Genomic DNA, 144179 nt, shown 5'->3' with positions numbered 1-144179 from the left:
TGTTTGAGTGATAGAAACTTGAGTGAAGTTTGAAACTTTTTAAAACTTTTGAATGAGAGGGAATAAAATGACTTTCCCCTTTTTCCCATGAATTCAAATTCATCCGTTTAAAATCAGTGAGAGAAGATAACATGACTTCTTCAACTATAAGGAATTTGAATCAAGGTGGCATTTGAATTTCTTTCGGTATTTGATTCAAATTTATTTTTGGCACAAGATTTCAACCACAAAATTTTTCCTGACAATACACTTGCCAAGCAAGAAAGAGAGGAGGTAACATGACACCCCCCAAAAAAATAAAAGTCAGTAGAAAAAGAGTGCCAAAAATTTTAAAGACAAAAGTTGGATTTTTATTGGAATTTAAAAAAAGATTTTTTTATAAAGTTTTTATTCTATAAAAAAGAAAGTGTCCACGTTGTGGGAAATATTTTCCTGATAATTTTGATATATAATACTTCTATATTTGGAGTTATATTTATTTTCCTTTTTATGTTTTACTTTCCTATTATAATAAAAAGGAAAAAAATCGTTTTACTAGGAAAGCTATCGTGGGCCAGTTAGGAAACCGAATCAGGCCCATTATTTCCTTCTTCTTCCTCTGATTTCCTTCCTTCCCTGTGCATGTTACCTTCGAGAAAAGCTTCCAGCCATGGCGCCAGGATCCTCTCTTCCCCGATCTTCGCGTACCTTCCTCCCCTCGCCCTCCCGAGACCGCTATAAGAACCCCACCCCTCTCCCCTCTCCATTTTCCCCAAGAGCCGCCACTCTCCTCGCCTCTCGCCGCTGCCCACACCTCGCCGGAGAACCGGCCGGACCGAAGCTTCCAGGAGATCCTGCCATGCCCTCCAACGCCCCAGGCGCCACCCTGACGCCATCAAGAGATCACCGTGGTTCCCCTCCACCGGCCGCACCCCACCGCCACCTCGGACCAACACCTGAGCCACCTTCCCGTCGTCTTCTTCAACTCCGGCGACTAACTCCGGTGAGCTTCAAAAAAATCCCGTAACTGTTTTTTCAGAAAAAGAGCAAAATTATAAAATTCATATCTATTAGTCTATAACTCCGAATTAGGTGATTCTTTTTGCATTGGATCACAAATTTTACGTACTTTATGTAGATATAAAATTTGACCATGTTTATATAGTTAAATTTTGAGTTTAGATAGATTTGATTTAAACCTTGTTTTGTGAATATCGAGAGTTTAAAAATAGCTTTTGAGTTGATTCTTTTTGCTACTGATCACTAGTGATATTATTTATCATTAGGTTTAATTTCAGAATTTTTAGGGTATTCGAACTTAGGGTTTTTAGCAAAACAGATTCTGTTTTAGCCTTTTTTTATTTTCTTGCTATTTCTTTTCTAGTAATTGTTCTTAATTTGTTTTTTTGTATTATATTTTGCTTTCTAATATTTACCAGTAACTTTTAAACAACAACAAAATTTTATTTTATTTATTCTTATTTGTTTGCATGGAATCAATTCTAGTTCTATACTAACTTGCGAATTGATTGCATTGCTAGTTTGATTTCCTATTTTGAAAATACTTATAAAATAATATTGTTTTGTAAATTTTACTTCCGTTATCTTAGTTATTTTATATTTTGTTTTCTGTTTTTTTTTATATTTTAGTGTTTTATTTTGTTGTTAAGTTTCATTAGACAAAAACTATTTAGTGTTTGATGTAGTAGAAGACTCCCTAGTCTTATTTGAAGTTTCCTTCGGATTCTTATTCGCTCTCTCCTTTGTTTTGATTGCTAGAATGATTGCTAGTATGAGTGCTTACGTGAATGATATGGTTGTTATATAGATTTTATCGGAGAGTGACGAGTAGTCTATCAAGTTATTCCTTGAGAACGAAAATTCTTCTTCGTCAACATCACCAGGCAAGTCATTTGATCATGTATCACCTATGTTTTATGCATCGTAGTTCTACCATCCTATGCCCAATTGCATGCTGAGTAGGTACTTGGAAATTATGGTTACATGTTGTAGTATCATGTGGTAGGCACCCAACAACCCCGTTACTTGGCCCGGGACGACAAATTTCATATTGCTATGCTTGAGTAGACGGGATTCTGGTTAAGAGTTTATCATGAGTGATGCGAGAACAATTTAATAACCAAGACCGGTTAAGTCAAGACTTTTCAAGACCTCATGATGCAATGCAACTCTGGGTGAAGGACAGTTGATCGGTTCCCTGGAGAAACCAGTGGATGACCCGGGATGCTGGAGACGTGCCATGACATCTTGCGGAAAGCTTCACCCAAGCTCAAAGAGACGGACGGATATTTTCAAGACCCAAGGCTTACCTGCACAACCACAAGTCATTATGGGCTCTGGCTTGGTTGGACAATGCGGCAACTCTGGACAGGCGGTGCCAACAGATGTAGAAGAACGGTAGGATTTGGATGGGCACCGATAGGGATTCAGAGGGACCCGTTGAAAGACCATGTTTTGATCATCCGGTCTTCAAACACCCGGAAGTGCGAGGGCATACACGGAGGCGATCAAATCTTGTGGGGAATGTGTGCAAAACTCTGCAGAGTACTCAAACCTAATCGATTAGCCGTGTCCACGGTCATGGACAACTTGAGCCAAAGGAACTGAAGTTATCTGAAATTCTCAACACCATTATAAATACTTGATGAGGGTAATACTGATAACTTGGGTATGAGAACTGGTTGGCGGAACCATCTCATTAACAACCAACTACGTAGTAATATTTTTATTTTAGCTCCTCTCTTGATGTAGAAGAAAACTTTGCTTTTTCGCTAAAAACTTACAGCCCCACCTGCATATATGCTTATAGTATAGGTGATATTTTACCCCTCTATTTTGTGACTTGCCGGCATATTCAATATGCTGACCTACACGGCTGCAACGTCTTATGTTGCAGATATTTTCCTTGACGAGTAAGAGTACGATTCAGGGTTACGGTCTGCAGTCAACTTGCCGTTGGTGTTTATTGGGACTCCACTCCCTTGACTGCTTCCGATGATATTTTAAGGTATATATCAGTTTTATGCTATTTACATGTGATTGCACTTTGATATATACATTGATGTACTGTGTGTGCCAGCATACTGATCCAGGGATGACTGAGAAACACACAGGCTTGACTCGTTTTGAGTCGGGTCATTGCAGAAATGGTATCAGAGCACATGTTGACTGTAGGACGTGACCCTAGAAACTGGAAACTTCTTAGGATATGATCTCTCAAAAATATTATTTTCGAAAACACCTTTCACTTCTCATCTCTTCTGATTTCATTAAATGTTCTCTCTCACCTCAAATAGTTATACAATCCCCTTACCCCTTCGACCTCATGAAGAATCAACGGAGTTCTACTTCAAAGTAAAGAGGATTTCACCACGCGTTTGAAGAATTGAAGCTACACCAACAAAGGACTCTCAAGACCCGAAGAACTCGACGATCCTGAAGTGTTCGAATAATTATATGACCATTAGAAGTCCAATCCCCTTTTATGTACCCACGTTAGATACGATGATTTGTGAGCCACCATTGGTGTGTGTTTTCCGACGGCCACAAATAAAACCTATTCTCAAAAATATTGTTTGTACTGTGTGTATCTTCCTCCCTCTCTTACCCGTCTCATCCCCAAAACCTCAACCCTACTAGATGAAGTATGAAGCTGGACTTGTAGTCTGTGGACCAATGACCAAGGTGGAGGCTGAAATATGGATTCAGAACATGGAGAACCACTTCGGGAGCAACTTGATCTCAAGGAAGTATGAAGTGGAACACGCTCTCCAGTACTTTACCCAAAGTGCTGCTATCTGGTGGAAAATGCACCATGCCATACAAGGATTTAGTGGAGCAAAAACTTGGGACGAATTAAAGAACACTCTGTTAAGATCCCGTCTTATTCAGAAGTGCTATGATCATCCGAAGAAGAAGACTTGTGCATGCAAGATTTGTGGAGAAGAAGTACATTTCTCAGAGGAATGCACGAAGGAAAGCCATAAATATCTGGGAGACTTCCCAACAGAAAAAGTGGAGTTTGATCCACTTGAAATAGAAGAACTGGCCAAAATGAAGGAGTCCGGAAAGAAGAAAAAGTACCCTCGGAAGGGCCAAATCTCTGCTGATAAAGACCTGAGTCATGTCAGATGTTTCATGTGTATGGAATTAGGCCACTACAAATACATGTGTTCAGGAAGGAAGCCGGAAACCCAAGGAGCAAAATCAAACACTAAGAAGCCTCAAGACTTGTCAGAACTCATTTGCTTTCGTTGCAAGGAAGGAGGACATTATGCTAATGATTGTCCACATGGGAAGAAAGCTAGAATGGAGTAGTTAAGTTTTGACCATAGCAATAAGTGTAATCTGAAGCACTCTTGTTTTTCATGAGATCATGGAGTTGAAATTTTTGTAACAGAAGTCTCTGAGGTTGTAATAACTCATGAATCAATAAAATTGTTGTGTCATGATCTCCTATGTTGAAACTGTATGCGTTGTTTTCTCTACGAGCAAAGATCTCTGAACATTTATGAGGATATGAGAAAATATGGTCTATGCAGGCATGAGTATAATTCATTTTAAGTGTGGTAGTGATCGGTAAACCCACAGGATCCACTGAGTAGGAATGTACCATGACTACCAAGGAGACATATACATTCCTCTGAGTACCTATTTACTGACACCTGCAGATGACAACTCTCTACGAGTCATTCCTCAAGGGCCCAGAAACGATCATGACCCTGACCAGTGATCATGATTACCCGAAAATCCTGAAGGACATGATGAAGCACATTCATCTTGAAGGAGATGCAGTCTACAAAGGCTACCCATTCGTGGAAAGTGGAGTAGAACTTTGGTACGTGGAAGTACACCACCACCATGTGAAAGGAGTTTGTCCAAAGACTATGGGGCAATACTTTTTCATTTCACGTGTACCACGAGCAACCTTCTTTGATGCTGTTCGTGAAGCTGCCATGGAAGCCATACGTCAGATTGAAGAAATACCTGAAATAAGACTCCGTCATACCCAGGAATACCTGAGTGAGGTACGTGCGGAGATGATGGAGATGAAGCTCATGGACACCATGAGAAAGCAAAAGATGGATGATTTAAAGGAGCACATTGGAAAGTTCGAGTGGAACTAAAGTACCTCCAAGAGAGACGAATGAATAATGTTGGCAGAAATGCTCGACCATACCAAACAATGTGGATGGCAGCATTTGTAATAAATTACTTTTGAGTTGGAATTTTGAAGAAAGTAAGGATGTAATAAAGGATTGATTATGAAATGAATATGATTTATGGATGAACCAATACCTTTCATGGTAAACACACCAATGGAAAGTATCCCACGGAATGGAGTGTGTACCAAAAATAAGTCCGAGGATTATTATTATGTGATGGTTACCCCAAGAATAGGATGGAATCAAACACTATGGAATTTAAAGGCGGAGTAATTCCAAGTATGCCTGAAAACCCACAGACCCCGGAACTACTAAGGATCAATCACTACCTTTATGAAGAAAGAAACTTGGAATAAGCTATGATGGATCAGCAAACGTTTTCTTAGGAACATACGAAAGCCAGAGAGTTGTGAAGATACGATAGATGTTTTGTTCAGCTTGCATAACCAATGGATTATCCGAACTTCGTTCGTGGACAAGAGAAATTCTGCAATGCTTGTGAGGATGCCCAAGTGTTAGAATACGAGATTCACTAAGCCTTATACAAGGTAATGATTTCAGTGCGACATGGCTTGGCCACCATGACGACTTACTATTATCATTCTCTTGCTATTCGGAATGGTAAATCTGAGAGACTTACCCATAGTGAGAGACGATGTTCTTTGAAGCTTTTGTTTAAGCCTTAGAATGGTATGATGAAATCCCCATGTACATGGCATTTGTTGTCACTCGTAGGAAATTTTACGGTGAGAATGAAACCAAGACCCCTCTCTCTGCAGGCTAACCACAAATGGTAGACCACCATGAGAATCATCAATAGGTTATTTAGAATTGACCGCGAGACTGTCAGTTAAGAAGACCCAGTAAAGGAAGAAGCTTATATCAACAGAAGGACCCTCGTTTTTGATGGAAACATTACGAATATAATGGAAGAGCATCACCCAAGGATTTAGAATGAAGAATGTGAGGAGTCAAATGCCAAGACCCCATAGGATTGTTAAAATTTTGAGGGACCAGTAATCCTCATTTTAAGTGTGGTAGCATCCCACTTTGCAGGAGATTGGATTTGTTAGAAGACCCCCAAACCCTAACCTTTCTTTCTAGCCTCTTCGAATCTCGAGGACGAGATTCATTTTAAGTGTGGTAGGTTTGTAACATCCCAAATTTTGGAATGTTAATAAAATTATTAGATTGATTGTTTGTTTGTTTGAGTGATAGAAACTTGAGTGAAGTTTGAAACTTTTTAAAACTTTTGAGTGAGAGGGAATAAAATGACTTTCCCCTTTTTCCCATGAATTCAAATTCATCCGTTTAAAATCAGTGAGAGAAGATAACATGACTTCTTCAACTATAAGGAATTTGAATCAAGGTGGCATTTGAATTTCTTTCGGTATTTGATTCAAATTTATTTTTGGCACAAGATTTCAACCACAAAATTTTTCCCGCCAATATACTTGCCAAGCAAGAAAGAGAGGAGGTAACATGACACCCCCCCAAAAAAATAAAAGTCAGTAGAAAAAGAGTGTCAAAAATTTTAAAGACAAAAGTTGGATTTTTATTGGATTTTAAAAAAATAATTTTTTATAAAGTTTTTATTCTATAAAAAAGAAAGTGTCCACGTTGTGGGAAATATTTTCCTGATAATTTTGATATATAATACTTCTCTATTTGGAGTTATATTTATTTTCCTTTTTATGTTTTACTTTCCTATTATAATAAAAAGGAAACAAATCGTTTTACTAGGAAAGCTATCATGGGCCAGTTAGGAAACCGAATCACGCCCATTATTTCCTTCTTCTTCCTCTGATTTCCTTCCTTCCCTGTGCACGTTACCTTCGAGAAAAGCTTCCAGCCATGGCGCCAGGATCCTCTCTTCCCTGATCTTCGTGTACCTTCCTCCCCTCGCCCTCCCGAGACCGCTATAAGAACCCCACCCCTCTCCCCTCTCCATTTTCCCCAAGAGCCGCCACTCTCCTCGCCTCTTGCCGCTGCCCACACCTCGCCGGAGAACCGGCTGGACCGAAGCTTCCAGGAGCTCCTGCCGCGCCCTCCAACGCCCCAGGCGCCACCCTGACACCATCAAGAGATCACCGTGGTTCCCCTCCACCGGCCGCACCCCTCCGCCACCTCGGACCAACACCGGAGCCACCTTCCCGTCATCTTCTCCAACTCCGATGACTAACTCCGGTGAGCTTCAAAAAAATCCCGTAACAGTTTTTTCAGAAAAAGAGAAAAATTATAAAATTCATATCTATTAGTATATAACTCCGAATTAGGTGATTCTTTTTGCATTGGATAAAAAATTTTATGTAGTTTATGTAGATATAAAATTTGAACATGTTTATATAGTTAAATTTTGAGTTTAAACAGATTTGATTCAAATCTTGTTTTGTGAATATCGAGAGTTTAAAAATAGCTTTTGAGTTGATTCTTTTTGCTACTGATCACTACTGATATTATTTATCAGTAGGTTTAATTTAAGAATTTTTAGGATATCTGAACTTTGGGTTTTAAGCAAAACAGATTCTGTTTTAGTCTTTTTTTGTTTTCTTGCTATTTCGTTTGTATTAATTGTTCTTAATTTGTTTTTTTGTAATTGTGACAAGTTATATTTTGTTTTCTGATATTTACCAGTAACTTTTCAACAACAGTTTTTATTTTATTTTATTTATTGTTATTTGTTTGCATGGAATCAATTCTAGTTTTATACTAACTTGCAAATTGATTGCATTGCTAGTTTGATTTCCTATTTTGAAATTACTTATAAAATAATATTGTTTTGTAAATTTTACTTCTGTTATCTAAGTTATTTTATATTTTGTTTTCTGTTATTTTTTCTATTTTAGTGTTTTATTTTGTTGTTAAGTTTCATTAGACAAAAACTATTTAGTGTTTGATGTAGTAGAAGACTCCCTAGTCTTATTTGAAGTTTCCTTCGGATTCTTATTCGCTCTCTCCTTTGTTTTGATTGCTAGAATGATTGCTAGTATGAGTGCTTACGTGAATGATATGGTTGTTATATACATTTCATCGCAGAGTGACGAGTAGTCTATCAAGTTATTCCTCGAGAACGAAAATTCCTCTTCGTCAACATCACCAGGCAAGTCATTTGATCATGTATCACCTATGTTTTATGCATCATAGTTCTACCATCCTATGCCCAATTGCATGCTAATTAGGTACTTGGAAATTACGGTTACATGTTGTAGTATCATGTGGTAGGCACCCAACAACCCCGTTACTTGGCCCGGGACGACAAATTTCATATTGCTATGCTTGAGTAGACGGGATTCTGGTTGAGAGTTTATCACGAGTGATGCAAGAATAATTTAATAACCAAGACCGGTTAAGTCAAGACTTTTCAAGACCTCATGATGCAATGCAACTCTGGGTGAAGGACTGTTGATCGGCTCCGTGGAGAAACCAGTGGATGACCCGGGATGCTGGAGACGTGCCATGACATCTTGCGGAAAGCTTCACCGAGGCTCAAAGAGACGGACGGATATTTTCAAGACCCAAGGCTTACCTGCACAGCCACAAGTCATTATGGGCTCTGGCTTGGTTGGACAATGCGGCGACTCTGGACAGGCGGTGCCAGCAGATGTAGAAGAACGGTAGGATTTGGATGGGCACCGACAGGGATTCAGAGGGACCCGTTGAAAGACCATGTTTTGATCATCTGGTCTTCAAACACCCTGAAGTGCGAGGACATACACGGAGGCGATCAAATCTTGTGGGGAACGTGTGCAAAACTCTGCAGAGTACTCAAACCTAATCGATTAGCCGTGTCCACGGTCATGGACAACTTGAGCCAAAGGAACTGAAGTTATCTGAAATTCTCAACACCATTATAAATACTTGATGAGGGTAATATTGATAAGTTGGGTATGAGAACTGGTTGGCGGAACCATCTCATTAACAACCAACTACGTAGTAATATTTTGCTTTTAGCCCCTCTCTTGATGTAGGAGAAAACTTTGCTTTTCGCAAAAAACTTACAACCCCACCTGCCATATATGCATATAGTATAGATGATATTTTACCCCTCCATTTTGTGACTTGCCGGCATATTCAATATGCTGACCTACACGGCTGCAACGTCTTATGTTGCAGATATTTCCCTCGACGAGTAAGAGTACGATTCAGGGTTACGGTCCGCACTCAACTTGCCGTTGGTGATTATTGGGACTCCACTCCCTTGACTGCTTCCGCTGATATTTTAAGGTATATATCAGTTTTATGCTATTTACATGTGATTGCACTTTGATATATACATTGATGTACTGTGTGTGCCAGCATACTGATCTAGGGATGGCTCAGAAACATAGAGGCTTGACTCGTTTTGAGTCGGGTCACTACATTTATCTTTGAAGGATAAGGCGTTGACATGGTATAGGCTATGTGATGATACTGGATCATGGGACTACAATCGGTTGAAATTGGAATTTCATCAAAAGTTTTATCCTATGCATTTAGTACATCATGATCGGAATTATATTTATAATTTTTGACCTCGTGACAAAGAAAGCATCGCTCAAGATTGGGGGAGGCTTAAATCAATGTTATATTCATGCCCCAACCATGAGCTCTGGAGAGAAATTATCATTCAGAACTTCTATGCTCGGCTTTCTCATGATGATTGCACCATGCTTGACACTTCTTGTACCGATTCTTTTATGAAGAGAGATATTGACTTCAAATGGAATTTATTGGAGAGAATTAAACGCAACTCTGAAGATTGGGAGCTTGAAGAAGGTAAGGAGTCAGGTATGAATTTCCAGTTTGATTGCGTTAAATCCTTTGTTGAAACAAATACTTTTTGTGACTTTAGTGCTAAGTATGGACTTGACTCTGAGATAGTAGCTTCATTGTGTGAATCATTTGCTGCTCATGTTGATCTCCCCAAAGAGAAGTGGTTTAAATATCATCCTCCTTTAGAAGTCAATGTAGTTAAACCCAATCCAGTTGAAGAAAGAGTTGTTGCCTATAATGATCCTGTTGTTCCCAGTTCTTACATTGAGAAACCACCTTTCCCTGATAGGATAAAGGATCATTCTAAAGCTTCAATTGTGATATGTAGAGGGTACATTAGAACACCTACACCCCTAAGCAAATTAGAGTTGAACCTAGCATTGCTATTATCAAAGATCTTCTGTCCGACGATGTTGAGTGACATAATATTCATTTCTGTGAAGATGCTGCTAGAATTGCTAAACCTCACGCTAGAGGCAAACATAGGCCTGTTGTTGGCATGCATATTGTTTCTGTTAAGATAGGAGATCATTGTTATCATGGTGTAAAGACCCGGACACACCCGTCGGTGGTCGTTACTCCTGGCGGGATCTAGACTGGCCCCACATATCAATACTAGTCTTTTCTGCGCACTTTGTCCTCACTCATGTCCACCCGGGATGAACTTCCCGGTCGGTGACCCATCCTAGAACTACTCCAAGCCGAGCATGCTTAACCTGGGAATTGTGTTTAAATGGGCTCCTAGAAAAGAAGGAATTCCTTATTGATATGAGTAGTCTATCATCCCTAATAAGCCATGCTATCACACATGGTTTATGTGACGTGGGTGCTAGTGTTAGTGCAATATCTCAATCCTTATATCATGAAATCAAAGATGAGATTGCACCTATTGAGATAGAGCCTATTGATGTCACTATTCAGCTTGCCAATAGAGATACTATGTGCCCTGTGGGAATTGTTATGGATGTTGAAGTCTTGTGTGGTAAAACGAAGTATCCTGCTGATTTCCTCGTTCTTGCTACCACCCAAGATAGCTTTTGTCCCATCATATTTGGGAGACCTTTCCTCAATACCGTCAATGCTCATATTGACTGTGAGAAGCAAACTGTCACTGTTGGTTTTGAAGGTGTGTCACATGAGTTCAATTTCTCCAAGTTTGGTAGACAACCTCATGAAAAGGAGTTGCCTAGTAAGGATGAAAGTATTACCTTAGCTTCTATTGTCGTGCCTCCTACTGACCCCTTAGAGAAATACTTGCTTGAGCATGAAAATGATATGCATATGGATGAAAGGGATGAGATAGATAGAGTTGTCTTAGAACAATATCCTATCCTTAAGAATAATCTGCCTATTGAACTGCTTGGGGATCCACCCCCGCCAAAGGGTGATCCTGTGTTCGAGCTTAAACAGTTGCCTGATACTCTTAAGTATGCTTATCTTGATGAAAAAGAGATATATCCTGTTATAATTAGTGCTAGCCTCTCAGAGCATGAAGAAAAGAAATTACTAAAAACTCTGAGGAACCACCGTGCTGCTATTGGATATACTCTTGATGATCTTAAGGGCATTAGTCCCACTCTATGCCAGCACAAGATTAAAATTGATCCTGATTCCAAACCAGTTGCTCATCATCAAAGGAGATTAAATCCTAAGATGAAAGAGGTAGTAAGAAAAAGAAATACTAAAGCTCCTGGAGGCAGGTATTATCTATCCCGTTTCTCATAGTGATTGGGTGAGTCCGGTGCATTGCGTCCCTAAGAAGGGAGGGATTACCGTTGTCCCTAATGATAAGGATGAATTGATCCCACAGAGGATTATTACTGGCTATAGGATGGTGATCGATTTTAGAAAATTGAATAAAGCCACTAGGAAAGATCATTACCCTTTGCCTTTTATCGACCAAATGCTAAAAAGACTGTCTAAACACACACACTTCTGCTTTCTGGACGGTTATTCTGGTTTCTCCCAAATATCAGTTGCACAATCTGATCAGGAGAAAACCACTTTCACCTGCCCTTTCGGTACCTTTGCTTATAGACATATGCATTTTGGTTTATGTAATGCACCTGCCACCTTTCAAAGATGTATGATGGCTATATTCTCTGACTTTTGTGAAAATATTGTTGAGGTTTTCATGGATGACTTCTCCGTTTACGGGTCTTCTTTTGATGATTTCCTCAGCAACCTTGATCGAGTCTTGCAGAGATGTAAACACACCAATCTTGTCTTGAATTGGGAGAAGTGCCACTTTATGGTTAATGAAGGCATCGTCTTAGGACATAAAATTTCTGAAAGAGGTATTGAAGTCGATAAGGCTAAGGTTGATGCAATCGACAAAATGCCATACCCCACAGATATCAAAGGTATAAGAAGTTTCCTTGGTCATGCTGGTTTATATAGAAGGTTCATAAAAGACTTCTCTAAGATTTCTAGGCCTCTTACCAATCTCTTGCCAAAGGATATTCCTTTGTTTTTGACGATGATTGTGAGGAAGCCTTCGAAATACTTAATAGGGCTTTGATAACTGCACCTATTGTTCAACCACCTGATTGGAACTTACCTTTTGAAATCATGTGTGATGCTAGTGATTATGCTGTTGGTGCTATTCTAGGGCAAAGAGTTGATAAGAAGTTGAATGTTATTCACTATGCTAGTAAAACTCTAGACAGTGCCCAAAGAAACTATGCTACTACGGAAAAGGAGTTTTTAGCAGTCGTGTTTGCATGTGAAAAGTTCAGGTCTTACATAGTTGATTCCAAAGTCACTACTCACACCGATCACGCTGCTATTAAGTACCTCATGGAGAAGAAAGACGCTAAACCTAGACTTATCAGATGTGTTCTCTTGCTACAAGAATTTGATTTCCACGTTGTCGACAGGAAGGGTGCTGATAACCCCGTAGCAGATAACTTGTCTAGGTTGGAGAACGTTCTTGATGACCCACAACCTATTGATGATAGCTTTCCTGTTGAGCAATTGAACGTCATCTATGTTTCACGTAGTGCACCGTGGTATGCTGATTATGCAAACTATATCGTTGCCAAATATATACCACCGAGCTTCATGTACCATCAAAAGAAGAAATTCTTCTTTGACTTGAGACATTACTTTTGGGATGATCCTCACCTTTATAAGGAAGGAGTAGATGGTGTTAGTAGACGTTGTGTACCTGAACATGAACAGGGACAGATCCTACATAAGTGTCACTCCGAGGCCTACGGAGGACACCATGCGGGAGATAGAACTGCACACAAGGTATTGCAATCAGGTTTCTATTGGACCACTCTCTTCAAGGATGCCCGTAAGTTTGTATTGTCTTGTGACAAATGTCAAAGAATAGGTAATATTGGTAAACGTCAGGAAATGCATATGAACTATTCACTTATCATTGAACCATTTGATGTTTGGGGCTTTGATTATATGGGACATTTTCCAAAATCCAACGGGTATACTCGTATCCTAGTTGTTGTTGATTACGTCACTAAGTGGGTAGAAGCTATCCTCACTAGTAGTGCTGATCACAACACCTCTATTAGGATGCTTAAGGAACTTATCTTCCATAGATTTGGAGTCCCTAGATATCTAATGACCGATGGTGGTTCACATTTCATTCATGGTGCTTTCCGTAAAACGCTTGCTAAGTATGATGTCAACCATAGAATTGTGTCTCCCTATCACCCTCAGTCCAGTGGTCAAGTAGAGCTAAGCAATAGAGAGTTTAAACTGATTCTGCAAAAGACTGTCAACAGGTCTAGAAAGAATTGGTCTAAGAAGCTCGATGATGCACTGTGGGCTTATAGAACTGCCTATAAGAATCCCATGGGCATGTCTCCGTACAAAATGGTGTATGGTAAAGCATGTCATCTACCTCTTGAGCTACAACATAAGGCTTATTGGGCAATCAAAGAGCTCAACTTTGATTTCAAACTTGCTGGTGAGAAGAGGTTATTTGACATTAGCTCACTTGATGAATGGAGAACTCAGGCATATGAAAATGCCAAGTTGTTCAAAGAAAAGGTAAAGAGGTGGCATGATAAGAGGATACAAAAGCGTGAGTTCAATGTAGGTGATTATGTCTTGCTATATAATTCTCGTTTAAGATTCTTTGCAGGCAAGCTTCTCTCTAAATGGGAAGGTCCCTATATTGTTGAGGAAGTATATCGTTCCGGTGCTATCAAGATCAACAACACGGAAGGTAATTGTCCGAGAGTTGTAAATGGGCAGAGAATCAAGCATTACATCTGAGGTACTCCCATAAACGTTGAAAGAAACATTATCAATACCATAACTCCGGAGGAGTACATAAGGGATATTTATCAGCCTGTTTCAGACTCCGAAAACAAAGAGGTATGTGATTCGGTAAGTAAACCGACTCCAAAACTTTTCCCGTAGCAATTTTCCTCCGTTTTGGAATATTTGAAAAAATAGAAAAATTTAAAGTAGTCCGGAAAGTGCACGAGGAGGCGACAAGCTTGCTAGGCCTGACCTACCCCCCTGGCTGGGCCTGGGTGGCTTGTGGCCACCTATTGCGCCTCCCGGACTTTGTTTTCGTGTGGAGTACTCCTTTTGGTCTAAAAAAATCATTATATATTCTCTCGAAAGGTCTGACCCTTGTATCACGCAGATTTCCTCTGTTTTCGTTTCGAGCCTGTTTTCTGCCGCAGAATTAGGGCAAGATGTCTTCTCAAGATTCAGAGGGGGAGAGCTATGTGGCAGATTACCTTGCTGACCCCAAGGTCTATGGGGACTTGGATCCTTATGGCTAGACCATAGATGAGGAAGAAGATTATGATCCCAAGGGGAGGGAACAAACAAGTTTCGATGAAGAGGAGGCTCCTCTACCTCAACCTGGACACACGCATGTGGAGTTCAAAAAGTCGAGCCTCCCTGTCTCAAGGAAGAAGCCTAAGACTTTGTTTATCCCTTCTCGTTTCATGCAGGAGAGTAAGAAGGAATTATGCCAAAGGGTGTTGAAGCTTGAAGAGGAAAATGATGATTTGAGGGAGCAGAATTTTATGCTCAAGTGGAAATTAAACAAGCTCAACACCTCTGCAACAACTCCACCATCATTACCTCCAAAGGAAGACAACTGAGCATGGCTATGGGCAATCCCCTTGGCTTGTGCCAAGCTTGGGGGAGTTGCCCCGGTATCGTATCACCATCATATCTTTTGCCTTTACCTTTGTTTTAGTTTGTTCCTTTTCAGTTTTCTCTTTCTCTAGGAGAATAAAGGTCTTAGTGTTTTAGGCTTGAGTTTTGCTTTGTGTCACCCCCCTGATGTATTCGAGCTCGTGAGCCATACAATAAAGAGTGTCTTAGTAGTGATCTTATGGGAAGTGATGGCTTCACATATAAAAAGAATGATGATTGAAACTTGTTGAGGGTAGACAAACGTAGACCTTGGTCATTGTTGCAATTAATAGGAAGTGATAAAGAAGGAGAGGTTCACATATAAATATATCATCCTTGACACCATCTATGATTGTGAACACTCACTAAACTATTACATGCCTAGAAGTAGATGTTGGACAAGGAAGACAACATAATGAATTGTGTTTGCTTGGTTCCGAACAATGTTATATGATTAGAGATCCCTTAGCATGTGACGATTGCTTCCACCTCATATTAGCCAAAACTCCCGCACCAAGTAGAGATACTACTTGTGCATCCATAAACCTTCAACCCAGTTTTGCCATGAGTGTCCACCATACCTACCTATGGATTGAATAAGATCCCTCAAGTAAGTTCTCATCGGTGCAAGCAATAAAAATTGCTCCCTAATATGTATGATCTATTAGTGTGTGGAAAATAAGCTTTGTACGAACCTGTGATGAGGAAGACATAAAAGCGACAGACTGCATAATAAATTTCTTTATCACATGAGGCAATATAAAGTGACGTTCCTCCGCACTAAGAGGACACGCATCCAAACCTCAAAAGCACATGACAACCTCTGCTTCCCTCCGCGAAGGGCCTATCTTGTACCTTTACTTTTTGCCCTTGAAATAGTCATGGTGATCTTCACCAATTCCTTGTTTCGCCTTTATCTTGGCTAACGTCATATGCTAGGGAAAGATCTATATTCATATGTCAACTTGGAGGTAAGTATTCATGAATTATTATTGTTGACATTACCCTTGAGGTATGCAATTGGGAGGCAAAACTATATGCCCCTCTATTTCTCTGTGTCCAGCTGAAACTTTGATCTCATGAGTAGCACGTGAGTTGTAGCAATTGTAGAGAACGAAAATATGATTGAGTATGTGAATTTGCTTTGCAAGCTCTTATTTGACTCTGTCTGATGTTGTGATAAATTGCAATTGCATTAATGACTAAAGGCTATCAGTTGTTACTTCTCGGTAAGGTTCTTGATCCATACTTTACTTTGTGAAGGAATTGTCACTTTAGCATGAGAGATTATATGTTGGTATTGTTGTTCTAATCATAATCATGATGCCTGCATGTTCGTATCTTGTTTTGTCGACACCGCTCTCCCTAAACATGTGGTCATGTTTATTGATCTAGGCTTTCGCTTGAGGACAAGCAAGGTCTAAGCTTGGGGGAGTTGATACGTCCATTTTGCATTATGCTTTCATGTTGATATTTATCGCTTTTTGGGCAGTTATTTCACTTCAGGGTACAATACTTATGCCTTTTCTCTCTTATTTTGCAAGGTTTACATGAAGAGGGAGAACGTCGGCAGCTCGAATTCTGGCCTGAAAAAAGAGCAAGTTTGAGATACCTATTTTGCGCAACTCCAAAAGTCGTGAAAATCAACGGGGAACTATTTTGGATTTAATGAAAAATACTCGGCGAAAGAAGTGCCAGAGGGGCGCCACCAGGAGGCCACAATCCTGCCAGGCCCGGCCTACCCCCTGGCCGGGCCTGGGGGCTTGTGGGCCCCATATTGCCTCTCCGGTGCTCATCTTTTGCTATATGAAGGGTTCCGTTCCAAAAAAATTCAAAAGGAAGCTTTCGGGAGGAGCCGCCGCCGCCACGAGGCGGAACTTGAGCAGAACCAATCTAGGGCTCCGGCAGGATGATCCTGCCGGGGAAACTTCCCTCCCGGAGGGGGAAATCGTCGCCATCGTCATCACCAACACTCCTCTCATCGGAGGAGACTCATCACCATCAACATCTTCATCAGCACTATGTCATCTCCAAACCCTAGTTCAACACTTGTAACCAATCTCCGTCTCACGACTCCGATTGGTACTTGTAAGGTTGCTAGTAGTGTTAATTACTCCTTATAGTTGATGCTAGTTGGATTATTTGGTGGAAGAGTTTATGTTCAGATCCTTGATGCTACTCATTACCTCTCTGGTCATGAATATGATTATGCTTTGTGAGAAGTTACTTTTGTTCCTGAGGACATGGGATAAGTCAGGCTAATAGTAGTCATGTGAATTTCGTATTCGTTCGATATTTTGATGTGTTGTATGTTGTTTTTCCTCTAGTGGTGCTATGTGAACGTCGACTACATAACACTTCACCATTATTTGGGCCCAGAGGAAGGCATTGGGAAGTAGTAAGTAGATGATGGGTTGCTAGAGTGACAGAAGCTTAAATACTAGTTTATGTGTAGCTTCGTAAGGGGCTGATTTGGATCCACTAGTTTAATGCTATGGTTAGACTTTGTCTTAATTCTTCTTTCGTAGTTGCGGATGCTTGCTAGAGGGGTTAATCATAAGTGGGATGCTTGTCCAAGTAAGGGCAGTACCCAAGCGTTGGTCCACCCACATATCAAACTATCAAAGTAACGAACGCGAATCATATGAACATGATGAAAAGTAGCATGACAGAAATTCCCGTGTGTCCTTGCTACTGCAACAAAAGACCTTCCAATGGCGCCAGAAATAGGCACGTCGACGGGAGAATACTTGGCTTGATCCTTCTGCTGCGGCTACGCCTTAAGGGACTTCCTGAGCAAGTATGCAAAGGATTTCCCCCGTGGCCTTGGAGCCTTGCATTGGTGTTCCCTTGAAGTGGAAAGGGTGATGTAGTGTAGCGGTGGTAAGTATTTCCCTCAGTTTGAGAACCAAGGTATCAATCCAGTGGAGGAGTATCTCAAGATCCTGCACAAACACAAAAGCTTGCTCCCAACGCTATGAAGGGGTTGTCAATCCCTTATAGATTGCTTGCCAAGTGAGAACTGAAAGCAACAAAGTAACAAAGCAAAGTAAAAGCGGAGGTGTAAACGATGGATGTGAATAGACCTGGGGGTCGTAGTGTTTACTAGTGGCTTCTCTCATGAAAGCAAGTAGACGGTGGGTGAACAAATTACAGTCGAGCAATTGATAGAACCGCGCAAAGTCGTGACGATATTTATGCAATGAATATATCTATAGGCATCACGTCCAAAAAAAGTAGACCGATACTTTCTGCATCTACTACTATTACTCCACATGTCGACCGCTATCCAGCATGCATCTAGTGTATTAAGTCCATAAGAACAGAGTAACACCTTAAGCAATATGACAAGATGTAGAGGATAATCTCAAACCAATGATAAACACCCCATCTTTTTACCCTTGATGGCAACTACTTGATGTGTGCCTTGCTGCCCCTACTGTCACTAAAAAACGTCACCACATGGTAGAACCCAAAACCAAGCACTTCTCCCATAGCAAGAATCATAGATCTCGTTGGCCAAACAAAACCCAAGACTCGGATAGACTTACAAGGATATCAAATCATGCATACAAGAAATCAGCAAAGACTCAAATATATATCATAGATAATCTGATCAGAAATCCACAATTAATCGGATCTCGACAAACACACCGCCAAAGAAGATTACATCGGATAGATCTCCATGAAGATCCAAGAGAGAGAAGAAGCCATCTAGCTACTAACTACGGACCCGTAGGTATGAAGTGAACTACTCCCGAGTCATTGGAGGGGCGATGATGATGATGAAGAAGCCCTCCAACTCCAAAGTCCCCTCCGGCAGGACGCCGGGAAGGGTCTCCAGATGAGATCTTGCGGAACTGGAAGCTTGCGGCGGAGGAAAAGTATTTTCGAGGCTCCCCTGATTGTTTGCTGAATATTTGGGAATATATAGGCCAAGGATCTAGGTCAGGGGGCGGCCAGGGAGGCCACAAGACCTGACACCGCCGCCTCCCCCCTGGTGGCGGAGTGGGAGCTTGTGGGCTCCATGGAGCCCACCTGGCTTGGCCCAGAGGCCCCCAGATCTTCTTCCGTTTGGGAAAAAATCATTTCGGGGTTTTTATTCCGTTTCGACTCCATTCCAAAAACAGATCTGAAAAGAGTAAAAAACACAGAAAAAAGAGGAACTGGCACTTGGCACTGAATTAATAAGTTAGTCCCAAAAAACATATAAAAGGTACATAAAACATCCAAAGATGACAAGATAACATCATGAAACCATCAAAAATTATAGATACATTTGAGACGTATCAAGCATCCCCAAGCTTAACTCCTACTCGTTCTCGAGTAGGGAAGTGATAAAGAATGAATTTTTGATGCTTTCATGCTACCTAGCATAGATGTCCTTTGTAATTCCTCTTATGTGACGTGAATGTTCATATCCATTAGATTCAAAACAATAGTTTGCTATTGACATGGAAACAATAATAATTCAAGCAAACTAATAAGGTAATCATGAACTTTCAAAATAACAAGGCCAAAAGAAAGTTATCCCTACAAAAGCATATAGTCTGGCTATGCTCTATAATCATTGCACAACAAATTTAAATCATGCACAACCCCGGTATTGGCCAAGTAATTGTTTCACACCTTTACTTTCTCAAACCTTTTCAACTCTCACGCAATACATGAGCGTGAGCCATGGTTATAGCACTATAGATGGTGTGGAATATGGTGGAGGTTGCAAGACAAAAAGGGAGAAGATAGTCACATTAACTAGGCATATCAATGAGTAGTGGAGATGCTCATCAATAGATATCAATGTGAATGATTAGGGATTGCCGTACAAATGATGCACTAGAGCTACGAGTATGTGAAAGCTCTTAAAGAAAACTAGTGGGTGTGCATCCAACTTGCTTGCTCACGAAGACCTATGGAAATTTTGAGGAAGCCTATCATTGGAATATACAAGCCAAGTTATATAATGAAAGTTTCGCACTAGCTATATGCTGGTGACAAAACGAGAAACTCTCAATCATGAAGATCATGGTGCATAATATGCACAAGTGTGGAAAAAGTGGTAGCATTGTCCCTTCTCTCTTTTTCTCTCTTTTTTTGGTGGGCTCTTTGTCCTCTTTTTTTTGGTGGGCTTCTTTGGCCTCTTTTATTTCCTCACATGGGACAATGCTCCATTAATTATGATCATCACACTTTCAACTCAAAACTTAGAGCAACTATGACTATAGAGTCAAAGCCTTCGGTAGTGTACCGTGGCAATGATCTAGCATGGCATAGACATCAATGGAAACATCATGCTAGCTATCTTACGATCATGCAATGGAAATGTAGACGTGGTGGCACATGTCATGGTGGTAGTTGCATGGCAATATATCTCAGAATGACTTTGAAAAAGCCATAGTAGGTAGGTATGGTGGCTGTTTTGAGGGAGGCTAATGGTGGGTTTTGTGCACTGGCAAAAGTTGCATGGCACTAAGAAGATAGTGATGGTGGTAGGTGAAAGTGCATCTAAACCATGGACTCGACATTGGTCATGAAGAACTCTTATACTTGTTGCAAAAGTTTTATTAGTAATCGAAACAAAGCATTCAACGCATACTCCTAGGGGAAGGGTTGGTAGGTATAAACCATCGCGCGATCCCGACCGCCACGCAAAGGATGACAATCAATAGACTAATCATGCTCAGATTTCATCACATAGCGGTTCACCATACGTGCATGCTACAGGAATCACTAACTTCAACACAAGTATTTCTAGATCCACAACACCTTACTAGCATGACTTCAGTATTACCATAACCACATCTCAAAACTAATTGAGATGAATCAAACTTCTCTAACTATTCAATGCACATGAAGGTGGAAGTTTTCATATCCTTTTGGATAACTACCCATTTTGAGACTAATTTCAAAGCATAGATCAACTACCAAGCCACGCACCGCTGTGCTCTGAAATATATAAGTGAAGCACATAGAGCAAAAGTATCTAGCTCAAAAGATATAAGTGAAGCACATGTGAGCTGAATTGTCTACCAAAAGATATAAGTGAAGCTTGACAAAATCATGGTGTGTGCATGTCTATATCTCCAGGTGTGCAGCAAGGATGATTGTGACACAACAAAAATAAAAGACTCCTACGATACAAGACGCTCCAAGCAAAAACACATAACATGTGGTGAATAAAAATATAGCCCCAAGTAACGTTACCGATGGATTGAAGACGAGAGAGGGGATGCCTTCCCGGGGCATCCCCAAGCTTAGGCTTTTACGGCATCCTTGAATCTCTTGGGGTGCCTTGTTCATCCCCAAGCTTGATCTCTTGCCACTCTTTATCTCTTTGTCCATAAGAACTTCACCCAAACTTGAAAACTTCACAACACGAAACTTAAACAGAAACTCGTGATAACATTAGTACAAGAAAGCAAACCACCACTTCCTTAGGTACTGCACCAACCTTAAATTCTACTTGTGCTGATGTTGGGTTACTATACTTTCAATCTTCCATGGCTAATAGCCCCTGATACTATCCATAGTTTCATCAAAATAAGCGACCAACACAACAAAAAACAGAATCTGTTAACAGCAGACCAGTCTGTAGCCATCTATATATTTCGTATACTTCTGGTACTTCACAAATTCTGAAAACTTACGACAGTCTGAAGAATTTGCGTAGAAATCAGCAGCAAAAAGAATCAACTCAAAACCTCTTACAGAAAAAAGAATGAAAATTCTTTTCGTGAGCAGAAAGTTTCTGTCTTTTCCAGCATGACCAAACGATCATCCCCAGGACTAATCATAACGGTTTTGCTTGGCACAAACGCAAAAAGAAATACAAAAAACACAATCATAACAGAATTATGAAAGTGTGGAAAACACAAAACAGAAAGAAAAATGATAGATTCGTTGGGTTGCCTCCCAACAAGCGCTTTTGTTTAACGCCCTTAGCTAGGCAAAAAGTGATGGAATCACGTATAATCATCTTTGGTGCTCAAACCATAGGTAGCCCTCATCATCGATTCATAAGGCAATCTTATTTTATTTCTCTGAAAGTTCTCCATGCCCTTCTTTAAAGGAAATTGAAATCTAATATTCCCTTCCTTCATATCGATGATAGCACCAATAGTCCTTAGGAAAGGTCTACCAAGAATAATGGGACATGAAGGATTGCAATCTATGTCAAGTACAATGAAATCCACGGGTACATAGTTCTTATTTGCAACAATAAGAACATCGTCAATCCTCCCCATGGGTTTCTTGACAGTAGAATCCGCAAGATGCAAATTAAGAGAACACTCTTCAATCTCATGAAAACAAAGAATATCACATAAAGACTTTGGAATCGCGGAAACACTAGCACCCAAATCACACAAAGCATTGCACTCATAGTTTCTGATCTTGATTTTGATAGTAGGTTCCCACTCATCACGAAGTTTTCTAGGTATAGAGACTTCTAGTTCGAGCTTCTCTTCAAGAGATTTCATCATAGCATCTACGATATGCGCGGTAAAGGCTTTGCTTTGGCTATTAGCATGTGGAGAGTTTGCAATGGATTGCATCAAAGAAATGCATTCAAACAAGGAGCAATTATCATAATTGAATTCCTTGAAATCCAAAGTGGTAGTTTCATTACTACCCAAAATTTTGACTTCTTCTACTCCACTCTCCACACCTTTATCATCAAGATAAGTGGTCTCCGGATCATTGGGGCATTTTTCAACCAAAGTGGATTCATATCCAGCCCCTCCATAAGTAGGTTTGACACGTGAAAACAAAGATTCAAGAGGAGACACACCAAGAACTTTAAGATCTTCGTGATTTGCATCACTAGAACGCACCCTTTTAAACCATTCATGTCTAGCGCGAATTTGGGCGGTTCTTTCTTTGCTCTCATTCATGGAGATACGCATAGCTTTCAAAGTTTCATCCAAGTTGACCTTGGGAGGAGCACATCTAACTTCCAAAGCAGCAATATCACAAGACATCCTATCAACGCTCTTAGCCAAATCGTCCATTTTGAGTAGTTTTTCCTCTATGGACGCGTTGAAAATCTTTTGAGAGTTGATGAACTCTTTGATATTACTCTCTAGATCAGAGGGTAATTTGTTGCGATTTCCATAATTGTTGCCGTAGGAATTGCCATAATTGTTATAGGAGTTACTAGGAAAAGGCCTAGGAACATAGTTTCCTCTAAAAGCATTGTTGTTGCCAAAATTGTTCCTACCAATAAAATTCATGTCCAAACTAGCGTTGCTACTCTCAATCAAAGAAGATAGTGGCATGCCATTAGGATCTATGGTAGCGTTTCTACTAGCAACCAAATTCATCAAATCGTCCATCTTAGCACTAAACGAGTTAATCTCTTCTATAGCTTGCTAGCAGGTGACCTTTCAGTGTGCCACTGAGAGTAGTTGGTCATGATATTGTCTAGGAGTTTTGTAGCGTCTCCTAATGTGATTTCCATGAACGTTCCACCTGAGGCGGGAGTCCAAGATATTGCGAGAAGCGAAATTCAAGCCAGCGTAAAAGATTTGTATAATCATCCACAAATTCAAGCCATGAGCGGGACAATTTCTAATCATAAGCTTCATCCTCTCCCAAGATTGTGCAACGTGTTCATGATCAAGTTGCTTGAAATTCATGATATCGTTACGTAAGGAGATGATCTTAGCCGGTGGAAAATACTTGGATATGTAAGCATCTTTGCACTTATCCCAAGAATCGATACTATTTTTAGGCAAAGAAGAAAACCAAGTTTTTGCGCGATCTCGCAACGAGAAAGGAAAAAGTTTCAACTTAATCACGTCATTATCCACATCTCTTTTTTCTGCATATCACAAAGCTCAATGAAGGTATTGAGATGGGATGCGGTATCTTCACTAGGAAGGCCAGAGAATTGCTCTTTCATAACAAGATTCAGCAAAGCTGCGTTGATTTCATACGATTCCGCACTAGTGGCGGGAGCAATCGGAGTACTAATAAAATCATCATTATTAGTGCTCGAGAAGTCGCAAAGTTTGGTGTTTTCAGCCATGATGACTTGAACAAATAAACAAGCACACAAGCAAGCAAGAAAACCGGCAAAGGGAAACGACAAAGGCAAAAGAAAACGGCGAAGGAGAAAGCAAATGGAAACGGCAAATGTGAAGTGGGGGACAGGAAAACGAGAGGCAACTGGCAACAAAAGTAAATGCAAGAGATGAGTTTGTGAGACCTACTTGGATAGATCTTGATTTATCCTCCCCGGCAACAGCGCCAGAAATACTTCTGCTGCTGCAACAAAAGACCTTCCAATGGCGCCAAAAATAGGCACGTCGATGGGAGAATACTTGGCTTGATCCTTCTGCTGCGGCTACGCCTTAAGGGACTTCATGGGCAAGTATGCAAAGGATTTTCCCCGTGGCCTTAGAGCCTTGCGTTGGTGTTCCCTCGAAGCGGAAAGGGTGATGTAGTGTAGCGGTGGTAAGTATTTCCCTCAGTTTGAGAACCAAGGTATCAATCCAGTGGAGGAGTATCTCAAGATCCTGCACAAACAGAAAAGCTTGCTCCCAACGCTATGAAGGGTTGTCAATCCCTTATAGATTGTTTGCCAAGTGAGAACTGAAAGCAACAAAGTAACAAAGGAAAGTAAAAGCGGAGGTGTAAACGATGGATGTGAATAGACCCGGGGGCCGTAGTGTTTGCTAGTGGCTTCTCTCATGAAAGCAAGTAGACGGTGGGTGAACTAATTACTGTCGAGCAATTGATAGAACCGTGCAAAGTCGTGACGATATCTATGTAATGATTATATCTATAGGCATCACGTCCAAAACAAGTAGACCGATACTTTCTGCATCTACTACTATTACTCCACACCTCGACCGCTATCCAGCATGCATCTAGTGTATCAAGTCCATAAGAATAGAGTAACGCCTTTGTTGGGTAACGTAGCATAAATTCAAAATTTTCCTACGCTTATTCAGATCTTCCTATGGAGAGACCAGCAACGAGAGAGGGGTAAGAGCATCTTCGTACCTTTGAAGATCGCTAAGCGAAAGCGTTTGCTAGAACGCGGTTGATGGAGTCGTACTCGCGGCGATTCCGATCTAGTGCCGAACAACGGCACCTCCGCGTTCAACACACGTGCAGCCCGGTGACGTCTCCCGCACCTTGATCTAGCAAGGAGGAGGGAGAGGTTGGGGAAGAAGACCAGCAACACGACGGCGTGGTGTTGGTGGAGAGACGAGGTCTCCCGGCAGGGCTTCGCCAAGCGCCGGCAGAGAGGAGGAGGGAGAGGAACAGGGCTGCGCCGAGGGAGAGGGAAAACTGTCTCCTCCAAAGGTCAAAAGTGCCCACTATATATAGGGGAAGGGGAGAGGGAAAACTGTCTCCTCCAAAGGCCAAAAGTGCCCACTATATATAGGGGAAGGGGAGAGGGGGTGCCACCCCTAGGGTTCCCACCCTAGGGGGTGCGGCAGCCCTCCCAGATGGGGTTTGTGGCGGCAGATGGGGAGGAGGGGGTGGCGCACCCCTCTGGTGGGCCTAAGGCCCACCTGAGTTAGGGTTCCCCCCCTCTTTTTCCTTCCCCTGCGCCATGGGCTGAGTGGGGAGGCGCACCAGCCCAACTAGGGGCTGGTTCCCACCCCCACTTAGCCCATCTTACCTCTTGGGGTCGCAGCCCCCCTTCGGTGGTCCCCCGGGACCACCTCCGGTGGTCCCGGTGGTCCCGGTACGTTACCGGCGATGCCCGAAACACTTCCGGTCTCCGAAACCATCCGTCCTATATATCAATCTTTACCTCCGGACCATTCCGGAGCTCCTCGTGACGTCCTGGATCTCATCCGGGACTCCGACCAACTTTCGGTAATCTCGTATAACAATTCCCTATAACCCTAGCGTCATCGAACCTTAAGTGTGTAGACCCTACGGGTTCGGGAGACAGGCAGACATGACCGAGACACCTCTCTGGCCAATAACCATCAGCGGGGTCTGGATACCCATGGTGGCTCCCACTAGCTCCACGATGATCTTATCGGATGAACCACGATGTCAAGGATTCAATCAATCCCGTATACGATTCCCTTTGTCTGTCGGTATAGAACTTGCCCGAGATTTGATCGTCGGTATACCTATACCTTGTTCAATCTCGTTACTGGTAAGTCTCTTTACTCGTTCCGTAGCACGTCATCGTGTGACTAACTCCTTAGTCACATTGAGCTCATGATGATGTTCTACCGAGTGGGCCCAGAGATACCTCTCCGTCACACGGAGTGACAAATCCCGATCGCGATTCGTGCCAACCCAACAGACACTTTCGGAGGTACCCGTAGTGCACCTTTATAGTCACCCAGTTACGTTGTGACGTTTGATACACCCAAAGCACTCCTACGGTATCCGGGAGTTGCACAATCTCACGGTCGAAGGAAAAGATACTTGACATTAGAAAAGCATTAGCATACGAACAATACGATCTAGTGCTAGGCTTAGGATTGGGTCTTGTCCACCACATCATTCTCCCAATGATGTGATCCCGTTATCAATGACATCCAATGTCCATGATCAGGAAATCATGATCATCTATTGACTAACGAGCTAGCTAACTAGAGGCTTGCTAGGGACACATTGTGATCTATTCATTCACACATGTATTACTGTTTCCTGTTAATACAATTATAGCATGAACGATAGACGATTATCATGAACAAGGAAATATGATAATAACCATTTTATTATTGCCTCTAGGGCATATTTCCAACAGCCTTAAGCAAGATGACATGATGTAGAGGGATAATCTCAAACCAATGATAAAACCCCCATCTTTTTACCCTTGATGCCACATGGTAGAACCCAAAACCAAGCACTTCTCCCATTGCAAGAATCATAGATCTAGTTGGCCAAACAAAACCCAAGACTCGAAGAGACTTACAAGGATATCAAATCATGCATATAAGAAATTAGCAAAGACTCAAATATATATCATAGATAATCTAATCACAAATCCACAATTCATCGAATCTCGACAAACACACCGCCAAAGAAGATTACATCTGATAGATCTCCATGAAGATCATGGAGAACTTTGTATTGAAGATCGAATCGAGATAAGAAGCCATCTAGCTACTAACTACGGACCCGTAGGTCTGAAGTGAACTACTCACGAGTCATGGGAGGGGCAATGATGATGATGAAGAAGCCCTCAAACTCCAAAGTCCCCTCCGGCAGGGCGTCGGGAAGGGTCTCCAGACGAGATCTCACGGAAACGGAAGCTTGCGGCGGCAGAAAAGTATTTTCGAGGCTCCCCTCATTTTTTGCTGAATATTTGGGAATATATAGGCCAAGGATCTAGGTAAGGGGGCGGCCAGGGAGGCCACAAGCCTTGACACTGCCGCCTCCCCCCTGGTGGCGGAGTGGGAGCTTGTGGGCTCCTTGGAGCCCACCTGGCTTGGCCCAGAGGCCCCCAGATCTTCTTCCGTTCGGGAAAAAATCATTTCAGGGTTTGTATTCCGTTTGGACTCCGTTCCAAAATCAGATCTGAAAAGAGTCAAAAACACAGAAAAAACAGGAACTGCACTTGTCACTGAATTAATAAGTTAGTCCCAAAAAATATATAAAAGGTACATAAAACATCCAAAGAAGACAAGATAACTGCATGAAACCATCAAAAATTATAGATACGTTTGAGACGTATCAGTCCTCGGGAGCATTTTTCGTCCTATAAGACTTTGTCCAGGCTTGTGCCTTGTTACAAAAGGGATTGGGCCACTTTGCTGCACCGTTGCTACTTTTGTTACTTTTTACTTGTTGCTTGTTACGAATCACATCAATTGCTAATTTGGGTACTACAAAAAAGAGCCTACACCACAATCCGCACTTACTTTATCGAGCAATTAAACAGACCTGGTTGACCCAAACATTAATCCAACAAAAGACCAATGCTCTAAATAAAGACTAATGTTCCGCCTGACGCTCGCCAATCTCCGCCGCATCCTCCATGACCAGCTCGCACTCGACGACCTCCAGGGGAAGGGTCTCCATGGCATCCATCACCACATACTCTGGAAGCATGTCGCAGTTCGTGGTTTCCATCTCTTAGGAAAAGGACGCCACGATTCAGGTGAGGGCGGCCAAGGTCTGGACATTGACGGCCTCCATCTTGGCAAGAGATGTTGGAAATATGCCCTAGAGGCAATAATAAATTAGTTATTATTATATTTCCTTGTTCATAATAATTGTTTATTATCCATGCTAGAATTGTATTGATTGGAATCTCAAATACATGTGAGGATACATAGACAACACACTGTCCCTAGTGAGCCTCTAGTTGACTAGTTCGTTGATCAAAGATGGTCAAGGTTTCCTGAACATAGGCAAGTGTTGTCACTTGATAACGGGATCACATCATTAGGAGAATCATGTGATGGACAAGACCCAAACTATGAACATAGCATATTGATCGTGTCGTTTTATTGCTATAGTTTTCTGCGTGTCAAGTATTTGTTCCTAGGACCATGAGATCATGCAAATCCCGGACACCTAAGGAATGCCTTGTGTGTATCAAACGTCACAACGTAACTGGGTGATTATAAAGGTGCTCTACAAGTATCTCCGAAGGTGTCCGTTGAGTTAGTATGGATCAAGACTGGGATTTGTCACTCCGTGTGACGGAGAGGTATCTCGGGGCCCACCCGGTAATACAACATCACACACAAGCCTTTCAAGCAATGTGACTAAGTGTAAGTCACGGGATCTTCTATTACGGAACGAGAAAAGACACTTGCTGGTAACGAGATTGAAATAGGTATGCGGGTACCGACGATTGAATCTCGGGCAAGTAACATACCGAAGGACAAAGGGAATGACATACAGGGTTGCCTGAATCCTTGACACTGAGGTACAACCGATAAGTTATTCGGAGAATATGTAGGATCCAATATGGACATCCAGGTCCCGCTATTGGATATTGACCCAGGAGTACCTCGGGGCATGTCTGCATAGTTCTCGAACTCGCAGGGTCTGCACACTTAAGGTTCGGCGATGTTTTAGTGTAGTTGAGTTATATGTGTGGTTACCGAATGTTGTTCGGAGACCCAGGTGAGATCACGGACGTCACGAGGGTTTCCGGAATGGTCTGGAAACGAATATTGATATATAGGATGACCTCATTTGATCGCCGGAAGGTTTTCGTGCATTACCGGGAATGTACCGGGAGTGACGAATGGGTTCCGGATGTTCACCGGGAGGGGGGCAACCCACCCGGGGAAGCCCATAGGCCCTAGGGGTAGCAAACTAGCCCTTGGTTTGCTGGTGGGACAGCCCAATAAGGCCTATGCACAAGAGATAAGAAAATCAAAGAGTAAAGAAAAAAAAAGAGGTGGGAAGGAAGGGAAGGACTCCACCTTCCAATCCTAGTTGGACTAGGATTGGAGTTGGGCTCCTCCACCTCCTTGGCCGGTGCACCCTTGGGGTCTTGGACCCCAAGGCAAGCCTCCCCTCCCCTCCTCCTATATATAATGGAGTTTTAGGGCTGATTTGAGACAACTTTTGCCACGACAGCCCAACCACAAACACCACGGTTTTTCCTCTAGATCGTATTTCTGCGGAGCTCAGGCGGAGTCCTGCAGGAGTAGATCCTTCACCACCACCGGAGCGCCGTCACGCTGCCGGAGAACTCATCTACTTCTCCATCTTGCTTGCTGGATTAAGAAGGCCGAGATCATCGTCGAGCTGTACGTGTGCTGAACGCGGAGGTGTCGTCCGTTCGGCACTAGATCAGAGCGGATCGTGGGACGGATCGCGAGACGGTTCGCGGGGCGGATCGAGGGACGTGAGGATGTTCCACTACATCAACCGCGTTCCTTAACGCTTCCTGCTGTGCAATCTACAAGGGTACGTAGATCCAAATCTCCTCTCGTAGATGGACATCACCATGATAGGTCTTCGTGCATGTAGGAAATTTTTTGTTTCCCGTGCGACGTTCCCTAATAGTGGTATCATAGCTAGGTTCATGCGTAGATGTAATCTCGAGTAGAACACAAAGGGTTTTGTGGACGGTGATGTTCGGTTTGCTGCCCTCCTTAGTCTTTTATTAATTCGGCGGTATTGTTGGATTGAAGCGGCCCGCACCGACATTATTCGTACGCTTACGAAAGACTGGTTTCATCGCTCGACATGCAACCTCGTTGCATAAAGATGCTGGCGGGTGTCGGTTTCTTCAACTTTAGTTGAATTTGTTTCGACCGAGGCGGTCCTTGGAGAGGTTGAATAACAATTTGCACATCTCCGTTGTGGTTTTTGCGTAAGTAAGATGCGATCTACTAGATACCCATAGCAGCCACATAAAACATGCAACAACAATTAGAGGATGTCTAACTTGTTTTTGCAGGGTATGCTTGTGATATGATATGGCCAATGACGTGATGTGATATATTGGATGTATGAGATGATCATGTTGTAATAGTTAATATCAACTTGCACGTCGATGGTACGGCAACCGGCAGGAGCCATAGGGTTGTCTTTAAACTAACGGTTGTGTTTGCAGATGCGTTTACTATATTGCTAGGACGTACCTTTAGTAGTAATAGGATAAGTAGAACGACAACCCCGATGGCTACACGTTGATGGAGATCATGATGATGGAGATCATGGTGTGGCGCCGGTGACAAGAAGATCGTGCTGGTGCTTTGGTGATGGAGATCAAGAAGCACATGATGATGGCCATATCATGTCACTTATGAATTGCATGTGATGTTAATCCTTTTATGCACATTATTTTCCTTAGAACGACGGTAGCATTATGAGTTGATCTATCACTAAAATTTCAAGAAATTGTGTGCTCACCGACTCTGCACCATTGCTACAGTTTGTCGTTTCGAGACACCACGTGATGATCGGGTGTGATAGACTCAACGTTCACATACAACGGGTGCAAAACAGTTGCGCACACGGAACACTCGGGTTAAGCTTGACGAGCCTAGCATGTGCAGACATGTCCTTGGAACACATGAGACCGAAAGGTCAAGCATGAATCGTATAGTTGATATGATTAGCATAGAGATGCTTACCACTGAAATTATTCTCGACTCACGTGATGATCGGACTTGACATAGTGGATTTGGATCATGTACCACTCAAATGACTAGAGAGATGTACTTTTTGAGTGAGAGTATGATGTACCACTCAAATCACGTCGTTCTTAAGTAATATTATTAATTGAACTAATTATCATGAACATAGTCTAATGGTCTTAGCGAATTATGATGTAGCTTGCGCTACAACTCTACTGTTTTTATATGTTCCTAGAGAAAATTTAGTGGAAAGTTGATAGTAGCAACTATGCGGACCGAGTCCGTAAAAAATGAGGATTGTCCTCATTGCTGCGCAGAAGGCTTATGTCGTTAATGCACCACTCGGTATGCTGCACCTCGATCGTCGTCTGTGGATGTTGCGAACGTCTAACATACATGTTTTTGATGACTACGTGATAGTTTAGTGCATAATACTTAATAGCTTAGAAGCAAGGCGCCTTAGATGTTTTGAAACGTCGCGGAACATGTGAGATTTTCTAAGAGATGAAATTGAGATTTCATGCTCGTGCCCTTGTTGAGAGGTATGAGACCTCCGACAAGATTCTTCGTCTACAAAGTAAAGGAGAAACGCTCAAATAGTTGAGCATGTTCTTAGATTGTCTGAGTATAACAATCGCTTGAATCAAGTGGGAGTTAATCTTCCAGATGACATAGTGATGGTTCTCCAAAGTCACTGCCACTAAGCTGTTGGAGCTTCATGATGAACTATAAACATATCAAGGATAGATATGATGACCCTTGAGTGATTCGCAATGTTTGACACTGCCAAAGTAGAAATCGAGAAGGAGCATCAATTGTTGATGGTTAGTAAAACCACTAGTTTCAAGAAGGGCAAGGGCTAGAAGGTATACTTCATGGAACGGCAAACCAGTTGCTGCTCTAATGAAGAAAACCAAGATTGAACCCAAACCTGAGACTAAGTGCTTCTGTTATGAGGGGAACGGTCACTGAGGCGGAGCTACCCTAGATACTTGGTAGATAAGAAGGCTGGCAAAGTCGACAGAAGTATATTTGATATACATGATATTGATGTGTACTTTACTAGTACTCCTAGTAGCACGAGGGTATTGGATACCGGTTCGGTTGCTAAGTGATTAGTAACTCGAAATGAAAGCTACGGTATAAACGGAGACTGGCTAAAGGCGAGGTGACGATAAGTGTTGGAAGTGTTTCCAAGGTTGATGTGATCAAACATCGCACGCTCCCTCTATCATCGGGATTGGTGGTAAAACTTAAATAATTGTTATTTGGTGTTTGCGTTGAGCATGAACATGATTAGATCGTGTTTATTGCAATACAATTATTCATTTAAAGAGAATAATAGTTATTCTATTTGCTTGAATAATTACCCTCAATGATTTATTGAATCTCGATCATAGTGTTGCACATGTTCATAATATTGGTGCCAAAAGATACAAAGTTGTAATGATAGCACCACTTAGTTGTGGCACTGCCACTTGAGTCATGTTGGTATAAAATGCATGAAGAAGCTCCATGCGGATGGATCTTTGTACTCACTCATTTTTGAAATGATTGAGACATGCAAACCATACCTGTTGGTATAAATGCATGAAGAAACTCCATGCAGATGGATCGTTTGGACTCACTTGATTTTGAATCACTTGAGACATGCAGATCATGCTACATGAGACAAGAGAGTAACTTGTTGGGAGTAATACATTTTTGATGTGTGCAGTCCAATGAGTGCTAAGGCACGCAGTGGATATCATTATGTTCTTACTTCACTGACGATTTGAGTAGATACATGAGTATTTACTTGATGAATCACAAGTCTGGAATATTGAAAAGTTCAAAGCTATTTCAGAGTGAAGATCGTCGTGACAAGAGGATAAACTGTCTACGATATGATCATAGAGATGAATATCTGAGTTACGAGGTTTTGGTACGCAATTAAGACAATGTGAAAATTGTTTAGCAGTTCATGCCACCTAGAACACCATAGTGTGATGATATGTCTGAACGTCATAGCTACGCCCAATTTGATATGGTGCATACTGTGATGTCTCTTATAGAATTACCACTATCGTTTATGGGTTATGCATTAGAGACAACCACATTCACTTTAATAGGGCACCGCGTATTTTCGTTGAGATGACACAGTATAGACTATAGTTTGGAGAAACTAAAGTTGTCGTTTCTTGAAAGTTTGGGGCTATGACGCTTATGTGGAAAAGTTTCAGTGTGATGAACTCGAACCCAAAGCGGATAAATGCATATTCATAGGATATCCAAAACAGTTGTATACATCTCCTATGTCAGATCCGGGAGCAAAGTATTTGTTTCTATAAACGGGTCCTTTCTCGAGGAAAGGTTTCTCTCGAAAGAATTGAGTGGGAGGGTGGTGGAACTTGATGAGGTTAGTGAACCGGCACTTCAACCAGTGTGTGGCAGGGTGCGGGAAGATGTTCCTATGGCGCCTACACCAATTGAAGTGGAAGCTACTGATGGTGATCAGTGAGCTTCGATCAAGTTATTACAAACCTCTTAGGTCGACAAGGTCGCGTACTACTACAGAGTGGTATAGTAACCCTGTCTTGGAGGTCATGTTGTTGAACAACAATGAACCTACGAGATATGGAGAAGAGATGGTGGGTCCAGATTCCGACAAATGGCTGGAAGCCATGAAATCTGAGAGAGGATCCATGTAGACTTTGGAAGAACTACTTGATGGTCGTAGGACTATTGAGTAAAGATGGATCTTTAAAAGGAAGACAGACGATGATGGTGACTGTTCACCATTGGGGAAAGCTCGACTTGTCGCAAAGATGTTTCTGACAAGATCAAATGGTTGATTATGATGAGATTTTGTCACTCGTAGCGATGCTAAAAGTCTGTTAGAATTATGTTGGTAGTTGCTGCATTATTTATAAAATATTGCACATAGGATGTCAAAACATTGTTTCCTCGACAGTTTCCTTGAGGAAAGGTTGTATGTGATACAACCAAAAGGTTTTGTCGATCCAAAAGATACTAACAAGTATGCAAGCTCCAGCGATCCTTTTATGGACTGGTGCAAGCATCTCGGAGTTGGAATATACACTTTGATGTGATGATCAAAGCTTTTGGGTTTGTGCAAGGTTTATGAGAAACTTGTATTTCCAAAGAAGTGAGTGGGACCACTATAGAATTTCTGATAAGTATATGTGGTTGACATATTGTTGATCAGAAGTAATGTAGAATTTTTGTGAAGCATAAAAGGTTGTTTGAAAGGAGTTTTTCAAAGGAAGACCTGGATGGAGCTATTAGAACATTGAGCATCAAGATCTACAGAGATAGATCAATACGCTTAATAGAACTTTCATAAGAAATGCATGCCTTGACAAGTTTTTGAAGGAGTTCAAATTAGATGAGCAAAGAAAGAAGTTCTTGGCTGTGTTGTAAGGTGTGAATATGAGTAAGACTCAAAAGCCCGACCACAGCAGAAGAAAGAGAAAGGACGAAGGTCGTCCCCTATGCCTTAGTCGTAGACTCTATAGTATGCAATGTTGTGTACCGCACCTGATGTGTGCCTTGCCACAAGTCTGTTAAGAGGTACAGAGAGTGATCCAAGATTGAATCACCGAACAACGGTCAAAGTTATCCTTAGTAACTATTGGACTAAGGAATTTTTCTCGATTATGGAGGTAGTTAAAGAGTTCGTCGTAAAGGGTTACATCGATGCAAACTTTGACACTAATCCGAATGACTATGAGTAGTAAAACGGATTCGTATAGTAGAGTAGATTTTGGAGTATTTCCAAATAGCATGTAGTAGAAGCATCTATAAGATGGCATAAAGATTTGTGAAACACACGCGGATCTGAAAGTTTCAGAACCGTTGACTAAAACCTCTCTCACGAGCAAGACGTGATCACACCCCATAACTATATGGGTGTTGGATTCGTTAAAATCACATGGTGATGTGAACTAGATTATTGACTCTAGTGCAAGTGGGAGACTATTGGAAATATGCCCTAGAGGCAATAATAAATTAGTTATTATTATATTTCCTTGTTCATAATAATCGTTTATTATCCATGCTAGAATTGTATTGATTGGAAACTCAAATACATGTGTGGATACATAGACAACACACTGTCCCTAGTGAGCCTCTAGTTGACTAGTTCGTTGATCAAAGATGGTCAAGGTTTCCTGACCATAGGAAAATGTTGTCACTTGATAACGGGATCACATCATTAGGAGAATCATGTGATGGACAAGACCCAAACTATGAACGTAGCATATTGATCGTGTCGTTTTATTGCTATAGTTTTCTGCATGTCAAGTATTTGTTCCTATGACCATGAGATCATATAACTCACTGACACCAGAGGAATGCCTTATGTGTATCAAACGTCACAACGTAACTGGGTGATTATAAAGGTGCTCTACAGGTATCTCTGAAGGTGTCTGTTGAGTTAGCATGGATCAAGACTGGGATTTGTCACCGTGTGACGGAGAGGTATCTTGGGGCCCACTCGGTAATACAACATCACACACAAGCCTTGCAAGCAATGTGACTAAGTGTAAGTCACGGTATCTTGTATTACGGAACGAGAAAAGAGACTTGTCGGTAACGAGATTAAAATAGGTATGGGGATACCGACGATTGAATCTCTGGCAAGTAACATACCGAAGGACAAAGGGAATGCCATACGGGATTGCCTGAATCCTTGACACTAAGGTTTAACCGATAAGTTATTTGGAGAATATGGAGGATCCAATATGAGCATCCAGGTCCCGCTATTGGATATTGACCGACAAGTACCTCGGGGCATGCCTGCATAGTTCTTGAACCCGTAGGGTGTGCACACTTAAGGTTCGGCGATGTTTTAGTATAGTTGAGTTATATGTGTGGTTACCGAATGTTATTCGGAGTCCCATATGAGATCACGGACGTCACGAGGGTTTCCGGAATGGTCCAGAGATGAAGATTGATATATAGGATGACCTTATTTGATTGTCGGAACGTTTTCGGGCATTACGGAGAATGTACCGGGAGTGACGAATGGGTTCCGGATGTTCACCGGGACGAGGGCAACCCACCCTGGGAAGCCCATAGGCCCTAGGGGTGGCACACCAGCCCTTGGTGGGCTGGTGGGACAGCCCAATAAGGCCTATGCGCAAGAGATAAGAAAATCAAAGAGAAAAGAAAAAAAAGAGGTGGGAAGGAAGGGAAGGACTCCACCTTCCAATCCTAGTTGGACTAGGTTTGGAGGTGGACTCCTCCACCTCCTTGGTCGGCACACCCTTGGGGTCTTGGACCCCAGGTGAAGCCTCCCCTCCCCTCCTCCTATATATAGTGGAGTTTTAGGGATGATTTGAGACAACTTTTGCCATGGCAGCCCAACCACAAACATCACGGTTTTTCCTCTAGATCGTATTTCTGCGGAGCTCGGGCGGAGCCCTACAGGAGTAGATCCTTCACCACCACCGAAGAGCCGTCATGCTGCTAGAGAACTCATCTACTTCTCCGTCTTTCTTGCTGGATCAAGAAGGCCGAGATCATCTTCGAGCTGTACGTGTGCTGAACGCGGAGGTGCCGTCCGTTCGGCACTAGATCGGAGATGATCGTGGGACGGATCGCGGAACGGTTCGTGGGACGGTTCGTGGGGTGGATCGAGGGACGTGAGGACGTTCCACTACATCAACCGCGTTTCTTAACGCTTCATGCTGTGCGATCTACAAGGGTACGTAGATCCAAATCTCCTCTCGTTGATGGACATCACCATGATAGGTCTTCGTGCGTGTAGGAAATTTTTTGTTTCCCATGCGATGTTCCCCGACAAGAGAGGCTGTCGACGAATGGATGTCTGCCCGAGCGCTCTTGGCAATTGCTGACTCTTCGGACATAGGTTGCGAACCTTTGTCGGAGAAGGCCGATGCTATTTGTCCGGTGACCGACATGAGTTGTGCATGGGCGGCATCGGCATAGGTATGGGCAGCCGCAATCAGGCCTACAATGGCCGTCGAGGAATGAACAACTGTTGTGTCCTTCTCGCGATTTGCTATCCCGGTCACGGATGTTGCTGCTGCCATCTCAGATGCATCAGCTGCCCTTTTAGCGGCTGCAGCCGCCCTGTCAGAGAGTACGATCGCGCTCAAGGATGTTGTGACCACATTCATGGATGATGCACCCGTGCTCGGGATGGAGTGGGTCTCTGTAGTTTCCCTCACGACGTTGATCCATGTCCCCAGCTTTCACCAGCAACGCTTCAACAATATAGTGGTCTTGTGGAACAAGTGTGACTGTGTGGTTGATGCACCAGCGGTGGACTTAAGCTTCCGACCTAAGCCATATACGAGGATTGTCCCAAGCTATTTTTATACGACATCACACGGGTTTCATGATCAAGAATTATTTGTGATATATTTGATTTTCATATTGCTTTGCAATGATAAATTAAGTTACATCGACAATTGAAGGTGTTTGGATGGCAATAATATTTATTTGAAGTGAACTCGCAACTATAGGAGTGTCAATTAAATATGGAATTATTCAGGGTTGTTTAGGCCCTTTTAAACATTTCAAGAGTTTTTTAGACATTTCATGTGCATAGTTCAAATTTTAACTACACTTAAGCACATAGTAGAGTGCACCTGAATGGGTTGAAAATAATCTGTGTGTCACTAGATACATGTTTTGGTCCCATGCAAGAAATGAAAAATAAACGAATTCCAAACCTCTGGATATTTTGGCTCGATCGTAGACTTTGAGAAGCCGTGTTCTCCGATTCCAGTAAATCCAAATATCGTCCGAAATTCATGAAACCTTGCATGGTGTCATGTCATGGTACATGTGTGTTGTGGTAAAAACAATGCCTAGTTCGGGATAAGTTTTGGCACCAACCTCTTACAAACTGAAGATTCTCACAAGAAGTCATGTGTTTCCAGTAGGGAAAGTTCACATTTTATGTGCGAAACAACATCCGATGTCTCTTCTCGCCTTGAATTTATTCCTAGAGTCTCCATACAGCAACATGAATGTGTCGTGCTAAACAATGGTATCTTACACAGTTTGTTTAGACTTATTAGTACATTAATTGAGTTTTCTAGGCATTCAATGTGCATAATTGAAATTTGAACTACAATCACACGGTGTAGTGCATGAAAATAGGTCAAAAAATAATATATGTTTCCCTGACTGCATATTTAGCTCCCACACAAGAAATGGGAAGGAATTTCAAACATATCATTATCTTGGCTCGACCGCAAACATTGGGAAATTTAGTTTTTAAATTCATGTAAATTCAAACCTAGATGGAAATTCATGAAATTAGGGCACGATGTCATGAATTTCCCTGTTGTGTGTGTTGTGGTAAAACAAATTGCCCAATTTTTGACAAGTTTTGGCACAAAGCCTCTTACAAATCGGAGTTTCTCACAAGAAAGTCGTGTGTTTCGATAAGGATAGTTCATATTTCATGTGCGAAACAACATCCGTTGTCTCTTTAGACCTTGAATTTATTTCTGGAGTCACCATAGAGCAGCATGATAGTCATGCTAAACCATGGATTTTTTTCCAGGGTTCGTGAGACCTATTTAATACATTAATTGAGGTTTCTAGCCGTTTAATGTGCATAATTCAAATTTGAAATACAATCACAAGGTCCATCGCATGAAAAATAGGTTGAAAAAATATATGCCTTTCCCTCGACACATGTTTAGGTCCCACACAAGAAATGGGAATGTATTTTTGACATGGCATTTAGTGTTGGCTTGGCCGCAAACATTGAGATACGTGGTTTACAAATTCCCATAAATCCAAAACTCGTCAAAAATTCATGAAACTTGGCATGGTGTCGTCACAAGGTCACACATATGCCATGGTAAAAAATTGTCCAAATTGGACATGTTTTTGCACAACCCCCTTACAAATCGGAGCTCATCACAAGAAGCTTTGTGGTTTCGATAGGGAACATTATATATGCATGTCATATATGTGGGCCAAAAGACATCTCATGCCTCTTCTCTCCTTGATTTTGTATAGAAACAACATAGACATGTAGGTGCGAAGTGCAAATATATGAATAAATTAAGGGATCATATGGATTATAAATACATTAATTGAGTTTTCAAGGCATTATTTAATGTGCATAATTCATATTTGATCTGCAATCACAAGGTCCAGGGTAACAAAAATGGGTTGAAAAGTCATATATGTGTGCTTGGATGCATGTGTTAGGTTACATGCAAGAAATGAGAACGAATTTCAAACATCTCAACATGTTGGCTCAACAATAAACATCAAGAAACTTAGTTTTCAAATTCTCGTAAATCCAAAACTCTCTTAGAAATACATGAAACTTGGAATGGTGTTATGACAAGGCACACATATGTTGTGGCAAAAAAATACCAACTTGGAAATGTTTTGTCACAAGCCTCTTAAAAACCGGATGTTCTCACACAATAAGCTACATCCAGTGGTTCTGATAGGGAACATATGCATGCCACATATACAGATGAAACACCATCCGATGCCTCTTCTCTCCTTGATTTTTCTCTAGAATCAACTTAAAGGAATAGGAGTGTACTTCCAAACATGAAATTATTAAGGGTCCGCATTGCTTTTTTATACACTAATTGAGTTTTATGTTCACTTAATGTACTTAATTAAAATATGAACTACAATCACATGGTCTATTTTGGGCAGGGCCTCGTCATGTAAAGCACATATATGTTGTGGTATTTTTAGTGTCCACTTTGAGAGAAAGAGCCACCATTATTAATAGCCAACAAAGGTATTTTCAAAAAAAACGTCTATCACGTTACCATCGCAAACGTGCATATTATTTATAATTCATGGACGTTCTACAGACTATTTACATGCTGCCACATGTTGCTGTCTGTATTGGCAAGGAGGTAGCATGCGGACACGTGTTTGAGTAGACGGGTGGCGTGCGAGCAGTGTCCTGCACACGCTCATCGGGGTGGTGTGCCCTTTGCTAGTCATCAAATACGTTTCAGACTGAACACCTGTATGTAGATCGAGGGCGATTGTTCCTTCCCAACTAAGCCAAGCAAAAATCTGTCACGAAGGAATTTTTTCATTGCGTCATCGCAAACGGTTGTGAATGATGACCTGATACGTCTCTAACGTATCTATAATTTTTGATTGTTCCATGCTATTATATTATCTGTTTTGGATGTTTTATATGCATTAATATGTTGTTTTATATTATTTTTGGGACTAGCCTACTAATCTAGAGCCTAGTTGTCGGGACCCCGATCCTAAGCCATAGGAATCCAGCCTGTAACACATCGCATCCCTTTGTGGCCTCACGCACGGTTAACTCCACGGCTGCAGCCTTACCTTAGCCGGGACCGTTTGCGTCTTTTGACTCACGTATGCGATAGTGTCGCTAGCATTCCAATGTCAAAGAACCCGGATCGACATGTCTAGTCATAAACCAAAGTGGCAGTTCCGCACAAGGACATGCATACATGACCCAACAAAGCAGGTGTCGGTCATCAACGAACGTAGACGAGTCGTAGCAAGCTACAAGGACTCCATTACGTCGCGTGACATTTCCCCAAAGGGGACAGACACAACAGCTAAGAAGGACACATGCCGGTCAACCAATGTGTCCGGAGCAGTAGCGAACTACCAAGGCTCGTTGGATCACAAAGGGGCATTTCCTTGTAAGGAGTGCTACTAAAGTTCACGACTAGGTATTCGAACCCCATACATATCAAGTACGACACACGTACGCATGGCATACCGATATGTATAGATACATCGATGGCATCACAACATAACCATAAACATACAAGCTTTATTTAAGAGGCTCGGAAGAGGCACACACATATTATTACACATTAAGGGTCTCACGACCCATAATAGCAGTCATACAATACAAGCCAGCGGAAGAGTTATAAACTGTCTGGGTACAGACAGAGCAACTAGAAGGCACATGGCCTGACTATACTACAGAGCCGACGTAGGGCCAGATCGTAGCTGGGACACCAGCTACTCGTCGTCGTCGATGTCTACGAAGAACCCTCCATTAGGGTCATTAGCAACCACTCCAACATTTATTAAGCAAACATGAGTACGAAGGTACTCAGCAAGACTTTAGGATGACTAACTAGTCATGCAAGGTATCAAGAAGGTATTGTGGGGTTTTATGCGGGAAGCCAGCATTTGACTCGTGGCTAGACAACTTGCTTTTGAAATTAGTTTTGACAACTTGTTTTCTCGCACACGAGTCCACTAACACCACAACAATACACTATCGTGGAATCATTCCGTCTCCATACGAAAATGCCGTCCACGACACTCACGCTTATCTTGACAATTTTATGAGTAGCCATTGAAGTTATCTATGAACAACATATGTCTCCAAGTAGTCCATATCCGCGGACGCGGCTATTCGAATAGATCATAACCCTGCAGGGGTGTACTTCGTCACACACGCTCCCGCCACTTATCGCCATGTGCACGTCATGCACCTCGGCAACCTTCAAGCGGAAGCCCAGCGAGGGAGTCGGCCACGACCGTTAACCACACTAGTACCTAGTCCAGGTTTATCGCCTATCTGAGAGTAACCCGTACGGAAGTCCGGCCGAGGTTTCGCCACGGCCTCAAACGATGTGCGCAGGGTTCCCAAGCCCACCATCCGGGTGCCACTTGGTACACCGTGCCACTGCCTACCGCATCACGGTCCACCTCTCAGGTCAGCACCATGCACGGCCTCCAGCATTACTATAAACACCAGAAACTACTTGCAACTCCTGGACCGAGTACTAAGCGATTAATAGGCCGAGCGGGGTCATATTTCAGGGCCCAGCATGTGGTAGTATCTAGTCTTGGATTACATACACGGAACTCAGTTCCTAAGGACGGTTCCAATGAAACAACCCGCCATGTACTCCTACACAGCCTTTCACCGGTACCTTTACCAAATCAAGTTTAACACACGACCTTTGCTCACCGAACACATTCCACATTTCTGTTCATCTCCCAGATGACAGACCATACACAACTCTAAGCATAGCATGCATAGCAGGATAAGGCACATCATAGCTCAAGCAACTACCAGGTATGCTAGGTTGCAAGGTTCGGCTATTTACTGTGACAAGGTTAAGTCATGCATAGGAAGTGGGTCCAACTATCGTGGCAAAAGCAGCTGAAGCATTTGATCCTAATGCATTAAATAGGTGCAGGAGCAAGAACATAGGTGTTATCGGGATGATCAAAAGGGTTGCTTGCCTTGTTGCTCAGAGGAGGAACGATATCCGTCGGACGGATATTCGGTGGAATCCGGGGGTGCGGAGCCTACCGAAATGAATGGCAACATTCAATAACAATCATATGCAATCAAAATGATGCATGAGCATGGCATGAGAATGCAAGTGATAAGTTATTATAATCAAGATGTTTTAGGTTTAGAGTTGATTTGAATCACATCCGAATAGCAATTCAAACGGGTATTCCCGGATACCGGTTTAATTGATTCGACCTGATGCTCAGATCAACCTAATGTTAACATGCATGAAATGTCATGTTATGGTACTGATTTACCCCTAGGGCAGTGTGTGATCATTGTATTTATAATGAAATTTGGATATTTTTGCAAATTCCATTTATAAAGTGATTAAAAGAATTGAATTATTCCTTATTTCACAATTTAGGGTTCTGTAACTTTTTCAAACATAGTTGAAAATAGCATAATCAGAATCCTTGAATTTTTCTGATACTTTTTCATATATAAATTATTTTGATTGGAGTTACAGATTAATTTCTATGATTTTTGCAATTTTTAGCAATTTCCTGAATTATTTTTATACTGGAAATTCCATTTATTGCATCAGGCTGACGTCAGCAGGTCAGCCGACCTGTGCAGGTCAAACCTGACAGGGGGGCCCCACTGGTCAGCCTCTCTGGGACTAATTCTGCGCTGACCAGCCCCTAATTGGGGTTTGACCAGGCGTGGGGCCCTCTGGCAGCGACTCAGGGGAGGGTGATTAGGCCCTAATGGTCGGCCACGTCGACGGCCACCGGAGGGTGGTCGCCGGCAACCAAACCCGCGGCGGAGGGCTCGCCGGAGGCGACCTAGACGGCGCTGCACAGCACGAAAACGCACGCGGTTGGCAGCTACAGCAAGCCCGCGAAGTGGCCGATCTAGCAGGACCATCTGGGAGGCTAGGGTCACCGGAAGAGGCGTCGGCGACGAGCCGGAGCGGCGACCGAAGCTCGGGCGTCGTCAGGGGCTTTGAATCGGACGGATCCGCGCTTAGTTCTTAGCTGCTACGGCATCTACGCGTCGTCCTGGAGCTTCTGGTGCTCTCGGGAGGACGAGCTGGACATCGGAGGGCTACCGGCGGCGAGCGGCAGCGGCGGTGCTCGTCGGGCTCCGGTGAAACTAGGGCTAGAGGAGGGGATCGACGGGGAAAACTTAGGGAAAACCACCGCATGCTCACAGGGAGTGCAGAGAAGAGCTCAGACGGCTCGGGGAAGGCCTTGGGGCGACGAATCGACGGGAGAGGTCCGGCGGCGGAGGAAGAAGACGACGGCGTTGCGGGCGTTGCAGGGCGCGAGGAAGCTTCGGCTTCTGCAGGAATGACCAGGGCGACGAGGCGGAGCTAATGGCGTGCTCGCAGAGGGGATCCTATGGCCAGGGGCACGGGCAGCTCGAGCTCGAGCTCGGCTCTAATGGCGGCAGCAGGGAGAAGGAGGGGATCTGGGCGGAGGAGGAGAACCGAGGCGGGGAATGGATAGGGGAGGCTCTGAGGAGCTTATCCCCGTCGTCGCCAGCGCGAACCGGCGGCCAGGCAGGCACGCAGGTGCGTGGCCGCGCCGGAGGAGGCGGCGGCCACCTCCTGCTGCCTACTGGCGCGAGGAAGGGGACGAGCGGCGAGATGGGCTGGGCCTGGCTTGGGCGTCAGGTAACTCTTTTCCTTTTTCTTCTGATTTTGTTTTTCTGTTTTGCTATTTATTGCTTTGCTAATTATTTCAGCTCCAAAACAAAAAGTAAAAACTAATTTTGACCTCCTGAAATATTTGTTATAATATCCCCACTCATTTCCAAGATTTTCAACATTTTTGGAAAATTATAGTTTCTGATTTCAAATTTTTTAAATTTGAAACCAGTGGCTTTTGCATTTATTTAAAATGCTTAAAGTGTCAAGAAAATAGTTTTCTCCAATGCTCATTTACTTTCATGATTTATCAGAAAGTTTGAACATTTCTTGAGGCCATTTTGGGTTCATTGATTTTGAACTAGTTGAAATTTCCTTTAATTGAAATGGTGGCTAGGGTTTTGAGTTTTTCCTTTGCCACTTTGTTGTTTTTGTTGAAACTTCTTAAATGCAAATGCAAATAAGACACGAGCACAATGCTATCTTGGTTAAGGGTTAGGGATGTGACAACTCACCCCCACTCAAAAGAATCTCGTCCCGAGATTTAGAAGTCGTCGGGAATAACGCAGGATATTCGAGTCGGAGACGATCCTCTCTTTCCCAAGTTGCCTCCTTTTCAGAATGATTTGACCATTGAACTTTAAGAAACTTGAGGTTTCGACGTCGAGTGGTACGCTCAGCTTGATCAAGAATACGCACGGGGTATTCTCGGTAAGAAAGGTTATCTTGGAGATCAAGCGTTTCGTGGTCCACTTCACGGATAGGATCCGAAAAGCAACGCCTGAGTTGCGAGACATGGAAAACATCATGAACCTTGGAAAGATGCGGAGGAAGTTCCAACTGGTAGGAAACTTCTCCTCGTTTGGCAAGAATGCGGAAAGGTCCAATGTAACGAGGAGCCAACTTGCCCTTGATACAGAAACGATGGGTACCCTTCAAAGGTGTAACCCGAAGGTAAGCCTCCTCGTCAACTTCAAAGGTCACAGCCTTATGATGACGATCATATTGGCTCTTTTGACGAGACTGGGCTGTTTTCAACTTTTCACGAATAATGCGAACCTGCTCTTCTGCATCCTGGATCATGTCCGGGCCAAAGAGTTGCCTCTCTCCGGTTTCTGACCAATTAAGAGGTGTTCGACATCTTCGTCCATAGAGAACTTCAAAAGGGGCTTTGCCCAAGCTTGATTGATAACTATTGTTATAAGCGAATTCCGCGAATGGAAGGAACTTCTCCCAATTCATACCGAACGAAATAACACAAGCTCGGAGCATATCTTCTAGAATTTGATTCACTCTTTCTACTTGACCACTTGACTGGGGATGGAAAGCAGTGCTAAAAGATAAGTGAGTCCCCATGGCATTCTGAAAACTTTCCCAGAAACGAGAAGTAAAGATACTTCCACGGTCCGAGTTAATTTCCAGGGGAACACCATGAAGAGACACTATTTGAGAGATATATAACTCTGCCAGCTGGCTAGCTGTTATACTCTCACGAACAGGAAGAAAATGAGCCACTTTGGAAAGACGGTCAATGACCACAAAAATAGCATTATTTCCTTTCTTGGTCTTGGGAAATCCGGTAATGAAATCCATGCTAACTTTATCCCATTTCCATTCAGGAATAGCTAAAGGTTGAAGGGTGCCAGCAGGCCTTTGATGTTCTGCCTTAACTCGACGACAAACATCACAGTTAGCAACGAACTCAGCAATTTCTCTCTTCATCCTAGTCCACCAGAACCTCTGGCGTAGGTCCTGATACATCTTAGTACTACCAGGATGAATGGTGAGAGGGAAATCATGAGCCTCCTTAAGGATTAACTGCCTTAGATGTGGATTCTTAGGAACCACTAAACGATTCTGGAAGAATACCACACCTTGATCATTCATGGAAAATTCTTTAGCATTTCCGCTAAAAATATTCTCCTTGATCCGTGATATACCCTTGTCACGCTTTTGGCCAGCTACAATTTGATCCTTAAGAGTAGGCTTCGCCACCAGGGTGGAAAGGAATCCTTGAGGAACAATATGAAGATTCAACTTCCGAAAGTCCTCATGGAGAAGTGGTTGACCTTGTTGTAGCATCAAATTGTTACAATAAGATTTATGACTTAGTGCATCGGCCATAACATTGGCCTTCCCCGGGGTGTAAGTTATCCCTAAGTCGTAATCCGAGATCAACTCAACCCACCGTCTTTCCCTGAGATTCAAATCCGGCTGGGTGAAGATATATTTCAGACTTTGGTGATCAGTGAATATTTCGCAACGATTACCCAGAAGGTAATGTCGCCAGGTTTTTAGTGCATGGACCACAGCTGCAAGCTCAAGGTCATGTGTGGGATAATTATCCTCATGTGGACGCAACTGCCGAGATGCGTACGCGATCACATGACGATCTTGCATGAGAATGCAACCTAATCCTTGTCGCGAGGCGTCGCAATAGATAACAAAGTCCTTAGAAAAATCTGGTGGTAGCAACACAGGTGCGGAAGTCAGGCGTCTTTTCAGTTCCTGAAAACTATGCTCACACTATGGTGTCCACTCGAACTTTTTATCCTTTTTGAGGAGTTCAGTTAGAGGCTTTGCAACCTTGGAGAAATTCTCGACGAAGCGGCGACAATAGCTCGCTAGACCAAGAAAACTCCTAACTTTCTTAACCGATTCAGGTTGAGTCCAATCAAGGACAGCTTGAACTCTCTCGGGATTGATAGCAATACCCTTACCAGAGATTACGTGGCCTAGATAGGTCACTTCTGGTAACCAGAATTCACATTTTGAAATTTGGCATAAAGGCGATGCTCTCGAAGTTTCATCAATACCAGCCTTAGATGCTCGGCATGTTCTTGTTCATTCTTGGAGTAGATGAGAATATCATCGAGGTATACTACGACGAATTTATCCAAATACTCCATAAAGATTGAATTCATCAGTCGAGAGAAAGTGGCTGGGGCATTGGTTAAACCGAAGGACATAACGGTGTACTCATATTGGCCATAACGAGTAACAAAAGCCGTTTTTGGAATGTCCCCGTTCTTAATCTTGATTTGATGGTATCCCAACCTAAAATCCATTTTGGAGAAGACTGAGGATCCAGCGAGCTGATCGTACAGATCGTTGATCCTGGGGAGCGGATACTTGTTCTTTATGGTGACCAGGTTAACTGGTCGGTAATCTACAACCATCCGATCCGTTCTGTCTTTCTTCTTGACGAAGAGGACGGGACAAGCCCAAGGAGAAGAGCTAGGACGAATGAAACCCTTGTTCAAGGCCTCATCTAATTGCTTTTTAAGTTCGGCTAGCTCCAGGGGTGCCATCTTATATGGTCTTCTGGCTATTGGGACAGTTCCCGGAACAAGATCTATCACAAACTCTACATCTTTGTCAGGTGGAATTCCTGGCAGTTCCTCTGGAAAAACATCCGGGAAGTCACGGACTACCGGAATGCCTTCAAGTTCCGGAAGAGGGTTGGCATTTAGGGAATAGAGTTGGCATTTGGCAACTCGAGTAGAGACATTTACCATCTCACCCGAGGGATGGGTAAGCTGGACATTTCTAGAGCGAGTATCAATCTTGGCATAGTGAGCTGACATCCAGTCCATGCCCAAGATGATATTAATATTCGAAGATTTCAACGCTATCAATGAGGCTAGAAAAACTAGCTTGTCTACTAGAATTTCATTGTCATAGGTTATCCTAGAGGTTTGCCATTTACTACCAGGGGTTTGGACAACCAATGGGATTGGCATATCACAAAATGACATGTTATGCAACTGTGCATAACTTTCTGAAATGAAGGAATGAGAAGACCCAGTGTCAAAGAGAACGGACGCTGGGTGATGATTAACAAGAAGCGTACCCAGCATGACGTCGGGATCCTCTGCAGCTTCTTCTGCTGACACATAGTTCACACGGCCACGTGCAGGAGTTGGCTTCACATAAAACGCTTTGCCCGACTTGGCCTGCCTGACACACTTTCCGGGTTGCTTGGCACCCACATTCTAAGGACACTCACGGGAATAATGCCCTGGTTCTCCGCACTTGTAGCATATCACCGGGTTGGCACGTGGTGCAGCATTGCTATCTGGACCACCATAAGCTTTTGCTGGAGGGTTGGCCTGATTCGTCTGAGGCGCCACGTAGGATGGCCTCGGAGTGTATCTTGGCGGCAGAGAACTGTTTGGAACCCACAGCCTGCGTTTTGGAAACGCGGAACCAGAAGACGAGCCAAAGTCATGGGAGTGCTTCCTTGTGGCTTCGAAGTCAGTATGACCAGTCTCCGCACTGATCGCTTTGTTGACCAGGGCTTGAAAGCTTGCACACTCATGGAAGCGCAGGTCTCGACGGAGCTCAGGGCTCAGACCCTTACGGAATCTTGCTTGCTTCTTGGCGTCAGTAGACACCTCCTATGTTGCATAGCGGGCGAGGTTACCGAACTCGCGGCTATAGGCATCCACAGACAACTTGCCCTGAGTGAAGGCACAGAACTCCTCTCTCTTTCTGTCCATCAGGCCCTCTGGAATATGGTGCAGATGAAAAGCTGTACTGAAGTCTGCCCATGTGGCCACTGGTTCAGCGGGACGCATAGCTTCAAAATTCTCCCACCATAGATTGGCGGGTCCCTCCAGGAAATACGCCGCAAAGGTCACCTTGTCGGCCTCAGACACATTCGCAGAGCGAATCTTGCGTGAAATGCTGCACAGCCAGTCATCAGCGTCGAGGGGATCGACGGAATGATGAAACTTTGGAGGATTCAGCTTCACAAAGTCATTGAGGGACACTGCAGCATTCCTAGGCTGTCGAGCCGTATTCTGCTCAATACGCTCTAGCAGTCGGTTGGTCTCCCTTTTGTTTCTTTCTGCCTCAAGCATCACTTCTACCAGAGAAGGTGGGTGAGGCAGGTCTTCCTGCGACGCTTGACTACCCTCACCTTGCTCATGAGCAGGGGCACGGTTCAACCTGGTGAACACCATCCTGACAAACAAACTCATAGCTTAGACCAAAATCATATCAAAACTATCTATGGATTAAGAATGTACTGAACACACGGAATGCGGAAATGAATATCCGAACAACATGGTAACAAGCAACTGCTATATATACACCATGGTTCATACACACCCTTACATAGTTCAGTACAAACTTACTCGAAGAGCAAACTACTGAAATGGTGGAACTACTCATTAGAGGCTTACAAGCTTCCTATACATTATTTATCTAGGCCTCCGGAATTCGTTTCACATTACTACCATACTCCACAAGTCACGCAGGACTGTGAACATACGGCTACTACCATACTATCCTTCCGCTCATAGCTCAGGCATCCGCATAGAACATCTCATAGAGGTTACCTCCATGACCCGAAAGCTCAACCTGCGGATCAGGAAACACTCTAGCCTGAGATCCCTGGGATCCATAGGGACACGGATGTGGCCTTGGTCCCCTGACTGGTGGTAAGAGGGGTCCCCGAAGAGGTGTGACTCCTCCTATAGCTGGCCAGTCAACGTGGGCCGGAAGATGGGTCCTAACAGGGTTCAGCATCTCCATCTCTCCATACCCTGTCTGGACTACCGGTGCCAGCTGCGTCAAAGCTGTCCACAGACGGGCACGGGTAGCGTAAAGCTCCATGCGGAGAGCACGAGCATCCGTGTCTCTGTTCTCTAGCATCTCCACAGTGGACTGCAGAAGTGGGTCCTCCATAGAGGAATCAAAATAGACTCCACTGAGGTATCCCTCTTCGCCAGACTGAGAGGCCGGAACATAGCAGAACTCTGAATTCTGCAGCAGTGCATGTCTCGCTCTCATAATAGTCAGCATCGAATAGGCAGCATCTTGTACTGCCATGTCAACAGTGACTCCCAACCCATAGGACCAATGGATTGGCTTCTCCGCTCCAGGGTAATCTGGAAATACCCTAACAGTGCAGATGTACTAGCTCTGGTTGAAGTCTCGGTACTGTTCCTCCACTGTGTACTCGGGGTACCAGCGGTAACCGCACACCGACATCATCCTGACCAGCATGGCCGTATGACCCGATACATCAATGCACCTGGTCAGACGTACCACCTGACGAGAAGGACGGCCAGACATCTGTAAATAGAGAGTAATGCAAAAAGCATTAGAGCTCTGAATGCAAAATTGGGTAGCATAACGGCTGTAAATGCTCAAAACAAATTTTGAGACAACCCAAAATAAAATAGCGTCACCACTCAACTATCAAGTTCAACTCTCTGATCATCAAACTTACTTCCTGCTTCCCAGGAATAAAAGAAACCCAATATCTCTCGACCCGTAGTCCTATAATCTACCGATCAAAAATCCGAGCCTAGGAGAAGATGAGTAACCTAGTCCTTAATTCCCGCAGAAAAGACGAGGATGACCAGAATAGAATATCTTGAGAAGAGAACAAGAGTGTTACGTTCCCTTCCACAAACAATTCCCTTATATATAACTAAAGCAATTCTAGACTCAACTTTGACCAGTTTGGCTTAGTAATCCTACAGTCAGTCAGGCTCTGATACCAACGCTGTCGGGACCCCGATCCTAAGCCATAGGAATCCAGCCTGTAACACATCGCATCCCTTTGTGGCCTCACGCACGGTTAACTCCACGGCTGCAGCCTTACCTTAGCCGGGACCGTTTGCGTCTTTTGACTCACGTATGCGATAGTGTCGCTAGCATTCCAATGTCAAAGAACCCGGATCGACATGTCTAGTCATAAACCAAAGTGGCAGTTCCGCACAAGGACATGCATACATGACCCAACAAAGCAGGTGTCGGTCATCAACGAACGTAGAAGAGTCGTAGCAAGCTACAAGGACTCCATTACGTCGCGTGACATTTCCCCAAAGGGGACAGACACAGCAGCTAAGAAGGACACATGCCGGTCAACCAATGTGTCCGGAGCAGTAGCGAACTACCAAGGCTCGTTGGATCACAAAGGGGCATTTCCTTGTAAGGAGTGCTACTAAAGTTCACGACTAGGTATTCGAACCCCATACATATCAAGTACGACACACGTACGCATGGCATACCGATATGTATAGATACATCGATGGCATCACAACATAACCATAAACATACAAGCTTTATTTAAGAGGCTCGGAAGAGGCACACACATATTATTACACATTAAGGGTCTCACGACCCAAAATAGCAGTCATACAACACAAGCCAGCGGAAGAGTTATAAACTGTCTGGGTACAGACAGAGCAACTAGAAGGCACATGGCCTGACTATACTACAGAGCCGACGTAGGGCCAGATCGTAGCTGGGACACCAGCTACTCGTCGTCGTCGATGTCTACGAAGAACCCTCCATTAGGGTCATTAGCAACCTCTGCAACATTTATTAAGAAAACATGAGTACGAAGGTACTCAGCAAGACTTTAGGATGACTAACTAGTCATGCAAGGTATCAAGAAGGTATTGTGGGGTTTTATGCGGGAAGCCAGCATTTGACTCGTGGCTAGACAACTTGCTTTTGAAATTAGTTTTGGCAACTTGTTTTCTCGCACACGAGTCCACTAACACCACAACAATACACTATCGTGGAATCATTCCGTCTCCATACGGAAATGCCGTCCACGACACTCACGCTTATCTTGACAATTTTATGAGTAGCCATTGAAGTTATCTATGAACAACATATGTCTCCAAGTAGTCCATATCCGCGGACGCGGCTATTCGAATAGATCATAACCCTGCAGGGGTGTACTTCGTCACACACGCTCCCGCCACTTATCGCCATGTGCACGTCATGCACCTCGGCAACCTTCAAGCGGAAGCCCAGCGAGGGAGTCGGCCACGACCGTTAACCACACTAGTACCTAGTCCTGGTTTATCGCCTATCTGAGAGTAACCCGTACGGAAGTCCGGCCGAGGTTTCCGCCACGGCCTCAAACGATGTGTGCAGGGTTCCCAAGCCCACCATCCAGGTGCCACTTGGTACACCGTGCCACTGCCTACCGCATCACGGTCCACCTCTCAGGTCAGCACCATGCACGGCCTCCAGCATTACTATAAACACCAGAAACTACTTGCAACTCCTGGACCGAGTACTAAGCGATTAATAGGCCGAGCGGGGTCATATTTCAGGGCCCAACATGTGGTAGTATCTAGTCTTGGATTACATACACGGAACTCAGTTCCTAAGGACGGTTCCAATGAAACAACCCGCCATGTACTCCTACACAGCCTTTCACCGGTACCTTTACCAAATCAAGTTTAACACACGACCTTTGCTCACCGAACACATTCCACATTTCTGTTCATCTCCCAGATGACAGACCATACACAACTCTAAGCATAGCATGCATAGCAGGATAAGGCACATCATAGCTTAAGCAACTACCAGGTATGCTAGGTTGCAAGGTTCGGCTATTTACTGTGACAAGGTTAAGTCATGCAAAGGAAGTGGGTCCAACTATCGTGGCAAAAGCAGCTGAAGCATTTGATCCTAATGCATTAAATAGGTGCAGGAGCAAGAACATAGGTGTTATCGGGATGATCAAAAGGGTTGCTTGCCTTGTTGCTCAGAGGAGGAACGATATCCGTCGGACGGATATTCGGTGGAATCCAGGGGTGCGGAGCCTACCGAAATGAATGGCAACATTCAATAACAATCATATGCAATCAAAATGATGCATGAGCATGGCATGAGAATGCAAGTGATAAGTTATTATAATCAAGATGTTTTAGGTTTAGAGTTGATTTGAATCACATTCGAATAGCAATTCAAACGGGTATTCCCGGATACCGGTTTAATTGATTCGACCTGATGCTCAGATCAACCTAATGTTAACATGCATGAAATGTCATGTTATGGTACTGATTTACCCCTAGGGCAGTGTGTGATCATTGTATTTATAATGAAATTTGGATATTTTTGCAAATTCCATTTATAAAGTGATTAAAAGAATTGAATTATTCCTTATTTCACAATTTAGGGTTCTGTAACTTTTTCAAACATAGTTGAAAAGAGAATAATCAGAATCCTTGAATTTTTCTGATACTTTTTCATATATAAATTATTTTCATTGGAGTTACAGATTAATTTCTATGATTTTTGCAATTTTTAGCAATTTCCTGAATTATTTTTATACTGGAAATTCCATTTACTGCATCAGGCTGACGTCAGCAGGTCAGCCGACCTGTGCAGGTCAAACCTGACAGGGGGGCCCCACTGGTCAGCCTCTCTGGGACTAATCCCGCGCTGACCAGCCCCTAATTGGGGTTTGACCAGGCGTGGGGCCCTCTGGCAGCGACTCAGGGGAGGGTGATTAGGCCCTAATGGTCGGCCACGTCGACGGCCACCGGAGGGTGGTCGCCGGCGACCAAACCCGCGGCGGAGGGCTCGCCGGAGGCGACCTAGACGGCGCTGCACAGCACGAAAACGCACGCGGTTGGCAGCTACAGCAAGCCCGCGAAGTGGCCGATCTGGCAGGACCATCTGGGGAGGCTAGGGTCGCCGGAAGAGGCGTCGGCGACGAGCCGGAGCGGCGACCGAAGCTCGGGCGTCGTCGGGGGCTTTGAATCGGAGGGATCCGCGCTTAGTTCTTAGCTGCTACGGCATCTACGCGTCGTCCTGGAGCTTCTGGTGCTCTCGGGAGGACGAGCTGGACATCGGAGGGCTACCGGCGGTGAGCGGCAGCGGCGGTGCTCGTCGGGCTCCGGTGAAACTAGGGCTAGAGGAAGGGATCGACGGGGAAAACTTAGGGAAAACCACCGCATGCTCACAGGGAGTGCAGAGAAGAGCTCAGACGGCTCAGGGAAGGCCTGGGGGCGACGAATCGACGGGAGAGGTCCGGCGGCCGGAGGAAGAAGACGACAGCGTTGCGGGCGTTGCAGGGCGCGAGGAAGCTTCGGCTTCTGCAGGAATGACCAGGGCGACGAGGCGGAGCTAATGGCGTGCTCGCGGAGGGGATCCTATGGCCAGGGGCACGGGCAGCTCGAGCTCGAGCTCGGCTCTAATGGCGGCAGCAGGGAGAAGGAGGGCATCCGGGCGGAGGAGGAGAACCGAGGCGGGGAATGGATAGGGGAGGCTCTGGGGAGCTTATCCCCGTCGTCGCCAGCGCGAACCAGCGGCCAGGCAGGCACGCAGGTGCGTGGCCGCGCCGGAGGAGGCGGCGGCCACCTCCTGCTGCCTACTGGCGCGGGGAAGGGGACGAGCGGCGAGATGGGCTGGGCCTGGCTTGGGCGTCAGGTAACTCTTTTCCTTTTTCTGCTGATTTTGTTTTTCTGTTTTGCTATTTATTGCTTTGCTAATTATTTCAGCTCCAAAACAAAAAGTAAAAACTAATTTTGACCTCCTGAAATATTTGTTATAATATCCCCACTCATTTCCAAGATTTTCAACATTTTTGGAAAATTATAGTTTCTGATTTCAAATTTTTTAAATTTGAAACCAGTGGCTTTTGCATTTATTTAAAATGCTTAAAGTGTCAAGAAAATAGTTTTCTCCAATGCTCATTTACTTTCATGATTTATCAGAAAGTTTGAACATTTCTTGAGGCCATTTTGGGTTCATTGATTTTGAACTAGTTGAAATTTCCTTTAATTGAAATGGTGGCTAGGGTTTTGAGTTTTTCCTTTGCCACTTTGTTGTTTTTGTTGAAACTTCTTAAATGCAAATGCAAAGAAGACATGAGCACAATGCTATCTTGGTTAAGGGTTAGGGATGTGACACTAGTGCGAGTTTATGTTTTTTCCTTGTGTTGGGGATTTGCGGATAAGGAATATAAAACGGGGTCCAAACGGAATAAAATCTTCGGAATTATTTTTTCTGGAACGAAAGAGAACTGTGAGACTTGGAGAAGGGGGCAGGGCACCTGTCGGGAGGACACAAGCCTGTAGGGCACGACCAGCGGGGTAGGACGCGCCCCCTGGCATGAGGGTCCCCTGCAGGTCTCCTAACCCTAATCTTCGTCCTATAAATTCCCAAATATTCCCCCAATATCACACGAACACCAAAATATACTTTTGCGCTGCCAGAAGCCTTTGTTTCCGATAGATCCAATCTGGGAGCCTTTTCCGGTAATCTGCCGGAGGGGGATCTATCATGGAGGGCCTCTACATCAACTCCATTGCCTCTCCGATGATGCGTGAGTAGTTTACAACAGACCTACGGGTCCATAGCTAGTAGCTAGATGGCTTATTCTCTCTCTCTCTGTGTTCATCAATACCATGTTCTTCATGATCTTCATGGAGATTTATCCGATGTAATACTCTTTTGCGGTGTGTTTGTCCAGATCCGATGAATTGTGAGTTTATGTTCAGATTATCTATGAATATTATTTGAGTCCTTCCTGCATTCTTATATGCATGATTTCATATATTTGCAAGTCTCTTATAATTATTGGTTTGGTTTGACCAACATGATTGGTAATTCTTGTAATGGGAGAAGTGCTTAGTTTTGGGTTCAATCTTGCGGTGTCCTCACTCAGTGACAAAGTAGGGGTAGCGGGGCAGATATTGTATTGTTGCCATCAAGGATAAAAATATGGTGTTTTCATCATATTGCTTGAGTTTATCCCTGTACACCATGTCATCTTACATAATACGTTACTCCGTTCTTTATGAACTTAATACTCTAGATGCACGCAGGAGTCGGTCGATGTGTGGAGTAATAGTAGTAGATGCAGAATCGTTTCAGTCTACTTGACACGGACGTGATTCCTATATGCATAATCATTGCCTTAGATATCTTCATGATTATTCGCTTTTCTATCAATTGCTCGACAGTAATTTGTTCACCCATCGTATTATTTTCCTACGTGACAGATACCTCTAGTGAAACCTATGGCCCCCGACTCTATTTTCCACATTATATTTTCAGATCTCTAAACCAAAAAACCCAAATATATATTTCTGCATTTATTTACTTTTGTTTTACTACTTATCTTTATCAGATCTCATCCTTGCAAATAAACGTGAAGGGATTGACAACCACTTTGTTGCGTTGGGTGCAAGAGTTTGATTGTTTGTGCAGGTACTAACATTGAGGCCTTGTTTGCTCCTCCTACTGGATTGTTACCTTGGTTCTCAACAAACGGAGGGAAATACTTATGTACTTTGCTGCATAACCCTTTCCTCTTCAAGGGAAAACCAACGCAAGCTCAAGAAGTAGCAAGAAGGATTTCTGGCACCGTTGTCGGGGAGGATGCATAGCAAGATTAATCTTACCAAGTACCCATCACAGACTCATCTCTTGCATTTACTTTATTTGTTGTTTGCCTCTTGTTTTCCTCTCCCCACTTCTAAAATGATTTTCAGAAAATACCAAAAAGATTTGCCTTTTTATTCGCCCTTCTTCCGCTCGTCTTTTTTCATCTTCTCGTTTCCATGGCTCAACCCAAAAGTTTGATCTGTATCTTAGGAAGTTGGAAGATATGGAGAATAATGTTAAGGGATTCATGTCGCTCCAATTTGACCATAATAGTTTCTTTAGGAACGAGCTTAAAGAATAAAGTTCTATGCTGGAATACATGAATCAGTAACTTGATGATATGACTAAGGAATTCTGTGGTTTGAAATTTCAGTTTGCTCACCTTGAAAACTTAGTAGGCCAAATTTCTAATAAACAAGCCACCTTAGTTAATAAAATGGCCGCAAAGCCAGAATCTTTAAGTAATGATGAAGATCTTATGGTGATTGATGTGACTCCTATTGAATCTTTGTTTTCTAATATAACTCTTTAAAAAGATGGGACTCGAGATGAGTCAACTTTAGCTAAAAGGCGTCCCAATGATTTGGACTTTATAGATCTTAATGCCAAGATTGATAAAAGTTGGATTGAAGAGGTCAAAGCTTTAGATGGCAATGAACCCACTCTTTTGGATTTCAAGGACTTTAATTATGATAGTTGTTCTTTGATTGATTGTGTTTCCTTGTTCCAATCCATATTGAATTCTCCACATACTTATAGTCAAAATAAAGCTTTCACTGAACATATTGTGGATGCAATGATGAAATCTTTTGATGAGTGTTAACCTACTATGAAGATTAAAATTAAAGATTATGAGTGCCATGCTTTGTTGATTTGGGTGCTAGTGTTTCCACGATTCCAAAAACTTTATGTGATGTTCTAGATTTTTGTGAGTTTGATGATTGCTCTTTAAATTTTCGTCTAGCGGATTCCAAAATTAATAAACTTATGGGAAGGATTAATGATGTTCTTATTGTTGCAAATTGGAATTATGTGTCTGTAGATTTCGTTGTCCTTGATATATAAATTGCAATCCTACATGTCCTATATTCTTGGTAGACCTTTCCTTAGAAGGATTGGTGTTATTATTGATATGAAGGAAGGAAATATTAGATTCCAATTTCCATTAAGGAAAGGCATGGAGCACTTTCCTAGAAAGAAAATAAAATTGCCTTATGAATCTATTATGAGATCCACTTATGGATTGCATACCAAAGATGATAATACCTAGATTTATTGCGTTATGCCTAGCTAGGGGCATTAAACAATAGTGTTTCTTGGGACGCAACCCAATTTTATTTTTAGGTTTTTGCCTCTGTTTTTTAGTTCTGCACACATTATTACATCTGTAATAGTGGTGTTTTCTTGTTTTAATTAGTGTTTGAGCCAAGTAAGACCTTTGGGATGGTCTACGGTGTTTGCAATTTGATTTTGCTGAAAAACAGAAACTTTTGCCCTAACTTCAGGAATTTTATAAATTCACTCAAATGTGCTTTTGATCTGAACTTTTTACAAAATATTGATATAAAAATTGCCCAAATCATCCTAATGTTCAAAATTTGTGGAGTTACAGAAGTATTCGAAGTAATCAGATTTCTTTAGACTGTTCTGTTTTTGACAGATTCTGTTTTCTTTGTGTTGTTTGCTTATTTTGATGAATCTATGGGTTGTGTCGGTGGGTATGAACAATGGAGAAGTTGGAATACAGTAGATGTTACATGAATATAAACAAAGAATGAGTTCACACCAATACCTAAGTGGTGATTTATTTTTCTTATACTAACGGATCTCACGAGTTTTCTTTTGAGTTTTGTGTTGTGAAGTTTTCAAGTTTTGGGTAAAGATTTGATGGACTATGGAATAAGGAATGACAAGAGCCTAGGGTTGGGGATTCCCAAGGCATCCCAAGAGATATTCAAGGATACCAAAGAGCCTAAGCTTGGGGATGCCCCGGAAGGCATCCCCTCTTTCGTCTTCAATCCATCGGTAAATTTACTTGAGGCTATATTTTTATTCACCACATGATATGTGTTTTGCTTGGAGCGTCTTGTATGATATGAGTCTTTAATTTTAGTTTGCCACAATCATCCTTGCTGCACACATATTATGAGAGACACACAATGAATCTTGAATTTATTAGAATACTTTATGTGCTTCACTTATATCTTTTGAGCTAGGCAATGTTGCTCTAGTGCCTCACTTATATCTTTTAGAGCGCGGTAGTGTTTTATTTTATAGAAATTTTTGAGCTCTCGTACCTCACTTATATTATTTTGAGAGTCTCTAAACAACATGGTAATTCGTTTAGCTTATGAATTTAGTCCTTATATAATGGGCATCCTAGAGAGATATAATAAAAACTTCCATATTAAGTGCATTGAATATGAGGAGAAGTTTGATTCCTTTTATATAGTTTTGAGATATGAATATGGTAATATGAGAGTCATGCTAGTAAGTAATTGTGAATTGGAATAAATAATTGTGTTCAAGTTTGTGATTCCCGTAGCATGCACGTATGGTGAACCGTTATGTGATGAAGTCGGAGCATGATTTGTTTAATGATTGTCAACCTTTGTGTGAGAGACGGGATCGCGCGATGGTTAACTCCTACCAACCCTTCCCCTAGGAGCATGCGTCTAATACTTTGCTTCGATAACTAATAAACTTTTTCAATAAGTATGTGAGTTCTTTTTGATTAATGTTGAGTCCATGGATTATACGCACTCTCACCCTTCCACCATTGCTAGCCTCTCTCGTACCACACAATTTTCGCTGGTGCATTAAATCCACCTTCCTCAAAACAGCAACCATATATTTTCCTTAAAACAGCCGCCATACCTACCTATTATGGCATTTCTGTAGCCATTCCGAGATATATTGCCATGCAACTCCCACCGTTTCATTTTTATGACACGCACCATCATTGTCATATTGCCTTGCATGACCGTAAGATAGCTAGCATGATTGTCATTTTTATGCTAGATCATTCCAGGTACACTGCCGGAGGCATGCATATAGATTCATATTTGTTCGAGGAATTGAGTTGTAATTTTTGAGTTGCAAGTAAATAAAAGTGTGATGATTTGCATTATTAGAGCATTGTCCCATGTGAGAGAAAAGGATGATGGAGAGCTATGATTCCCTCACGAGTTGGGATGAACATCCGAACTTTACCAAAAAATAAAAGAGGCCTGTGAAGCCCATAAAAAAATAAAAGAGGCCAAAGAAGCCCACCAAAAAAAGAGAAAAAAGATAAAAAGGGAGAGAAAAGAGAGAAGGGACAATGTTACTATCTTTTTCCACACTTGTTCTTCAAAGTAGCACCATGATCTTCATGATAGAGAATCTCCTATTTTGTCACTTTCATATACTAGTGGCAATTTTTCATTACAGAACTTGTCTTGTATATCCCAATGATGGGTTTTATCAAATTGCCCTAGGTCTTCATGAGCAAGCAAGTTGGATGCACACCGACTTAGTTTCTTTTTGAGCTTTCATACACTTATAGCTCTAGTGCATCCGTTGCATGGCAATCCCTACTCACTCACATTGATATCTATTGATGGGCATCTCCATAACCCGTTGATATCCCTAGTTGATGTGAGACAATCTTCCTCTTTTTCCTTTGCAACCTCCACCATATTCTATTCGACCTATAGTGCTATATCCATGGCTCACGCTCATGTATTGCGTGAAAGTTGAAAAGGTTTGAGAACATAAAAGGTGGGAAACAATTGCTTGACTTTCATCGGGGTTGTGCATGATTTAAATACTTTGTGTGGTCAATATAGAGCATAGCCAGACTATATGATTTTTGTAGGGATAACTTTCTAAGGCCATGTTATTTTCGAAAAGACACAATTGCCTTGTTAGTATGCTTGAAGTATTATTGTTTTTATGTCAATATTAGACATCTGTTTTGAATCTTATGGATGTGAATATTCATGCCACTAAAGAATATTACATGGACAAATATGTTAGGTAGCATTCCACATCAATAATTCTATTTTTATCATTTACCTACTCGAGGACGAGCATGAATCAAGCTTGGGGATGCTGATACGTCTCCAACGTATCTATAATTTTTGATTGTTCCATGCTATTATATTATCTGTTTAGGATGTTTTGTATGCATTAATATGCTATTTTGTATTATTTTTGGGACTAACCTATTAATCTAGAGCCTAGTGCTAGTTTCTATTTTTTCCTTGTTTTTGGGATTTGCAGATAAGGAATATTAAACGGAGTCCAAACGGTATAAAATCTCCGGAATGATTTTTTCTGGAATGAAAGAGACCTGCCAGACTTTGAGAAGGGGGCAGGGCACCTGCCGGCAGGCCACAGGCCTGCAGGGCGCGACCAGGGGGGGTAGGCCGCGCCCCTGGCTTGTGGGTCCCGTGCAGGTCTCCTAATCCTAATATTCATCCTATAAATTCCCAAATATTCCCCCAATATTAGACGAACACCGAAAAATAATTTTTTGCTGCTGGAAGCCTATGTTTCTGAGAGATCGAATCTGGGAGCCTTTTCCGGTAATCTGCCAGAGGGGGATTCAATCATGGAGGGCCTCTACATCAACTCCAGTGCCTCTCCGATGATGCATGAGTAGTTTACCACAACCTACGAGTCCATATCTAGTAGCTAGATGGCTTCTTCTCTCTCTATGTTCTTCAATACCATGTTCTTCATGATCTTCATGTAGATCTATCCGATGTAATACTCTTTTGCGGTGTGTTTGTCGAGATCTGATGCATTGTGAGTTTATGTTGAGATTATCTATGAATATTATTTGAGTCTTTCTTGAATTCTTATATGCATGATTTCATATCTTTGCAAGTCTCTTCGAATTATTTGTTTGGTTTGGCTGACTAGATTGGTAATTCTTGCAATGGGAGAAGTGCTTAGTTTTGGATTCAATCTTGCGGTGTCCTCACCTAGTGAAAAAGTAGGGGTAGCGAGGCACGTATTGTATTGTTGCCATCAAGGATAAAAATATGGCGTTTTCATCATATTTCTTGAGTTTATTCCTCTACATCATGTCATTCTACTTAATGTGTTACTATGTTCTTCATGAACTTAATACTCTAGATGTAGGGAGGAGTCGGTCGATGTGTGGAGTAATAGTAGTAGATGCAGAATCGTTTCGGTCTACTTGACACGGACGTGATGCCTATATGCATAATCATTGCCTTAGATATCTTCATGATTATTCGCTTTTCTATCAATTGCTCGATAGTAATTTGTTCACCCACCGTATTATTTTCCTACATGAGATAAGCCTCTAGTGAAACCTATGGCCCCGGGATCTATTTTCCATATTATATTTTTAGATCTATAAACCAAAAAAACCCAAAAATATATTGCTTTATTTATTTGATTTTGTTTTACTATTTATCTCTATCATATCTCATCGTTGCAAAAAACCGTGAAGGGATTGACAACCCCTTTGTTTCGTTGGGTGCAAGAATTTGATTGTTTGTGCAGTTACCAACATTGGTGCCTCGCTTGTTCCTCCTACTAGATTGATACCTTGGTTCTCAACAAATCGAGGGAAATACTTATCTACTTTGCTGCATCACCCTTTCCTCTTTAAGGGAAAACCAACGCAAGCTCAAGATGTATCATGACCCATGTGCCCTTCTCGATGCTACACCGTGTACTGGTGCTAACTGCTGAGGTTGCCATGTATGCAAAAAATCTGATGTGAGTAGGTAATTAAGAGGAGAGATATGAGTTTGGTGACCACATGAAGAAACAATGCCAAGCACGCAAACCTTGGCAAAACACTTAAATGAAGGAAACTCACCAATGCATGAAAGATTTTAGTTGCTAAATCATTAAATGAAGGGACCTTAGCAACAATGCATTATGGACTAGAGTTGTTAAGACATTTAATACACTAAGCACCCCATCTAAGCACCGATCGAGGCATTGGCAGCAACAATTAGGTAAGATTCGAATCTATCATATTGGGTAATTTTTCATTTGTCAAATTGGAAACATAGAGATTTGTCAAATTTTGCACGAACAAAATCACTATTACAGTGCAATTTTGCAACTGAAATTTAGTAAACATAGATTTCATTCATAAATGAAGCATTGGTCTTTGTACAAAATAGTTCAACTCGACAACTGAATCGAACAAACTTTTCCCCATTTGTTGCTAACCACATACTGAAATAGCTAGTTCAACTATACATACGAGCAACTTTAAAGTATGTGGGATAGGTCAACCATATCTATAGTTCGATGAATGGAACAAAATAGCCCCTAAATACTACTCCAGATGAGCTTTGTGCTACTTTGAGCAGCCTTCTCCTCTGCCGAGCGTGTTCAGTAAGAGGTAGAGGAGGAGTAGCCTACTGATGAGTCAGGCGAGTCGAATTCGTCGGCTGCCGCTGTTGCCCTCCGCCTCTCCTAACACGCCTCCTCGAAGCGGCAGGACTCAGTGTAGATCTCCTCATTCTGTGCCACAGCTGTGACATCTCTTGCTGCCATGACAGCGGTGAGACTCTTTGCATGCTTGACCTGGCACGCCTCCTCCTCATGTAGGAAGTTAATGTAACATGTTAGCCACTACCGCAAAAGCTGATCGGCTGGACTTCAGCAGCGGCCTCCTTCTCCCGCCTTTGGGCTGCGGTGGTAGAGCGGGTGATGGCCCTGGAGGCTAACCGCGGGGTGGCTGCTAAGGCAGACGCTGGTGTGGTGGCGGCAAGGAGGCCGCTCGTGGGGTGGCGAAAATGGTGATCGATGATGAGGGTGGGGGCCATGGCGGTCGCTGGCAGCAGCTGCATTTGTACAATGGTGGAGGAGCGTGTGGTGGGTGACTTGCGCACAACCAACAAGGATGCCACACGCACTACACACTTTTGGGTACTGCAACATCGAGGTGGTGAAGCCTCCGACTGGACCTACCCTTTAGCAGAGTGGATGAGCATGGACGATGGATAGGTGGCATTGGTGATTGGGGGAGAAGCAAACTTGCGAAACTACATGCAAGGAGGGGATGAATGTGATGAGGAGACACCGGTCGTGAGGGTTTATAAAGCAGACGCCCAAGGACAAGCCGAGTGGTAAGCTTGTGCGTGTTCCTACGAAGTTGCGCGGGAAAAGGAATCTTGAGTGTGTTCAAGCATGGTTGCATAAATACGGGAAGCCGAAAAGAAAAGCTCCACGCTCCTCAAGCATTGGGTGTTTGGGGCATTTCGGCGAGCCGGGCGGGAAGCTTGCGTGGGAACCTTGATGCTCCCCAAGCATGCACCAGAATCCTCATGCGGCAACACGGTGAAAAGACGTGACGAAGGTGGTAGAAATGACAAGTATGCAAACAGTTAATAATAAACACCCGCTTGCATTTTATTTCAAAGAAAACTGTCATTCTATACGTACCAAAAATTAATCTACGCATGAGCCGGTTGAGGCATCCGCGACGCGCTGTGCTCGCGTCTGTGCACGCCCGATCTGCCGGCATCCATGCGCGAACGATCACATACATTCGGGGAGCCATATGGAAGCGGTTGCGCCACTCCCGGTGCCACCATGCCATTAAGCGCTGCAAGAAGTGCCATGCAGACGTGCCAAAATTTAAGGTTGTCCGACGCAATTTATTCACGCGGTCATTTTACCTTCGTCTCTTCCACCTTCCGACGACACAGCACAAGAAGTGCACCCATGATGTCAAATAATAGAGAGAGGATGCACATATCTTCATTGCTTCAACCTTCCCGTTTGGATCCAATGGCGGTTGCGATGCCTAGAGGTAGTTCACCACTATTGTCAAAGTGGCCACCCACATCAGGAAGGACCTCTCGATGGTGTACACCAACGAACCGACTGTGGTGGTGAACTCCATCAACATGTTGGAGCAACTTCTTGCTGAAGATGATAAGTACAAAGTGGCCGGCTTCTACCTCGAGTACACCGGCGGCTGTGCCGGTCATGATCAGAAGGTTGCCGTCTCCTAGTTGTGCATGCGCCACAAAGCCTTGTGAGCATGTCGCTAGATTTGTCAATAGCCCCGACTGCAGGTTCACAATGGTGGACACTACCAAAAATCTAAAGGTGCTCAAGACTTCGGGTTTGTCCTGCCAGAAGCTTGTCAACATCCAAGGTCACTACAGAGTATGGGGTGGTGAGTAGAAGAAGTAGAAGGACTCCCTGGTTGACCTTGCCGCGACCATCATCGACCACTACTACAGAGACATGAAGGCTGAGTACCACAAGGACAAGTCTGCCTGGCACAATGCCTGCATGAATGAACTGGATGAAGAACACATCAAGTACGCGGCCAAGGACGCGTACACTAGCTACGATATGTATAGGAGGATCATTGACATGAGGAAGTGCCTACTTCCTGCACACAACGATGATTAGATACAAACAAAGTAGTGTCGGCAACCGTCGTGAGAAGAACAATATGATTTGGTGATTATGTACTTCTTGTAAATTTATATTGAGGAATGTACATGTGTTGTGTATTCACTTATGTAGATGGATGTTCAAGTTGGTTATGGAACAATAATGTTGGTGTTGTGTAGAAAGAGCATATAGATGTTGTGCAAGCAGAGCAAATCACATCTCATACAATTATTAGCAGCAACCGTCTTCCCACAACACGCACAGGTTGTCAGGATGAATCATCCAGGGTTATTATTGGTCTTCCCACACAATTTTGATGAATGAACAGTTTGACGGGTACCCACAACACACACGATTGTCAGGATGAATCGTTTGGGTTATTATTGGTCTTCCCACACAATTTTCATGAATGAACTATTTGCCTAGTATCACATACGCCTTCTTAGGCTAACTTGTATGTGTTCTGCTACATCAACGCAAACAGTTTGTCCGAGTGAAGTGTATGCTGCACTACACACGTGTATATAGTTTGTTAACTGACTGTTATCTTCCATAATCACAAACAGTTCATAAGAACATACTGTATGCGACGCATCACACACACAACTATTTTTTGAACCGTATTTGTTCGTTCCTTCATCGCACATGGTATTCATCATTGGCGGCACAACTTGAATTATACTGTTTGCGATTGATGGATCACACACAGTTTGGCTGAAGGGTCTCTGATTGATGTATCGTCTTTGGACCATCCCGCAGTAGTGCAAACACCCAGGAATAAAGTGTTTAGGAAGAAATCGGTGTTCTAGAATTACCTTACTAGGAGATTCTATGTGTGCGGCACTGCATCGATGTCATCCACGTAGAGAAGAACGTATGTGAAAGCATCCTTGGTACACTGCTCAAGATTTAAGGTAAAACAAAGGATGGTGATGGTGCACGATAACAAATTCCTCCACGCTCGCCAGAGTTACAATTGATATGCTTGGTGATCAATCAAAACGCAAGAGTGAAGCAGAAGATGATAACTAATTCCTCCATGCTCGCCAGAGTTACAATTTTATTACAAAATAAGCAACCGAGTTCTTCAACTATTTCTTGTCAAATAAGAAACCCTTTTCCTACACCGCAAACATGAGAAGTCTCATGGATGTGAGCTCAGGTAAGATGAAGTTGGGACACATGAAGTCACATGGTTTCCACGTAATGTTGACACAAATCCTCCTGGTGGCCATTAGGCATCTCATGGACACAGATATAAGAAACACACTCATTGAGCTATGTGATTTCTTCAACAAACTATGGCAGAAAGTTGTAGATCCTGAAGAGTTGGGCTATATGCAAGAGGATATTGCAAGATTATTGTCCATCCTGGAGATATTTTCCCCACAATCATTCTTTGATGTCATTGTCCATCTCACTGTGCACCTAGTCGATGAGACAAAGTATTGCAGTCATGTGTTTCTTCACAACATGTATCCCTTCGAGCGGTTCATGGGAGTACCGAAGCGCTATTATCAGAACCGAAGCCATCTAGAGGCAAGCATCCTACAAGGTTATACCACGGAGGAGGTGGTTGAGTTTTGCACTGATACATGAAACAAACACCTATAGGTTTGCCCCTCACCCACCACGAGGGAAGGATGAAAGGTAAGCCGGTCATTGCTGGCATGCAAAAGGCTGCACCCGAAGATTTGGCCGACAAAGTCCATTTGAAGGTACTGCTTAACAGCCTAGTTCTCAGCGCTTATGCTGACGAACACTTGGCGGAGATATGCCAAAGCTTCTTACCAATGGTGTATCCATTAGATGTCGAGACAAAGGACCATAATAAGGACTATGCCAGATGGCTGAAGAATTATTTGGCCCAAGGATCCATGGATGACATTGCGTTGTGGTTGGCACAAAAGCCATCACCTACGGTGTTGTTGTAACAAGCGTATGACATAAATGGTTACATTTCCTACACCAAGGAACGTGATCAGAAGACCACATATCAAAACATCTTTGTTCGAATAGAATGCATGACTGTAGATGAAGTTGATAAAAGGGTATACTGTGGAACCATCAAAGAGATTTGGGAGCTTAACTATGTGAAAGTTAAGGTAGCATTATTCATGTGCAAACGGATCCCTCTTAGTGAGGTTGATGATTATAGGAAGACATGTGTTAACAAGACAGTGATGGCATATCATGCGGACCAGTTCATTCTTTCCAGCGATGCTACCCAGATTTTCTATGTGAAAGACCCCTTGCATAAGAACTGCCATGTAGTGATGCATGGGAAGCGGAGGGTACTGGGTGTCGAGGATGTTGCTGATGAGGATGAGTGCGGTGAATTTGTCGAGTTGCCAGCCAAGGGATCACACACCATCCAAAAAAAGAAGCATAAAATCATCAGAAAACCTAAGTTCATTTGGGGTCAAACTAATAATCTCAGTTCCCCCATGTACATGGGAATTAAGTTGTAAGACTAGTTTTTATGCCTAACATGTAACTCAATTCGTTCAATTTAGAATTGTCGCATGTACTTAATTTGTGAGTTATGCCCAGTCTTTTGTTGATGTAAGAACATTTAATATGTTGACCTTGATATGATGTCAGCTCATGCAATGAATTTGAACTGTTTATTATTACTATACCCTAGGGGTAGCACACTCAATTGATATCACTCCAGTATCTATCAACAGAAAATATGAAATATGGTTTGGAAATAGCACACAGTTCATTCATGAAAGTCGTGTGCCTACCAAACCGCGCGCGCGATGTGCCATGTGTTCTGGTTGGCCAGAACCCAAACCCCACTGATCATGCGTCTGCACCCTTGGATGCTCCCAGATCAAACGACAATCCTCACCCCTTTCATCAGCACATGCAGTTGCAGTTGGGATTTGATTTATATGCACAAAATGCTTGTTAAATTCAAAAAATGTATTAAATATAGCAAACAATACCTAAAATGTGCTAGAAAATTAAACCCATGGTATAATGGTGATTGTTTACGAAATTTACATGATGCCAAACAATGAAGTCACCAGTCAATGGAATTTGAATTAACATGTCTCCTTTTGGAAACCATGGTCCTTTTCTGAGATGCTCTGGTTTCCAAGGAGCGATCATCAAAACTTGTGCTAAACTTTACCAAAAAATTTCGACGCGGTCGTGAGGGCACGCCATGGTCACACACCAATTTTCAAGATGTTCGGACTCCATTTGACTTTCCTATAATTAAAATACCAACTAGTCCGGGAGATCATGGATCACTTCAACATTCCCGAGCAGTGTTGATTGCATGTGGAACACACTGCATTGAAGAAGGCTAGGGATGCTTGGAGAAACTGGAAGCATGAGTTTTACAAGAAGTACTTGAGTGAAGGCAACGGCCCAATCCCCGCATACCCCGAAATTATAAAGGCAGACTAGTCAGAATTCAAAAGGGTCACGGCAACTAAAGAGTTCACTCAGAAGACTGCCAAGAAATGGGAACAACAGAACAGGAACACACACACCCACCATATGGGTGTGGCAAGATACTATGACATGAAACTGATATGGGACCAGAAGGACAAAGAAGCAGGAGATGTGGGTGAGAAACAAACCTTTAGTGAAATCAGGGCGAACGCGCTAGAGACTACTTGTTGGCACGTGCAAGGAGGTGTGATGAAGGAAATTATTACTTTGAAAAGCCATGTGATGAAGAACTGTATCGCGTGATGTTAATGGCTTCCAAGATCCCTGGAAGGTTCTATAGGAACTCACGGCCATGTGACATTCTGTTCGATGCTCTAGAAACAAGAGAGCCCCCTGGCCGCACAAGGGGTATTGGTGTTAATGTCCCGTACAAGTGGGATTTCACACTCAGCAAAGAAGAGAGTCCCAACATGAAAAATGCGAGGAGTGAAATAAAGCAGAATAAATTGTATGAAAGGTTGAGGAAGGACATGTATCTGAAAGTTTGAAAGGAAATTGAGGAGTCAATGATGACGCAGAAGACTCTATCACTGACAGATAGCCAGAATACAAGAGGGTATGCGGGCATGGAGGATGTTGGTTATTGCGCGAAAACACCACACAAGAGTAGTTGTGCATCAGTGATAACCCACAAGTGTAGGGATCATTTGTAGCCTTTTCAATAAGTAAGAGTGTCGAACCAAACGAGGAGCTAAAGGTAGAATTAATATTCTCTCAAGTTCCATCGACCATCGATACAACTCTACACACACTAATGCCTACTTTACCTAGAACAAGTATGAAACTACTTTGCGGGAATAAAACTAGAAGTGCTTAGTAGTGTGATCGATAGTTTTGCAAGGTAATAAATAACAAGAAAATAAAATTTAGTTCCTGTTTTAATAAATAACAATAAAGTAAATTTTTTAGTAGAAAGCTTTTGTCACACAAGAAGGTTATTTGTCCCTAGGCAATCGAGAACTAGATCAGTAATCATTCTTGTGATTTTACATGAGGGAGAGGCACGAGCTAACATACTTTCTCTACTTGGATCATATGCACTTATGATTGGAACTCTAGCAAGAATCCGCAACTACTAAAAATCATTAATGTAAAACCCAACCATAATATTAAGTATCAAGTCCTCTTTAATACCATATGCAACAACCCACCTACTCGGGTTTGTGCTTCTATCACTCACGCAACCGACCATGAAAGAATCATGAACATATTGCAACAACCTACAGCGGGGCCCCCTAACGTTTGCATGAGATAGAGGGCACAGTAGGACAACACCATAATAAAATGTACACTCAAACCAACCACGGTCGTCGATTAGCCCATAGGACAAAGCGGATCTACTCAAACATAATAGGATAGCCACATATTATTGTGAACTAATATATGGAGTTGTGCACAAGGTTTAAGTAGAGATTACTGCAGGGAATAGAGGTGTTACACCACTACGTAGAGGGGGGGGGAGTTGGTGTTGATGGCATTGAAGTTTTTGGTGTAGATCGTCGTCATGATGATTGCCCCGGTGGCATTCCGGTGCCACCGAGAGAGAGGGGGAGAGACCCCCCTCCTTACTATTCTTCCTTGGCCTCCCCTAGATGGGAGGAGAGTTCCCCGTCTAGTCCATGGCCACCATGGCGGTGGAGGGGCAGGAGCCCCTCCGAGATTGGATCTACCTCTCCATTCTCTTCTGTTTCTCGTTCCTGTTTTCTGGCCAAAAACCATTTCCTATATTCCTGGAGATCCTTAACTCTGATGGCACTGAGATTTTAACAAGGTTTATTTACAAATATAGGCTTCCTTGCTCCCGAAGGAGAGCTCCAACCGACTTACGAGGAGGGCACAACCCACCACGACGCGCCTTTGTGTCTAGTGGTGGTTGTGGGCCTCCTTTTGCATTGATTGCACCTCCGAAAAATCACAAATATTCAGAAATAATTCTCCATAATTTTTTTATCTCGTTTGGACTTTGTTTGATATGGAATTTCTGCAAAACAAAACACACACAAAAAACAGGAACTAACACTAGGTAAGTAAGTCAGTCCCGAAAATATTATGAAATGTTGCCAAAAGTATATGAAAGTCGTATAATATTGGCATGGCACAATAAAAAATTATAGATACGACGGAGACGTATCAATCACGTGACCCCAGTGAGAATGAGACGGCAGCTGCTCATGATGGTGCTATATCTGAGCTATCTAGAATGAAAGACATATTGAGGGACGTGCTTACACATTATGAAGGTACGTTAAAATATGCAACAGTCTGTGTTTTCCCACCATTCTTAGCAAGAGGGCCTCTTGTTGGACAATGTGCCATTGAAGCCAGGTTGTGTGAAGTCCTACGTGACTAAACTAAAGCATGGGTTCAACGAATTTTCCCTGAAGAATGTCATAGAGGACATTGACGAGCATCAGACCTTGGGAGAAACACTATTACATCACATCCAGTGGCCGCGAAAGGAAATAAACTTCATGGATGAGATCCCCAAAGCCCCACCAAGAGCAACCAATGTCGACCTTCAACTGGTGATGCTCTCCTTGACACAACAACTCTCTCATGCTTCCCCCAAGAAACCTAATACTCATAATCCGATGGCTGATGCCTCAACCTATGATCAACCCGCCTGACTTTCTGCCATACATGCGAAGTCATTGTCTGCCCTAGAGCAGCCAGTTGTAAGGCCTACAACTGATATGTCGGACACTGAAGCAGCGGGGGGGAGACTCAGTCGCCCCACATGATCAAGACACCAACCTCGTGGAACAGACGCTCCGGAGTCTGATTCTTCGGAACCGCCTGCTATGCAGTTTGTAGGTCCAAAACCGACTGCTAATCAGTCCACCAGTCCGCATCTGCATGATCAGCATACCAATGCATCAGCACTACGTGCTCAGCAAACTAACGCATTGGCATGACCTCCTTAGCACAATGACAAGTTAGCACCACCCGCGCAGAAATTTGATATAACTTTAACGCCTAGTCAGCATTCCGATGCCTCTGCTCCTACAACTCAACAGTTCGTCAAAGTAGCACCGCCAGCTCAGTAGTCTGATGTAGCTAAACCGTCTGCTAAGCAGTCCGTCACAACTTTACCATATGTTTGGGGGTCCGCCTTTTAGCCATCCATACCCCGGACCATAAGTTCTTTAAGTAGCGGGCAAAAAGGATGCACCCGTGAGGAGGCAGCCGGGGAGATCGAAGAGGAATGAGAACGATTGCCTCTTACTTAAGGCACTCATCACCCAGAACCAAATTAACAACAAGTTGTTCAAATTGGAGAGTAACATTATTTCTCACGACATGGATGATACAAAAATACAATTGGCGCTTGCTAAAAATAAAGCAGATATACTTGAAGCATGGAATTACGTCCATGGACAACCATTTCTTGTTGACTAATACTTTGTTGAGTGCAGTTCCACTTGCCGCTAGTTACATAAATATTGCATTGATCTAATGCTAGCAGGTCATCATGTTTTGCTTGTCTACTACAACATAGATCATTTCTAACACGATCCTAGTTCCATCAGTGTGGATTTCAAGGACTTGCATCTCTTCTTCAACTTCGACGTGCTCGATGCCAATCTTGTTAGATGCTTGATTTGTGTTAACAAACTCTGGTCAACTTCTCCATACAAGGTTCTAAATGATAAACAACTAACTGCATTTTATTCCTTTGAGAGGATTGACCGCATTGAGAAGAAAAAGGGAGGGTGTGTATTTCATAGAACCCGCATTAGCAAATGGCACAAGATTACAAGGTAAGGATGAACGGGAGTGGGCCATTAACACGGTCGCCGGTATCTTTGAAAACACGTTCTATGCAAAATCATTTCTCTAGCCATATCATAAATGGTAAGTCAAATAAACAACCATGCATACATTGTTTGTCTTTTAGATTTCGACATAATTCGTAAGTTCATGGTTTTCTTAATATGTATCAATCACTAGATCTTGGTATCCATTGTTCCAAAAAAGAATATAGTTTACTACATGGATTCTCTCAGAGAGTTAATAAAAGCTGAAGATCTGACACATCTTCAGCAATTCATGAATATGTATTGAATTTTATGATGTTGAAAGTAATTTGCATTCATATATGGTTCAAGAATTGATGTTGTGAAAATTAATCTTCAATTGTAGTGTGTTTGCATTGTGGAAAACTAAACCAGGGAACCTTTTCAAGAGGGAACTACCTCTGAAGCACGAGATCGTTTTTTCGGTAACACATGGAAATCTGTTATTTTCGGCAATTGTATCCAATAGTCTGCATATATATTTTCTTATGCTTTTTCAAGCTTCTAAATAAACCACTTTCTATTTCTGTCCAAAGAAAAAAAATACATCTAACACCGGTTAGGTTGTTCCTAACAGGGCAAATATATGACAAATTCTGTACAAAAAAATTCAGTGTCCTCAGCAACAAGCAGGGACAAACCTTTGTGGATACTATATTTGCAGACATATGATCTCCATCTGCAAATCTACTGATAGTTGTGAAGATGCTCACGAATTAGTACGAGTAAGTCAATCTTAATTAATATCTTCTACTCCACTCATATGGCACATTTTAATCTTAAAAGTACTGCTGCTCATCTTAGGACCGAGGACCCGTGAACCGCTCCCCGTTGGTAAATTGCTGATTATTCGGAAATTTACCAGCAACTTCTTCCTGAATCACTACATCAATCCCACTAGTGATAAAGAAGATTTCATCATGCCTCCTCGTGATACATTGAGTAAGATTTAGTCGCCATATACGCATGGATCCATTGTTTTCCATGTGGTGAGGTCTTCGTATTTTGTACACTATGATTAATTATGTAATGCATATATACATTGACAAATCATTGGAATTTAGCTACCATTTGTTTGATTGCAATTGTTGCAAAATCTGATGAATGTTCTTCATGTGGACAGTATTTGCTCAATTGCGTATTGTGGCGAATTTTCTTTTTGCATGCCGATTCAAATGGGGTATTTTTGTTTTCACCTAGCAATTGCTGCCAATACGATTTAAATAAATGAGTGTGTGCGATCCACATCAGAAAGCGTACGTCAACCGTAGAAGAACCATCGGTGATACATAGCAGATCACAGACAATTTGCAGCACTACTAAGTGTGCGTAGGGGCTCTAGAACAGTTTGTGATACCACATTATTGCACACGAGAGCTCAGAGTAAACCGTGCCCAATGTAAAATACAATCTCACTCGTAAAATTTTCAGGAAACGTGTGGGATCCCAAACACAAAGTACACATCACTCAAACCACAACCATTGGTGATACACAACAAATCACAAATGATCTCCATCACTTGTACGTATGCAAAGGGGATCTTGAACTATTTGTGATAACACACGATAATTGTTTGCTAAACGTGTGTGATAGTGTCATGCATGGCAGATGGGTTCCACACCAAACTCGTGTGCGATGGGGCACATATCACGCAAAGTTCATAAGTTGGCTCATGTGCCATAGGTACTATTTCCCAAATGGTTCGGTATGAAACACTGTTTCATTTCACTACGTCATTAGAAACGTTTGATCACCAATCCCACATGTGTGCCAGAATGTGGTGCGATGTGTTGCTGCATCGCATACGGTTACATTTGACAATGCGTCTGCATCATGATTCCCTGTCCCCAACAGTTTCTGGGTCATGTGGGAGGGACCCCCTATCACACACACTCACTAGGCGACAGTTTAAAATGGCGTCATGAAAAGGGATTAAAAACCGTTTGTATAGCACATGCTGCACCAGTGAATGTTAGCTATATGATCATGCAAAGCAAAATGACTATGTACACTCAAGGCATAAGAATGATGGAAGTTGCATGGCAATATATCTCATAATGGCTATTGAAATACCATGATAGGTACGTATGATGTCTATTTTAAGGAAGATATAATAAGGCGTATGTGTGATAGAGCGTATCATATCATGGGGTTTGGATGCACCGGCGAAGTATGCGCCAAATCTTGATGTGAGAATGAGCAATGAATGGTACTGAAGATGGTAGAAAAATACAGAAAGGATGTCAGTGCTTATGGCCCTCAAACTCACATTAGACACAAGGAACTTAGATACTTATCCATGTTAAATTTTAGCAGGATGGTTAGACCAGCTCGCCGCCTGAGTGGTGCTGCCAACCCACCACCACTCCCCTGAATGTATGGTTGGGATGATCCAACAGTTTGAACTGAACTGCCAGTTTATGCAAGGGCTCATGGACCAATTCCCAAGGCCAAACATGAACTAGCAGCAAGGCGTGACACTATAGGATTTCTGTCATCTCAACCCTGCAATTTGCTACAGCTCAACTCAGCCCCTCGATGTTGACGACTGGCTCTGTGACATAGCTAATGAGTTGGAGTTCTACAATGTTCCCATGGAAAGCTATGTTACCTTTGCGGCATACTTCCTGAAGGATCCCATTGCTCAATCGTGGGACAGTCACATGCGTACTTAGCCAGCTAGAACTATCATCACCTCGCCCGAGTTCCAAGTTGCTTTTCGTGCCTGCTACATTCTTCAGGGAATCATGGACTGGAAGAAGCATGAGATTCGCAACCTCGTCCACGGCAACAAAACTGTGGATGCTTATGAGTGGGAGTTTCTGGACTTATCCATCTATATTGAAGAAGACGTTGCTACTGATGCATGCAGACAAGAGAAGTTCTGTGATGGCCTTCACCCTCACATCAAGGTTGTGCTCCTTGTTCAAGACTATTGATTTTGCTACCTTTGTGAACAAGGTCGCTCAGGTTGAAACTAGTCTGTAGGAATACAAGGATTCCAACAAGCGCAACCGTGACATGGGCTCATGTTCGGGCTCATCTACGTAGAAATGGAAGATGTGGACTCTCCACAACATGTACCATGCACCTGCTCCTACTCCAAGGCTATCATATGCTGCCCCTTGGCCGCCTCCACCAGCTAGGCAGCTGAGGTTTCTAGCTCCACCACCCCGAGCTCATACTTGCCGTCCCGAGGATGGGCATCAAGTGTGGTTGTCCAGGTCACCGTGCCAGAGAATGTAGGCAGAATGATAATCAGCTTGTACTACCTTCAACTAGCAGTGGTAACAATTAGAACCGCAACAACAATGCCAAGCCTACTTATGTTCATGGTGAGACTAACAACACTGAACTGAGTCAAGCTCAAGACCAGCCTGCTACCGTAATGGGTACACTTCTTTAACTCGGTACCAGCTTCTGTATTATTTGATACAGGAGCATCGCATTCTTCTGTGTCACAAAAAGTTGCATACATGCATGACATTAGAAGCAAAGAAATGAACATTCCAATAATGGTAAACACCCCCGCGGACCAATGTCGAACCTCCATGGTTTGCCCCAACGTCTCCGTTGAAACTGAATGGTTGGAATCCTTGTTGCTCCCATATTGCTGAAGTCTTCCAATATTGACCTCATTCTGGGAATGGACTGGTTGAAAGCTCATACGAATTCAATCATTTGTGCCACCAAAACCATCCATGTCCTACATCCTTTAAATGAAATAATAAGCTACCATGCTCATCTTGTTCAAGATGCTCATGCCCGGCTATATGCCTTGGATGCATTAAATGCGTCACCTCTTGAATGAGTTGAAAAGATTCATGTAACATCCCAAATTTTGGAATGTTAATAAAATTATTAGATTGATTGTTTGAGTGATTGAAACTTGAGTGAAGTTTGAAACTTTTCAAAAACTTTTGAATGAGAGGGAATAAAATTAGTTCCCCGTTTCCTGTGAGTTCAAATTCATCTTTTCAAAACCAGTGAGAGGAGATAGCATGACTTCTTCAACTACAAAGAATTTGAACCAAGGTGGCACTTGAATTTCCTTTCGATTTTTCATTTGCATTTTGTTTTCTTCTTCACTCACAAAATGCCGGGAACAATACTTTGTCAAACAAGAGAAAAAGAGAGGAGAAACATGACCCTCCAAACCCGGGGATATTCTTTGAAATATTTGAGCCATGACACCCAAGATTTATTTGAGTAATTATTTGCAAAAATAAATAAAGCATTTAGGGGATTTTCTAAAAAAACATTTTTTTGAAGTATTTTGGCCGTGGAAAAATGTCCATCTTTTCGAATTTATTTTTCTGAAAATTTTAATATATTATACCCCTATATTCCAAGGATATTCTGTTTCCTTTTAATCGTATTAATTCCTGTTTTAATAAAAAGGGAAAGCGATCTCTTACTTTAGGAATGTACTTGGGCCACGTTAGGAAACCAATCTGGCCCAATCACACCTTCTTCTTCCTCCTCACGAGCTTCCTTGTGTGGCCATGGCAGAAGCTTCCTAGGAAGCTTCCCTCCCCCGATTCGCGGGCTACGCTTCCTTCCCGAGCCTCCCACCACCCCTATAAGAATGCCCCTCCTCTCCTCGTTCCATTTTCCCCATCAGCTCACCCTCTCCTTGCCCGTAGCCACGACGCCCCCACCATTGTTGTTCCTGCAAGGAGCCGAACAGAAGAACGCCCAGGAGCCCCTGACACCCCCTTCCTCGCCTCCGGGACCCCCTCCGCCGTTCCCCCTCCCCGCCGGCGACCTCCCAACCTCGCCGGAGCAGCTACCTCGCCGGAGTTCTTCCTCTCTGTCACCCATGGTGAGATTCACGAAATCCCGTATTGCAGTATTTTCAGAAAATTGCAATTTTAGAAAATTCATATCTATTAGTCTATAACCCATGGTGATTCTTTTTGAGTTGGATCACAAATTTTATGTAGTTTCTGTAGATGTATAATTTGTCTATGTTTGGATTTATAAAATTTGAGTTAGATCAGATTTGAATTAAAGTTGTTTTGCTTATTCCAGGAGTTTAAAAATAGCTTTTAATTTGATTCTTTTTGCTGCTGCTTCCTATTGATCATATCTTTCAGTAGTTTAAGTTTCCATTTTTTAAAAATATTTTTAATTGGGGTTTTTACCAAAACAGATTCTGTTTTAGTTCTTTTAGCATTATAGCTATTTCTTTTTCTATATTTGTTTTTAAATTAGTTTCTTTTATATTTGATAAAGATTATGTTTTGTTTCTGTTAGTTAACAATAGGTTTGCAACAAGTTTTGATTTTTATTATTATATGATATCATGAAATCAATTCTAGTTCTCTAATAACTTGCAATTGGTTTCTCCACTGTTTCAAATCCCGTTTGGAAATGCTTTCAAATAGTTTTGTGAAAAATACTTTATTTTATCTTAGTTAAATTTATATCTTAGTTCCCTGTTATTATTTTCTGTTAGACAAAAACTATTTAGTGTTTGATGTAGTAGAAGACTCCCTAGTCTTATTTGAAGTTTCCTTCGGATTCTTATTCACTCTCTCTTTTGTTTTGATTGCTAGAATGATTGCTAGTATGAGTGCTTATGTGAATGATATGTTTGTTATATAGATTTCATCGGAGAGTGACGAGTAGTCTATCAAGTTATTTCTCAAGAAATTCTTCTTCATCAACCTCACCAGGCAAGTCATTTGATCATGTATCACCTATGTTTTATGCATTGTAGTTCTACCATCCTATGCCCAATTGCATGCTGAGTAGGTACTTGGAAATTATGGTTACATATTGTAGTATCATGTGGTAGGCACCCAACAACCCCGTTACTTGGCCCGGGACGGCAAATTTCATATTGCTATGCTTGAGTAGACGGGATTCTGGTTGAGAGTTTATCACGAGTGATGCGAGAATAATTTAATAACCAAGACCGGTTAAGTCAAGACTTTTCAAGACCTCGTGATGCAATGCAACTCTGGGTGAAGGACGGTTGATCGGCTCCCTGGAGAAACCAGTGGATGACCCGGGATGCTGGAGACGGCCATGACATCTTGCGGAAAGCTTCACCCAGGCTCAAAGAGACGGACGGATATTTTCAAGACCCACGGCTTACTTGCACAGCCGCAAGTCATTATGGGATCTGGCTTGGTTGGACAACGCGGCGACTCTGGACAGGCGGTGCTAGCAGATGTAGAAGAACGGTAGGATTGGATGGGCACCAACAGGGATTCAGAGGGACCCGTTGAAAGACCATGTTTTGATCATTTGGTCTTCAAACACCCTGAAGTGCGAGGACATACACGGAGGCGATCAAATCTTGTGGGGAACGTGTGCAAAACTCTGCAGAGTACTCAAACCAAATTGATTAGCCGTGTCCACGGTCATGGACAACTTGAGCCAAAGGAACTGATGTTATCTGAAATTCTCAACACCATTATAAATACTTGATGAGGGTAATATTGATGACCTGGGTATGAGAACTGGTTGGCGGAACCATCTCATTAACAACCAACAGCGTAGTAATATTTTGCTTTTAGCCTCTCTTGATCTAGGAGAAAACTTGCTTTTCGCTAAAAACTTATAGCCCCACCTGCCATATATGCATATAGTATAGATGATTACTTTTCACCCCTCTCTTATGTGACTTGCCGGCATATTCAATATGCTGACCTACACGGCTGCAACATCTTATGTTCCAGATATTTTTCTTCGACGAGTAAGAGTACGATTCAGGGTTACGGTCTACACTCAACTTGCCATTGGTGTTTATTGGGACTCCACTCCCTTGACTGCTTCCGCTGAGATATTTAAGGTGTATATCAGTTTTACGCTATTTACATGTGATTGCACTTTGATATATACATTGATGTACAGTGTGTGCCAGCATACTGATCCAGGGATGGCACAGATACATAGAGGCTTGACTCATTTTGAGTCGGGTCGCTACAGAAATGGTATCAGAGCACATGTTGACTGTAGGACGTGCCCCTAGAAACTGGAAACTTATTAGGATAGGATCTCTCCAAAAATCTTATTTTCGAGAACACCTTTCACTTCTCATCTCTTCCGATTTCATCGAATGTTCTCTCTCACCTCAAATAGTTATACAGTCCCCTACCCCTTTGACCTCATGAAGAATCAACGGAGTTCTACTTCAAAGTAAAGAGGATTTCACCACGCGTTTGAAGAATTGAAGCTACACCAACAGAGGACTCTCAAGACCAGAAGAACTCGAAGACCCTGAAGTGTTCGAATAGTTATATGACCATTAGAAGTCCAATCCCCTTTATGTACCCACGTTAGATACGATGATTTGTGAGCCGTCATTGGTGTGTGTTTTCCGACGGCCACAACTAAAACCTATTCTCAAAAATATTGCTTGTATTGTGTGTATCTCCCTCTCTCTTACCCGTCTCATCCCCAAAACCTCAACGCTACCAGATGGAGTATGAAGCTGGACTTGTAGTCTCTGGACCAATGACCCAGCTGGAGGCTGATTTATGGATTCAAAACATGGAGAACCACTTCGGGAGCAACTTGATCTCAAGGAAGCATGAAGTGGAACACGCTCTTCAGTACTTTACACAAAGTGCTGCAATCTGGTGGAAAATGCATCATGCCATACAAGGATTTAGTGGAGCAGAAACCAGGGACAAATTCAAGAAGACTCTATTAAGATCCCGACTTATTCAGAAGTACTATGACAATCCAAAGGAGAAGACTTGTGCATGCAAGATCTGTGGAGAAATAGGACACACCTAGGAAGAACACAAGGATGGATGCACTCATTATGAAGAAAATCACCCAGCTGAGGAATGCCCAAGCAGTCAGGTGACTTGTTTCCTTTGTGAAGGAACCACCCACTACCCAGCACAGTGTCACATTTACCCCAAGGTGCAACAGGTTGTCATGCAACAGAAAGATGCAGTGAAGGAAACCCTCAAGAAGAAGATTCTAGAAGGACCAGTGATGAACGAAAATATTGAAGACCCTGATGGACAAGGTCTGACCAGATTTTTCTCCAAGGCATGCTACTCATGTGGAGAAGAAGGACATTATTCACAGGACTGCACGAAGAGAAGCCAAGAGTATCTGGGAAACTTCCCGACGGAAGAAGTGGAGTTTGATCCACTTGAAATAGAAGAACTGGCCAAAATAAAGTAGTCTGGAAAGAAGAAAAAGTACCCTCGGAAGAACCAAATCTTTGCAGACATAGACCTGAGTCATGTCAGATGTTACAAGTGTATGAAATTTGGCCACCACAAATACATGTGCTCAGGAAGGAAGCCGGAAATCCAAGGAGCAAAAGCCAAAGCTAAGAAGCCTCGAGACTTGTCGGAACTCATTTGCTTTCATTGCAACGAAGCAGGACATTTTGCTAGCGATTGTCCGCAAAGGAAGAAAGCTAGAATGGAGTAGTTAAGTTTTGTCCGCGGCAATTAGTGTAATCTGAAGCACTCTTGTTTTTCATGAGATCATGGAGTGAAATTTTTGTAACAGAAGTCCCTGAGATTGTAATAACATCATGAATAAACGGAATTTATTGTCTCATGATTGCCTATGTTGAAACTGCATGTGTTGTTTCTCTTCTAACAAAGATCTCTGAACATTATGAGGATATGAGAAAATATGGTCTATGCATGCATGAGTATGTCTCATTTTAGGTGTGGTAGTAATCAGTAAGCCCACATGATCCACTGAGTAGGAATGTGCCATAACTACCAAGGAGACACATACATTCCTTTGAGTACCTATTTACTGACACCTGCAGATGACACCTCTCTACGAGTCATTCCTCAAGGGCCCAGAAACGATCATGACCCTGACCAGTGATCATGATTACCCGAAAGTCCTGAAGGACATGATGAAGCACATTCACCTTGAAGGAGATGCAGTCTACAAAGGCTACCCATTCATGGAAAATGGAGTGGAACTTTGGTACGTGGAAGTACACCTCCACCATGTGAAAGGAGTTTGTCCAAAGACTATGGGGCAATACTTTTTCATTTCACGTGTACCACGAGCAACCTTCTTTGATGCTATTCGTGAAGCTTCCATGGAAGCCATACTTCAGATCGGAGAAATACTTGAAGCAAGACTCCGTCATACCCAGGAATACCTGAGTGAGGTACGTGCGGAGATGATGGAGATGAAGCTCATGGCCATCATGATGAAGCAAAAGATGGATGATTTCAAGGAGCACCTCGGAAAGTTCCAGTGGAACTAAAGTACCTCCAAGAGAGACAGATGAATAAAGTTGGTAGAAGTGCTTGACCATACAGAACAATGTGGATGGCAGCATTTGTAATAAATTACTTTTGAGTTAGAATTTTGAAGAAAGTAAGGATGTAATAAAAGATTGATTATGAAATGAATATGATTTATGTATGAAGCAATACCTTTTATGGTAAACACACCAATGGAAAGTATCCCACAGAGTGGAGTGTGTACCAAAAATAAATCTGAGGACTATTTTTATGATGGTTACCCCAAGAGTATGATGGAATGAAACACTAGGAATTTAAAGGCAGAGTAATTCCAAGTATGCTTACAACCCACAGACCCCGGGACTAACAAGGATCGAGTACTATCTTTTGGAGAAGGAAACTTGGATCAGCAAACATTTTCTTAGGAACATATGAAAGCCAGAGAGTTGTGAAGATACGATATATGTTTTGTTCAGCTTGCAGAACCAATGGATTATCCGAACTTCGTTCGTGGACAAGAGAAATCCTGCAACACTTGTGAGGATGCCCAAGTGTTAGAATACGAGATTCACTAAGCCTTATACAAGGTAATGATTTCAGTGCGACATGGCTTGGCCACCATGACGACTTACTATTATCATTCTCTTGCTATTCGGAATGGTAAATCTGAGAGACTTACCCATAGTGAGAGACGACGTTCTTTGAAGCTTTTGTTTAAGCCTTAGAGTGGTATAAGGAAAGCCCATGTACATGGCACTTGTTGTCACGCGTAGGAAATTTTACGGTGAGGTTGAAGACAAGACCCCTCTCCCTGCAGGATAGCCACAAATGGTAGACCACCATGAGAATCATCGATAGGTTATTTAGAATTGATCACGAGACTGTTAGTTAAGAAGACCCAGTAACGGAAGAAGCTTATATCAACAGAAGAACCCTCGTTTTGATAGAGACGTTATGAATATAACGGAAGATATGAAGACTGTGAGAAGTCAGTTGCCAAAACCCCAGAGGATCGTTAAAACATTTTAAGTGTGGTAGCATCCCACTTTGCAGGAGATTGGATTTGTTAGAAGACCCCCAAACCCTAACCTTTCTTTCTAGCCTCTTCGAATCTCGAGGACGAGATTCATTTTAAGTGTGGTAGGTTTGTAACATCCCAAATTTTGGAATGTTAATAAAATTATTAAATTGATTGTTTGTTTGTTTGAGTGATTGAAACTTGAGTGAAATTTGAAACTTTTCAAAAACTTTTGAATGAGAGGGAATAAAATGAGTTCCCCGTTTCCTGTGAGTTCAAATTCATCTTTTCAAAACCAGTGAGAGGAGATAGCATGACTTATTCAACTACAAAGAATTTGAACCAAGGTGGCACTTGAATTTCCTTTCGATTTTTCCTTTGCATTTTGTTTTCTTCTTCACTCACGGAATGCCGGGAACAATACTTTGTCAAACAAGAGAAAAAGAGAGAGGAGAAACATGACCCTCCAAACCCGGGGATATTCTTTGAAATATTTGAGCCATGACACCCAAGATTTATTTGAGTAATTATTTGCAAAAAGAAATAAAGCATTTATGGGATTTTCTGAAAAAACATTTTTTTGAAGTATTTTGGCCGTGGAAAAATGTCCACCTTTTTTAATTTATTTTTCTGAAAATTTTAATATATTATACCCCTATATTCCAAGGATATTCTATTTCCTTTTAATCGTATTAATTCCTGTTTTAATAAAAAGGGAAAGCAATCTCTTATTTTAGGAATGTACTTGGGCCACGTTAGGAAACCAATCTGGTCGAATCACACCTTCTTCTTCCTCCTCACGAGCTTCCTTCTGTGGCCATGGCAGAAGCTTCCTAGGAAGCTTCCCTCCCCCGATTCGCGGGCTACACTTCCTTCCCGAGCCTCCCAGCACCCCTATAAGAACACCCCTCCTCTCCTCGTTCCATTTTCCCCATCATCTCGCCCTCTCCGTGCCCGTAGCCACGACGCCCCCACCATTGTTGTTCCTGCAAGGAGCCGAACAGAAGAACGCCCAGGAGCCCCTGACGCCCCCTTCCTCGCCTCCGGGACCCCCTCCGCCGTTCCCCCTCCCTGCCGGCGACCTCCCCACCTCGCCGGAGCAGCTACCTCGCCGGAGTTCTTCCTCTTTGTCACCCATGGTGAGATTCACGAAATCCCGTATTGCAGTTTTTTCAGAAAATTGCAATTTTAGAAAATTCATATCTATTAGTCTATAACTCCGAATTAGGTGATTCTTTCTGCGTTGGATCACAAATTTTAAGTAGTTTCTGTAGATGTATAATTTGTCTATGTTTGGATTTATAAATTTTGACTTAGATCAGATTTGAATTAAAGTTGTTTTGCTTATTCTGGGAGTTTAAAAATAGCTTTTAATTTGATTCTTTTTGCTGCTGCTTCCTATTGATCATATCTTTCAGTAGTTTAAGTTTCAATTTTTTTAAAGTATTTTTAATTGGGGTTTTTACCAAAACAGATTATGTTTTAGTTCTTTTAGGATTATAGCTATTTCTTTTTCTATATTTGTTTTTAAATTAGTTTCTTTTATATTTGAGAAAGATTATGTTTTGTTTCTGTTAGTTAACAATAGGTTTGCAACAAGTTTTGATTTTTATTATTATATGTTATCATGAAATCAATTCTAGTTCTCTAATAACTTGCAATTGGTTTCTCCACTGTTTCAAATCCCGTTTGGAAATGCTTTCAAATAGTTTTGTGAAAAATACTTCATTTTATCTTAGTTAAATTTATATCTTAGTTCCCTGTTATTATCTTCTGTTAGACAAAAACTATTTAGTGTTTGATGTAGTAGAAGACTCCCTAGTCTTATTTGAAGTTTCCTTCGGATTCTTATTCACTCTCTCTTTTGTTTTGATTGCTAGAATGATTGCTAGTATGAGTGCTTATGTGAATGATATGTTTGTTATATAGATTTCATCGGAGAGTGAGGAGTAGTCTATCAAGTTATTTCTCGAGAAATTCTTCTTCATCAACCTCACCAGGCAAGTCATTTGATCATGTATCACCTATGTTTTATGCATTGTAGTTCTACCATCCTATGCCCAATTGCATGCTGAGTAGGTACTTGGAAATTATGGTTACATATTGTAGTATCATGTGGTAGGCACCCAACAACCCCGTTACTTGGCCCGGGACGGCAAATTTCATATTGCTATGCTTGAGTAGACGGGATTCTGGTTGAGAGTTTATCACGAGTGATGCGAGAATAATTTAATAACCAAGACCGGTTAAGTCAAGACTTTTCAAGACCTCGTGATGCAATGCAACTCTGGGTGAAGGACGGTTGATCGGCTCCCTGGAGAAACCAGTGGATGACCCGGGATGCTGGAGATGGCCATGACATCTTGCGGAAAGATTCACCCAGGCTTAAAGAGACGGACGGATATTTTCAAGACCCAAGGCTTACCTGCACAGCCACAAGTCATTATGGGCTCTGGCTTGGTTGGACAACGCTGCGACTCTGGACAGGCGGTGCTAGCAGATGTAGAAGAACGGTAGGATTGGATGGGCACCGACAGGGATTCAGAGGGACCCGTTGAAAGACCATGTTTTGATCATCCGGTCTTCAAACACCCTGAAGTGCGAGGACATACACGGAGGCGATCAAATCTTGTGGGGAACGTGTGCAAAACTCGGCAGAGTACTCAAACCTAATCGATTAGCCGTGTCCACGGTCATGGACAACTTGAGCCAAAGGAACTGAAGTTATCTGAAATTCTCAACACCATTATAAATACTTGATGAGGGTAATATTGATAACTTGGGTATGAGAACTGGTTGGCGGAACCATCTCATTAACAACCAACAGCGTAGTAATATATTGCTTTTAGCCTCTCTTGATGTAGGAGAAACTTGCTTTTCGCTAAAAACTTATAGCCCCACCTGCCATATATGCATATAGTATAGATGATTACTTTTCACCCCTCTCTTATGTGACTTGCCGGAATATTCAATATGCTGACCTACACGGCTGCAACGTCTTATGTTGCAGATATTTTTCTTCGACGAGTAAGAGTACGATTCAGGGTTACGGTCTACACTCAACTTGCCATTGGTGTTTATTGGGACTCCACTCCCTTGACTGCTTCCGCTGAGATATTTAAGGTATATATCAGTTTAACGCTATTTACATGTGATTGCACTTTGATATATACATTGATGTATTGTGTGTGCCAGCATATTGATCCAGGGATGGCACAGATACACAGAGGCTTGACTCGTTTTGAGTCGGGTCGCTACAATTCCAGTTGTCCATGACTTTCTAGATGTCTTTCCAAAAGAAGTCCCAAGGATTCCCTCTGCGAGAGCTGTCGAGTTTTTCATCGACTTAGTACCACACACCACTCCTATCGCCAAACGACCCTACAAAATGCCACACCATGAACTCCTTGAACTTAAGGAACAAATTGACAAACCTCTTCGATGTGGATTCATTCGTCCTAGTTCCTCTGCTTGGGGAGCACGTTCTCTCTTTGTTAACAAGAAGGATGGAATGAAAAGTTTGGTTCAAGATTACTATCCTATCAATCACGCAACTATTTAAAACAAATATCTTCTTCCTTGGATAAATGATTTGCATGATCAACTTGCTGGTTCCTCAGTCGTCTCTAAGCCTGACTTGAGGTCGGGATACCACCAGATCCGTGTTCGCAAAAAGGATATCCCAAAAACCGCCTTGGTTACTCGGTATGGTTCATAGGAGTACACTGTCATGTCCCTTGGCTTAACCAATGCTCCATCAACCTTCTCTCAGTTGATGAATTATATCTTCATGGACTACATCGACAAATTCTTTATGGTTTATCTAGATGATATCTTGGTATACTACAAGAATAAAGTAGAACATGCTGAACATGTTTGTCTTATACTTCAAAAGCTTCAGGAGCATCATCTTTACGCCAAATATTCCAAGTGTGAATTCCGGTTGGACAAAGTGACCTACCTTGGTCATGTGATCCCCACGGATGGTATAGCAATCAACCCTGAACAAGTTCAGGATATTCTTTACTAGACTCCCCCGAATAATGTTAAGAAAGTCACAAGTTTTCTCGGACTCGCCAGCTATTGACGTCGTTTTGTTGAGAACTTCTCCAAGATTGCAAAGCCCTTAACCAATTTGCTACATAAAGATGTTAAGTATGAGTGGACAGATAAATGTCCGGAAAGTTTCCACACGCTCAAAGACAAACCAACATCTGCCCCAGTGCTTGCTCCTCCAGATACTAAGAAGTATTTCATCATATACTGCAACACTTCACGCCAAGGATTAGGTTGTATCCTAATGCAAGAGTGCATAGTGATTTCCTATGGCTCACGATAGTTGCATGCACATGAAGAGAACTATCCAGTTCATGACCTTGAACTTGCTACACTTATGTATGTGTTATTCCTATGGCGAAATTACCTTCTTTGGTAATCATTGTGAGATATACACTGATCATCGAAGTCTAAAGTACATGTTTACTCAGCCGGATTTGAACCTCCATAAACAAAGATGGATGGAGATCATATCATATTTCAATTTGGGTATTTCTTATATACCTGGCAATGCGAACGTAATAGTTGATGCCTTGAACTGCAAGTCATACTACAACCACCTCAAGGATCATAAGGCTCACGCCCATCTTCAAGAAGAATTTAGCAAGCTGAATATCCATAATGCTCCTGAGGGTTATCATGATCGCCCTCCTGAAGAGTTCTGCAAGATGAACCTCCGTGTTGTCAGGCATGGTTCCCTTAATAATCTGGTTGCTGAACCAGATCTCGTGGGCTGCATCAAAATTATTTAGCACTATGACAATAATGTCAAAAGGATTAAAAGCTATCTCTCGAAAGGTAAACCCTCTTGCTTCACTGTTGCTGATGATGGCGACTTGTACTTCAAGGGCCGCCTATTCGTTCCAAGTAAGAGGGAAAACCTGTGTATGACTGGGAGAGTGCTGAAAGAAGCTCATGATACACCGTTGTCTGTTCACCCAGGTAGTACCAACATGTACTAAGACATCCGTCAAAGATTTTGGTGGTCAAACATGAAACAACACATTGCATGCTAGCTATGTTGCAAAATGTGACATTTGCCGTCAAATCAATATAGAGCATCAAAAGCCTGCTCGAACTCTATTCCTGAATGGAAATGGGACCATGTCGAAATGGAGTGTGTCACTGATTTTCCCAGATCACAGAATAGTAATGGTGCTATTTGATGACCCTCAAGTATAGGGGATCTATCGAAGTACTTTCGATAAGTAAGAGTGTCGAACCCAACGAGGAGCAGAAGGACGTGACAAGTGGTTTTCAGCAAGGTAATCTCTCCAAGCACTGAAATTATCGGTAACAAGGAGTTGTGTGGTAAGATTGTTCGTAGGAAGTAGCAAGTAAGAAAAGTAAACAAGGTGCAACAAAGTGGCCCAATCCCTTTTGTAGCAAGGGACAAGCCTGGACAAACTCTTATAGGAGGTAAAGCGCTCCCGAGGACACATGGGAATTTCTGTCAAGCTAGTTTTCATCATGTTCATATGATTCGCGTTCGCTACTTTCATAGTTTGATATGTGGGTGGACCGGCACTTGGGTACTGCCCTTACTTGGACAAACATCCCACTTATGATTAACCCCTCTCGCAAGCATCCACAACTACGAAAGAGGAATTAAGACAAAATCTAACCATAACATTAAACTAGTGGATCCAAATCAGCCCCTTACGAAGCAACGCATAAACTAGGGTTTAAGCTTATGTCACTCTAGCAACCTATCATCTACTTACTACTTCCCAATGCCTTCCTCTAGGCCCAAATAATGGTGAAGTGTTATGTAGTCGGCATTCACATAACACCACTAGAGGAAAAACAACATACAACACATCGAAATATCAAACGAATACCAAATTCATATGACTACTTATAGCATGACTTATCCCATGTCCTCAGGAACAAAAGTGACTACTCACAAAGCATAATCATATTCATGACCAGAGAGGTAATGAGTAGCATCAAGGATCTGAACATATAATCTTCCACCAAGTAATCCAACTAGCATCAACTACAAAGAGTAATTAACACTACTAGCAACCTTACAAGTACCAAACGGAGTCGCGAGACGGAGATTGGTTACAAGAGATGAACTAGGGTTTGGAGATGAGAAGGTGCTGATGAAGATGTTGATGGTGATGAGTCCCCTCCGATGAGAGGAGTGTTGGTGATGACGATGGCGACGATTTCCACCTCCGGGAGGGAAGTTTCCCCGGCAGGACGACCCTGCCGGAGCCCTAGATTGGTTATGCTCAAGTTCCGCCTCGTGGTGGCGGCAATTCCTCCCGAAAGCCTCCTCTTGATTTTTTCTGGAACAAAACCCTTCTTGTAGCAAAAGAGGGGGCCAGAGGGCCACCAGGGTGCCCACAAGCCCCCTAGGCGCGGCCAGGGGGGAGGCCGCGCCTAGCAGGCTTGTGGCCTCCTGCTGGCTCCCCTCTGGTACTTCTTCGGCCCAGTATTTTTTATAAATTCCAAAATAAATCCTCGTTTATTTTCACGGCTTTTGGAGTTGTGCAGAATATGTATCTCAAACATGCTCCTTTTTCAGGCCAGGATTCCAGCTGTCGGCATTCTCCCTCTTCACGTAAACCTTGCAAAATAAGAGAGAAAGGGCATAACTATTGTACCGTGAAGTGTAATAACAGCCCATAAAGCGATAAATATCAACATGAAAGCATGATGCAAAATGGATGTATCAACTCCCCCAACCTTAGACCTCGCTTGTCCTCAAGCAAAAGCCGAGATCAATAAATATGCCCACATGTTTAGAGAGAGAGGTGTCGACAAACAAGATATGAACATGCAGGCATCATGATCATAGTTAGAACAGCAATATCATCATATGAACTCTTATGCTAAAGTGACAATTCCTTCACAAGGTTAAGTATGGATCAAGAACCTTAATGGGAATTAACAACCGATAGCCTTTAGTCATTGAAGCAATTGCAATTTATCATAACATCGGAAAGAGTCAAATAAGAGCTTGTAAAGAAAATCCACATACTCAATCATCCTTTCGTCTCCTACAATTGCTACAACTCACATGGTACTCATAAGATCAAAGTTTCACTTGGACATAGAGAAAGATAGGGGCTTATAGTTTTGGCTCCCAACTATTTACCTCAAGGGCAATGTCAACAATAATAGTTCATGAATACTTACTTCCAAGTTGACATATGAATATAGATCTTTCCCTAGCATATGATGTTAGCCATGAAAAAGGAAAAATAAGGAATTGGTGTGGATCACCATGACTCTTTCAAGGGCAAAAAGTCAAGGTATAAGATAGGCCCTTCGCAGAGGGAAGAAGAGGTTGTCGTGTGCTTTTGAGGTTTGGATGTGTGTCCTCTTAGTGTGAAGAAACGTCACTTTATATTGCCTCCTGTGATAAAGAACTTTATTATGCAGTCTGTCGCTTTTATGTCTTCCTCATCACAGGTTCGTACAAAACTTATTTTCCACACAATAATAGATCATACATAATTAGGGAGCAATTTTTATTGCTTGCACCGATGACAACTTACTTGAGGGATCTTATTCAATCCATAGGTAGGTATGGTGAACTCTCATGGCAAAACTGGGTTGAAGGTTTATGAATGCACAAGTAGTATCTCTACTTGGTGCGGGAGTTTTGGCTAATAGGAGGTCGAAGCAATCGTCACATGCTAAGGGATCTCTAGTCATATAACATTGTTCGGAACCAAGAAAACACAATTCATTATGTTGTCTTCCTTGTCCAACATCTACTTCTAAGCATGTAATACTTTAGTGAGTGTCAACAATCATAGATGGTGTTAAAGATGATATATTTATATGTGAACCTCTCCTTCCTTATCACTTCCTATTAATTGAAACAATGACCAAGGTCTACGTTTGTCTACCCTCAACAAGTTTCAATCAACATTCTTTTTATATGTGAAGCCATCACTTTCCATAAGATCATTACTTGATCTTTCTTGCTTTTGTTCTTTTCTCATTCTTTTGATCATGGCATGAGGCAAGGCCCTTAACTAAAACACTCTTTATTATATGACTCACGAACTCGAATACATCGGGGGTGACACAAAGCAAAACTCAATCCTAAAACACTAAGGACTTTCTTCTACTAGAGAAAGAAAAGACCAAAAAGGATTGAACTAAGAAAAGGTAAAGGCAAAAGATGTGATGGTGATGCGATACCGCGGCAACTCCCCCAAGCTTGGCACAAGCCAAGGGGATTGCCCATACCCATGCTTAGTTGTCTTCCTTCGAAGGTGATGGTGGTGAAGTTGTTGCAGAGGTCTTGAACTTGTTTAATTTCCTCTTGAGCATAAAATTCTACTCCTTCAGATCATTAATTTCCTCTTCAAGCATCAACACCCTTTGTCATAATTCTTGCTTACTCTCTTGCAAAAGACGAGAAGGGATAAACAAAATCTTAGGCTTCTTTCTTGAGTCAGGGAGGCTCGACTTCTTGAACTCCACATGTGTGTCTCCAGGTGGGGGTAGAGGAGCCTCCTCTTCATCCGAACTTGTTCCTTCCTTCCCCTTGGGATCATAATCTTCTTCCTCATCAGTGGTCCAACCATAATAATTTGCCACATAGCTCTCCCCCTTTGAATCTTGAGAAGACATCTAGCTCTAAATCTGTAGCAGAAACATGCTCGAAACGAAAACAGGGGAAAATTGCGTGATACGAGGGTCAGACCTTTCAGGAGTATATATAATGATTTTTTCCAGACCAGAAGGAGTACTCTGCAAGAAAACGGAGTCCGGGAGGTGCACGACGTGGTCACAAGCCCCCCAGGCGTGGCCAGGTGGTGGCCCGCGCCTGGCAGGCTTGTCGCCTCCTCATGCGCTTTTCAGACTACTTCAAAATTTTCTATTTTTTTCAAAAATTCCAAAACAGAGAAAAAAATTCCTACTGGAAAAGTTTTGGAGTCTGTTTACTTACCGAATCACATACCTCTTTGTTTTCGGAGTCTGAAGCACGCTGATAAATATCCCTTATGTACTCCTCCAGAGTTATGGTATTGATAATATTGCTTTCGACATTTATGGGAGTACGTGAGATATAATGCTTGATTCTTTGCCCATTTACCACTCTAGGAGAATTACCTTCCGTGTTGTTGATCTTGATGGCACCGGAACGATATACTTCCTCCACAATGTAGGCACCTTCCCATTTAGAGAGAAGCTTGCCTACAAAAAATCTTAAACGAGAATTATATAGCAAGACATAATCACCTACATTGAAGTCACACTTTTGTATCCTTTTATCATGCCACCTCTTAACCTTTTCATTGAACAACTTGGCATTTTCATATGCCTGAGCTGTCCATTTATCAAGCGAGCTAATATAAAATAACCTATTCTCACGAGCAAGTTTGAAATCAAAGTTGACATCTTTGATTGCCCAATAAACCTTATGCTCTAGCTCAAGAGGCAAATGACATGCTTTACCGTAAACCATTTTGTATGGAGACATGCCCATGGGATTCTTATAGGCAGTTCTATAACCCACATTGCGTCATCGAGCTTCTTAGACCAATTCTTTCTAGACCTATTGACAGTCTTTTGCAGAATTAGTTTAATCTCTCGATTGCTTAGCTCTACTTGACCACTGGACTAAGGATGATAGGGAGATGCAATTCTATGATTGACATCATACTTAGGAGGCGTCTTACGGAAAGCACCATGAATGAAATGTGAACCACCGTCGGTCATTAGATATCTAGGGACTCCAAATCTAGGGAAAATTACTTCTTTAAGCATCCTGATAGAGGTGTTATGATCAGCACTACTAGTTGGGATAGCTTCTACCCACTTAGTAACGTAATCAACGTTAACTAGGATATGAGTATACTCGTTGGATTTTGGAAAAGGTCCCATATAATCCAACCCCAAACATCAAATGGTTCAATGACAAGTGAATAATTCATAGGCATTTCCTGATGTTTACCGATATTACGTGTTCTTTGACATTCGTCACAAGACAAGACAAACTTACGGGCATCCTTGAATAGAGTGGGCCAATAGAAACCTGATTGCAATACCTTGTGTGCAGTTCTATCTCCCGCATGGTGTCCTCCATAGGCCTTCGAGTGACACTTCTGTAGGATCTGTCCCTGTTCATGTTCAGGTACACAATGTCTAATAACACCATCTACTCCTTCCTTATAAAGGTGAGGATCATCCCAAAAGTAATGTCTCATATCAAAGAAGAATTTCTTCTTTTGCTGGTATGTGAAACTAGGTTGTATATATTTGGCAACGATATAATTTGCATAATCAGCATACCGCGGTGCACTACGTGAAGTATTGATGACATTCAATTGCTCATCAAGAAAGCTATCATTAATAGGTTGTGGGTCATCAAGAACATTCTCCAACCTAGACAAGTTATCTGCTACTGGGTTCTCAGCACCCTTCCTATCAACAACCTGCAAATCAAATTCTTGTAGCAAGAGAACCCATCTGATAAGTCTAGGTTTAGCATCTTTCTTCTCCATGAGGTACTTAATAGCAGCATGATCAGTGTGAATAGTGACTTTGGAGTAAACTATGTAAGATCTGAACTTTTCACATGCAAACATGACTGCTAAAAATTCCTTTTTAGTAGTAGCATAGTTTCTTTGGGCGCTGTCTAGAGTTTTACTAGCATAGTGAATAACATTCAACTTCTTGTCAACTCTTTGTCCTAGAACAGCACCAACAGCATAATCACTCGCATCGCACATGATTTCAAAAGGTAAGTTCCAATCAGATGGTTGAACAATAGGTGCAGTTATCAAAGCCTTCTTAAGTATTTCGAAGTTTCCTCACAATCATCGTCAAAAACAAAAGGAATATCCTTTTGCAAGAGATTGGTAAGATGCCTAGAAATCTTAGAGAAATCTTTAATGAACCTTCTATAGAAACCAGCATGACCAAGGAAAATTCTTATACCTTTGATATTTGTGGGGCATGGCATTTTCTCGATTGCATCAACCTTAGCCTTATCGACTTCAATACCTCTTTCAGAAATTTTATGTCCTAAGACGATGCCTTCATTAACCATAAAGTGGCACCTCTCCCAATTCAAGACAAGTTTGGTATGTTTACATCTTTGCAAGACTCGATCAAGGTTGCTGAGGCAATCATCAAAAGAAGACCCATAAATGGAGAAGTCATCCATGAAAACCTCAACAATCTTTTCACAAAAGTCAGAGAATATGTCCATCATACATCTTTGAAAGGTGGCAGGTGCATTACATAAGCCAGAAGGCATACGTCTGTGAGCAAAGGATCAGATTCGACCAGAGTGATTAACTCACGGTCGACACAGAATTCATAATCCTTATCGGTCACAAAGATAGGCGAAGTAGCAAACTTTAGGTCGTATTTCATCCTAGCGTTCAAAGATTTTTCTTTCCACTTGCGCAGTAATTTTTCAACATCATAGCTATTCTTACAAGCGAGAAAGTCCTCAGCTATCTCTCTCCCTCCATAACATAACCCTCAGGCATATCAGGCAATTCATATCTAGGAGAGCTAGTTCTAACAGGCAAAATAGCAGTTTCTACTTCAATAGTATCAGCAGTTTCAGAAGTATCATCACATCTAGCAACAACTCTAGCAATTTGTGCATCAAGGAATGCACCTAGTGGCAAAGCAGTATCAAGCATAGCATCATCACAAGCATCATGGACAGCAGAAGTAATATCATCAAGTACAGGTGACATATCAAGATTTCTAGCAGGAGGTGGTGTCGCAAACTTACTCATAACTGAAGGTGAATCAAGTGCAGAGCTAGATGGCAGTTCCTTACATGTCCTTGTAGTTGAGGGCAAGACTTTAGCTTTTGGATCTTTCGGATTCCTCATAGTGATCAGCAGGCGTAAATCCCAAGTGAGTCAGAGAATAGAGCTATGCCTCCCCGGCAACGGCACCAGAAAAAGGTTGTAGCGACCCGACTCAAGACGAGTCAAGCCTGTGTGTTTCTGTGCCATCCCGGGTCCCACCGCCCGACCGAAGCCCACCACCCCCCTCGGTCTTCTCCTTCCCCGATTCCCCTCTCCTTCCTTTCTTCGTCGGAGGTCGCCGGATCCGCGCTGATCTCTCTCTATTTTCCTTACCGAGACCACCCTTGCCCCCTATAAGCATCCCGCCTCCTCCCGCACTCCGTTCCCCTCGTCGCTGTCCCGTCTCACCGACTCAATCGCCCCGCCACCACCTCGCCGGAGCCGAAGCTCCAGGAGCCTCTGCTGCTAGCTGCCGCACCTCCTCGCGCCACCTGCCGCCACCAGAGAACTCGCCACCCCCTCCGCACCCCATTCCCCTCCCCAAAACCCCGAATCCTCCACCCAGCCGCCCCGCCACAACCTCACCGGAACCCGACCACCACACGAAGCTCCCCGAGCTCGTGCCGCTCGCCCTCGTCGCCGCCACACCTCTACAACGCCTCCAAAGGACGTCGGAGGACCGCCGCCACCTCCTGGACCCCCCAGACGCCGCTGACGACCAATGCCACGGCCTCTCCAACAACCACCGCGTCCCTGCCTCGCTGGAGAGCTCCATCGCCGGCGACCCGTGTGTGAGCATCTCCCTTTCCCCCATAGCCTTTAGATCTAGATCTAGAGGCCCAGATTAGACCACTTAAATAAACCAAAATGTTTTCCTTTATAAGCCGGCCGTCCACTCGTTTAGCACCCGCAGCGCACGCCCGTAGCCAATCAGAAGCTGCCACGTGGACCCCCTATTCGTTAGGTTAGATTGTCATTTCTGTTTTTAGTTTTAAAAACAGAACAAGTTCTGTTTTTATTTCCTTTATAACTTTTATTCTAGAGATCCAATGAGGTTGATTCTTTTTCCAGTAGATCACAATTTTTGTGTAGTTCTGAAAAACATATAATTTGTCTATGTGTGAAATTTTCAAATTTGAATTAGATCAGATTTAGTTTAAACCTTGTTTTGCCTATTCCAGGAGTTTAAAAATAGCTTTTAATTTGATTCCTTTTGCTACTGATCACTAATGATCTTATTTATCAGTGGTAAAAAGTTCATATTTGTTTGAGTATTTTAGCTCATTGTTTCGTGTGAAACAATTTCTGTTTCACCTCTTTTAGGATTATGGCTACTACTTTTTCTATAACTGTTTTTAAATTATTTTCTTTATTATTTCAGAAAGATTATGTTTTGTTTCTGTTAGTTAACAGTAGGTTTGCAACAAGTTTTAATTTTTTTGTATATGTTATCGTGAAATCAATTCTAGTTCCCTAATAACTTGCAATTGATTTCTCTACTGTTTCAACTCCCGTTTGGAAATACTTTCAAATAGTTTTGTGAAAAATACTTCATTTTATCTTAGTTAAATTTATATCTTAGTTCCCTGTTATTTAAGTATTTTATTTTCTGTTAGACAAAAACTATCTAGTGTTTGACGTAGTAGAAGACTCCCTAGTCTTATTTGAAGTTTCCTTCGGATTCTTATTCGCTCTCTCTTTTGTTTTGATTGCTAGAATGATTGCTAGTATGAGTGCTTATGTGAATGATATGTTTGTTATATAGATTTCATCGGAGAGTGACGAGTAGTCTATCAAGTTATCTCTCGAGAAATTCTTCTTCGTCAACATCGCCAGGCAAGTCATTTTGATCATACTATCTCCTATGTTTTTTCGATGCATGGTAGTTTCACCTTTCTTTGCCCAATTGCATGCTCACTAGGTACTTGGAAATTATGGTTACATATTGTAGTATCATGTGGTAGGCACCCAACAACCCCGTTACTTGGCCCGGGACGACAAATTTCATATTGCTATGCTTGAGTAGACGAGATTCTGGTTGAGAGTTTATCACGAGTGATGCGAGAATAATTTAATAACCAAGACCGGTTAAGTCAATACTTTTCAAGACCTCATGATGCAATGCAACTCTGGGTGAAGGACGGTTGATCGGCTCCCTGGAGAACCCAGTGGATGACCCGGGATGCTGGAGACGGCCATGACATCTTGCGGAAAGCTTCACCCAGGCTCAAAGAGACGGACGATTATTTTCAAGACCCAAGGCTTACCTGCACAGCCACAAGTCATTATGTGCTCTGGCTTGGTTGGACAACGCGGCGACTCTGGACAGGCGGTGCTAGCAGATATAGAAGAACGGTAGGATTGGATGGGCACCGACAGGGATTCAGAGGGACCCGTTGAAAGACCATGTTTTGATCATTCGGTCTTCAAACACCCTGAAGTGCGAGGACATACACGGAGGCGATCAAATCTTGTGGGGAACGTGTGCAAAACTCTGCAGAGTACTCAAACCTAATCGATTAGCCGTGTCCATGGTCATGGACAACTTGAGCCAAAGGAACTGAAGTTATCTGAAATTCTCAAGACAGATAATAATATTGATGTAGGAATTATTGACAACTCGGGTACAAGAACTGGTTGGCGGAACCATCTCGTTAACAACCAACAATGTAGTAACATTTTGCTTTTAGCCCTCTCTTGATGTAGGAGAAAACTTGCTTTTCGCTAAAAACTTATAGCCCCACCTGCCATATATGCATATAGTATAGATGATTACTTTTCACCCCTCTCTTATGTGACTTGACGGCATATTCAATATGCTGACCTACACGGCTGCAACGTCTCATGTTGGAGATATTTTTCTTCGACGAGTAAGAGTACGAGTCAGGGTTACGGTCTACACTCGACTTGCCGTTGGTGTTTATTGGGACTCCACTCCCTTGACTGCTTCCGCTGAAATATTTAAGGTATATATCAGTTTTACGCTATTTACATGTGATTGCAGTTTGATATATACATTGATGTACTGTGTGTGCCAGCATACTGATCCAGGGATGGCACAGAAACACAGAGGCTTGACTCGTCTTGAGTCGGGTCGCTACAAAGGTCTTGATAACCCACAAGTATAGGGGATCACTACCGTTTTTGAGGGTAGAGTATCCAACCCAAATTTGTTGATTCGACACAAGGGGATGCCAAAGAATATTCTCAAGTATTAGCAGTTGAGTTATCAATTCAACCACACCTGAAAGATTTAGTGTCTGCAGCAAAGTATCATTAGCAGAGTAGTGTGATAGCAACAGTAGCAATGGTAATGAGTAGCAATGGTAAACAGTAGCACCAAAGTAACATAGCAAGGACCAGTAGGAGAAACTCGTAGGCATTGGATCGGTGATGGATGATTATGCCGGATGTTATTCATCATGCAACAATTATAACACGGAGAGATATGTAACTAGCTCCAGTTCGTCAATGTAGTGCAGGCATGTATTCCGTATGTAGTCATACATGCTTAGGGAAAAGAACTTGCATGCCATCTATTATCCATCCCTCCCGTGGCAGCGGGGTCCTAATGGAAACTACGGGATATTAAGGTTCTCCTTTTAATAGAGAACCAGACCAATGCATTAACACTTGGTGAATACATGAACTCCTCATACTATGGTCATCTCCGGGAGTGGTTCCGGCTATTGTCACTCCGGGGTTGCTGAGTCATAACACATATTAGGTGACTACAACTTGCAAGATAGGATCAAGAACACACATATATTGGCGACAACATAATAGGTTCAGATCTGAAATCATGGCACTCGGGCCCTAGTGACAAGCATTAAGCATGGCAAAGTAGTAAGAACATCAATCTCAGAACATAGTGGATACTAGGGATCAATCCCCGTCAAAACTAACTCGATTACATGATAGATCTCATCCAACCCATTACCGTCCAGCAAGCCTACGATGAGATTACTCGCGAACGGTGAAGAGCATCATTGAATTGGCGATGAAGGAAGGTTGGTGATGACGATGGCGACGGTCTCCCCTCTCCGGAGCCCAGAACGGACTCCAGATCTGCCCTCCAAACGAAGAACAGGAGGTGGCGGCGCCTCCGTATCGTAAAACGCGATGAACTCGTCTCCTTGATTTTTTTTCGGACGAAAGGGACTAGATAAAGATGAGATTGGAGGCGGTGGAGCAACATGGGCCCCACAAGCTTGCCAGGGGGGCCGCGCCTGGTGGGCTTGTGGGCTCTCAGCTCCACCCCTCTGGTTGAATCTTGCGCTAGTATTTTTTGTATATTCCACAAAAAATCCCCATAAATTTCCAGGTCATTCCGAGAACTTTTATTTCTGCACAAAGACAACACCATGGCAATTCTGCTGAAAACATCGTTAGTCCGGGTTAGTTCCATTCAAATCATGCAAATTAGAGTCCAAAACAAGGGCAAAATCGTGTGGAAAAGTAGATACGACGGAGACGTATCAACTCCCCCAAGCTTAAAACCTTGCTTGTCCTCAAGCAATTCAGTTGACAAACTGAAAGAGACAAAATAAAAACTTTTATGAACTCTGTTTGATCTTGTCGTTGCAACTATGTCTAACTCATATCCAGATTTTCAGCAAGATCACAAGCTAACCACATAAGCAAATGACATCTAGGTCTCAAGGTAAACTCGTATCAATAGCATAATCAACTAGCAAGCAATAATAATAAGTCTCAAACATCAACACTTCAATCAAAACAATCATGAAGCAGTGTGAACAGATGGTATCTCGCTAGCTCTTTCTGAGACCATAAAACATAAATTCAGAGCACCTTCAAAGACCAAGGGCTGACTAAACATTGTAATTCATGGCAAAGAAGATCCAGTCACAGTCATACTCAATCACAGTTAAAAGCAAAGCATAAAAATGACAGAGGTGCTTTCTAATTGGTGCTTTTATAAGAAGAGGATGACTCAACAGGAACATAAATAGATAGGCCCTTCGCAGAGGGCAGCATTGATTTGCATAGGTGCCAGAGCTCAAGCTTTTGAAACAGAGTCAATAATTTTGGGTGGCATGCTTTCATTGTGAACGCAATGACCAAGAGTTTTCACCATCTTCCACGCTACACATGCTATAGGCGGTTCCCAAACAGAAAAGTAAAGTTTTGACTCCCCCACCACTGATCAATCACACTCCACGACTAGCCGAATACTCGGGTGCCTTCCATACCAACATCAATCCAGGGGGAGTTTTGTTTGCAATTATGTTTTCGATTTGAGCATGGAACTGGGCATTCCAATTACCGGCCCCTTTCTCATGAATGATAGTGAATAAACACATATCGATGATAACACACCTAGCATGGAAGATATTGATCGCCCCTTGTCACCACGTGAGCGGTTCGGGCATGCAAAACAGATTATTTCTTGACGGTTTAGAGAGTGGCACATGCAAATTTACTTGGAACGGCAGGAAGATACCGCATATAGGTAGGTATGGTGGACTCATATGGAGCAACTTTGGGTTTATGGAAGTGGATGCACAAGCAGTATTCCCAGTTAGTACAAGTGAAGGCTAGCAAAAGACTAGGAAACGACCAACTAGAGAGCGACAACAGTCATCAAAATGCATTGAGATTAACCATCATTGAGTTCAAGCATGAGTAGGACATAAATCACCATGAACATGAATATCATAGAGGCTATGTTGATTTTGTTTCAACTACATGCGTGAACATGTGCCAAGTCAATCCACTTGAATCATTCAAAGGAGGATACCATCCTATCATACTACATCATAGTTATCTCAAAATTCATGTCGGCATACAGGGCAAACCATTATAAGCTCCTAGATAATTAAGCATGGCATCAGAAACTATGATCTCTAAGTTGTCATTGCAAACATGTTTCTCTCACAACAAAGTTGAATCAGGAACGATGAGCTAGTCATATTTACAAAAATAAAATAGATCGAGTTCATACCAGCTTTTCCAGGCTCAGTCACTTCATCATATATCGTCATTATTGCCTTTCACTTGCACGACCGAATGATGTGAACAATAATAAGAGTGCTCGTGCATTGGACTAAGTTGGAATCTGCAAGCAAACACGAAGGAGAAGACAAAGTAATATAGCTCTTTGACAGATAAATAGATCTGCATGCGAGAGCCACTAAACATTGTAACCATGGTCTTCTACCTTGACCCAAAGAAAAAGAAAAATATTTACACGGGAAAGCTCCCAACAAGCAAAAGAACAACAAGAAAATATTTTTGGGTTTTTCTCAAACTAGACAAACACACGAAAAGAAAACGAGAAAAAGAAAATAAACTAGCATGGATGATACAGTGGCAAAGTGTGAACATTGACTAACAAAGTGAAAGTGTAAGCAAGAATATAAAGTCGGTGAGAAACACGTACTCCCCCAAGCTTAGGCTTTTGGCCTAAGTTGGTCTACTCCCAAGGAGGGAAATAACCAGCTCTGGGGTACTCCGGAGTGGACTGAGGATGCCACTCCTGTGTGAGCTCCTGTGGCTCCCACTGATAAACTGGCGTCTGGTACTCGACTGGTAGCTCGGGCACGGGCGCCTATGGTTGGGCTATGCCCCAATATGCGTAGATATCAAAAGGCATAATAATGTACCTGCCTGTATGAAGATTGAACAAAGAAGGAGCAGGCAAAGTAATAGTCTCACGAGTACCCTCACTAAATACCAGGTTATAAATCATCCTTCTATTTATATCTCTATCAAGAAAGTCATGGCGAACCATGCTATCATAATCTAGATATCTCTCAGGAAGAAGAATCTCTTCTTCCTCGTCCAGTCTAATAGGTATCTCAAAATGTCTAGCAAGACGAGTAGCATAGATACCTCCATAGACAACGCCTTTAGAACGGTTCGTGTTAAACCGTTGAGCTACTATAGCGCCCAAGCTATAAGTTTTGTCATTATAAAGGGCTACGCGCAAAACCGCAAGATCTGGAGAGCTAAGGGCTCCAGCTTTCCCACGACCAATCAAACATTTTCCCACGAATAATGAGAAGTATCGAAGCACGGGAAAATGTATGCTAGCAGCTCTATCGCAAGACACTCCTCTCTCCTCTCCTAGAGAAAAAGTATCTATGAAAGCTTCCATGTCCCGTGGACGAGGTTCATGAATATCCCCCAACATAAGATAATTTGCAAACATTGCAAAGTTCACTGGGGGATATCATATAATTTGAACTCAACCATAGGAGGATTCTTCCTTGGATAGAAATTAAACCTTTGCACAAAAATATTAGTGAGGAGGAGGTATTGCGGACACTTATCTTCAACGAAGGCGGTAAGGCCTGCATTCTCCACGAAGTAATAAAAGTCCTCATAAAGTCCGGCGGCGCGTAAGAACACAACGCTTGGCCACTCGCACGCTCAAACTTCTGCAACTCGGGGAACCGGTTACTTGGGTTTCTTCTTTTCACTTCCATCATCCTTGGGGTTATGGCTTGAAGAGCCTCTTGAGAACCTCCTCATCTTTTCCGTTTTCTTTCTCTGAAAATTTCTGAAATTTTTAGTGATTCTAAGGAAAAGTTAACAAGGCCCAACGAAACTCGTAGCAACGACTACTTCAAGTGCCTAGAGGCCATATCGCGCATCAAAACTACTTGGGACCAGCTAAAATTAGCATAGAAAGCTCAAGAACAGGGTCACCAAGGCAGCAAAAATATGCAACGAATAAGGCACTAGAGCAAAAACTAATTGTACCAATGGAGGATTCACATACCATGGAGCAATTTCCCCAAAACAGCTTGGTGAATGGTGCTTTGCACAAGGAGATCGAAAATCGCAGCAAGAAGAGCAAGAACACGGGTTTGAGCTGCGAAACGATTTTTTCTGGAGGTAGGAGAAGAAGATGGGAGCTAGAATAAGTGGAGGGGGTGCACGTGGGCCCCACAAGCCTGGTAGGCGTGGCCAGGGGGTGGCCGCGCCTCCAGGGCTTGTGGCCCACTGGTGCAGCCCTCTAACTAGTTCTCCGTCTCAGTATTTTTCAAAAATTCCAGAAAAAATCATACTTAATTTACACGGCATTCGGAGAACTTTTATTTTCGGGGTACTTTTCTTCGGGACGCTAAAACAGAAAACAGGGACAACTAAACTAAATCTATCATTTTTCTTCTAAGCAACCGAAGGTGAAAGCTTGGAACAGAGGTTTGTGACTCCTCGCTTCATCCATCTCATGGTCATCGAAAGAAATCCGTCAATGAGGTTGATCAAGTCTCCTTGACAAACTTTTTCGAATCGCAAAAGAGAACGGAGAATTTTCGAATAGTCACTAGGTTACCTCAATGGGGATGTGAATATCCCCAACAAGCAAATCATACTTCATCTTAACAGGAGGTATAGGGCATTCAAAGCTCCCAATAAGAATCGATGAGGTTTTTTCGAAAGCATTGATGCAATGTACTCGATATTGTTTCTTTGGAAAGTGCACCGTATGCTCATTACCATTGACATGGAAAGTGACATTGCCTTTGTTGCAATCAATAATAGCCCCTGCATTGTTTAAAAAGGGTCTTCCAAGGATGACCGCCAGGGCATCATCCTCGGGAATATCCAGAATAAGAAAGTCCGTTAACATAGTAACGTTAGCAACCACAATAGGCACATCCTCGCAAATGTCGATAGGGAAAGCAGTTGATTTGTCAGCCATTTGCAGAGAGATTTCAGTGGGTGTCAACTTATCCAGTTCAAGTCTACGATAAAGAGAGAGAGGCATAACACTAACACCGGCTCCAAGGTCGCATAAAGCAGTTCTAACGTAGTTGCCTTTAATGGAGCAAGGTATAGTGGGCACTCCGGGATCACCTAGTTTCTTAGGAGTTCCACCCTTGAAGGTATAATTAGCGAGCATGGAGGAAATCTCAACCTCAGGTATCCTCCTCTTATTAGTCACGATATCCTCCATGTACTTATGGTACGGAGACATTTTGAGCATATCTGTCAAACGCATTTGCAGAAAGACAGGTCTAATCATTTCAACAAAGCGCTCAAAATCCTCATCATCCTTTTTCATGGATGGATTGGGAGGAAAGGGCATGGGTTTCTGAACCCATGCTTCGCTTTCTTTACCATGCTTCCTAGCAGCGAAGTCGTTCTTATCGTATCTCTTATTCTTAGGTTGTGGGTTATAAAGATCAAAAGGTTCAATCTCCATATCCTTATCATTGCTAGGTTGAGCATCTTCATGAACATCACTATCGATATTATCATTAGGCTCATGTTCATCACCAGATTGTGTTTCGGCATCAGAAACAGAGACATCGTTTGGATTCTCGGGTGCAATAGCAACAGGGTTGCTAGCGTGCAAGTTCCTATCATCTTTCTTCTTCTTCCTAGCATGACTAGGTGCATCAGTGCTAACTCCTTGAGAATCTTGTTCAAGCCTCATAGGATGACCCTCAGGATACAAAGGTTCCTGGGTCATTCTACCGCCTCTAGTGATGACTCTGACAGAATTGTCATTCAACTCATTGAGCAAGTAATTTTGAGCTTTAAGTACTTTTTCTACCTGAGTAGTAACCATAGAGGCATGTTTACTCAGAAGCTTAAGATCATTGACATTTCTGTCCACACAAGCACTTAAATGACTATGCATACGAGCATTCTGTTCCAATTGTTTGCTAACATAATCATTGAAACTTTGTTATTTGGCAACAAAGTTATCAAATTCATCCGGGCATAAGCTAGCAGGTTTATCAAAAGGAATATCGCTCTCATTGAATCTATGAAGAGAATTTACTTCTACTACCTGTATCGGGTTATCAAGACCATGGATCTCTTCGATAGGTGGTGGATGTTTGACATCTTCAGATTTAATGCCTTTCTCTTTCATAGATTTCGTAGCTTCTTGCATATCTTCAGGACTGAGGAATATAATACCTCTTTTCTTAGGAGTTGGCTTAGGAGGTGGTTCAGGAATAGTCCAAGAATTCTCATTGCACAAGATGTTATTCAATAGAATCTCAGCTTGTTCTACAGTTTGTTCCCCAAACACACAACCAGCACAACTATCTAGGTGGTCTCTAGAAGCATCGGTTAGTCCATTATAGAAGATATGATGTATTTCATTCTTCTCAAGAGGGTGATCAGGCAAAGCATTCAGTAGGTGGACGAGCCTCCCCAAGCATGTGGGAGACTCTCTTCTTCAACTTGTGCAAAGTTGTATATTTCCTGCAAGATAGCTTGCTTCTTATGGGCAGGGAAATATTTTTCAGAGAAGTAGTAGATCATATCCTGGGGGCTACACACACAACCAGGAGCAAGAGAGGTGAACCAAGTCTTAGCATCATCCTTTAGTGAGAAAGGAAACAACTTAAGTCTGTAGTAGTGGCGGATCTTTTCCTCACTCGTGAATAGGGTGGCTATATCGTGCAGTTTGGTAAGATGTGCTACAACCGTTTCAGACTCATAACCATGAAAAGGATCATATTCGACCAAAGTGATTAACTCAGGGTCGACACAGAATTCATAATCCTTATCGGTCACAAAGTTAGGCGAAGTAGCAAACTTCGGGTCGTATTTCATCCTAGCGTTCAAAGATTTTTCTTTCCACTTGCGCAGTAATTTTTCTACATCATAGCTATCCTTACAAACAAGAAAGTCCTCAGCTATCTCTCCCTCCATAACATAACCCTCAGGCATATCACGCAATTCATATCTAGGAGAGCTAGTTCTAACAAGAAAAATAGCAGGTTCTACTTCAATAGTATCAGCAGTTTCAGAAGTATCATCACATCTAGCAGCAACTCTAGCAATTGGTGCATCAAGGAATGCACCTAGTGGCAAAGCAATATCAAGCATAGCATCATCACAAGCATCATGGACAGCAGAAGTAACATCATCAAGCACATGTGACATATCAAGATTTCTAGCAGGAGGTGGTGTCGCAAACTTACTCATAACTGAAGGTGAATCAAGTGGAGAGCTAGATGGAAGTTTCTTACATGTCCTTGTAGTTGAGGGAAAGACTTTTGCTTTTGGATATTTTAGATTCCTCATAGTGATCAGTAGGCGTAAATCCCAAGTGACTCGGAGAATAGAGCTATGCTTCCCTGGCAACGGCGCCAGAAAAAGGTCTTGATAACCCACAAGAATAGGGGATCGCAACAGTTTTCGAGGGTAGAGTATTCAACCCAAATTTGTTGATTCGACACAAGGGGAAGCCAAGAATATTCTCAAGTATTAGCAGTTGAGTTGTCAATTCAACCACACCTGAAAGATTTAGTTTCTGCAGCAAAGTATCAGTAGCAGAGTAGTGTGATAGCAACAGTAGCAACGGTAAACAGTAGGAGCAAAGTGACAGCAATAGCAGCAAAGTAATGTAGCAAGGACCAGTAGGAAAGACTCATAGGAATTGGATTGGTGATGGATGATTATGCCGGATGTTATTCATCATGCAACAGTTATAACACGGTGACATATGTAACTAACTCCAGTTCGTCAATGTAATGTAGGCATGTATTCCGTATGTACTCATACGTGCTTAGGGAAAAGAACTTGCAAGACATTTATTGTCCATCCCGTCCGTGGCAGCGGGGTCCTAATGGAAACTACGGGATATTAAGGTTCTCCTTTTAATGAAGAACCGGACCAACGCATTAACACTTCGTGAATACATGAACTCCTCATACTATGGTCATCTCCGGGAGTGGTTCCGGCTATTGTCAGTCCGGGGTTGCCGGGTCATAACACATAGTAGGTGACTACAACTTGCAAGACAGGATCAATAACACACATATATTGGCGACAACATAATAGGTTCAGATCTGAGATCATGGCCCTCGGGCCCTAGTGACAAGCATTAAGCATGGCAAAGTAGTAGCAACATCAATCTGAGAACATAGTGGATACTAGGGATCAATCCCCGTCAAAACTAACTCGATTACATGATAGATCTCATCCAATCCATCACCGTCCAGCAAGCCTATGATGAGATTACTCACGAACGGCGAAGAGCATCATGGAATTGGCAATAAAGAAAGGTTGGTGATGACGATGGCAACGATCTCCCCTCTCCGGAGCCCAAAGCGGACTCCAGATCTGCCCTCCAAAGGAAGAACAGGAGGTGGCGGCGCCTCCGTATCGTAAAACGCGATGAACTCTTCTCCTTGATTTTTTCCAGACGAAAGGGACTAAATAGAGCTGAGATTGGAGGCGGTGGAGCAACGTGGGCCCCACAAGCCTGCCACGCATGGCCAGGGGGGACCATGCCTGGTGGGCTTGTGGGCTCTCAGCTCCACCCCTCTGGTTGATTCTTGTGCTAGTATTTTTTATGTATTCTACAAAAAATCCCCGTAAATTTCCAGGTCATTCTGAGAACTTTTATTTCTATGCAAAAACAACACCGTGGCAATTCTGCTGAAAACAACGTTAGTCCGGGTTAGTTCCATTCAAATCATGCAAATTAGAGTCCAAAACAAGGGCAAAAGAGTTTGGAAAAGTATATACAACGGAGACGTATCATTTAACTACATTGACTTCTAAGGGAGGATGATATTTAAACCACTTCTCTTTGGCGAGATCAATATGACCAGCAAATGATTCACACAATGAAGCTACTATCTCAAAGTCAAGTCCATACTTAGCGCTAAAATCACAAAAAGTATTTGTTTCAACGAAGGATTTAACACAATCAAACTTGAAATTCATACCTGACTCCTTACCTTCATCAAGCTCCCAATCTTCAGAGTTGTGTTTAATTCTTTCCAATAAATTCCATTTGAAGTGAATATCTCTCTTCATAAAAGAACTGGTACAACAAGTGTCAAGCATGGTGCGATCATCATGAGAAAGCCGAGCATCGAAGTTCTGAATGATAATTTCTCTCGAGAGCTCATGGTTAGGGCATGAATATAACATTGATTTAAGCCTCCCCCAAGCTTGAGCTATGCTTTCTCTGTCACGAGGCCAAGAATTATAAATATAATTCCGATCACAATGTACTAGATGCATAGGATAAAACTTTTGATGAAATTCCAATTTCAACCGGTTGTAGTTCCATGACCGAGTACCATCACATAGCCTATACCATGTCAATGCCTTATCCCTCAACGATAAGGGAAAGACCTTCTTCTTTACCTCATCCTCGGGAAAACCTGCAAGATTAAATAAACCACAAACTTCATCTACATAGATTAGATGCAAGTCTGGATGTGATGTTCCATCTCCTGTAAAAGGATTAGCCACCAGTTTCTCAAGCATACCCGAAGGAAATTCATAGCAAATATTTTCAGTAGGTGCAGCAAGTTGAGGAGCAACTCCTTGTGCTTCAGTTCGAGGTGAAGATACCCCGAACAATCTCCTCAAAGGATTAGTTTCGATAGTGACAAGTGACAATAAATTTCAGCAAATTATATAAATGTTTCCTTACCAAAGTCAACTTACCAAAGGCGCTTCACTCCCCGGCAACAGCGCCAGAAAAGAGTCTTGATGACCCACAAGTATAGGGGATCTATCATAGTTCTTTTGACAAGTAAGAGTGTCGAACCCAACGAGGAGCAGAAGGGTCTGACAAGTGGTTTTCAGCAAGGTAATCTCTGCAAGCACTGAAATTATCGGTAACAAGTAGTTGTGTGGTAAGATGATTCGTAGCAAGTAGCAAGTAACAAAAGTAACCACGGTGCAGCAAAGTGGCCCAATCCATTTTGTATCAAGGGACAAGCCTGGACAAACTCTAATAGGAGGTAAAGCGCTCCCAACGACACATGGGAATTTCTGTCAAGCTAGTTTTCATCATGTTCATATGATTCGTGTTCGCTACTTTCATAGTTTGATATGTGGGTGGACCGGCACTTGGGTACTGCCCTTACTTGGACAAACATCCCACTTATGATTAACACGTCTCGGAAGCATCCGCAACTACAAAAGAAGAATTAAGACAAAGTCTAACCATAGCATTAAACTAGTCGATCCAAACCAGCCCCTTACGAAGCAACGCATAAACTAGCGTTTAAGCTTCTGTCACTCTAGCAACCCATCATCTACTTACTACTTCCCAATGCCTTCCTCTAGGCCCAAATAATGGTGAAGTGTTATGTAGTCGACGTTCACATAACACCACTAGAGGAAAAACAACATACAACACATCAAAATATCGAACGAATACCAAATTCACATGACTACTTATAACATGACTTATCCCATGTACCCAGGAACAAAAGTGACTACTCACAAAGCATAATCATATTCATGACGAGAGAGGTAATGAGTAGCATCAAGAATCTGAACATATAATCTTCCACCAAGTAATCCAACTAGCATCAACTACAAAGAGTAATTAACACTACTAGCAACCTTACAAGTACCAATCGGAGTCGCAAGACGGAGATTGGTGACAAGAGATGAACTAGGATTTGGAGACGAGATGGTGCTGATGAACATGTTGATGGTGATGAGTCCCCTCCGATGAGAGGAGTGTTGGTGATGATGATGGCGACGATTTCCCCCTTCGGAAGGGAAGTTTCCCCGGCAGGACGACCCTGCCGGAGCTCTAGATTGGTTCTGCTCAAGTTCCTCCTCGTGGCGGCGGCGATTCCTCCCGAAAGCCTCCTCTTTATTTTTTCTGGAACGAAACCCTTCTTGTAGCAAAAGAGGGGGCCCAGAGGACCACCAGGGAGCCGACAAGCCCCCTAGGCGCGGCCAGGGGGAAGCCTCGCCTAGGAGGCTTGTTGCCTCTTGCTGGCTCCCCTCTGGTACTTCTTCGGCCCAGTATTTTTTATAAATTCCAAAATAAATCCTCGTTGATTTTCACGGCTTTTGGAGTTGCATAGAATAGGTATCTCAAACTTGCTCCTTTTTTAGGCCAGGATTCCAGCTGCCGACATTCTCCCTCTTCATGTAAACCTTGCAAAATAAGAGAGAAAAGGCATAAGTATTGTACCGTGAAGTGTAATAACAGCCCATAAAGCGATACATATCAACATGAAAGCATGATGCAAAATGGACGTATCACTATTCTTACCATTATTAACAGCCTGTCCAAAGTTGCACATTTTCTAGCCATGAAGGAAACAACCACTGCTTGTTAGCTGGCAAATCTATACATGTCTAGAATTTTCTCACTCCGCTGTATTCCGTTGGTAATCAACTCACACCGTGGCAGCGTATTAACTTCAAAATTTTGGGAAAGTTTCCAGAAAGTTATGGGAACTCGTCTATCCTTTAGCACCGCTTTTCATCCTCAATCCCAAGGACAAGTTGAATGAGTCAAGCAAATTCTCGAAGATATGCTTTGAGCTTGTGTTATTTCTTTTGGCAAGAAATGGGAGGAATTTCTCCCGTACGCCGAGTTCTCCTACAACAATAGCTATCAAGCTAGTCTGAAGATGGCCCCATTTGAAGTTTTGCATGGATGAAAGTGTTGAACTCCTCTGAATTTGTCAGAAATTGGGGAACGATCACTCTTCGGTCTGGATATTATCCAACATGCCAAAGATCAAGTCCGCGTTATTTGTGTGAATCTGAAGGTTGCTCAGTCTCGTCAGAAAAGTCACTATGATCGTCATCATCCAGATATGGTCTATCAACCTAGCGAAAAGGCTTATGTTCGAGTCACACCAATGAGAGGTGTACATTGCTTTGGGATCAAGGGTAAGCTAGCTCCTCGCTATATTGGTCCATTCAACGTTCTCAGAAGGCATGGAAAGGTGGCATATCAATTGGAGCTATCATCAAACTTTCTCATGTTCATGATGTCTTCCATGTGTCTCAGCTTTGCTGCTGCTTCAAGGATCCTATGCAAGCAGTGGATCATCATATGCTTCAACTACTACAAGACCTTCATTTAAAGAGCACTCGTTCCACATTCTCGATCAAACTGAACTTCAGACTTGTCAAAAAGTTACCAATTTACTTAAATTGCAATGGTCAAATCATTCTTAAGATGAAGCCACTTGGGAATGCGATGATCTTCTTCGTGATGAATACCCCAAGCTATTTCCTTCTACCTCTTAATTTTCTCGACGAGAATTTCTTTTAGTAGGGGAGAGTTGTGACATCCCTAGATTAAGCTATAGTAATCATTGTAATTAAGCTACACTGATGGTGATATAGTGATGGTGAATATTAAGCTAAATGCTTTTGCTAAACAGTGGTTGATCAAACTTTGGATCATATCTCATTTCAAATTCATATTGAAATTCAAAATTCAAATAATAAGTGGAACAAATATTTTGTCAAACATGAAAACTAAAATCATGGTTGGATTGCAAATATTCACATGGTAATTATAAAATATGAAACCATATATTATCAAGTCTTCTCATGCCTCAAAATAATTATAAACATAGGCCAATCCATTTATTAAATGCCCTTTCGAATCATGTAGTTTTCAAATATATTCCAAAAAGCCCCAAACTTTTTATGGCTATGTCAAATATTACAACATTAATATTTGACCAAGTGGCTCATTTTATAAAGGTGCACTAGTGCTAAAAACAAATTAAAACACAAACACATAAAAAGAGAACAGTGAAAAAAGAAAGGAAATAAAACAAAATGGCCTAAGTGCATTATGTACTTAGGCCTACCAGCCGAGCTGGTGGCCCAGCCCACCTCCCCCTCGTCTTCCTCCCACTATTCACAGGGGAGACGTGGGCGAGCAGATGGCTCCAACGGCCACGGCCATCGCTATGGAGCACATCACGCAGCCCCCCAGCGACTACAAGGCCTCCTACACCCCCCTTGGACTCCTAGGTCATCCCCATTCCCCCCTGTGCTCCCTGCTCCCTCCCCATGCACAACACCGCACCACCGCCACCATGGCCGCCGTCGACCACGTGCTCCGCGGCTTTCCCATTGTGTGAGACCGCACCACGAGCTCCGCCGCGGTTGCCTTTTTTCTCCTCGACCACCAGGGCGCACTTGGAGCCACCACATCATTGTCAACCCCCTTCTTCCTCCTTGGTATACCACCAGAGCGCCATCATCGATCCACTCCACCAGGCCCTACCCGAGAAAGCTTAACTCACCTAGAGGGCCTGGTGAGCCACCAAGCCTCCTCCCTTCTCTCCCTGAGCCCTCTTCGGCCTCGTACCCCCCTGCCGACATGGCCGCAATTGAGCTCCTCTTGGAATCATCACCGACGAGGTTTCGGTGGCATATTGGCCATGGGCTCGTGCCCATCGGCTTCCCTGCACCGCATAGGCCCCCCTTAGCTGCTTTGATAGGCCGCTGGCGCGCCACAACCCTGTTCCCCATATCACGTGAATGTTGTCGCCGCTCCCCCTCGTCGCCGACGCCATTTTTTCCACCACACCCCCGTCCACCACCACACCCCCATCCACCACCACGAATCAATGTGGGGATCTCCCCGCATTCAATCCAGGCCTGCACCGCGCCAAATGGCCCCCTCGGGCGCTTTTTTGACCCCTCCCGTGCTTCCGTCGTGTCTGGTGGTCGTCGTCGGAGAGCCGTCGGCCACTGCCGATGTGGCCAGCCAAGAGCCACCCCTAGCGACCCTGCCATGGGGCCCTCGTGGCCCAGTTGACATAGTCATATGGCTGACTCGGCAACAATAGCCTAAGATAGGTGGGGCCACCAACCCCTGGGCCTATGACATGTGGGACCTGGCCGTCAACCCTTACTAAAACTTCTAGTATAATTAAAATAATTAATTTAAACTGATTAGTCAATGAAACATGGGACCCTCTGCTAATTAACCCAATTTAAACTATATAAAATCATGTTAAACTCATGTGTCTATGACAGATGGGACCCACTAGTCACTTTGACCAGTCAGGTGCCCTATTGAATGTTGACTCCAGCATGATGTCATGCTGATGCAATAAAATAATTTTCTTAATTAAATCAAACTCTTTATTTCAGAAAATGATTTAAAAACTTTGAAAATTAATATAAAATCATCTATAAGTAAGATGAAAATGATTTACGCATGAAAGTTGATGAGAAAAATCCCACGAATCTGAATACGCTATGTGTTCATCTCTCACATGCTCCTAGCATAATTAACATGGAACTTTCCTCTCTAGTTCATTTGTCCAGTAGTAGCCAAAGACCCGGGTAATATCGTCAGATATTTTCCCGCTCTTTCCATGATGTGTAGTATTGTGTTAGCTCATGCATGGCACTGCATACTACCATGTCATGCATCGTGATGCATATGTTTGATTTTATTTATTGTCTTTTCCCCTCTTCACTCCAGTAGACGCCGAAGCTGATGCTGCTGTCGGGTACGACTAGCCCCATGACGACCATCCTTTTACAGCATAGCAACAAGGAAAGCAAAACCTCTTGATCATCCCTATATTGCCCATTCTTTCTCCTTATGCTTGCATTATATTTTGCAATTGTTGTAGATAGCTCCTATTCTGATGCATAGCCTATTTTTGTTAATCAGTTCTTGAACCCTACTAAATATTAAATGTTTAGTTTCGGTGGTTTAGTGAACCCCATTGACAACCTTTGTCCCAATTACTCCTGCTTTATCATCGAAGACTTGATCAAACCATCGATGAGCCACGACCCGTCACATGACTTCACACCCCCTAGTTGCACGACTCTGCAGAGCTACTATCAAGTACCAAGGCTGACACCTCGTTATGTTCTCCTGATGTTAGCTCTATAGTGTAGTTAACTAGAGCTGGATTACTGTGGGTGATTCCTCCTTCACCACTTCCGATAAAGACTCTGTCATGCAACTCCTCGCGCGTGAACCATCAAGGGTGATTCCTCCTTGGTCACCTTGACGGCTACATCTTGTGGAATCCATAAAGGGTGATACCTCGGAGTCCTATCATGTTACAGAAACACGGTTATTTGTATTTACTACTGGGAACATGATGGAATGTGTGGTGCGGGTGGATTCCCGCGTGACTGTGACGAGGCATGGCCGGTCATTCTTCGCCCTTGTCACACATCCTCAAGATGGGGTGACTGGACCACATATCATGGATTTTTGATCGTCTCTGTAGTTAATTAAAAGATTAATGAGATTTGGGTATTTGATCTGAGTTGGTCGTTGACCTTTTTTGCACTAACCTTCACGTAGGAGAAATTATGGGTACTCAACGTCGTTGTATCAACCGAAGCTCATCGGACGTCAGCATTGGAGCAACGCATGCCCGAGTGGTCCTCGTAAGCATTGATCTTGGATAAGAGGTGTCCGGACTGATCTCGACCCCCCATCCAACATGCAAGTGTGAAAAGGGTGATTGTCCCAAGACCCCTGCACTTAGTATGTAGACTGGTGGGCTGGTCTCTCTGTTGAGCCTAGGTAGGGACACGACTTGTTAATCTTCCGAGGCCAGGCATGACCAAGGAAAATGTGTCCGGCCAGAGTTGATTAAGCGTGTTGGGAAATGTGGTGCACCCCTGCTGGGATGAAATTAACTATTTGAATAGTCGTGTCCACGGTAACAGGACGACTTGGAGTTGTATCCCGATCTAATACAACTAAAACTATGGCTTAATTTGAAATGTGGCTCCGAGATTGCTTTCTCGTAGGGTGTCAAGGAAGAATCTATGGGCGTGACTTGATTAAAATTGCTGCAGCAATATAACTAAGGACTATTGGTGCTATCATCGATATGAAGGAATGGAATATTAGATTTCAATTTCCCCTAAAGAAGGGCACGGAGAATTTTCCTAGAAAGAAAATAAGATTGCCTTATGAATCTATGATGAGGGCTACTTATGGTTTGAGCACCAATGATGACTATACGTGATTCCATCACCTTTTGCCTAGCTAAGGGCGTTAAACAATAGCGCTTGTTGGGAGGCAACCCAACAAATCTATCATTTTTCTTTCTGTTTTGTGTTTTCCACACTTTCATCATTCTATTATTGAGTTGTGGTTGTGGTAATATTGAAGTTGTGGTTATGGATCTAGAAATAGTTGTGTTGAAGTTAGTGATTCCCGTAGAATGCATGTATGGTGAACCACAATGTGATGAAGTCTGAGCATGATTAGTCTATTGATTGTCATCCTTTGTGTGGCGGTCGGGATCGCGATGGTTTATACCTACCAACCCTTCCCTTAGGAGTATGTGTTGAATGCTTTGTTTCGATTACTACTAAAACTTTTGCAACAAGTATATGAGTTGTTCATGACTAATGTTGAGTCCATGGTTTAGATGCACTTTCACCTTCCACTATCACTATCTTCTTTAGTGCCGTGCAACTTCCGCCGGTGCACAAAACTACCCATATAGCCTCTCTCAAAACAGCTACCATACCTACCTACTATGGCTTTTTCAAAGCTATTACGAGATATATTGCCATGCAACTACCACCATGACATGTGCCACTACTTCTGCATTGCCATTGCATGATCATAAGATAGCTAGCATGATGTTTCCATTGATGTCTATGCCATGCTAGATCATTGTCACGGTACACTACCGAAGGCATTCCATATAGAGTCATCATTGCTCTAAGTTTTGAGTTGTAAGTGTGATGATCATCATTGATGGAGCATTGTCCCATGTGAGGAAATAAAAGAGGCCAAAGATGCCCAAAAAAAAGAGGCGAAAGAGGCCACAAAATAATGAGAGAAAAGGAGAGAAGGGACAATGCTACTATCTTTCCACACTTGTGCATATTAAGCACCATGATCTTCATGATTGAGAGTCTCTCATTTTGTCACCACCATATAGCTAGTGGGAAATTTTCATTATATAACTTGGCTTGTATATTCCAATGATAGGCTTCCTCAAAATTGCGTTAGGTCTTCGTGAGCAAGCAAGTTGGATGCACACCAACTAGTTTTCTTTAAGAGCTTTCACATACTCTTAGCTCTAGTGCATCAATTGTATGGCAATCCCTACTCATATTCACGTTGATATCTATTGATGAGCATCTCCATAGCTCATTGATATGCCTAGTCAATGTGACCATCTTCTCCTTGTTTGTCTTGCAACCTCCACCACACTCCACACCAGTTATAGTGCTATAACCATGGCTCACGCTCATGTATTGCGTGAGAGTTGAAAAGGTTTGAGAAAGTAAAGGTGTGAAAACAATTACTTGGCCAATACCGGGGTTGTGCTTGATTTAAATTAGTTGTGCAAGGATGATAGAGCATAGCCAGACTATATGATTTTGTAGGGATAACTTTCTTTTGGCCTTGTTATTTTGAAAGTTCATGATTACCTTGCTAGTTTGCTTGAATTAAAATTGTCTACACATCAATAGCAAACTATTGTTTGGAATCTAATGGATCTGAACATTCTCATCACATAAGAGGAGTTACAAAGGACATCTATGCTAGGTAGCATGAAAGCATCAAAAATTCATTCTTTATCACTTCCCTACTCGAGGAGGAGCATGAGTTAAGCTTGGGGATACTTGATACGTCTCAAACGTATCTATAATTTTTGATGGTTTCACGTTGTTATCTTGTCAACTTTGGATATTTTATATACCTTTTATATCTTTTTTGGGACTAACTTATAAATTCAGTGCCAAGTGCAAGTTCCTATTTTTTCTGTGTTTTTGACTCTTTTCAGATCTGATTTTGGAACGGAGTCCAAACGGAATAAAATCCCCGAAATAACATTTTCCAGAACAGAAGAAGATCGGGAGGCTTGAGGGCCAAGGTAGTGGGCCCACAGGGAGCCCACAAGCCCTGTTGCCGCGGCCAGGGGGGGCCCGCGGGAACCAGGCTTGTGGCCTCCCTGGCACTCCCCTGCCCTAGCTCTTTGGCCTATAAATTTCCTAAAATCCCAGAAAAAATGACGGCATCCACGAAAACACTTTTCCGCTGCCGCAAGCTTACGTTTCCGCGAGATCTCATCTGGAGACTGATATGTCTCAAACGTATCTATAATTTTTGATGGTTTCACGCTGTTATCTTGTCTTCTTTGTATGTTTTATGTACCTTTTTTCTATCTTCTTGGGGACTAACTTATTGATTCAGTGCCAAGTGCCAGTTCCTGTTTTTCCGTGTTTTTGACTCTTTTCAGATCTGATTTTGGAACGGAGTCCAAACGGAATAAAATCCCCGAAATGATTTTTCCCGAACGAAAGAAGACCAGGGAGCCTTTGGGCCAAGCCAGGTGGGCCCCACGGAGCCCACAAGCTTGCACCACGCCACCAGGGGGAGGCGGCGGTGGGCAAGCTTGTGGCTTCCCTCGCCGCCTCCTGACCTAGGTTTTGCGCCTATATATTCCCAAATATTCCGCAAAAAATCAGGGGAGCCTCGAAAATACTTTTCCGCCGCCGCAAGCTTCCGTTTCCGCGAGATCTCATCTGGAGACCCTTCCCGGCGCCCTGCCGGAGGGGACTTTGGAGGTGGAGGGCTTCTTCTTCATCATCATCGCCCCTCCAATGACTCGTGAGTAGTTCACTTCAGACCTACGGGTCCGTAGTTAGTAGCTAGATGGCTTCTTCTCTCTCTTGGATCTTCAATACAAAGTTCTCCATGATCTTCACGGAGATCTATCCGATGTAATCTTCTTTGGCAGTGTGTTTGTCGAGATCCGATGAATTTCGGACCTGTGATCAGATTATCTATGATATATATTGGATTCATTGTTGATTTCTTATATGCATAATTTGATATCCTTGTAAGTCTCTGTGAGTCTTGGGTTTTGTTTGGCCAACTAGATCTATGATTCTTGCAATGGGAGAAGTGCTTGGTTTTGGGTTCTGCCATGTGGTGACCTTTCCCAGTGACAGTAGGGGCAGCAAGGCACACATCAAGCAGTTGCCATCAAGGGTAAAAAGATAGGGTTTTTATCACTGGTTTGAGATTATCCCTCTACATCATGTCATCTTGCTTAAGGCCTTACTCTGTTCTTATGGACTTAATACACTAGATGCATGCTGGATATCGGTCGACGTGTGGAGTAATAGTAGTAGATGCAGACAGTATCAGTCTACTTGTTTAGGACGTGATGCCTATATAAATAATCAATTCATAGATATCGTCACGACTCTGCATAGTTCTATCAACTGCTCGACAGTAATTTGTTCACCCACCGTCTACTTGCTTTCATGAGAGAAGCCACTAGTAAACACTACGGCCCCCGGGTCTATTCACATCCATCGTTTACACCTCCGCTTTTACTTTGCTTTGTTACTTTGTTGCTTTCAGTTATCACTTGGCAAACAATCTATAAGGGATTGACAACCCCTTCATAGCATTGGGTGCAAGCTTTTGTGTTTGTGTAGGATCTTGAGATACTCTTTCGCGCGATTGATACCTTGGTTCTGAAACTGAGGGAAGTACTTACCACCGCTACGCTACATCACCCTTTCCGCTTCGAGGGAACACCAACGCAAGGCTCCAGGGCCATGGGGGAAATCCTTTGCGCACTTGCCTAGGAAGTCCCTTAAGGCGTAGCCACAGCTGAAGGATTCCTGGTGCCGTTGCTGAGGAGTATCAAGCAACACTCCTATTTCTGGCGCCGTTGGAAGGTCTTTTGTTGCAGTAGCAGAGACCCTTCCCGGTGCCCTGCCGGAGGGGACTTTGGAGTTGGAGGGCTTCTACATCAACATCATCGCCTCTCCAATGACTCGTGAGTATTCCACTTCAGACCTACCGGTCCGTAGTTAGTAGCTAGATGGCTTCTTCTCTCTCTTGGATCTTCAACACAAAGTTCTCCATGATCTTCATGGAGATCTATCCGATGTAATCCTCTTTGGCGGTGTGTTTGTCGATATCCTATGAATTGTGGATTTGTGATCTGATTATCTATGAATTATATTTGAGTCTTTGCTGATTTGTTATATGCATGATTTGATATCCTTGTAAGTCTCTCCGAGTCTTGGGTTTTGTTTGGCCAACTAGATCTATGATTCTTGCAATGGAGAAGTGCTTGGTTTTGGGTTCATACCGTGTGGTGACCTTTCCGAGTGAGAGAAGGGGCAGCAAGGCACGCATCGTGTTGTTGCCATCAAGGGTAACAAGATAGGCTTTTATCGTAGATATGAGATTGTCCATCTACATCATGTCATCTTGCTTAAGGCGTTACTCTGTTTTTTGGACTTAATACACTAGATGCATGCTGGATAGCGGTCGACGTGTGGAGTAATAGTAGTAGATGCAGAAAGTATCGGTCTACTTGTTTTGGGCGTGATGCCTATAGATATAATCATTGCCTTACATAACGTCACGACTTTGCGCGGTTCTATCAATTGCTCGACAGTAATTCGTTCACCAACCGTCTACTTGATTTCATGAGAGAAGCCACTAGTGAACACTACGTCCCTCGGGTCTATTCACAACTATCGTCTCCACTTTCACTTTTACTTTGCTTTGTTTACTTTGTTGCTTTCAGTTGTCACTTTGCAAACAATCTATAAGGGATTGACAACCCCTTCATAGCATTGGGTGCAAGCTCTTTGTGTTTGTGCAGGTACTTGTGACTTGAACGCTCCTCCTACTGGATTGATACCTTGGTTCTCAAACTGAGGGAAATACTTACCGCCGCTGTGCTACATCACCCTTTCCTCTTCAAGGGAACACCAACGCAAGGCTCCAAGGCTGCGGGGAAATCCTTTGCATATTTTCCAAGGAAGGCCCTATAGGCGTAGCCGTAGCAGCAGGATTCCTGGCGCCATTGCCAGGGAAGGTCTATTGTCGTAGTAGCACTAATCAGTACTCTTCTAATGCTGCAAGACACTGAAGATGCGAGTCTTCGATAGGATTAGCCCTTCTCTCTATTCTCGCATTGCTGCAGTCAGTCCAAAGACATAGCCCCATTCTGTTGAAATTGGTGCATACTTAACGTAGTTCTGATGTCAGTCTTGCGAGTACTTTGGATGATTACTCACCATTGCTTTGCTCACCCTTTTAATCTTGATACGATTGTCGCGACAAGATGACGGAGCCTAGGAGATGGATTATCCCGCCGAGGACGACTATTACTCCGATGGAGCCTACTACTACATGGAGTCCGCTGACGACCAAGAGTACTTTAGGAGGTTCCCAGGCAGGAGGCGTCGCCTCTTTTGATCTATGTTATGTTTGTGCTAGCCTTCTCTAAGCAAAAACTTGTTGACTTATGTATGTACTCAGATATATTTGCTTCCGCTGACTCGTTTGTTTCTGAGCTTTTGTATTCGAGCCTTCGAGGCCCCTGGCTTGTAATATGAAGCTTGTATGACTTTAATTTGTGTTTAGAGTTTTGTTTTTATATCACGTGAGTCCCTAATGTTGGTCATACGCATTTGCGTATATGATTAGCGTATGATCAAATGGGGGCATCACAAAGGCACAAGCCAACAAGGCGCGGCGAGGGGTGTCGGTGCGCCCTGATGGCTTGTTTGTCCCTCGTGTCCCATCTACCTTTGTTCTCTGGCCTATAAATTCACATATACTCCAAAAACCGTAAGGAACATCGTGAAACACTTTTTCCGCCACCACAAGTCTCTGTTCCACGGTGATCCCATCTCAACCTCCATTCCGGCACCCTTTCGGAGGGGGTCAAACATGGAGGGTCTCTATATCAACCTTGCTTCCCTCATGATGCTGTGTGAGTAGTTAACCACAGACTTACGGGTCCGTAGTTAGTACCTATATGGATATCTCTCTCTCAATCTACAGTACAATGGTCATAGGATCTTCGCTTTGATCAGATGTAATTCTTTTGTACGGTATGTTTGTTGGGATCCGATGAATCGTGGGTTTATGTTTAGATTATTTATGAAAAGTGTTTAAGTCTTCTATGATTATTATAATTCTTATTTGCATGATCATCATATCTTCATAATTCTCTCTGATCTACTGAATTACTTTGGCCAAGTAGTTTGATATTTCTTCAGTGAGAGGGGTGCATTGTTGTGGGTTCTACATGGCGAGTTCCTATATCCCACTGACAATAGGGGACAAGATGCACATTTGTGTATCTGCTACTGAGGATAAAACGATGGGTTTTATTCATATTGATTTAGTTTACTTTGTCTACATCATGGCATCATTTTCCAAGCATTACTCTATTTGTCATTAACTTAATATGTAGAGAGGCAAGCATAGGAGTGCTCTTGAAGTGGAGTAGTAGTAGTAGGTGTAGGAAGAGATCAGCCTATTTGCTTATGGATGTGATACCTATATACACATGATCATTGCCGTGAAAATCACATAACTATCTACTTTTTTTATCAATTTCCCAAGAGTAATTTGTTTACCCACCATATGTTGCTTTCATGAGAGATGCCACTAGAGAACACTATGGCCCCTGGGTCTATTCACTTGTATATTCACAAAACTTATATTTATCTTGCTATTCTTTTTTGTATTTTATTATATTTTTCAATTTAAAATTATATAAAATTATCTACACACCTCATTTGCTTGCAAATAACGAGATCAAGGGGATTGACAACCCTCTTGCCTGTGTTGGGTACAAGTTGTTTGCTCTTTTGTGTGCAGCCGTTGACGACATTTGAGGATTGCTATTCCTATTGGGTTGATAAACCTTGGTTTCTTAACTGAGTGAAATACTTACCCGTATGGTGATTCAATTACATGTTCCTCTTCATGGAAAACCGAATGCAAATCACAACTATGAGGAAGGATTTCTAGCGTCGTTGCCGTGGAATATCATCACCAACTATCAAGTAACTTCACACAAATATTCTGTTATATCTTGTTTACTTCACAAAAAAAATCAAAAATACAAAAATATTTACCTTTGCTTCTCACTAGTTTACTTCTTTGCTCGCTAGTTCACTTGTCCTGCTTGTTACTTTGCTTGCTTGGGTCATCATGTCTCAAGATACTACTAAGTTGTGTGACTTCTCAAATACTACTAATAATGATTTTATTAGTACTCCCATACCACAGGCCACTAGTGCAAAGGCTTTTGATATTAATATTGCATTGTTGAATCTTTTCATGAAATAATAAATTTTGGGAAGTCCTAATGAGGATCCCGTTGCTCATCTCAATACCTTTGTTGAACTTTGTTATATGAAAAATAAAAAGGACATGGATAATGATATTGTGAAATGAAAATTGTTTCCTTTTTCACTAAGAGATAGAGCTAAGGCTTGGTTTTCATCTTCAACACGTAATAGTGTTGGAACATGGGATAAGTGCGAAGATACTTTTATTGAGAAGTATGGTCCTCCTACTAAGATCATCTCCCTTAGAAATAAGATAATGAATTTTAATCAGCATGATCATGAACATATTGCACAAGCTTGGGAGAGGATGAAACTAATGATAAGAAATTGCACTATGCATGGTTTAAACTTGTGGACGATTATGCAAAACTTCTATCGTGGACTAAACTTTGTATGTAGATATCTTATAGATTCTGCCGTAGGTGGTACCTTCATGGAGGTGACGTTAGGCGAGACCACCAAACTTTTGGACAACACCATCACCAACTACTCTTAGTGGCATATCGAAAGAGCTCCAGTTAGTAAGAAGGTAAATTATGTTGAGAAAATTGCAACTTTGAGTGAAAAAGTGGAAGCTCTTACTAATTTGGTTGATAATAAAAATGCTTTAGTTGATCCTCATGACAGGCCCTTGTCCACTTTGATTTAGAAAAATGATAATTCCATTGATGTAAATTTTATCTCATGAAATAGTTTCAATAACAATGCCTATATGGGTAATTTCCATACTAGGCCATATCCCGGTAATCCCTCTAATGATTATGACAATTAATATGGAAATATTTCTACCAATAATAATATTTTATCCTCTGATATTTAAAACACCGTCAAAAAATTCATAAATTCTCAAAAAGTTTTCAATACTATGGTAGAGGAAAAGCTGCATACGGTCGATACTTTGGATAAAAACATGGATAGAATTGCTCTTGATGTAGAAACTATTAAAAGTAAAGCTCTGTGACCCGAGCATGATTTTAATGAGAATATTAAATCTATCCAAATATCTATTAACGAAAGTAAGGATAGGGCCGCTAGGTTGAAATCTAAGCAGGAATTCTTAGAAAAAGCTCTTCCACTCGGATTTTACCGGAATCATGATGAAGACCATAAAATGATTGGCACTTCTCCTATTAAATCGTTATTTAGTTGCTTGATTTTTAATGATAAAGGGACTGGATATGAGTCAACTTTAGCTAGAGAGCGTCCCTTTTGCTTGGAGGGTGATGATTCTAATGCTAAAACTGAAAAAGTGGGTTTGGAGAGGTTAAAACGTTAACTAGTAATGTCCCCACTATCTTGGATTACAAGGACTTTAATTATGAAATTTTCTATTTAGTAGAATTTATTTCCTTGCTACAAACCATTATTATCTCACCCAATACTTATGAAGAAAACATGGCTTTCACTAATCATATAGTGGAAGCAACGGTAAAAGCTTATGATGAGAAACTTGAACTTGAAGTTTCTACTCCTAGAAAATTGCATGATTAGTGGGAACCTACTATAAAAATAAATATAAATAAATATGAATCCAATTATTTGTGTGACCTTGGTGCTAGTGTTTCAACAATACCTAAATCCCTTTATGATGTGCTTGGTCTCACTAATATTCTAGTGTTCCCTAAACTTTTATCATGCGGGTTCTACCATTAAGAAACCCTTATATATAATTAATGATGTTCTCATTATTGCAAACAAAAATTATCTTCCTATAGACTTCATTGTGCTTGATATTCATTGGAATCCTACTTGTCAAATAATGCTTGGAATATCTTTCCTACAAACTATAGGTGCAATTATTGATATGAAAGAGGGAATAACAAGGTTCTATTTTGCATTAAAGAAAGGGATGTAAAAATTCCCTACAAATATAATAAATCCACCTTATTAATCCATAATGAGTTCAACTTATGGGTTGAGTCTCAATGACAACACTTGATCATATGCGTTAAGCCTAGCTAGGGGCATACAACAATAGCGCTTGTTGGGAGGCAATCCAATAGTTACCTTAATTTATGTTTTGCTGTGATAAAATTATATTCCCTCTATAATTATTGTGTTTTTATGTTTAAATTTGTGTTTGTTCCAAGTAAAGCCTTTGGGATGACTTGTATGATAAGTAGAATTGATACGGTGCAAAAACAGAAACTTTGACATCCAATGCAGAATTTCTATAATTTTACTGGAACACATTTCTAAGTTGAATTTCAAATTTTTGTACAAATTCCTAAGGTTTTCATAATTTTTCAGAATTTTTTTAGTTACAAAAGTATAGGTTCTTTACAGATCACTACACATTGTTCTCTTTTAGACAGATTTTGTTTTTGCTTGCATAGTTTGCTTGTTTTGATAATGCGATGGATTTTATAAGGGGGTATAAGCCATGGATAAATTAGAATATAGTACCTATTATTAAATAATTAAATATTAATAAATTTATAGTAGTACCTCAAGTATTTTATATGTTGCTTATGCTAACTGGTCTCACAAAGTTTTCTTGAGTTTTGTGTGATTGAAATTTTCAAGTTCTGGGTGTTATTGCGATGGACAAAGGAATAAGGAGCAGCAACATCCTAAGATTTGGGATTCCCAAGGAACCCGAAGGAAATATTCTAGGAAGACTCAAGCTTGGGTATGCCCTAGAAGACATCCAATCTTTCGTCTCAATCCATCGGTATGTCACTTGGAGCTACATTTTTATTCGTCACATGATATGAGTTTTGCTTGGAGCGTCGTTTGATTTCATTTGCTTTTATTTTTAGTTTTCCAGAATTATAATTTTATGGACACACCAACTTGAGAGACACATGTAATCATCATGATTTTTTATAATACTCTGTGTGCTTCACTTATATCTTTTGAGCTTAGCAGTTTCTCAAGTACTTCACTTATATCTTTTTGAGCATGGTGGCATATAGATTTGATTGAAATACTTGCACTCTAATTGTTCACTTATTTGTTAGAGAGATAATGAATAGTAATGGTAATTTGCATGGGTCATAAGGCTAGTTAAAAAATAATAGGTATTAAATGAATGATAATCAAAACCATCATGTAGCACATACAGAGAAATTGTGGGTTAATGATATTGATTTGGTAATATGAAAAGGCTATGAGTGCATCATCGTTGATTCATAGAAGTACTGGTATTAAGAGGTGTTAATTTCTTGTTTGTTTGAATATTAAAAGGCATGGTGGGGATGTTTGAGCATTTTTATTCCGTGTTAAAATCCTAGTGTTGTTTCGGGTAGGAGGCGCACGATGGTTAACTCCTCCCAACCCCCAACCTCGAGGCATGGGAGCATTGCTTTGATTTTTATAAAACTAATAAACCTTTGCAACACGTATATGAGTTCTTCATGACTAATGTGAAACGATGGACATACACAATCTCACCTCCTCATATTTTGTAAGCCTCTTTGGTTTCTTGCCCATTCTCACCTCGAGGATCGATGCAAACTTCGTCGGTGCATCCAAACCCAGTAGCATGATACGCTCCATCACACATAAACCTTCTTATATCTTCCTCAAAACAGCCACTATAGCTACCTATCATGGCATTTCCATAGACATTCCGAGATATATTGCCATGCAAATTCCACTATTACATCATATGACTATTTAGTTCATCATCATATGGCTTTGCATGATCATATATAGCTCACATAGCATTTGTGGCAAAGCCGCCATTCATCATTTTGCTAACGCATGTCACGATAGATCGTTGCACATCCTGGTACAGTGCTAGAGGCATTCATATTGAGTCAAATTTCTTCGTGTTTTTTCAAATTGAGTTCTCATTGAGTTGTAAGTAAATAAAAGTGTGATGATCATTATTATTAGAGCATTGTACCAGTGAGGAAATAAAAATAGGGGAGGCCAAATGAGTCCAACATAATAATAAAAAATGAAAAAACGAATGAGAGAAAAAGAGAGAAGGGACTTTGGTACTATCCTTTACTGCACTTATGCCTCAAAGTGACACCTTGTTCCTCATATAGAGAGTCTCATGTTATATTATTTTCATATGCTAGTGGGAATCACTTTTTCATTATTATGAAATTGGCTTGTATATTCCGATGACGGGCTTCCTCAAATGCTCGAGGTCTTCATGAGCAATCAAGTTGGATGCACACCCCACTTAGCTTCAGTTGATCTTTCATACACTTATAGCTCTAGTGTATCATTTGCATGGCAATCTCTACTCCTTTCATTGACATCTACCGATGGGCATCTTCATAACCCGTTGGTACGCCTAGTTGATGTCACACTATCTTCTCCACTTTTTATCCATTTGGTACCTACCACCAAATTATATTCCACCCTTATGCTATGTCCATGGTTCACGCTCATGTATTGTGTGAAGAATAAAAAGTTGGTTCATATTGAAAAAGTACGATCCAATTTCCTGACTTGGACACCGTGGTGGTTTACATTTGTATTATAGTGGAGAAGACAGAGCCACGCCTTGTATACATTGAAAGATTCATGATTTTGTTGCTTGTGCTTATAAATATTACTATTTTGATATTTGTTAATTCATCATTTCTTAATGAGCATACATGCAAAATATTACATATAGGGTAGCATGTCACATCAAAAATTCTGTTTTTACCATTTACCTACTCGAGGACGAGCAGGAATTAAACTTTAGGATGCTTGATATGTCTCCAACGTATCTATAATTTTTGATTGTTCCATGCCATTGTATTATCATCCTAAGATACTTTTGGAGTAATAATACACTAATTTATATTATTTTTGAGCACTAACCTATTGACCAAGTGCCTAGTGCCGGTTGCTGTTTTCTGCGTGTTTTTTTAATTTTCAGGTTTACAGTACCTAATGAAGTCCAATTGCCCAAAAACTTTTTTATGATATTTTCTCACCCAAAAGACTTGAAAGCCGCTGGAGAAGATGAAATACCACACGAGGGAGGTGTTGGGGAATGTAGAATGGGAAACTAAAAATTTCCTAGGCACACGAAGACCTATCATGGTGATGATCATCTACGAGAGGGAGATCGGATCCACATACCATTGTAGATCGCTAAGCGGGAAGTGTTAATAAATGCGGATGATGTAGTGGTGCATCTCCTAGCGCTGCATCAAGGACATAATTATTTTGGCCAGCAGTGAGGATAATCCTCAGATTACGAGCCCAATCAATGAAGTTTCTTCCATCATCTTTCAACTTAGCTTTCTCTAGGAGCGTATTAAAATTCAGGGTTGCTAATGCGCAAGCCATTGATCTACAACATAAATTTTGCAAAGATTACTTAGACTATGTTCAAGATAATTGAGTTTAAAAAATCATATTACTAATAAACTCCCACTCAAATAGACATCTCTCTAGTTATTTGAGTGACGCATGATCAAAATTCACTAACTCAAGTCCGATCATCACGTGAGTTGAGTTTAGCTACAATGGTGAACATCTCCATGTTGATCATATCAACTATATGATTCATGCTCGACCTTTTGGTCTCTTGTGTTCCGAGGCCATAAAAAGGTGCATAAAAAGGATTAACATCACATGCGAATCATAAGTGACATGATATGGCCATAAACTCGGGCTTCTAAATCTCCATCACCAAAGCACTGGCATGATCTCCCTCGTCACCGGCGCCACACCATGATCTCCATCATTGTGCCGCCATCGTCGTTGTCATGCTATCTATGCTATTACTACTAAAGCTACAACCTAGCTATATAGTAAACGCATCTTCAAGCACAAATGTTAGTTTAAATACAACCCTATGGCTCCTGCCGGTTGCCGTAGCATCGACGTGCAAGTCGATATTAACTAATACAACCTGACATATCTCATACATACAATATATCACATCATGTTGTTGGCCATATCACATCACATGCATACCCTGCAAAAACAAGTTAGATCGACGTCCTCTACTTTGTTGTTGCATGTTTTACGTGGTTGCTATGGGTATCTAGTATGATCGTATCTTACTTACGCAAAAGCCACAACGTTATGTGCAAATTGCTATTTAACCTTCTCCAAGGACCGCCTCGTTAAAATCCAATTCAACTAAAGTTGAAGAAATAGGCACCCGCCAGTCATCTTGATGCAATCACATTGCATGTTAACGATGAAACTAGTCTCTTGTGGTTAGGAATAATGTCGGTCCGGGCCGCTTCGATTCAACAATACCGTCGAATCAAGAAAAGACTAAGGAGGGCAGCAAATTAAACATCAACGCCCACAAACCCTTTTTTCTTCTACTCGAGATATCATCTACGCATTGACCTAGCTCATGATGCCACTTTTGGGGAACGTAGCATGGGAAACAAAAATTTTGCTACGCACACGAAGACCTATCATGGTGATGATCATCTACGAGAGGGAGATCGGATCCACATACTTTTGTAGATCGCTAAGCAGGAAGCATTAATAAACGCGGATGATGTAGTGATACGTCTTCGCAATTCTAATCGCCATCCCACGAACAGCCCCGTGATCCGTCCCACGAATCGCCTTGCAATCCATCCCGATCAAGTACCAAACGGATGACACCTCCGCGTTCAGCACACGTATACCTCGATGACGATCTCTGACTTCTTGATCCAATAAGAGAGGCGGGGAGGAAGATGAGTTCCCCGGCAGCGTGACGGTGCTCCGGTGGTGGTGGTGATCTAATTCCTGCAGGGCTTTTCCTAAGCTCTGCAGAAAACCGATCTAGAGGGAAAACTACGAAGTAGAGGTGTCGAGATGCACGTGGCAAAAGTTGTGTCACAAACCCCCAAAACCTCTAGTATATATAGGAGGAGGGGAAGGGCCTTGCCTTGAGGCTCAAGGATCCCCAAGGGGTTCGGCCGATGGGAGAGGAGGAGAAGGACTCCAACTCCAATTCGGTTTGGAGGAGTCCTCTCCTTCCTTCCCACCTCCCTCTTCCTTTCTTTTCTTTCTCTCTTTGGTTTTCCTTCTCCCTGCGCAACAGCCCACTTGGGCTTGACCACCAGCCCAAAAAGGGTTGGTGCGACGCCATAGGGCCATTGGGCTCACTCCCGCGTGGGTGGGCCCCTCCTGGTAAAACTCCAGAACCCATTCGTCACTCCCGGTACAATTCAGGAAATGCCGAAAATCTTTCTGGGGGCCAAGTGAGACAAACCTGTATATCAATCTTCGTTTGTCGGACCATTCGAAACTCCTCGTGATGTCCTGGATCTCATCCGAGACTTCGAACAAAACTTCGGTTACCAGCAGCTATAACTCAACTATGCCAAAACGTCACCAAACCTTAAGTGTGCAGACCTTGCGGGTTCGAGAAATATATAGACTTGACCCGAGACACCTATCGGTCAATATCCAATAGCGGGACCTAGATGTACATATTGGATCCTACATATTCTACGATAATCTTATCGGTTGAACCTCTATGCCAAGAATTCATATAATCCCGTATACCATTCCCTTTGTCCTTCGGTATGTTAGTTGCCCAAGATTCGGTCGTCGATATCCAATACCTTATTTCAATCTCGTTACCGGCAAGTTTCTTTAATCGTTCCGTAATACAAGATCCCGTGGCTAACTCTTTAGTCACATTGCTTGCAAGGCTTGTTTGTGATGTTGCATTACCGAGTGGGCCCTGAGATACCTCTCCGCCACATGGAGTGACAAATCCCAGTCTTGTTCCATGCCAACCCAACAGACACCTTTGGAGATACGTGTAGAACACCTTTATAGTCACCAAGTAATGTTGTGACGTTTGATACACACAAAGTACTCCTCCAGTGTCTGGGAGTTGCATGATCTCATGGTCATAGGAAAAGATGCATTGACATGCAGAAAATAGTAGCAATAAACCTACGCGATCATATGCTACGTTCATAGTTTGGTCTTGTCAATCACATAATTCTCCTAATGATGTGATCGTGTTATCAAGTGACAAGACTTGTCCATGGCCAGGAAACTTTAACCATCTATGATCAACGAGCTAGTCAACTAGAGGCCACTAGGCACATTCTTTTGTCTATACATCCACACATGTATTTGTGTTTCCAATCAATACAATTATAGCATGGATAATGAACGATTATCTTGTAACAGGAAATATAATAATAACTATTTCATCATTGCCTCTAGGGCATATTTCCAACAGTCTCGCACTTGCACTAGAGTCAATAATCTAGCTTCACATCTCGACATGATTTACAATGTAACAAATTTAACACCCATACAGTTCTGGTGTCTCTCATGTTTAGCTCTGATGACCCACACGTATAGGGGATATATCGTAGTCCTTTCGATAAGTAAGAGTGTCGAACCCAATGAGGAGCAGAAGGATTTGACAAGTGGTTTTCAGCAAGGTAATCTCTGCAAGCACTGAAATTAACGGTAACAAGTAGTTGTGTCACAAGATGATTCGTAGCAAGTAGCAAGTAACAAAAGTAACAACGGTGCAGCAAAGTGCCCCAATCCCTTTTGTTGCAAGGGACAAGCCTGGACAAACTTTTATAGGAGGTAAAGCGCTCCGAGGACACATGGGTATTTCTGTCAAGCTAGTTTTCATCATGTTCATATGATTCGCGTTCGCTACTTTGATAGTTTGATATGTGGGTGGACAAGCATCCCACTTATGATTAACCCCTCTCGCAAGCATCCGCAACTATGAAAGAAGAATTAAGACAATGTCTAACCATAGCATTAAACTAATGGATCCAAATCAGCCCCTTACGTAGCAACGCATAAACTAGGGTTTAAGCTTCTGTCACTCTAGCAACCCATCATCTACTTACTACTTCCCAATGCCTTCCTCTAGGCCCAAATAATGGTGAAGTGTTATGGAGTCGACGTTCACATAACACCACTGGAGGAGAGACAACATGCAACACATCAAAATATCGAACGAATACCAAATTCACATGACTACTTATAGCATGACTTATCCCATGTCCTCAGGAACAAAAGTAACTACTCACAAAGCATAATCATATTCATGACCAGAGAGGTAATGAGTAGCATCAAAGATCTGAACATATAATCTTCCACCAAGTAATCCAACTAGCATCAACTAAAAAGAGTGATTAACAGTACTAGCAACCTTACAAGTACCAATCGGAGTCACGAGACGGAGATTGGTTACAAGAGATGAACTAGGGTTTGGAGATGAGATGGTGTTGATGAATATGTTGATGGTGACGAGTCCCCTCCGATGAGAGGAGTGTTGGTGATGACGATGGCGACGATTTCCCCCTCCAGGAGGGAAGTTTCCCCGGCAGGATCATCCTGCCAGAGCTCTAGATTGGTTCTGCTCAAGTTCCGCCTCATGGCGGCGGCGATTCATCCCGAAAGCCTCCTCTTGATTTTTTCTGGAACGAAATCCTTCTTGTAGCAAAAGAGGGGGGCTAGAGGGCCAGCTGGGAGCCCACAAGCCCCCTAGGCGCGGCCAGGGGGGAGGCCGCGCCTAGCAGGCTTCTGGCCTACTGCTGGCGCTCCTCTGGTACTTCTTCGGCCCAGTATTTTTTATAAATTCCAAAATAAATCCTCGTTGATTTTCACGGCTTTTGGAGTTGCGCAGAATAGGTATCTCAAACTTGCTCCTTTTTCAGGCCAGAATTCCAGCTACCGGCATTCTCCCTCTTCATGTAAACCTTGCAAAATAAGAGAGAAAAGGCATAAGAATTGTACCGTGAAGTGTAATAATAGCCCATAAAGCGATAAATATCAACATGAAATAATAATGCAAAATGGACGTATCAAGCTCGTGGAAGAGGTTTAGCCAGTGGATCTGCAATGTTTAGATCCGTGTGCACTCTGCAAATATCTATGTCCTCTCCTTCGACATAGTCGCAGATGACGTTGAAGTGTCGTTTGATGTGTCTGGTCCTCTTGTGAAACCTTGGTTCCTTGGCTAGAGCAATGGCACCAGTGTTGTCATAGAACAGAGCTATTGGATCCAATGCGCTTGGCACAACTCCAAGATTTGTCATGAACTGCTTCATCCAGACACCCTCCTTAACCACCTCCGAGGCTGCTATGTACTCCGCTTCACATATAGAATCAGCTACGACACTTTGCTTGGAATAACATCAGCTTACCACACCCCCATTAAGAATATATACATATCTGATCTGTGACTTAGAGTCGTCCGGATCTGTGTCGAAGCTTGCATCGACGTAACCCTTTACGACGAGCTCATCGTCACCTCCATAAACGAGAAACCTTTCCTTAGCCCTTTTCAGGTAGTTCAGAATATTCTTGACCGCTGTCCAATGATCCACTCCTGGATTACTTTGAAACCTACCTGCCATACTTATCGGAAGGCTGACATCTGGTCGTGTGCACAACATTGCATACATGATAGAACCTATGGCTGAAGCATAGGGGACGACACTCATCGTTTTTCTATCTTCTGCAGTAACTGGGCATTGAGTCTCACTCAACTTTATACCTTGCAACACAGGCAAGAACCCCTTCTTGGTTTGTTCCATATTGAACTTCTTCAACAACTTATCAAGGTATGTGCTTTGTGAAAGTCCTATCACGCGTTTCAATCTATCCCTATAGATCTTAATGCCCAATATGTAAGCAGCTTCTCCTAGATCCTTCATAGAGAAGGTCATGTTCAAGTAATCCTTTACGCTATTCAAAAGTTCTATATTGTTTCCAATCAGCAATATGTCATCCATATATAATATTAGAAACGCCACAGAGCTCCCACTCACTTTCTTGTAAATACAAGCTTCTCCTACAACTTATACAAACCCAAACGCCTTGATCACGTAATCAAAGTGCTTATTCCATCTCCGAGATGCTTGCACGAGTCCATAAATGGATCGCTGGAGCTTGCACACTTTGTCAGCATTCTTTGGATCGGCAAAACATTCGGGTTGCATCATATACAACTCTTCCTTAAGAAACCCATTAAGGAACGTCGTTTTGACATCCATCTGCCATATCTCGTAATCGAAATATGCAGCAATTGCTAACATGATTCGAACGGACTTAAGCATCGCTATGGGTGAGAAAGTCTCATCGTAGTCAACTCCTTGAACTTGTGAAAACACTTTGCCACAAGTCGAGCTTTATAGACGGTCACATTACCGTCCGCGTCCGCCTTCTTCTTAAAGATCTATTGTTTCTGAATAGCCTTTCCGCCTTCAGGTAATACTTCCAAAGTCCACACTTTGTTTTCATACATAGATCCTATCTCAGAGTTCGTGGCCTCTAACCATTTCTTGGAATCTGGGCCCACCATTGCTTGTCCATAAGTTGTAGGCTCATTGTCATCCAACAACAAGATATATAAGACCGGATTTCCGTACCACTCTGGAGCAGAACGTACTCTTGTCGACCTACGAGGTTCGATAGCAACTTGATCTGAAGTCTCATGATCTTCATCATCAGCTTCCTCCTCAATTGGCGTCGCTTCGACATAAACTTCTTTCTCCCTGTGCCACCTTGAAGCAGAGGTTCTTGAACCTCATCAAGTTCTATCTTCCTCCCACTCAACTCTTTCAAGAGAAACTCTTTCTCAAGAAAAGCTCTGTTCTTAGCGACAAACACTTTGCCTTCGGAGTTGAGATAGAAGGTATACTCAACTGTCTCTTTCGGCTATCCTATGAAGACGCATTTTCTTCTTTGGGTTCCAGCTTTTCAGGCTGAAGCTTTTTGACATAAGCATCACATCCCCAAACTTTAAGAAACGACAACTTTGGCTTCTTGCCATACCACAACTCGTATGGTGTCGTCTCAACGGATTTTGATGGTGCCCTATTTAAAGTGAATGCAGCTGTCTCTAATGCATAGCCCCAAAACGGTAACGGCAAATCGGTAAGAGACATCATAGAATGCACCTTATCCAATAAAGTGCGATTACAATGTTCGGACACACCATTACGCTGTGGTGTTCCAGGCGGTGTCATCTGTGAAACAATTGCACATTGTCTTAAGTGAGAACCAAACTCGAAACTCAGATATTCTTCTCCTTGATCAGATCGTAGGAACTTGATCTTCTTGTTCCGATGATTCTCTACTTCACTTTCAAATTGCTTGAACTTTTCAAACGTTTCATACTTGTGCTTCATCAGGTAAATATATCCATATCTACTAAAATCATCAGTGAAGGTGAGAAAATAACGATATCCGTCGCGCGCCTCTATGCTCATTGGTCTGCACACATCAGTATGTATGATCTCCAACAAATCACTTGCACGCTCCACTGTTCCGGAGAACGGAGTCTTAGTCATCTTGCCCATGAGGCATGGTTCACACGTGTCAAGGGATTCAAAATCAAGTGACTCCAAAATTCCATCACCATGGAGTTTCTTCATGCGCTTTACACCAATATGACCTAAGCGGCAGTGCCACAAGAAAGTAGCACTATCATTATTAACTCGACATCTTTTGGCCTCAATGTTATGGATGTGAGTTTCATCACTGTCGAGATTCAATATGAATAAACCCCTCACAATGGGTGCTTGACCATAAAAGATATTACTCATATAAATAGAACAACTATTATTCTCTGTCTTAAATGAGTAACCGTCTCGCAATAAACAAGATCCAAATATAATGTTCATGCTCAACGCAGTTACTAAATAACAATTATGTCAATTCATCACTAATCCCGATGGTAACTGGAGTTAGACTGTGCCGACGGCGATCGCATCAACCTTGGAACCATTTCCCACGCGCATCGTAACTTCATCCTTCGCCAGTCTTCGTTTATTCTGTAGTTCATGTTTCGAGTTGCAAATGTGAGCAACAGAACCGGTATCGAATACCCATGCACTACTACGAGAACCAATAAGGTACACATCCATAACATGTATATCAAATATACCTTGTTTGTTGTTGGCCGCCTTCTTATCGGCCAGATACTTGGGGTAGTTGTGCTTCCACTGACCAGTGCCCTTGCAATAATAACACTCAGTTTCCGGCTTAGGTCCAGCCTTGGGTTTCTTCGTCAGAGTAGAACCAGCTTTGCCCCTCTTCTTGGATTTACCCTTCTTGCCTTTGCCATTTTTCTTGAAACAGGTGGTCTTATTCACCATCAACACTTGATGCTCTTTACGGATTTCTGACTCTCCTACTTTTAGCATTACAAACATCTCTCTAGGTGACTTATTCATCCATTGCATGTTATAGTTCAACACGAACCTTTTATAGCTAGGCGACAGTGATTGAAGAATTTTGTCAGTGATAGCTTCTTACGGGAGTTAAATCCCCAGCTCAGCTAGACGGTTTGAGTACCCAGACATTCTGAGCACATGTTCACTGACAGACGAATTCTCCTCCATCTTGCAGGCATAGAACTTATCGGAGGTCTCATACCTCTCGATCCGGGCGTTCTTCTCAAAGATGAACTTCAACTCCACGAACAACTCATATGATCCATGACCTTCAAAACGTCTTTGAAGTCCTGGTTCTAAGCCATACAGGATTGCACATTGAACTAGTGAGTAGTCATCCTTACGTGCTTGCCAAGCGTTCAAAACGTCTTGTTCAGCAGTAGTGTGTGGTGTATCTCCTAGCGCTGCATCATGGACATAATTCTTTTGGCCAGAAGTGAGGATAATCCTCGGATTACGAGCCCAATCAATGAAGTTGCTTTCATGATCTTTCAACTTAGCTTTCTCTAGGAGCGTATTAAAATTTAGGGTTGCTAATGCGAAAGCCATTGATCTACAACATAAATTTTGCAAAGATTACTTAGACTATGTTCAAGATAATTGAGTTTAAGTAATCATATTACTAATAAACTCCCACTCAAATAGACATCTCTCTAGTTATTTGAGTGACGCATGATCAAAATTCACTAACTCAAGTCCGATCATCACGTGAGCTGAGTTTAGCTACAATGGTGAACATCTCCATGTTGATCATATCAACTATATGACTCATGCTCGACCTTTCGGTCTCTTGTGTTCTGAGGCCATGTCTGTACATGCTAGGCTCGTCAAGTTTAACCCAAGTGTTCTGCGTGTGCAACTATTTTTCACCTGTTGTATGTGAACGTTGAGTCTATCACACACGATCATCACGTGGTGTCTCGAAACGATGAATTGTCGCAAAGGTGCACAGTCAGCGAGAACACAATTTTATCTTGAAATTTTAGTGAGAGATCACCTTATAATGCTACCGCTATTCTAAGCAAAATTAGGTGCATAAAAAGGATTAACATCACATGCAAATCATAAGTGGCATGATATGGCCATGAACTCGTGTTTCTCGATCTCCATCACCAAAGCACCGTCATGATCTTCATCGTTACCGGCACCACACCATGATCTCCATCATTGTGCTGCCATCCATATTCTTGAGTCGAAGAGGATAGTACTTTGACTCAAGAATTACATCCTTCGGGAATAGGGCTTCTATCGCTTGAGCACCATCCATAATGGTGGAAAATACATCTCGGGCGCCTATGCTCCTTTTCAGGCGGCGGATGTCCGGTGGCCATTTCGATTGGATTTAACTTCGACAAATGCACCATGGTCTTCGCGAAAGTCATCCAAGCTCCCTCAATGCATAGGAGCGCTTCACGATGTCAATCCGGGGTGCAGCGGCGATCAACTTCTGCACCAAGCTAAAGTAGGTGCTGGGCAGCAGCTCTGTAGGCCATAGCCTGATGAAGAGGTCTTTCATGACTGGCTGCACCATTCGATGCAATTCCATCAGCAGTTTCAGCTAATCGGAGACAAGGAGAGGTTGCTCAGGGGTTCGAAATTGCACCCAAAACAACCTCAGCTTGTCATCCCCTTCTTTGGATGCATAGTGCATTGCCGCATCCATAGAACTCTTCAGGAGATCCACAAACGCGCGTGGAGAACGCCACACCCGGGTGAGCAACACGAACCTTTTTCCACCAAATACACATTAGAGTAAGGATCGCTTACCATCCACAATTTGTTATATTTGGTGGAGCTCCTTTTGGTGGTCTTGCACTTCCATCTCTGTCTCGTGGATAGTTGCGGTAAACAAGGACAGCTTGGAGGCCTAATCCTTATTCTTATTCTCAAGGACCTCACATTTAGTGACGATGTCCTTGAGCTCTTGTAGCACTTTAGCAACCCTAGCCTCGTGTTTGCCGACAACAGTTCGACAACTTCTCATTCGGTCGCCGCCTTCTATTTAGCAGCATCTTGCCTCGCCTTGTGCAGCTCAGCCTTGAGGTTCTCAACCTCCATGGCGGTAACTGCAGTTGTCATAAAATACCCTGGACTTAAGGATAAAAGCAACTTTACCTCGCCTAAATGAGGAAAATAATGATAGTAGTCTAGTTCGCTCTTACCTTTTGCATCATCAAACCGCTTGTTGAGATGGTCGAGCTCGTCCTCACAGCTCTTAAGCTTCCGATTCATTTCCGCCAACTCCAAAACGTTGGGGGCTACTGCCACCAACGAGGCCTACATAAACTATTTATATGTGTCACACACCCAAGTTCTTGAGTCAAAGAGCTTAATGATCGACCCTCGGTGGATTAGCCTTTCGCCCTATTCTTGAGTCGAAGAGTAGAAAAAGAAAAGATAAAAAAAGGCTATGCAATATGAATGACTGCAATGTGACACTAAAAATTGGTCTTTATTTCTGATGAACTCGTGATGTCTATCCACACAATCTGATATGCTGAAGCAACTATTACAGATACTTAAAAATAAATTTACAAAGCAAAGGTTTACACAGGGCCTTTATGAATGGCTTGATGTCCTTTATTATGCCTTACTGCACGTATGTGCCTTTGCTCTCTAGGTGGTGCTCCTTTAGAGGAGGTAATAGTCAGCGAGTGGGCCTTTGTAAGAGAAGGTCTTGAGAAGTCTCCAAAGTATGTTAGCTTGATGTTGGGTAGGTCCTCGATGGTACCTAATATTGTCCAAAGACATGCTTGACCATAGCTCGGTCAAGACGGATACTTGTTATTTATGTATTTGGTCCCCATAGCTTCCCATGGTGTTTTGAGGGCGGAATTGTGCCTCTGTGGCACATATTTTACGGCTGGCGAGGCCCTGTTATGGGCAAGATATCCTTATTTGTGTGGAGCATGGGAAGAATCCGGCACTGTGGTGGTACTCAGGCTCATTTGTTCACCCCTCGTTCCTTAGCAGTAAGTTGGGGCTTTGGAGCTGCATTATCGGTCCCGACTTCAGCTGCCAGAGCCGCTGCGTGTTCCTCGGTTAGGAGTGAACTCTCAGTGTTACCATTGATAGTGATAATTGTTAGGGAACGTAGCATGGGAACCAAAAAATTCCTACGCACACGCAATGCCTATCCATGGTGATGATCATCTACGACTGGGGAGAGTGAATCTACATACCCTTGTAGATCGCTAAGCGGAAGCGTATATAACGTGGTTGATGTAGTGGAACATCTTCGCGATCCAAATCGCAGCTCGTCCCGCGATCTCATCACGATCTGTCCCGCGATCCCATCACGATCCTTCCCGGTCTAGTGCCGAACGGACGACACCACCGCGTTCAACACACGTACAACTCGATGACAATCTCCACCTTCTTGATCCAGCAAGAGGGGGGGAGAGGTAAATGAGTTCTCCAACACGATGACATGGTGGTGGTGGTGGTGGAACTATTCCAGCCGGGCTTCGCCTAAGCACCGCTGAAACTAGACTTGAGGAGAAACAAATCTAGAGAGAGAGGGTAGCACGTGGCTAAAATTGTTGTCTCAAAACCCTCAAAACCTCTAGTATATATAGTAAGGAGGGAGGGGAGGAGGCAGCCTCAAGCCCTCAAGGTTTGGCCGATATTGGAGGTGGAGGAGTCCTACTCCAATCCTACTCCAAGTAGGACTCCTCCCACTTGGAATATTCCGCCTCTCCCTTTGGAAACCTTTTCCACCTTTGGGTTTTTCCCACTCAAACTTTATGGGGCTTAGTGGGAACTTATTCCAGCCCACTTGGGGCTGGTTTATCTCTTCCCATAGCCCATGAGGCCCCTTGGGGCGTGACACCCCTCCCGGCACTCCTGGTACAATATCGATGAGCCCGAAGCTTTTCCGGTGACCAAAACAGGACTTCCTATATATCAATCTTTACCTCCGGACCATTCCGGAGCTCCTCGTGATGTCCGGGATCTCATCCGGGACTCCGAACAACTTTCAGTTACCAGCACCTATAACTCAACTATACCGAAACGTCACCGAACCTTAAGTGTGCAGACATTGCGGGTTCGAGAACTATGTAGACATGACCCGAGACACATCTCAGTCAATATCCAATAGCGGGACCTGGATGCCCATATTGGATCCTACGTATTCTACGATAATATTATCAGTCGAACCTCTATGCCAAGGATTCATATAATCCCGTATACCATTCCCTTTGTCCTTCGGTATGTTACTTGCCCGAGATTCGATCGCCAGTATCCAATACCTTATTTCAATCTTGTTACCGTCAAGTCTCTTTACTCGTTCCGTAATACTAGATCCCGTGGCTAACTCTTTAGTCACATTGCTTGCCAGGCTTGTTTGTGATGTTGTATTACCGAGTGGGCCCCGAGATACCTCTCCGTCACATGGAGTGACAAATCCCAGTCTTGATCCATGCCAACCCAACAGACACCTTCGGATATACGTGTAGACCACCTTTATAGTCACCCAGTAATGTTGTGACGTCTAATACACACAAAGTATTCCTCCAATGTCCGGGAGTTGCATGATCTCATGGTCATAGGAACAGATACATTGACATGCAGAAAACAGTAGCAATGAACTGACACGATCATATGCTACGTTTGTAGTTTAGGTCTTGTCCATCACATCATTCTCCTAACGCTGTGATCCTGTTATCAAGCGACAACACTTGTCCATGGCTAGGAAACCTTAACCATCTTTGATCAACGAACTAGTCAACTAGAGGCTCACTAGGGACAGTGTTTTGTCTATGTACCCACACATGTATTTGAGTTTCCAATCAATACAATTATAGCATGGATAATAAACGATTATCATGAATAAAGAAATATAATAATAACTAATTTATTATTGCCTCTAGGACATATTTCCAACAGTCTCCCACTTGCACTAGAGTCAATAATCTAGTTCACATCACTATGTGATTTTAACAAATCTAACACCCATACAGTTCTAGGGTCTGATCACGTCTTGCTTGTGAGGGAGGTTTTAGTCAACGAGTCTGAACTCTTCAGATCCGTGTGTGCTTTACAAATATATATATGTTATCCTGTAGATGCTGCTACTACGTGCCATTTGGAACTATTCCAACTCACTACTCTACTATACGAATCCGGTTTACTACGCAAAGTCATCCGGATTAGTGCAAAGCTTGCATCAACATAACCCTTTACGACGAACTCTTTTATCACCTCCATAATCGAGAAAAATTCCTTAGTCCACTAATTACCAAGGATAACTTTTGACCGATGTCCAGTAATCCACTCGTGGATCACTTTCGTACCCCTTGACAGATTCATGGCAAGGCACACATTAGGTGTGGTACACAGCATAGCATACTATAGAGCCTACGGCTTAAGCATAGGGGACGACCTTCGTCCTTTCTCTTTCTTCTTCCGTGGTCGGGTTTTTGAGTCTTACTCAAATTCACACCTTACAACACAGCTAAGAACTCCTTCTTCGCTGATCTATTTCGAACTCCTTCAAAAACTTGTCAAGGCATGCATTTCATTGAAAGGTTTTATCAAGCGTCTTGATCTATCTCTACGGATCTTGATGCTAAAAGTTCAAGTAGCTTAATCCATGTTTTACTTTGAAAAACTCCATTCAATCAACCCTATATGCTTTCCAGAAATTCTACATTATTTCCGATCAACAATATGTCAACCACATATACTAATCAGAAATACTATAGTGCTCCCACTCACTTACTTGGAAACACAAGTTTCTCACAAACTTTGTATAAACCCAAAAGCTTTGATCATCTCATCAAAGCGCATATTCCAACTCCGAGATGCTTTCTCCAGTCCTTCGAAGGATCGCTAGAGCTCGCATACTTGTTAGCATCCTTAGGATCGACCAAATCTTCTAGTTGTATCACATACAACCTTTCCTCAAGGAAACCGTCAAGGAAACAATGTTTTGACATCCATCTGCAAGATGCAGCAACTGCTAGCATAATTCCGATAGACTTTTAGCATCGCTAGGAGTGAGAAAGTTTCTCTCATCATAGTCAACTCCTTGAACTTGTCGCAAACTTCTTTGAAATAGGTCAAGCTTTCTTAATGGTAGCTGTCACCATAATCGTCTGTCTTCCTTATAAATATCCATCTGTACTTAACAGTCTTACGACCATCAAGTAGTTCTTCCAAAGTCAACACTTTGTTTTCATACATGGATCCTCTTTCGGATTTCATGGCCTCCAGCCATTTGTCAGAATCCGCGCCCACCATCGCTTCTTCATAGTTCGTAGGTTCATTGTTGTCCAACAACATGACCTCTAGGACAGGGTTACAGTATCACTCTGGAGCAGTACGTGACCTTGTTGACCTACTAGGTTTGTAGTAACCTGATCTGAAGCTTTATGATCACTATCATCAGCTTCCACTTCAATTAGTTTAGGCGCCACAGGAACTACTTCCTGCGCCCTGCTACACAGTGGTTGAAGTGACAGTTCAATAACCTTATCAAGTTTCCACCATCCTCCCACTCAATTCTTTCGAGAGAAACTCTTTCTCGAGAAAGGACCCGTTTATAGAAACAAATACTTTGCTTCCGGATCTGAGATAGGAGGTATACCCAACTATTTTGGGTATTCCATGAAGATGCATTTATCCGCTTTGGGTTCGAGCTTATCAGACTGAAACTTTTTCACATAAGCGTCGCAGCCCCAACCTTTTAAGAAACGACAACTTAGGTTTCTCCAAACCACAGTTCATACGGTGTCATCTCAACGGAAATACGTGGTGCCCTATTAAAGTGAATGCGGTTGTCTCTAATGCATAACCCCAAGAATTACAGCGGTAATTCAATAAGAAACATCATAGTATGCACCATATCCAATAGTGCACGGCTATGACGTTCGGACACACCATCGCACTGTGGTGTTCCAGGTGGCATTAATTGTGAAACAATTTTCACATGTCTTAAATTGTGTACCAAACTCGCAACTCAGATAATCATCTCTACGATCATATCGTAGACATTTCATCCTCTTGTCACGATGATCTTCAACTTCACTCTGAAATTACTTGAACCTTTCAATAATTCAGACTTGTGGTTTACCAAGTAAATATACTAGTATCTACTCAAATCATCTGTGAAGTAAGAACATAATGATATCCGTTGCGTGCCTAAGCACTCATTGAGCTGCATACATCAAAATGTATTACTTCCAATAAGTCACTATCCTTTTCCATCTCAATGAAAATGAGGCCTTCAATCATCTTACCCATGTGGGATGATTTGCATGTCTCACGTGATTGAAAATCAAGTGAATCCGAGCGATCCAACTGCATGGAGTTTCTTCATGCGATTACACCAATAGGCATGGTTCACATGCCTCAAACGATTCAAAACAAGTGAGTCTCAAGATCCATCAATATGGAGCTTCGTCATGCGTTTTACACCAATATGACTCAAGTGTGAGTGCCACAAGTAAGTGGTACTATCATTACTACTTTCCATCTTTTGGCATCAATATTATGAACATGTGTATTACTACGATCGAGATTCAATGAACCATTCTCATCGGTGCATGACCATTGAAGGTATTATTCATCTAAACAGAATAACCTTTTATTCTCTGACTTAAATGAATAACCGCATTGCAATAAACATGATCCGATCATGTTCATGCTCAATGCAAACACCAACTAACATGTATTTACGTTCAACACTAATCCTGATGGTAGAGGGAGCGTGCGATGTTGATCATATCAACATTGTAAACACTTTAAACACATCGTCACCTCGCCTTTAGCTAGTATCCGTTTATTCCGCAGCTTTTATTTCGAGTTACTAACACTTAGCAACCTAAACCGGTATCTAATACCCCAGTGTTACTAGGAGTACTAGTAAACTACACATCTAAATCATGTATATCCAATATACTTTTGTCGACTTTTGCCAGCCTTCTCATCTACCAAGTAACTAGGATAGTTCCGCTTCAGTGACTGTTCCCCTTATAATATAAGCACTTAGTCTCGGGTTTGGGTTCAATCTTGGGTTTCTTCACTAGAGAAGCAACTGGTTTGCTATTTGTGAAGTATCCCTTCCAACCCTTGCCTTCTCGAAACTAGTGGTTCTTCTAACCATCAACACTTGATGCTCCAACTTGATTTCTACCTTCGCGGTGTCAAACATCGCAAATAACTCAAGGATCATCAACTCTATCCCTGATATGTTATAGTTCAACACGAAGCTCTATAGCTTGGTGGCAGTGACTTTGGAGAACCATCACTCTCTCATCTGGAAGATTAACTCCCACTCGATTCAAGCGATTGTTGCACTCTGACAGTCTGAGCACATGCTCAGTAATTGAGCTTTTCTCCCTTACTTTGTAGGAAAAGAATCTTGTCTAAGGTCTCATACCTCTCAACAAGGGCACGGCATGAGATCCCAATTTCATCTCTTGGAACATCTCATATGTTCTGTGACGTTCAAAACATCTTTCGTGCCTTAATTCTAACCCGTTAAGCATTACCCACTGAACTATCACATAGTCATCAAAAACGTGTATGTCAGATGTTCGCAACATCCTCAAGCTTCACACCGAGCGGTGCATTAAGGACATAAGCCTTCTACGAAGAAATGAGGACAATCCTCAGTTTACGAACCCAGTCCGCAGAATTTCTACTATCATCTTTCAACTAAATTTTCTCTAGGAACATATCAAAAAATAGTAGAGCTACAACGCAAGCTTCAACATAATTTGCAAATACCTTTTGACTATGTTCATGATAATTGAGTTTACCTAATCATATTAATAATAACTCCCACTCAAATATACATCCCTCTTGTCATTCGAGTGGTGCATGATCCAAATCCACCAACTCAAGTCCGATCATCACGTGAGTTGAGTATTGTTTCAGTGGTGAACATCTCCATGTTGATCATATTAACTATATGATTCATGCTTGACCTTTCGGTCTCTTGTGTTCTGAGGCCATGTCTTTACATGCTAGGCTCGTCAAGTTTAACCCGAGTGTTCCACGTGCTCAACTGTTTTGCACCTGTTGTATGTGAATGTTGAGTCTATCACACCCGATCATCACGTGGTGTCTCGAAACGACAAACTGTCGCAACGGTGCACAGTCAGGGAGAACACAATTTATCTTGAAATTTTAGTGAGGGATCACCATATAATGCTACCGTCGTTCTAAGCAAAATAAGGTGCATAAAAGGATTAACATCACATGCAAATCATAAGTGACATGATATGGCCATGATCTCGTGCTTCTTGATCTCCATCACCAAAGCACCGGCATGATCTCCATCGTCACCGGCGCCGTACCAAGATCTCTATCATCATGATCTCCATCATTGTGCCGCCATCGTGGTTTTCATGCTATCTATGCTATTACTACTAAAGCTACAACCTAGCAATATAGTAAACGCATATGCAAGCACAAACGTTAGTTTAAAGACAACCCTATGGCTCCTGCCGGTTGTCGTAGCATCGACGTGCAAGTCCCTATTAACTATTACAACGTGACACATCTCATACATCCAATATATCACATCATGTTGTTGGCCATATCACATCACATGCATACCCTGCAAAAACAAGTTAGACGTCCTCTAATTTGTTGTCGCATGTTTTACGTGGTTGCTATGGGTATCTAGTATGATCGCATCTTACTTACGCAAAAGCCACAACGGTGATGTGCAACTTGCTATTTAACGTTCTCCAAGGACCTCCTCGGTCAAATCTGATTCAACTAAAGTTGAAGAAACAGGCACCCGCCAGTCATCTTGATGCAATCACATTGCATGTTAACGATGAAACCAGTCTCTCGTGGTTACGAGTAATGTCGGTCCGGGCCGCTACGATACAACAATACGGCTGAATCAAGAAAAGACTAAGCAGGGCAGAAAATTAAACATCAACTCCCACAAACCCTTTTGTGTTCTACTCGAGATATCATATACGCATGAACCTAGCTCATGATGCCACTGTTGGGGAACATAGCATGGGAAACAAAAGGTTTCCAACGCACACGCAATACCTATCGATGGTGATGATCATCTACGAGTGGGGAGAGTGAATCTACATACCCTTGTAGATCGCTAAGCGGAAGCGTATATAACGCAATTGATGTAGTGGAACATCTTCGTGATCCAAATCGCAGCCCGTCCCGTGATCTCATCACGATCTGTCCCGCTATCCCATCACGATCCTTCCCGATCTAGTGCCGAACTGACGGCACCTCCGCGTTCAGTACACATAAAGCTTGATGACGATCTCCACCTTCTTGAACAAGCAAGAGGGGAGGAGAGGTAGATGAGTTGTCCAACACGATGGTGTGGTGGTGGTGGTGGTGGAACTATTCCAGCAGGGCTTCGCCTAAGCACTGTTGAAACTAGACTAGAGGAGAAACAGATCTAGAGAGAGAGGGCAGCACGTGGCTGAAATTGTTGTCT

Source organism: Hordeum vulgare, chromosome 7H (genome assembly GCF_904849725.1).
Source record: "Hordeum vulgare subsp. vulgare chromosome 7H, MorexV3_pseudomolecules_assembly, whole genome shotgun sequence".
Classification (NCBI taxonomy): Eukaryota; Viridiplantae; Streptophyta; class Magnoliopsida; order Poales; family Poaceae; genus Hordeum; species Hordeum vulgare.
The sequence above is the reverse complement of the archived record's forward strand: the minus strand, read 5'-3'. Positions refer to the sequence as shown.